Raw genomic sequence first — 127,046 nt, 5'->3', positions numbered from 1 at the left:
ATGTAACACAACCCGTAAGGAGCCTTGTCTTCTAGAATTCACCACCTTGTGAACTACTCCTGTGGTTAAGTGTAGGCCAGATTTTGTGTAAGGCTTTTAGCGAACAGACTGCTATAGATATGATGAGAAGTCACTTTCAAGATAAGTTTACAAAAACTGTGGCTTCCATCCTGGACACCCTCTCTTGTTCTTCTCTGAGGGATTGCCAGATACTACACTATGAACTGCTCTTTGCAGAGGCCTTGGTGGCAAGAAATGATACCACTGGCCGACAGCCTGGACATCTCAGGCCTGCTAACAGTCATATGGTGAGTTTAGAAGCAGATCCTCCCATCATCAAATCTTGAAATGACTGTGGCCCCAGCCAACATGGCGACTGCAGCCTATGAGAGACCCTGAACCAGAGGCACTCAGCTAAGCTGCACCAGGATTCCTGACCTACAAAGACAATAAATGGTTGCTGATTTAAGCTGCTAAATTTGTCAGGCAGCAATAGATAACTAACATATTGTTTGAAACAGAAGAGAAACAAGAGGTTACATTACAAAGCAAGGAAAAACCCATGTCTACGATGAAACATGCTCTGACATTCATTTCAGTGTAGACATCAATCACCTTTAAGCTTCAGACTTAGTATCTTTCTATATAGATTCTTGATTTTGGGACACTCTCCACTCTGCTCTCCCAAACTCTCTAGCTAGAAACCTAGATGGATTTATTATAAGGAGATTCCAAGAGAACATTCCCATACCCATACTACCTATAAGCCAGAACTTGAGTCTTGAGAATCTTTCCTGGGCCTTTTTATTATGATTAAGTCTGCACCAACATCCTTCAGAGGGACCAGAGAAGCAGTAACCTGTAAGAAATGGTTATCGTTGTTCGGTCGCTAAGCCAAGTCTGACTCTCTGTGACCCCATGGACTGCAGCATGCCAAGCTGTCCTTCACTATCTCCTGGAGTTTACTCAAACTCATGTCCTTTGAGTTGGTGATGCCATCCAACAATCTCATCCTCCTTTGCCCCCTTCTCCTCTTGCGCTCAATCTTTCCCAGCATCAGGGTCTTTTTCAATGACTTGCCTCTTTGCATCAGGTGGCCAAAGTATTGGAGCTTCCGGATCAGTTCTTCCAATGAATATTCAGGGTTGATTTCATTTACTATTGACTGGTTTGATCTCCCTGTAGTCCATGGGACTCTCAAGAGTCCTCTCCAACACCACAGTTCAAAAGCATCAATTCTTCACTGCTCAGCCTTCTTTACAGTCCAAATCTCTCATCCGTATATGACTACTAGAAAAACCATAGCTTTGACTATATGAACCTTTGTCAGCAAAGTGACGCCTCTGCTTTTTAATATGCTGTCTAGGTTGGTCATAGCTTTTCACCCAAGGAGCAAGTGTCTTTTAATTTCATGGCTGCAGTCACCATTCGCAGTGATTCTGGAACCCAAGAAAATAACATCTGCCACTGTTCCCACTTTTCCCATCGACTTGCCATGAAATGATAAGACAGGATGCCATGATCTTCATTCTTTGAATGTTGAATTTTAAGCCAGCCTTTTCACTCTCCTCTTTCACCCTCATCAAGCGGTTCTTTAGTTCCTCTTCACTTTCAGCCATTAGAGTGGTATCATCTGCATATCTGAGGTTGCTGATATTCCTTCCAACAATCCTGATTCCAGCTTGTGAGTCTCCTAGCCTGGCATTTCTCATGATGTACTCTGCATATAAGTTAAATAAGCAGGGTGACAATATACAGCCTTGATGTACTCCTTTCTAGATTTTTAACCAGTCTGTTGTTTCATGTCTGGTTCTAACTGTTGCTTCTGACCTGCATCTCCTTTTCAACACACATTAGAATCAAGCACTTCTCTATCTTCTGGTCCTCCTTTATCCACCTTTCAATATCCACTGCCATCAGAGGCACTCAAATGTGTGCCGAGGGGCCCAAGAAGGACTATGCCTGGCAGTTCAATCAGTACAGCTGGGACACAGTCAATTTCAACTACACTTGCTGGGTACAAATCCCTCTTCTATTATCTACTTGCTCACTTTAGGAAGGGACTCAAAAAACAGTATTTTTCTGAGAAAACAAAACAAAACAAAGTGACTCTAAGAAGTTCACCATAAAGGTAGCAACAGTCTCCAACTCTCTGTGAAACTGTGTAAGAGGGAGAAGAAGCAAAAGAAGCAAGCACCCTCCTCACCTTGCCTTTTTTCATACAGATGGTACACGGAAGTGGCCCAACAGTAGATGAGAAGTTTCTCTTTATTAAAGTACTACAGCTAATTCTACAACCCTTAGTGAATTAATAAAGGTAGACATTAAGTATAAATGCTGTGAATATCACAAAAAGATGTTATGTGCTTTCTGGTGGAAGACCACTATGCTACCTATGAAAGTCTCAGGCATAGAATGAGGGCCTGAGACCAAATCTGATCACATTGCTAGACCCAATACCAATTTACAGGGAATACAGAAGACAGAGAGATAGGTCAAACTTCACCATGCAGATGTTCCTAGCAAAATTCAGACTATGGAAAACTTGAGAAGACAAATAACTTTGGTTATTCAATAAATATACAGCAAAAATCTAAGAGACAAAGAAGAAATCTATAGATTAAAAGAAACTTCAAAGACACACTAACCAATCTCTGTGCATGAACTTTATCTGGCCCTTGTGTCAAATAAATTTAAAAATTATGACATTTACGAAGCAACTGCAAATTTGAAATCTGATGCTACCGAGGAACTACTGTTAGTTTCTTTGGGAGTGTAATAATGGCATAATAGTTATGTATTCTAGGTGTCCTCTGGCTGCAGGACTGCTTTAGCAATTCTGGGCCTTTTGTAGTTCCATAGAAATTTTAGTATTATTTGTTCTAGTTCTGTGAAAAATGTCATAGGCATCTTGACAGGAATTGCATTAAATCTGCAGAGTGCTTTGGGACTTCGGACAATACTACCAAGCTACAGTAATCAAAACAGCATGGCATTTGTACAGAAACATGACAGATAGACACACAGACCAAAAGAACAGGATAGAGAACCCAGAAGTAAACCCACATACCTACAGTCAGTTAATCCTTGACAAAGGAGATAAGAACACACAACGGAGAAGAGACGGTCTTTTCAGCCAGTGACACTAGGAAAGCTGGACAGCTACATGTAAATCAGTGAAGTCAGCACACACCCTCACACCATAAACAAACAAGCCCCCAAAATCCCTCAAATTGTTTTAAAGACATAAGTATAAGACATGATACCATAAAACTTCTGGAAGAAAACATAGGCAAAATAGTCTCATAGTCTCAAATTATAGCAATATTTTCTTAGATCAGTCTCCCAAGGGAAAACAAATAAAAGCAAAAATAAATAAACGGGACCTAGTCAAACTTAAAAGATTTTTTTCCAGTAAAGAAAACTATCAACAAAACAGAAACACAGCCTACAGACTGGGAGAAAATATTTGATTGACAGTCAATATCCAAAATGTACAAACAGCTCATACAACTCAGTATCAAAAAAATAAAAATAAAAAATAAAAGCAACAAAAATCAAAGGATGGACAGAAGACCTAAACAGACATTCCTTCAAAAGGCATACAGATAGCCAACAAATCACGAAAAGATGCTCAACATCACTGATCACTGAGAAATTCAAATTAAAAACGGCCACCATCAAAGCAAAAAGTCTGGAGAGCATGTGGAGAAAAGGAAATCCTTCTACACTGTTCGTGGGAATATAAATTGGTACAGCCACAATGAAAACCGGTATGGAGGTTTCTTAAAAAACTAAAAATAGAGTTACCACATGATCCAGCAATCTCACTCCTGGGCATAAATCCAAAAAGGATGAAAACTCTAATCTGAAAAGATAAATGCACCCAAATGTTCACAGCAACACTATTTATATTAACCAAGACATGGAAAGAACCCAAGTACCCATCAACAGATGATGGTTTTAAGAAGATACAATGGTTTAAGAAGTCACAAAAAAGAATGAAATACTGCCACTTGCAGCACCATGGATGGAGCTAGAGAATGCCATACTAAGTGAGGGAGTCAGACAAAGACAGACATTATATGAGATCACTTATATGTACAGTCTAAAAAATAATACAACTATATCTACACACAAAACAGAAATAGACTCACAGACACAGAAAACAAACTTACGGTTACCACAGATGACAGAGAAGGACAAATTAAAGGTATGGGATCAACAGATATAAATAATCCAAAAAATATGTATATGTTACTGAATCACTTTGCTGTAGAGCTAAAACTAACACAATAATGTAAATCAACTGTATTTTCAATTTAAAAGAAAGTATTCTTAGACACAGAAAACAAACTTATAGTTATTAAAGGGGAAATGGGAGGAGGGATAAATTAGGAGTATGGGATTAACAGATACATACACTTTGATATATATAAAATAAACAAGGATTTACTTTATAGTATGTGCATGTGTGCATGCTAAGTCGCTTCAGTCACATCCAACTCTTTGTGACCCTATGGACCATAGCCCGCCAGGCTCCTCTGTCCGTGGGATTCTCTAAGCAACAACACTGAAGTGGGTTGCCATGCCCTCGAGATCTACCCAACCCAGGGATCAAACCCGCAGCTCTTTTGTCTCCTGCACTGGCAGGCAAGTTCTTTACCACTAGCACCACCTGGGAAGCCCTAGGGAATTTTATTCAATATCTTGTAATAACCTAAAATGGAAAAGAATTGGAAAAATACAATATAACTGAATCACTTTGCTGTATACCTGAAACTAACAATGTTAGGAATCAACTACATTTCAATTAAAAAAATGTTATATTCTGTAAATACACAGTGAAGTATTTAATATTTAAGCAAAAAATGATGATGTCTGGGATCTTTTCCAAAAATAAAATCAGAGGACAAAGTATATAGGGTACCTGCAGATTACTCTATTACTCTGTTTGCCTCTGTATATATTTGAAATTTTCCATAATAACAGGCTTAAAAACATATTATTGGCAGTGGAAAAGGTTCTCCTACCATTTCATCTCTTTCCCAGTCTTGTTTGAACTTCATCACTACTTACCGGTTGTCTCACTAGAGATCTGGTTCTAAACATTAAATGGAAAAGCTGAGATCGATTCATAAATGAATTACACATAAAGTTATATACTAAGCAAGTAGGGATCTAGCCCATATAATTTATTTCTAGCTTTCTCTTTTCATTTAACATTCAAGGGAGATTAATCACAGATCAAAAATCCCTCTTTCTAGAAGGGATGTTAGTTATCCCTTCCAACCTACATATATTCATTGCTATTATCTACTATTTATTTATCAGGGACTGTGGGGATATAAAAATGAATAAAACTGGAAAGAATCTTTGTCTTTCTGGAGCTTACAATTTAGTAGGGAGAACAGAAATAACCACATAAATAAATATAAAACTGCAAATGTGGTCTTCAAGGTGAGAAGAACAAGCGAGGACAGCCTGTAATGGGATGTGAACAGTTCAAGCCTCTTGAGAGAAATCACGCTAAAGTTCAGACACACACAAACTGCTGTTAACTGAGTGAAGTGGGATGAGAAGGCACAAGAGGGAACGGGCAGATGGTGTGCAGGCTGCAGCAGAGGAAGCCGTCAAGGGGAAGTCCTGAAGGGCCAGCGTGGCAGGCGTGCTGAGAGCAAAGGGTGACAGACCGCTGGCAAGTTTAGGCAGGAGCCAGGTTATACAGGTCGTAGTAAGGCTTGTCTTTTTCTGAGAATCAATGGATGCCAACAAAGGATTTTACCAAGAGGGTGATTTACTCGTGAAAGATCATTCTGGCAGAGTGGCTGTGGGCAGGAAACCAGGTGAGGTACAATGAACTTCCTTCCCCAAGGGCACTAGGGCAGGAGCTTGATGGATCATATTACTGTGATTCTGAGAAAGTCAAAGAGATTATTTTCAGTTTTGTTAGTGTCAACTGTTTTGTCTCTGGAGCAAATAACAAAAGAAATGAACAAACCCCAAGAGTCTGACAGGTAAAGGGATTTTGGCATAACTGGATCACAGTCTCACAGACACACCTCTTATCTACATTAAGATCTGGACGTAGCTGTAGCGTCATTAATGTGATTTTGGTTTTTGTCTTGTAAGTTTGTTATGATTTTATCGCACACTAAAGTCTTACATTTTTAAATGAAGCCTATGGTTCTTTTATGGTTTCCTACTCACTTCATGATTATAAAACCTCTATGCTCATTTCCTTAACTTTTAATATTTCTAACAGTTTTCATTTGGGGGACTTCCCTGGTGATTCAGTGATTAAGAATCTGCCTTCTAATGCAGGGGATGCGAGTTTGACCCCTGGTCTGGGAACTAAGATCCCACATACTGCAAGGCAACTAAGTCCGAGGGCCACGACTTCTGGGCCTGCACGGCGTAACAGAAGATCCCGCATGCCACGACTAAGACACAACATAGGTAAATAAGTAAACTGTTTTTTAAAGTTTTCATCTTTGACATTAAATCTAATATATTCAGAGTTAAATTCTGATATAAGAAATGAGATAAGAATTCAATTAAAAAAATAAATATTGAGCTTATTGGCTAGGTGAGGCTTTAAAGGATATAATAATTGAAATATGACCCCAAAGTATAAATAGTGGGTCTTAATCCTAAAGCAAAAAAAAAAAGATTTTTGTCAAGAAGACAGAACTTCTTTCTACATATGTGTAGGAACACATGATAATCCCAGAGAACTCCCTAAGTAGTAGACAAGGAACCCAAATGTACTATTGGAATATAATTTTTTTTGCCCTAATTCACCATCTGTAGAGTATTATCCAGTACAATGTGGACCAGTAATATTAAAATGAAGTATATTTTTGTTTAAATGTGGTAAATTTAAATATTTAAATTAAGTATGAGACATTTTAAGCTTTAAATTTTAATGAACTAATAGAACAAATAAATAGTATCATTAAAAGTAATCTATAGGCACTAAAGGAATATTTTATATCAACAGTAAGAAAATTTCCTTAAAATCAACTTAGTTGAAACTGTATTTTAAAAAATCATTCATTTAAAACATAAAATATTGCTTGAAAAAATGTGGAGAATACAGAACACTCCAAAGAAAAATACTCATTAGGATACATTCCAATCAAACTCTAATAGAAAACTGATGGCAGCACAACAAGATAATGTTCTACATTTTAAAAAATTGTCTTCCATAATTTTCCTAAAGATGATAATAGTAAATATGACTAGGGTATTTATTTACTTTTATTTTAATGGGCATTAGAATTGTTTATTTAAATGCTAGGTTTCTATAATCCTGGAATACAACTGAAGATGAAAATATTAACTCTTTATGATTTTTTTAAAAAACACAAAAATATCTTAGAATGCCACAGAGAAAGAGCAAATCTATTCAATGCAAGCAGTAATAACTAGGTCAAATCACATATGACCAAAATGCAGCTTAGTATTTATTTTTCAAAGAAACTCTACTCACATTAATCATTTTAGGCTAAAACAGAGACACATACTTTAGAGCTATAAAATATACTTGGAAATTTGAAAGCTTCATAGTTAAATATAATAAAGAAAAATGACATAGCATTTTAGTACTGAATTCTTCTGGAGATATCCATTTAGGAAGGAAACAGGTCATGTGAGAATCATCTCACTCAGTATTTCTTTTAAAATATTTAAATAGTTAACTAGAAAAGAAATTAATAAAATAATCTATTTACCTGACTGCTACCCGCAGTTGCCATGTTGATTTCTGCCACTCCTTGACCTTCATTCTGCCGTTCGGCTTCATGTGAGCCAGCTTCATGCTTGCTCTGAGATGACCTCTGTTAATATGGAGTTAACATCAATACATACAAAAACGGTGCATGCTTTCTCAGCCCACAGCTTTCCTTCTTTCTTGCTCTAAAGCTCTGAAGGCCTCAATGACACAGGTTCACAAAAGCACGGAGCTGCACTCCATAGCCTCCAGCGGGCTGTCAGCTGCCTGTCTCGGTCACAGCAAAGTGAAGTGTGTCCCTCGAACACTAGGGCTGCACAAGACAAAGGGTTTTCTGAGACCCACAGAAACACCATCCTCCACCAGCTGTGCTCACATCACTATCGGGGACATAACCCAACTAGAGCAAATAACTGTCTTTTCCGCAAGGTCACATGGTTCTGGTATTTAATAGAGCTGCAAATATAGCAGTTACTATAGCTTATAAATACCTTCTATGTAAGTATATTTATACTTACACACACATCTACTTTTATATACATCTGCTAATAAAAGTAATATGAAACCAACAGATAAGCTCTTAGATTCTAATATGAATAAAACCAAAACCTTTTCTAATGTAACCACCATCTGTTAGGTAAAGTGAAAGGGCAAGATTATATCCAGTAAAAGCAGTAATTTCAAGACAGATTATATCTAGTACAAAGCAGTCACTTTGAAAACTATCACCACAGAATCAAAGAAAGAAAATAATCAAGTATCTTTTATAGAAACAATTACCAGTGTGCCTCCTCTAGGAACATTATAGGCAAAATTAAAAATTACACATTAAAAATTGTGACATAATAATGGAAAACTATGTTACAAAATGGCTTCCACTGGAATTTATTTAAACATAAAGCTTTCCTAGACCATTTAAAATGTGACTTTAAAATAATTTACATATACTATTTCCATCAATAAACAAGTGTAAGTTATACATAGGCAAAAGAGAAGTAGTCCCAATAATTCAGAAACAAGAAAAAACAGTACCTTGGGAAAGTGATACCATAAAATTCAACAAAATCATCTAAAGCAGAGAATACAAAGTCAGTGAAGAGAAAAAATGAATCAACGAGCACTAAATCTACAAAGATTTGACACTGACATCACTGAAGATGTCAATATAAAAGTAATTATTGAGTATGTGCTATGTCAGTTACTTGCAATAGGGCTGGAGAACACAGTACTGACAAACCCAGGCATCGTTCAACGCACTCTTCCAGATTTAGTCTAGTCAGGGATGCTATCAAATAATGAAAGAAACAACAGTAAAGTTAAACACTTCGACAAGCACTCTGAAAAAAGAGCACAAGTTGCTTATAAGGATATATAACAGAGGGACATCAGACATTGTGGGAGTCGGGGGAAGTGCTCTCTTAGGAAGTATTGTTTGGACTGAGATCTAAAATATAAACAGGAGTTCTAGGAAACGGGATATGGCAGAGGATGAAGGAAACAGAGACCACATGCAAAAATTTAGGGAAATAGAGACCATATGCAAAGGAGCTGTGATGGGAGAAACGTGGTTTGCTCTAGGATATCAAAGAATTACAGTGTGAAGAGTAGAACAGAGAGATGGTTAAAAAAAGGAACTTAATGATTTTGTTGAATTTTAGTGTGATTCTCAGATGGCACTCATGCCCCCACATAACCAATACTCTAAAGGAAAAAGGTGCATGTATTCTGATCGTTTAAACTCAAATTTTGAATGGTCTAAGAAGATGGGAAACACAAGAGATCAACTTGCAGACTAAATATTAAAGTAAGTGGGAGATGACAGTCCTTTACACCCAGGGAAGCACTGATGCTTGGAGACAGAGGTCAACCTGAAGGACTGCACGACAGACTGGATACAGTGAGTGGAAGAAGAGATCTGGGGTCACAAACTACTCTTCTGTTTCTTAGCTCACACAGCTGAATAATGGTGGTACCATTCATGGAGACAGATAATACTAAAGGAGAAGGAGGATTTGGAGGATGTGGGGGTCACAAGGAGGACTTAGGAGGAGACCATCATTAGTTGTGCTTTGGTTACGTTGGATTTAAAATGCCTTTAAGACAATTCACCCACTTTAAGTGTACAACTCAATGACATTGAATAAACTTACCAAGAATCACTATATTTCAGTTTTAGACCATTTTCATCATTCTAAAAAGATCCTTCATGCTCATTTACAGGTAATCCCCATTCCCACTCACAGCTCCAAGTAACTATGACTCTGCTCTGTAAACTCGTCTTTTCTGTACGTTTATTGTAAATGGAATATACGGACTTACATGTCTAGCTACTTTTACTCAGTATAATGTTCTTGAGGTTCACCTCAGTTATAGTGTGTGTCAACAATTTGTTCCTTTTAATTGCCGAGTAGTATTACATTGTAACGGTATACATTTTATTTATTGATTTACCAGTTGATACACTTTTGCATTTTTCTACTTTTGGGCTACTGTGAATAATACTTCCATGAATATTCAAATTAAAGTCTCTGTGTGGACATATGTGCTCATTTCTCTTAGATAGCTAGAAGTGGAATTGCTGGGTCATATGGTAACTATACCTTTAATACTTTAGATAACTGCCAAACTTTTCCAAGTGGCTGAACCATTTTACATTCCCATCAGCAACATATGACAGCTTCTATTTATCCACATCCGTACCAATGCTTATTGTTTTCCTCATGATTACAGCCATCCTAGTGAGTATAGAGTGATATAGCATTGTGGTTTTAACTTGACTTCCTTAACATCCAATGATGTCGAGCCTATTTTCATGTGCTTATTAGCCATTCCTATGAATTTTTCTGGTGAAATGTGTATTCAAATCTTTAGCCCATTTGTAAGTTGGGTTGTCTCTTTATTAATGAGTTATAAGAGTACTCTGCATGGGATTTTAAAAACTATTTCTCATTGGCTATTTTCTAGAGACTATTAAATCATGCCACAATTTTCCTTATAGCTCCCATCTTTTGGGGCCCCTCCCCCCCCAAATGGTATACAGTTGTCAGTAAATAACCTATAGAATACAAAAGAAAGTGGTAGGACTGGTTGCCTCATGTACCCTCTTGGAACTTCTGAGATTTGAATCAAGTGCAATAGTTATATCATCTGAGTTATATCCTGCATCTAGATCTTAAACCAGAATTGTTAGCAGGTAGGGCAAAGATAGTGTTATAAGATGCTTCATGGTGGAGAAATTATTTGGCAGACATCTTTTCTTCTCAGTACTGTATGTGAACTAATTTATGAGTATCTGATCCCCAGTTTTCTCCATTTTCTAGCTTCTCCTTCTGATAGTAATAAAGAAACAGCAAACAGTAAAATTAAAAACCTTTCTTTCTTAAATAAGACATGATACCTTCTTTTAGTTTATATTCACTGAATAAATGTAACGACTTAAGGCTATGAAAAATATGGCCATTTTTATAACAAAAAGAAACAAGAATAGACTAGGTTATGGTGGTAGACAGTTGGTCCCAAATCCAATGATATAAATGAAATCTTGAACAGATAAAAAAACACAAACAAGCCCCCAACCTGCAATAAACTTATAATTGTACTGATAATGAGAACTATTATTAACAAATGACAATTTTTCTTAGGAATTTCTAGAGGCCAGAATGTTGGTAACGTTTGGAAATGTACTGACAGTGAGTATATTATACCAGGCAAATGATGACCAAAAGAAGCCCCGTGCAGCAATACTAACAGCAAAGAAGGCTATTTAACACACATGAAAGAGTCAATCAAGTAGAAAAAATAAGTGTAAATATTGATTTAGAAATTAAAAAAAAAAACAACCCTGTTGATGCAGCCAAACAGTAAAAATCATAATACAAGAAAGATGGTGAATAAAAGCTAACTATAACTAAAGAAGCTAGAAAAACAACAGCAAACACTCAAAGCAGAAAAAATATATATAAAAAGAAAATATAAATGCAGTGCTGCTCAATAAAAAACAAAAGTTGCCTCTCTAAAAACAGTTTTAAAAATAGAGTATAGTAATTTTGATCAAGGGGAAAAAAAAACAAAACACCACAGAAACCCTGGAAACCCAAAGGGGCCATAATAACCAGAATGCCACATACAGCAATGCCAATGACATTGAAAAAGGAGTAAAGAGATAGTTTTGTTTTATTTTGGAAAGAAAAAAACAGTACTGAAGAGTTAATATTGCAAAAAGGACACAGTCTGTATATTACAAATATTTGGTTCATACTGACTTAAAACATCCAGATTAAACTACTTTTAGCAATATGACTATTACACTGAACTTGACTACTTAGCAAGTACATGTTTCTACATATTTCAAATTCAAATGTACTGAAGCCAAAGCTTCTAAGAGATTTAAAAAGCAAGGCATGCATGACCAGAGTCTTAAAAGACACTGTTTTCAAAATTATACTTTTTGACATTAGAATTAGTTGTCTTCTCTGTGTGTAAATGGGCTTGCACTAAGTTTCTGCCTCCAAACAGAACTGTTCATTATCCGGTCAGATTCTCGGGGCTGGCAGTAAGTGCTGTTGCTGTGGTTTACTTGCCAAGTCATGTCCGACTCTTTTGCAACCCCATGGACAGTAGTCCACCAGGTGTCTCTTTCTACTGGATTTACTAGGGAAGACTACTGGGGTGGGTTGCCATTTCGTTCTCCAGGGAATCTTCCCGACCCAGTGATAGAACCTGCGTCTCCTGGGCTGGCAGGCGGATTCTTTACCATCGAGCTACTTGGGAAGCATGCTGGTGATGAAAGGACACGTCAGATTTGTTTCGCATACAAAAGTTTTCTCTCACTCTAAAAGCTGTGCAGCTACTATAAAAACATTACAAAACTGGCCAAACTAAGAAAACAAGGAGGTATTAGCAGTGGTTACCTGCCTTTTCATATTATTTCTGAAAGACTGTTTGTGCATATTAAAAAATGGGATCAAAGTGTACATACTATTTTGTATCTCATAAACATTTTAAAATATCAACAGGAACTTCATCATGTTTTTAGTAATTACAGTTAGAAAAAAGCACTAGGTTGATATTTCATTCTTTGCATTCTCTTCTTTTTTCCTGTATGATCTGGAATGTGAGTCTCAATCTGGCTGCATATTAGAAACTTTGCATTGGTATATCCCCAAATACTGAGCCAATTTTTCCTAGCAACAATTCTGTATTGTTCAATGAGGACTTTTATTCAACACTTTTTGCTCTTATTGCAGAGAGACAGGTCATCCTGTAGTTGACTTAAGAAGAAATACTTTATTTTCTCTGAGCCTCCCACATGCTATTTTTCCTTATTCAGCAATAGTTCATTTAAGTTCCATGTAGGTTTTCTTTCTATTTACCCATAAACAAAGTGACAAGTGCCCAAATTCAGGGGCTATAAACAGATAGCTGAAGGGATGGTTTTTTATACCCCATCCTTCTGTGTAGTGATCAAAACCAAATTTCAGCTGAAGAGCTGACAAATATGGTTTTAACCCCCTTTTTAATCCTCATTTCCAGAAGTACCTAGTGTAACCAACTCTGGAAACTTTCAGGACTCCACAGTGTAAAATGAGTTGCTTTGTGACCTCCTACTGCTCACTCTGGGGTCAGCTCTCTACCATAATCTAGAAGAATTATTTGTTTATCTGCTTTGCAGTTCTCCAAATTTTATTGTCACCTTCCCTGGTATTTGTGCTTTTTCATTTTACCCTTTTACTGTCATTTTAATGAAGTTTGTAAAGTAAGCACAGATAAATGTATATGATCAACTTTTACTATGGATTACACAAGGAGATAGCTTATTTACAAACTGTTAGTAGCCAAATTATATGTAAACAGATAACTGAAGTAAGGTATCTATTTATGGCTCTATAAGCTTTAATTGCATAAAAGTTATGAAGAAATCATACTAGTATAGATTTTTGAAATCTATACTTAATTTAATGAAAAAGCTTATCAAGTGTCTCAATTCTCTAGAGCATCTATTTCAATGACGCCATGCTAATTATACATATTTTCTTTTCTTAGAACAACCACCTATCATTATAACTACAAACAAAAGAGACAATTCACTAACCTTCGGTTGCTTGGGACTGTAAAAGCTGTCGTATACGAAGTATGTCCTTTTCTATTTGTTGAATTCTGGTTATTCTTCGCTAAAATAAAATAAGTAACCAAGTTAGATCTATTTTTATTAAAAAAAAACATTAGTTTTTAATATTAATTTAACATTAACCATTCTATGGTTACCATTTAAAAGTAGGATTATATCAAATCATTCTTTTTTCTATGCCAAGTCATTCTTATGTGAGAATTAGATACATATACATATACATATTCATATACTGAGGACATCAGTGCATCAGTTCAACTTTTTAACATATCTAACTTTATAAAACAGATCCCTAAATTTAGGAAAACTGCACAAATGCAAGTTATGTATCTACTTGGACCATAAAGAAAGGTGAGGGCTGAAGAACTGATGCTTCTGAACTGTGGTGTTGGAGAAGACTCTTGAGAGTCCAGTGGACCGCAAGGAGATCCAACCAGCCCATCCTAAAGTCCTGAATATTCACTGGAAGGACTAATGCTGAAACTGAAGCTCCAATACTGTGGCCACCTGATGCGAAGAGCCAACTCACTGGAAAAGATCTTGATGCTGAGAAACATTGAAGGCAGAAGGAGAAGGGGACAACAGAGGATAAGATGGTTAGATGGTATCATGGATTTCAATGGACATGAGTTTGAGCAAACTCAGGGAGACAGTGAAGGACAGGAAAGCCTGGCAATGCTGCAGTTCACAGAGTAGCAAAGACCTGGACATGACTGAGCAACTGAACAACACATGATACATAACAGTGTGAAACTGCTATATAAAAGCTGTTCTCAAAAACTTTCAAAAAGAAAATTACATCTGAATTTAAACTTTTATATTAATTCAGATGTCAGTACAGTATAATGAGTTTATGTAAAGTATGGCATCCTGTAAAGAGAAAGAGCATCTGATTTTTTTTTAAGAAGCACCAGTACGTAAACAATAAGAACAATCTTCCCTAAAGTTATTCCTATTACAGGTCAGCAGTACCTTTCAGAGTTAGCTTTCCCAAATACTTCAGCTAAACATTACTCCAAACACTAAAGATCACAATGATGGTAGGAGTTATTGCTTCCCCCATATACTGAGATCTTCAAGTGAACACAAAGCAGTAACTACAGATCAAACAATGTGGAAGTGAAAAATGTGGGAAATGTTTTAAAAATAAGTACTGCCAATATTTTATCATCAACTGCCAGAATTCCATAGTTGACACTGTAACATTGGTATAAGAAACTCTATTGTAAGAGTAATTGTTTCAATGAGGAAAAAGTGTCAGAAAATAGATGGAGTGATTTGCAAACTTTTTATGATTATGCACCCATCAATGAAAGATTTTTGAGCATGTATACTTCAATAGATAATTAAAGTATTATAACGAATAGCTTTAAGTATATACAGCTAAAAAGCTTACATACAAAACTTACCCTTGAATCATACATAGTTTTGTTTAAATACAATGTCCTTATGATTTTATTGCCATAGTAGGAATCATTATTGTTGCTGTTTTTTGGAAAAGTTCAAAACAGATGTGCTCACCAAAAAAGAAAATTTCCTCTCTCAGTCCCTCAGTTGTATCACTACAACTATGCTAATTCTCTATCACAATTCTGAAAATAGTGAACTTAAGGTAAATAATCACACTCCTCTCTCACGCTAGTAAAGTAATGCTCAAAATTCTCCAAGCCAGGCTTCAGTAATACATAAACTGTGAACTTCCAGATGTTCCAGCTGGTTTCAGAAAAGGCAGAGGAACCAGAGATCAACCTGCCAACATCCGCTGGAACATCGAGAAAGCAAGAGAGTTCCAGAAAAACATCTATTTCTGCTTTATTGACTATGCCAAAGCCTCTGACCGTGTGGATCACAAAAAACTGTGGAAAATTCTGAAACAGATGGTCACACCAGGCCACCTGACCCACCTCTTGAGAAACCTATATGTAGGTCAGGAAACAACAGTTAGAACTGAACATGGAACAACAGACTGGCTCCAAATAGGAAAAGGAGTACATCAAGGCTGTATATTGTCACTGTGCTTATTTAACTTATATGAAGAGTACATCATGAGAAATGCTGGGCTTGAAGAATCACAAGCGGGAATCCAGATTGCTGGGAGAAATATCAATAACCTCAGACACGGAGATGACACCACCCTTACGGCAGAAAGTGAAGAACTAAAGAGCCTCTTGATGAAAGTGGAAGAGGAGAGTGAAAAAGTTGGCTTAAAGCTCAACATTCAGAAAACTAAGATCATGGCATCTGGTCCCATTACTTCATGGCAAATAGATGGGGAAACAGTGAAAACAGTGGCTGACTTTATTTTCCTGGGCTCCAAAATCACTGCAGATGGTGATTGCAGCCATGAAATTAAAAGACGCTCACTCCTTGGAAGGAAAGTTATGACCAACCTAGATAGCATATTAAAAAGCAGAGACATTACTTTGTCAACAAAGGTCCGTCTAGTCAAGCTTATGGTTTTTCCAGTGGTCGTGTATGGATGTGAGAGTTGAACTGTGAAGAAAGCTGAGCACCGAAGAATTGATGCTTTTGAACTGTGGTACTGGAGCAGACTCGAGAGTCCCTTGGACTGCAAGGAGATCCAACCAGTCCATCCTAAAGGAGATCAGTCCTGAATATTCATTGAAGGACTGATGCTGAAGCTGAAACTCCAATACTTTTGCCACCTCATGCGAAGAGTTGACTCACTGGAAAAGACCCTGATGTTGGGAGGAATTGGGGGCAGGAGGAGAAGGGGATGACAGAGGATGAGATGGCTGGATGGCATCACCGACTCGCTGGACATGAATGTGGGTAAACTCCGGGAGCTGGTGATGGACAGGAAGGCCTGGTGATCTGTGATTCATGGGGTCGCAAAGAGTTGGACATGACTGAGCGACTGAACTGAACTGAAGGTAAATAATATTTTCTATTTAAGACATTTTACCATGTCCAATTTTCACCATGAAAACATGCTGAAGAAGAAATACTTTTAGTAGCTCTCTAAAGATTCTGCAGAGATGAGTGATTACTTCTACATCAGACACCAAATACATCCTGGCATTACAGAAACAACAAAACTATCTACACTTATTAGTTTCATAATATTTCATTGTTTTCCTCTCTCTATATAACCAGCTCCCCCTCACCAATAAAGTCCCAAGTCAAAATTTTTAATATTTAGAGGGTGAAAACAGGAAAATATACCTAACATTCCTCTTCACAGAACTGTATTTCTGTATTGCTATTAGGTCACTAGACCCTGTAATCAAGTCTGCACCTTGATGACTGCTTCCACAATAACATTTGTGCTTTCGTTACTCAACATAAAATGGAAGAAGTCAGTAGCACTTCTTTCCATTCTCTGTATGACAATCTTGAATATTTATGAAATTAAATAAAATGCAACATGCTTAATTGTTCAGGCATATAGACATGGTATGACTTTTGAAAAACTGATATAAAAATTATTTAGTAATATAGTTTGATATATATATTGAAATACCATGTAGAATCAAACCCCATACTCGCCAGAGACACTCAGAGGGCTCAAACAAACTTTATGTGCACCAGGACCCAGAGACTCCACAGAGACGGAGACAGAACTGTGTTTGGGTGTCTCCTGTGAACATGTGGGTCAGCAGTGGACTGCTGCAGAGGCAGGGGCTCTGAGTACAGTAGACCTGAGTATGGCATAAGCTGTCTCAGAGGAGGTCACCATTAACCCAACATAGAGCTGCCAGAACTCACACAGGACTGGGGAAACAGACTCTGGGAGGGCACAAATAGAACCTCGTGTGCACTAGGACCCAGGAGAAAGGAGCAGTGACCCCACAAGAGACTGACCCAGACTTGCCCATGAGTGTCCAGGAGTCTCTGGCAGAGGCAGGGGTCGGCGGTGGCCTGCTGCAGGGTCAGGGGCACTGGATGTAGCAGTGCAGGCATGTGACCTTTTGAGCGAGGTCGCCATTATCTTCACTACCTCCACCATACTTTGGCCTCAGATAAATAACAGGGAGGGAACATAGCCCTGCCCTTCAACAGAGGATTGGATTAAAGGTTCACAGAGCATGGCCCCGCCAAACAGAACAAGACCCAGTTTCCCCCTCAGTCAGTCTCTCCCATCAGGAAGCTTCATAAGCCTCTTATCCTGATCCATCAGAGGGCAAACAGACTCAAAACCACAATCACAGAAAACTAACCAAACTGATCACATGGACCACAGCCTTGTCTAACTCAATCTAACTATGAGCATGCCTTGTAGGGTCAACCAAGATGGATGGGTCATGGTGGAGAGTTCTGACAAAACATGGCCCATTGGAGAAGGGAAAGGCAAACCACTTCACTATTCTTGCCTTGAGAACCCCAACAACAACATGAAAATGCAAAAAGACAGGGCACTGAAAGATGCACTCCCTGGGTTGGTAGGTGCCCACTACGCTCCTGGAAATAACTCCACAAAGACTGACGAGATGGAGCCAAGCAAAAACAACATTCAGTTGTGGATGTGATGGTGACGGAAGCAAAGTCCAATGCTGATAGAGCAATACTGCATAGGAATGCTAGGTCCATGAATCAAGGCAAACTGGAAGTGGTCAAACAGGAGATGGCAAGAGTGAACGTCAATATTTTAGGAATCAGCAAACTAAAATGGATTGGAATGGGTGAATTTCATTCAGATGACCATTATTACTACTGTGGGAAAGAATCCCTTAGAAGAAATGTCATAAGTCAACAAAAGCACTCGAAATGCTTGGGTGCAGTCTCAAAAATGACAGAATGATCTCTGTTCATTTCCAAGGCAAACCATTCAGTATCATGGTAATCCAAGCTTGTGCCCCGACCGGTAATGCTGAGGAAGCTGAAGTTGAATGGTTCTGTGAAGACCTACAAGACCTTCTAGAACTAACACCCAAAAAAAGATGTCCTTTTCATTACATGGGACTAGAATGCAAAGTAGGAAGTCAAGAAACACCTGGAGTAACAGGCAAGCTTGGCCTTGGAGTACAGAATGAAGCAGGGCAAAGGCTAATAGAGTTTTGCCAAGAGAACACACTGGTCATAGCAAACACCCTCTTCCAGTAACACAAGAGAAGACTCTACACATGGTTTTCACCAGACGGTCCACACTGAAATCAGACTAATTATATTCTTTGCATCCAAAGATGGAGAAGCTCTATAGAGTCAGCAAAAACAAGACCGGAAGCTGACTGTGGCTTAGATCATGAACTCCTTATTGCCAAATTCAGACTTAAACTGAAGAAAGTAGGGAAAAACTACCAGACCAATCAGATATGACCTAAATCAAATCCCTTATGACGATGCAGTGGAAGTGAGAAATAGATTCAAGAGATTAGATCTGATAGACAAGACTGCCTGAGGAACTATGGACGGAGGTTCGTGACATTATACAGGAGACAGGGAGCAAGACCATCCCCAAGAAAAAGAAATGCAAAAAGGCAAAATGGTTGTCTGAGAAGGCCTTACAAATAGCTGTGAAGAGAAGTGAAAGGCAAAGGAGAAAAGGAAAGATACACTCATTTGAATGCAGAGTTCCAATGAATAGCAAGGAGAGATAAGAAAGCCTTCCTTAGTGACCAATGCAAAGAAATAGAGGAAAACAACAGAAAGGGAAAGATGAGATTTCGTCAAGAAAATTAGAGATACCAAGGGAATATTTCATGCAAAGATGGGCACAATAAAGGACAGAAATGGTATGGACCAACAGAGGCAGAATGTATTAAGAAGAGGTGGCAAGAATACACAGAAGAACTGTACAAAAAGATCTTCACAAACCAGATGATCAAAATGATATGATCACTCACCTAGAGCAGACATCCTGGAATGCGAAGTCAAGTGGGCCCTAGGAAGCATCATTACGAACAAAGCTAGTGGAGGTGATGGAATTCCAGTTAAGCTATTTCAAATCCTCAAAGACGATGCTATGCAAGTGTTGCACTCAATATGGTAGCAAATTTGGAAAACTCAGCAATGACTGCAGGACTGGAAAGGGTCAGTTTTCATTCCAATCCCAAAGAAAGGCAATGCTGAAGAATGCTCAAACTACCACACAATTGCACTCATCTCACATGCTAGCAAGGTAATGCTCAAAATTCTCCAAACCAGACTTCAACAGTATGTGAACCATGAACTTCCAGATGTTCAAACTGGATTTAGAAAAGGCAGAGGAACCAGAGATCAAATTGCCAACGCCTGCTGACTCATCAAAAAAGCAAGAGAGTTCCAGAAAAAAAACATTTATTTCTGCTTTATTGACTATGCCAAAGCCTTTGACTGTGTGGATCACAACAAACTGTGGAAAATTCTGAAAGAGACGGGAATACCAGACCACCTGATCTGCCTCTTGAGAAATCTGTATACAGGTCAGGAAGCAACAGTTAGAACTGGACATGGAACAACAGACTGGTTCCAAATAGGAAAAGGAGTACGTCAAGGCTGTATATTGTCACCCTGCTTATTTAACTAATGTGCAGTGTACATCATGAGAAATGCTGGGCTGGATGAAGCACAAGCTGGAATCAAGACTGCTGGGAGAAATATCAATAACCTCAGATATGCAGATGACACCACCCTTATGGCACAAAGTGAAGAAGAACTAAAAAGCCTGTTAATAAAAGTGAAAGAGGAGAGCGAGACAGTTGGCTTTAAACTCAACATCAAAATTAAGATCATGGCATCTGGTCCCATCACTTCATGGCAAATAGATGGGGGAAACAATGGAAACAGTGACAGACTTTATTTTTTGGGACTCCAAAATCACTGCAGATGGTGACTGCAGCCGTGAAAGGAAAGACGCTTGCTCCTTGGAAGAAAATTTATGACCCACCTAGACAGCACATTAAAAAGCAGAAACATCACTTTTCCAACAAAGGCCCGTCTAGTCAAAGCTATGGCTTTTCCAGTAGTCATGCATGGATATGAGAGTAGGACTTAAAGAAAGCTGAGTGCCGAAGCATAGATGCTTTTGAACTGTGGTGTTGGAGAAGACTCTTGAGAGTCCCTTGGACTGCAAGGAGATCCAACCAGTCCATCCTAAAGGAAATCAGTCCTGAATATTCATTGGAAGGACTGACGCTGAAGATTCAACTCCAAGACTTTGGCCACCTGATGCGAAGAACTGACTCATTTAAAGACCCTGATGCTGGAAAGACTGAAGGCGGGAGGAGAAGGGGACGGCAGAGGATGAGATGGTTGGATGGCAACACTGACTTAATGGACATGAGCTTGAGTAAACTCCGGGAGCTGGTGATGGACAGGGAGGCCTGGTGTGCTGCAGTCCATGGGGTTGCAGAGTCCGACATAACTGAGCCACTGAACAGAAGTGAACTGAATAGTTCAGTATGAATTCAGGACAGCTCTCAAGAAATTAGGAATAGAAGGTAAATTCCTTAACGTGATAAATGGTACCAAAAACCTTAAGTAAACAGCATACTTAATCATGAAATTTCAGAATTCTCTTTAAAGCCAAGGTGAGATGAAGAAGACCAATTATCATTGCTTTATTCAAAGATGTATTACATTTCTTATATAATACAAAGAGGGAAAAAAGGACTGGAAAAGACAAAACTGTCATTACTTGGAGACAATTTAACATCTAAATGAAAAAATCCAAGAAAATCTTAAACTACTGAGACAATCTAACAAAAGAGTTCAGGAAGACTCCTGGATACATCAAATTTAGTAATGTAAACTAGAGAAAATTCCATTCACAATAGCAACAAAAACTAAGATATCTAGGAATAAATGAAAAAAAAAAGATGTGTAAGAGGATCATGAAGAATATGGACTACAGAGAATGAGATGTTTGGATAGCATCACAGACTCACTGGACATGAATTTGAGCAAACTGTGGGAGAAAGTGAAGGACAGGGAAGTCTGGTATGCTGTAGACCATGAGGCTGTAAAGAGTTGGACATGACTTAACAATTGAACAACAAGGGTTTTATGAAGAATGTTATAAAGCTTTTCTGAAGGGCATAGAATAAGACCCAAATGAATGAGATACAAAACGAGTAACAGTACCTAATATTTACTTGGAATTTGCTAAACTCCAAGGGTTTTATGCATATTAACTCATTTAATCCTTACATTTTTTACAGGGAATCATTTTCTACATTTTACCAATGAGAAAACTGAGGCAGAGTTTAAACAAGATCACTGTGCTGATAAGTGACACGGAATTAGAATCCAGAGACCAATCTTTCAACCAAGATCCAATCTTCATACTGTAAAGATATAAATTCTCCTGAAATTAATTTATAAATTCAATGTATAACTAATCAAAAGTCAATAAGGTTTTTCCTTGAAGAAAATAAGCTGATAACTAAATTTCAAATAAAAGAGTAATGAAACAGAATATAAACACATTTTTACAGACGTAAATAAGTAGGACTCATACTACAAGACTTAAGATTAATAAAATTATAGCAAATAAAACAAGTGTGGTATCCAGAGAAGCTAAAACAGACTAATGGAACAGAGTTCACAAATATTCAGCAAATACAACTTCTCAAATGCCAAAAACAGCATTACTAATCCATGGGGAAACAGAGATGCATCCAATAAATGTTAATGGAAAATTCTGTTAACAACATAAATATATATCTATCTGTGTGTATCTGTATGTCTGTATATATCACTAATTATATAATTATTGAATAGAAATTATACTGCATATAACATATACTATATACACACATTTAAAAATCATATGCATGAGTGTTTATATATATATATATACATAAAATTAGATTCCTACCTCTAAAACTAAAAGATGATGCTATGAAAGTGCTGCACTCAATATGTCAGCAAATCTGGAAAACTCAGCAGTGGCCATCGGACTGGAAAAGGTCAGTTTTCATTCCAATCCCAAAGAAAGGCAATGCCAAAGAATGCTCAAACTACCTCACAATTGCACTCATCTCAAACGTTGGTAAAGTAATGCTCAAAATTCTCCAAGCCAGGCTTCAACAATACATAAACTGTGAACTTCCAGATGTTCAAGCTGGTTTTAGAAAAGGCAGAGGAACCAGAGATCAAATCGCCAACATCCGCTGGAACATCGAGAAAGCAAGAGAGTTCCAGAAAATCATCTATTTCTGCTTTATTGACTATGCCAAAGCCTCTGACTGTGTAGATCACCACAAACTGAGGAAAATTCTGAAAGAGATGGGAATACCAGACCACCTGACCTGCCTCTTGAGAAACCTGTATACAGGTCAGGAAACAACAGTTAGAACTGAACATGGAACAACAGACTGGTTCCAAATAGGAAAAGGAGTACGTCAAGGCTGTATATTGTCACCCTACTTATTTAACTAAAGTGCAGTGCTCGCTTTGGCAGCACATATGCTAAAATTAACTAATGTGCAGAGTACATCATGAGAAACGCTGGGCTGGATGAAGCACAAGCTGGAATCAAGACTGCCAGGAGAAATATCAATAACCTCAGATATGCAGATGACAGCACCCTTATGGCAGAAAGTGAAGAACTAAAGAGCCTCTTGATGAAAGTGAAAGAGGGCAGTGAAAAAGTTGGCTTAAAGCTTAACATTCAGAAAACTTAAGATCATGGCAACTGGTCCCATCACTTCATGGAAAATAGTTGGGGAAACAGTGGCTGAGTTTATTTTTTTGGGCTCCAAAATCACTGCAGATGGTGATTGCAGCCATGAAATTAAAAGACACTTACTCCTTAGAAGGAAAGTTATGACCAACCTAGACAGCATATTAAAAAGCAGAGACATTCCTTTGCCAACAAACATCCGTCTAGTCAAGGCTATGGTTTTTCCAATGGTCATGTATGGATTGTTGGATTATAAAGAAAGTTGAGTGCCGAAGAATTGATGCTTTTGAACTGTGGTGTTCAAAAGAGAAGACTCTTTTTTTTTTTTTAATTCCCCATCCCGATCCCCTCTCCCACCTCCCTGGAGAAGACTCTTGAGAGTCCCTTGGACTGCAAGGAGATCCAACCAGTCCATCCTAAAGGAGAGCAGTCCTGTGTATTCATTGGAAGGACTGATATTGAAGCTGAAACTCCAATACTTTGGCCACCTGATGTGAAGAAATGAGTCATTTGAAATGACCCTGATGCTGGGAAAGATTGAGGGCGGGAGGAGAAGGGGATGACAGAGGATGAGATGGCTGGATGGCATCACCGACTCAATGGACATGGGTTTGGGTGGACTCCGGGAGTTGGTGATGGACAGGGAGGCCTGGCGTGCTGCGGTTCTTGGGGTCACAAAGAGTCGGACATCACTGAGCAACTGAACTGACTTACTGACCTCTAAAACATATATAATAGCAAATCTGAGATGAATTAACGATCTAATTGAAAAATAAAACATTAGACTTACTAGAAAAAAATAGGGTATATTTAAAGATAGGAAAAGATGTAAAAATAGGTTGAAGAAAGCACAAATACGACAATATAACTAATTTAGCATTACAATAAAAAATAATTTTTTGTTATCATTAAGCAAAATTAGGTAACAGATTTGGCAGGGAACAGTTATGAAATACATCATGTATAACAGATGGGTATTAAGAGTATATTAAAATATCTCTCAAATATAAATGAATAAGACATCTAACAATATGAAAAAAACAGCAAAAAGAAAATCTTAAAAGTCTAATACATATATGAAAAGATATTCAACTTCAGTAGTACTCATGAAAGTATAAACTAAATGACAAGATAATGTTTCATATGCTCATTGATTGTTAATTATAAAGTTTGACTCACAATTTCTGAAGGAAAAAAAGAAAACAAGAGTCAAAGGAAACAGAATTCTCATATACTCCTGGGAGAAACGCAAACTGATAAAATCATTTTGAGGGCAATCTGGCCAACACTATTCAGAACACTCCTACCTTAGGACCAGCAATTATGCTTTCAGGTATGTGTACCAGAGCAGAGGTCAGCAAGTTAAGGCTTGCCAGTCATCTGTTTATGAATCATGTTTTACTGAAACACAGTCATGCTCATTTGCTCATATACTGTTGTCTATGGTTGCTTTCTTGCTACAAAGGCAGAGTTGAGTAGTTGCAACAGACCACATGGCTGACAAAGTCTAAGCTACTTACCATACAGCCCTCTAAGAAAAAGACTCTTGACCTAGAAAAACTTTTGTGCACGTTTATAGGATATGGATAAGTATGTTTATCAGAGTTGTTTCAACAGTGAGAAATTATAAATCACCTAAATATATGTCAAGCAGAAAACAGGTAAAGCTACACAGAACTATGTCATCCATGTATTTATAAAACATTACAGCAGCACAGAAGGATAAGTAACTTTCGTTCTACCAATCCCCAACTCCCAGAAAAAGCTCTTATGAATAAGCTGATGTACATTTATCCAACCTTTTCTTACACGCATAGAGGAGAGTAGGGAGCACCATACTATGAGCCCAAATTTGTGTTGAACAAATAAAGAAACAAATAAATAAATAACCAAACTGTTAATGGAGACAGGCAGAGACTAATTCAAATAGGCATGGGCAAGAGTGGATTTTGTTTCAATTTCCCCAAAACTGTTCCACAGTCATTTGTATGTGTTTTATTGGTCATCTGCATTTTCTTTTCAATAAACTGAATGATTACATCCTCTGCCCATATAAAAAGTTGTCTTTTTCTTCTTAGTTTGTAGAATTCTTACAGTACAGGGATATTAAACCTTTCCCCCTTGATGTGTCACAAATAGTTTCCCGTATTTTTTTTTCCTGCAGGATGAATGCTTTAAAATTTTACAAAATAAATCCTGTCCCCTCCTATTGCTTTTGAGTTTCCATTCTTAATTAAGATCTCTCTTGTCCTATATTTTCTTCTATTAATTTTATTTTTTACATTTAGATATTTAACTCACCTGTAACTCTTCATGTACAAGATGTGAGGTAGGGATCTAATTTAATTTCTCTACTACTAGATAGGGCTTCCTTGGTGGCTCAGTGGTAAAGAATCTGCCTGCCAATGAAGGAGATGTGGGTTCAATCCCTGGGTCAGGAAGATCCCCTGGAGAAGGAAATGGCGACCCATTCCAGTATTCTTGCCTGAGAAATCCCATGGACAGAGAAGGCTGACGGCCTACAGTTCACAGGGTCACGAAAGAATCGGACACGACTTAGTGACTAAAAAACAACCACCACCAGAAAGGTTCCCAGTTATCATCTATGTTCTCACTGAGTTATTTACCATTCCCCCCCACCCAAACTTGCAACTTCTATCATTAAAAGATTCCAGATTTTCTTACATCTTTTTCTAGTCTCTATTCTGTTCTATTTGCCTATGTCTATTCCTGTGCTATTAATATCATACTGTGATTACTGCAACACCTTTACAGCAAATTTTACCAAATGGTAAGGCAAATCCTCACTCACTATAATTTTCTTAAATACTTTTGGAAATTCTTACTTTACAAACTTAAAAATCATTTTTCTGGGCTCTAAAAAAATTAAGATTATGACTAGAATCATATTATATTTCTATATCAACTTTTTAAAGAAAGACATTATTAGGATATTAAAATCTTCTCACCCAGGGATCTTATTTATTTTTAGCAACAGAGACATCAGTGGTTTAATGGAAGGGGGATCTTACACACCTGAAACAAAGTCCTGGAGTGATACCCTACCATGTGTGATGGATGGCAGGCAGGACACGCAGCAGGCTTCCCTCTTGGGTGGAAGGGGAGAGTGCCAGTTACACAGTGATGTCAGGCTGGCTCATCAGTTACCAGGGAAAGCCACAGAGGGGGAATGCCCTTCACTGCCCCAGTGATCAGCACAGACAATAGCTGGGGCCAGGGGCAAGTGTGTGGGAAGGTCAGGCTTGTATGCAGGGTGCAGGGGAAGCAGGCATTCACAGGATGTACAGACAGCAAGAGTGGTCTGACTACTCACTTCACTCCTCCATACCCTGCAGGACCTTACAATCTTAGTTGGCCCCTCTTCTGTGATATCCCTGGCATCGCTGCAACCAGATAACACAAATACAATGCAGAGAGCCACACAGGCTTTTCTACTTCTAGGGCCCCATAGTGTGTCCTTTAGCAATTTTATATTTTTCTTCATGTGGTCTGTGTTTGGTATTTTAAAATTTCCTGTCATTATGAAGAGATCATTCTACCCAATTTCCATTTCCAAATGGTAGTCATTGCTAATAGAGAAACCCTAATGTATCTTAACTCCAGCCACCCTACTGAGTTCTCTCATTAGCTGAAAAACTTTTTGGCTCTTCACCATGGTTTTTCTAGGTAGACAACAATGTAGTTTACAAATGACAATTATTTGCTCTCTTCCCTTCTAGTTGGAAAATAGTGCAGTAGTTAAACAATTTGTTTTCTTTCTACCTGAATTAGTGGAACCTCCAAACAAAGTTAAGTAATAGTGATGAGAGCAAGCGGCAAACCATGTTAATGACTGCAAAGGTAATAATCTAATTATTTCTCTATTTTCTCAATCTAATATAATGTTGGCTTCTGTTTCTGGTACATGATTGTTTTTAAAAAAAACTTTCACTCTATTTTTATTTTACTTGGAATTTTTATCCATCTTTTCCTTGCAAAGGAGGTAACACATTTTTTTCTCATGGCCTCAGGCCTTCTTGGAATTCACTTTCATGTTCGTTAGCTGACCATTCTAGTCTTACGTGCTGAGTCACTCAAGCAGAGTTATGAGGGAGAGAATTACTATGGACAATTATTTTCATTATTCCCATTACCTAATTATTAGTGTTTGTAAGAGTTGCATACTACTAATGTAATAATTTAATAACTACCCAAATGGTGGACACTGCAATCGTCTCTCTCTCTCTGTCTTACAGTGTTGTGATGAATAGCATAAAATCCATACTTATATTCTTGCTGCTTTAACTCGACATTCCTGGAGGACATATTCTGAGAGTCTTACAGAATTACTATGTCAGAGGGTACAAACATTTTAACTTTGACAGGTAGTGCTACAGAGTCCTTCAGGACTGTACCAGTTTATTCTTACAACAGGCAGACAACGATGCTTCATATTACAATCTCTCAAAATCTCACCAGTATTACATGACACTAAACTTTAAAGCTTTTGCCAGCCTGATAGGCAGAAAATTAACCAACCAAACAAGAAACCACCACCACAAACAAAAAACAACATTATTGTATGTTACTTTTCCCTGATAACTAGTGACGTTTAAGTATATTTTAACAATGATTTATTAACCACTTGTACTTTTGTGATGGGACTACTCATACCTTCTGATTATTTTCCTCTTTGGTTGTCTTGTTTTCAATTGATTTGTCGGTGCTCCCTGTATATTAGGGATAGTAACTCCTCATATGTACTGCAAATACTTCCATTTTTGCTTTGTGTACAATATCTCTTTAGCCCTAAGCTTAATATATTTCCAGAATAAATGAATGTTTGCTGTATTTATAAAATATGGACTAAAAATTCCTTAGAATATTAACTAGCAAAAGAACACTATATTCCAGAACAAAATTAAAATGAATACATCTGCACATATCTGGACAAAATGGCCAAGAAAGAACTCAAGTTAACCTGTTCTAGAGTAAGCTGTCTGGAATATACTTATTTATATTTATACATTAATACAGACATTTTCATATCAACATCTCATTTCTTAAGAACCTCTAAAAGCAAACACATTAACAGATATAGAAAAACATGTATACAGTATTCCATAAATTCACATTCTAAAAACGCAAATTCATATAAACCAGAGTAAAATTTCTCATAGTTTTTCTATCAACAAACAAAATCTGCCTGGTATTTTAAAATAATTTCATGAAAACACCAACTGTTACAAATACTAAATCTGTATTAATTGTATCATATAATTTAAAGTATCTTTGGAAATTCATTATATATTCTTGATTCCATACCACTTATATGGTGATAAATACCTTCTCCCAATATGTAACTTATCTTTTCACCTTTTTATTTTCTTCTTTTGGCCGTGCCATTTTGGCTTGCGGGATCTTAGTTCTCTGACCACAGACTGAACTCAGGGCCTGGCAGTAACAGCACTGAGTCCAAACAAATGGACAGACAGGGAATTCCCAAACATGCTTTTTCCCCTTTTCATTTTCTTTAAGGTACCTAATATAAGATAAATTCTTAATTTTAAAATAGTAGAATTTTACCAGTCTTTATAATTAGTCTAATGTCTTAAGAAATCCTTTCTTATGCCAATATTCTTTCTTTACATAGTTGAGGGTAGAAACATGAGAATGTTCTCCATTCAATTTGTTTCTCTTCCCAAGGTTCTTTTTATATGTTTCTCTCCTCGAATGAGACTTTCCTTTTTTCATTACACAAACACAGAAGTAAAAATCTCAAAGGATAACTGAAGTTAGCTAGCAACTAATAAGATGACCAGAATTGAATTCTTCTTCCCTCTTATAATTCCAAGGCATAGCAGAACAGTATCCGAGAATTGAAATATGAAGGCAGAATTATGTGAGTACTGGTTATGCTTCCCAGCAGCCATAGTAAACTATTCTTATTTTGAACTAGTGCCAAAGTAAAGATAGACTTTAAAAAATCTTTAAGAATAAAACTTAACCAAAGTTAACAGAGCTGTAATTCATTAGATTCTTCATAGAAATCTAGCTACTACTGTTTCATAGTTTAATAATAAATATGTTACCTGTGCTCGTTTTTCCATATCCTGGCAACTACCTAGTTGTTCTTCCATTGCAACTCTGATTTGCCTTGCCTCGTATTCCAACTGCCTTCTGGTCATATCTGTTTGTAAGGAAAACTAAAACCACAAGTAAAATGAAAATGTTAATATCTTGTGTTTATCAGTAAAAATAAAAAAGCATATAAGTATCCATAAAGAAAATGAATAAACAAATACATAAGTTATCATAAGAAAGTTATTTTTTACTCTAAGAAGTCCTAAAACTTCATGATCACTGCTAGGCTCAGCCTGGCTTTCTGATGTGAAGTGAAGAGTTGAAACACTTTTACTGCCCCACAGTCACAAATAGTTTTAATTAAATTGTACTAGCTCTTTAAAATATATATATTTATCCAGTTAAGGTAAGCCTATTTTCAGTTACCTTACAATTCTTCTGCCCTGAAGAAGCACTACTTTGAACTGTTAAAAATTAGAATATTAATGTGGACAAAATAGAAAAATCAAGGATCAGGTCCATCATCCTTAAGTTTATACCTCACTTCAGGATTCTTATGTACATGGAGACTAAATAGAGAGAACTTTCCCACATGTAAAGTAAAGAAGACAGAATAAAGAAAAGCTTTTATATAAAAATAAATTGCAAGATAGCACAAACTTTTTGGTAAAAATATAAATATGAACCAAAGTTGAAACAAACCAAAAAAAGTACTTCTTCATGGAGTGGGTGTTAGTGCATTCAAAACTTTATTAGCCCTCTTAACTACAATTCCAGATGTTGTGGTAACTGCTAGGTATAAAAAATGAAAAAAGGAGAAGGCAAAGAAACTTACAAAGACATGCTCCAAGGCTAAAAGAACAGCTGGACAAAATAATGAGTGACAGTTATAACAGACCACGAAGGGAATAAGGAAGTGCTGTAGATTCTTCATGCTCTGTAAGTCCAATAAAAAGCTGCATGTGGGCAATTCCCTGGAGGTCCAGGGGTTAGGACTCCACACACTCACTGTCAAGGGTGAAGGTCTGATCCCTGATCAGAAACTAAGATCCTACATACACACACACACACACACACACACACACACACACACACACACACAGACAGACAAAAGCTGCATGTGTATGTGTCTGACTCAGAATAGCATTCTGTAGGCCTAAGAATCCCAAAATGTGTTGTCAGGTTAAGTTAGAGAAGCTTTCACCCTTTCCCCTTGCAATATACAGACGACATATGCAGGATGCGTTCCTATAGGCATATCCACATTATGTGTTGCAACACAGTTGAAATAGTCTCCATGCTGTGAGTCATGTTATAACTACACTTATTTGTCCTCCACTTCCAAAAATCCCTTGCGCAAAAGGTTGAAGATGACACATTATATTACAATAACGTGGTTTATATTTGATGTTTTAAGCAATGCCTGGTAACCTGATAAGTATTTCTATATGAAAGCATTCTTAACCTGCCTTCCCAATATAAAATAAAAATTTTGTGAATTTAAAAATATTTATGAAATATAAGCAATTTACATTTGCTAATGTTGCCTAATGGTCTATAATGTCTTACATATCCTCTTAAATAAATGTGACTGGCTATATGGTAAATTAATATGGGAATGAGCTGACAACTGATCTTTGTTTCAGGTATTAACCAATTGCTCTTGAACTGTTTCATACACAACTGCATGCAGACAGCTAGACTCTAAATACTGTACATTTTAATTACCAAAGTGAATGTTAAGCAAAACAGTGCTTTAATATTAAGAGCAACGATCCCTTCAAACCCTACTGAGTTCCTAATCCTCATACGTCCACACTCTCTATGAACTGTTCTTTCACTTGTGGTGTCTCCTTAGCTCCCAAAATGATGTTAACGACATTGTCAGGAAGGGAGATTCTTTCCCTCTCACAACCTGGATAAGTTTGTGCTCAGGAGGCTGACCACTGAAGTTTCTAGTTCTAGCTCCCGCCAGACAATGCCCACCCACGCAGGAATGTGATTAACTGCGTGTTCTGGAAAAGGTTTTTCCTTCATTGTTACTTTTTCTTTTATAATGTCCTCTCAAAACTATTAGAAAATGAAAAATCTAAGCTAAGAGTTGAAGATTAATTTTAACTGGCCTATTTCTAAAAAATTGTTTTAAAATTTATGGGTAACAGTTAAAATAAAGTCTTATTTAAAATTATTAATGTATTTCAGAAATGTTCTTATACGTGTCACCCCATGAATAGAACAGTTGACTTGGAGAGCTTGGGTGGGGAGGGAGAGGCTGACAGAATTAAGTTATTTTTTACATAGTTATATTAGCAAAACAAACAACTTTTAGTGCTTGCAAAAAGCTCTAACATCTGTGCCAACAGCTACTGTCATTTACAATAACTAGAATAGGACTCAGGTTATCTCAAAGATACTTTCACTGCAAAAACCATCTGGCACAAGTCCTGTAATATAGTTCAAAAAACAGACAGATGGTAGTAAACATTTCTACAGAGTATCTTTGGTAATTCAACACGTCAAATAATAAAACACCTAGTTGAATCCTGAATCTTTTAGTTTTATCATCTCTACATACAAAATTCATTGACTATATATTTATGTTGAAGTTGGATAAAACATATTACAGTTTACAAATAACTATATAGTTATAAACTTATATACACTTTCAGATATAAAAATAAGTTATTTTGTCAAGTTACTTACATTTTCAGTTAAAGGAAGGCTATCTGTTCTTTTAGTGAGATTCTGAAGTTGAGCATAATACCAGTCTTTTTCCTTTTCTTCTTTGTCAAGGTCAGCAAGAAGCAATGATCTGTTTTTCAAAAAAAAGTTAAGTTTACACAATGCTAATATGGAGCACATAACAGCAACTCTCATAAGCTATAACTGTAATGTTTTCTATTTAAAGTAATATAATAAATAAGTGAGAATTTGACTAATTTTAGATTTCTGAAGGTGGGACTTAGATTACAGTCATTAAAATTTGAATATTAAAAGTTTTAAACTTTTTCAGCTAAATAAGATGGCAACCATTCTTACTAGAATATTTACATTTCAACCAAATGCTTTCTTCACATTTAGAGTCTACGAATTTGATGTTGGTATACAGTTAAAAGTATAGATTTAATAAAACTCAAATATAAGAATAAAAAGTATAATAAAGGAGCAAAGAAAAGCAGTAATTATGCAAAAAATAAATTTAGAGTATAGGGAACTATTGCACGTAGCTTTCAGCTTCTTATTAGTCAAAATAAGAAATATATTATCACTGTGTGGTAACAGGAGGTTGTTCTGAGGGAGAGAGACATTTTCTTAGGCTTGGAATCTGAAGATGAACTTGTTACATAATTTCTGACAACCCAATCGATGATGTCCTCAATAACAACCTATATCAATATTCTATATCAATACTCCGTATCTGATCAATATAAACATAAATGCAAAATAAAGGGTTAAGAGGAAAAAATCAGTAGGTACAAGAAGTATATGATCTATGTCCTTTTTTGTGACTCCTTCCCTAAGCGACCACTATTATTCTCTTATATTTATTTCCAGAGACATTCTATAAAAATGAAAGAATATATGTGTACATATGTACATGTACATTTTAAAACATAAATAATAGCATATTATTATCTGTGCTGTCTTATAACTTTTTACCACTTAAAAGTCTATCTTGGAGATCATTCTTGTACCAGAATATAAAAAGGTCCTATGTGGTTTTTTGCTAGCTGCAAAGATATTTATGAATCCATAAAAGAATAAATAATAACTGGTTCTATGTTAGAGGGCATTTAGGGTCTTTCTAATCTTTTGCTATTATAAACAGTGCTTCATTGAATATACTTATATATAACTTCATTGTACAAATATGCAAGCATGTGTAGATGACAAATTCCTAGGATATGTAAACTTTTAACTTACTGTCCTTACTAGATATTGTACCAATTTATGCTTCTGCCACCTTTGACAATATAAATGCTTCATCAAACCTTTTAGATTCTTTTACATTTCTAGGGTTTAAAAAATGGTATATCATTATGGACTTCCTTGTTTTCAGCCACACTGCACAGCTTGTGGGATCTTAGTTTCCAGACCATGGATGGAACCCCAGCTCATGGCATTAGAAGTGCGGAGTCCTAACCACTGGACCAAAAGGGAATTCCCTATCACTATGGGTTTGTTTGTTGTTGTTTTTTTTTTTCACTATGGTTTTAATTTGATTTCTTTTAGTATAGGTAAGTGTAAGCATTTTTCCAAGTTTAAAACCCATTTTTATTTCCTTTTCTGTGACTTTTTCTTATTTATAGGACCTCTTCTGTATTAAGAATGATAGTACTCTGTCAGTTATAAATATATTTTCTCAGTGACTCACTTGAATATGAGGATATTTTTTATTACAGCTTCTGGGCTTCACTCTTACCGAGTCATTCCCCACTCTGACTCTGTTATTAATACTTTAAAATTCTATTTGATTGTATTTTCTTGATGAATAAGTATGCATGTATGTGGAAGGTTCTACTCTTGCTAAACTTTCCATTCTTTACTGAGAAGCAACTTAAAAAATAAGAATAAGCCTTCACTTTTTGCTGCGGCAACCTCAGTAGTGGGGGAATTCATGGGAAGAAGCCAGCTCCTGGTTACGATGTGCCAACCTGGGGCAGAGGTGCTGACCAATGAGAAGCTGCCCTCTCCCTTCCATTTTTGACAACAGGAGCAGGAGAAAGCAGTGCAGAAATCCTGAACCCCTTCCACAGGCTGGGTATTACCACTAGCAAAAACATGAGATCTGATCCTATTTTTTTAATGATCCCTGGTGAGCACCTGCAGGACCCACCAGGACCAAGGCAAGGGAACAAGGGACAGAGGGAGATGCTATTTCTTCTGATTAATCTTCAATAAATTGGCCTATTTAATCAAGATCTGGTGCTAAAAGTGCTCAAATGAATAAGCTAATTTTAGTGATGGTACTGGAGTGAGAAAAACGTTAAGGAGAATAGGGCCAAGTTGTTGCTATCAAGTTTTAAGACTGAACTCTGGCAAAATACTCTTGGGAAGCCAAAGTCAAGAGCCAACATGGTAACAAGTGGCTAACTGATAGGAACTGATCTTATAACTCAAATCACTGTATTTAAGGCTCAAAACTGAAACAAGGCACAGACTCAGAAGCTGGTGGGTCTTTGTTGTTTAGCATATTGAAGGCGTATTTAGTGACTGTCAACAGTCTTCTTTAAAATGTAAATGTTAGCTAGGAAGTTAGACATAAACAAGGGGAGGCCTGGCTGAAAGGGATGCAAACTGATCTCTGACCTCCATCCCAGACACACCCATGAGAGCTCACAGATGCTACAAAATAACCACAGAGACTTTTCAACACATGGGCCCTGGGCACACAGTGGACAGAAAACCACCATAGGGACTTCTCCAAGTAACTTTAGGCAGTTAGGGGACCATTAAGGGCTCATGAATATTCTACATCTAATTATAAGATGGCATTAGGCGAAGACACATGGGAAGGCATAAACAACACAGCCTGCTGTTATATAACTTGAAACTGTCAATCGGCCTTGAATGTTTGACCATTTGCATTCCTCTCATTGATTGGTGGCGGGTACAAGCCCTACTCTGCACCAGGCATGTCCAAAAGGAGGAGACTGGACACATCAAAGAGGACCAAGAGGGATCCACAGGGAAGATGAGGAGGGCTCCTTTGGGAGTATCTTACTAATAAAAGGTCTGTCCGCTTGAGCTGAACTGAGCTGTAACTTGCCTGATGTTCTATACCTTTTGGTCCATTGCTCCAAATTTTTGCTGCAATGAGACAAGAACCAAGGAAGATAAATAAACTCATCTGACATAAATTTCATGTCTTCTTAGTCCTCTAGCTAACTCAGGATCATCTAGAAGAACATGGCACATGTATCAGGCATTTAAATATTTGTTAAAAAGTATTACTGGCTAATGTGACAATAACTATTTGGGTGTATCAGACAAGAGTACTAAGGAGTTTTTAAAAAATATCTAATTTCATCCTCACAACATCTTTTAACTGGAAAACTGAGGTTCAAAAAGGTCATGGAGCTTCCCTGGCTGCAGAGCGGTTAAGAATCCTCCTGCCAGCGCAGGGACTCAGGTCTGACCCCTGGTCCTGGAAGATCCCACATGCCCAGAGGGTAACTAAGCCCACGCGTCACAACCACTGAAGCCTGTGCTCCCTAGAGCCCGTGTGGCAGAACAAGACCCCATTCTCTGCAACTAGAGAAAGCACCTGTGCAGCAAGGAATACCCAACACAGTCAAAAACAAAAATAAATTAAGAAAAAAAAAAGGGTGTGCATCTGGGCTTGAGTTCTGGCTTGAGTGTTTTCTAACACTTACGTCACTTAAACTTACTGTATCTATAGGTAATACAGAGAACAAGGAAAAAAAGATACAGAGATAGTTCTCTGACTTAAGGGATGTCTAGAAAGAAAGAACAGAAAAACAGAGGGGGTAAAATCATCAAAGAAATAACAGAATTTTCAAAAGTTGAAGAAAATAAATTTCCAGATCAAAAGGGCACAGTGAGTAGTATCCAGTATGATGAATCAAGAAAACACATATCAAGGTACTCTAAAAACTTCAGAAAAATGACTTCCTGCAAAGGAACGTGAATTAAGACTGATATGCAATTTCTCATCAGTGACACTGATTATAAAGAAGGAAAATGAGTTTGAGCCTAGACCTAGCCAAACTATCATTCAAGTACAAGAGCAAAACACAGATTTTGTCCCATAAACAAGGGCTAAATCTACCTTCAAACAACAGTGGGAGCCAGGAGGACACAGGGTATTGACAACTACATACACACACACTCTTTGTGAATAAAATTAGGCCTTTATCACATAAAGCAAAGTAAGTTCTTAGGAAAACTGGCATGCTCACATGCCTCTTGACAGAGTTCAAAGGGGACAAAGCGATGGAAGAATGTACACTCCAATTAGCTTCTGGTTTTTCAGGACACTGTTTCCTAGACTCTCAGAAAGAGTCCTGGTTCAAGATATGAAACAGAGATTCACTGAAACTCAAGAGATTAAAGAAAGCTTAACACTATTTCTGGCCCATGATTATTGTTATTTTTAGAGATGTACACATCTAAAACCAGAGAGAAAGTAGTAAAAGGTCTTTTGACTCTCAATGAGATATGCTGGGTATTTTCCATATGTTAATATCCATTGTTCATAACTCCACAAGGTAGAACCATATTCCTATTTTACAGAAGGAAATGACACAAAAATTTAAAGACTTGACCAAGATCCCAGAGCATTTATGCAAATTAACATTTATACATTTGAGTATTTCTTGAAAGTCTAATAGAACTTTTAGGAATATCAATATAATATGGTATTAATCATGCAAAAGGAATTTATAATCTCATAGGACGTACAAAAATACTTGACCAAGTGCTTGGTAACTATATATTCTGATACTTGTAGTGTGATGATTTTAACTTCAAGAAGAAAAGAATTAACACACTAGCTCTTAGAAAGGAGAACTGATTCTCTATCAGGCAACATTTTTTTAAGAAACCAAAACTGATAAACTGCTTCATTTGTGACTCCTTGAAATAGGTCTTTAATAATGGAAACCAGTCACCTTATACTGAATCTGGTAGTCATTTAATTCATTTGAAAAGATAGCCAAAAAGTCAATCAAAACGCATTACATATTTTAGCCACTGTGATTATGCATACTATTCGTACATTATTCACTGTACAGAGCATCTGAGCACTGGAGTCCCAAGAAGCTGCCTCCTTCACGTTTTCAGGTGTAAGGTAAGGACGCCCAGTAATTCATCACTCTGAGACAATGAATGGAAAATGCTCTCTAAGTGCTGCTTGTGATCCTCCAACACACGCTTCATAACTCCTATTCTGTATTGCCACAAAACGACAAAATCTAGCAAAAATTGGAGCATAAAAGTTTACTACTTAATGAAGAAATGTTACCTCTCTTTTTCAAGTTCTTCTAAATAACCGGTATTTTCTCTGCTTCCATTTACAAACCCTCTTCATGGAAATGAACCCATAGGAACGGGACTGCACTCTCCTGAGCGACTAGATACAGATCCTTCTCGGCTTCCGTAAGAATGGAGGGACATTTTTGGACCGTAGTTTCACTCCAGGGAAATTACTGCTATCTAAGTTAAGTTCTAAATAAAATACAGACAAGTTTTTATAAAACAACTGCTTTAAGTGATCTAAAATATTGCTAATGTATTATATTATCTTTTAATAATGAAACCTTAGGTTCACATTTAGCCCTCAAATTTTAAACCATTTTATAATTGAAATACATTATATATATATCACATAAAGTATGCAGGAGTACTAAATTATTGCAGTTATTGAGCAGCAGATCTATACAGGGACAGAAGAAATCCTTATCTCAAATGCTGATGACCAGAAAAATTCACTGACTACTGGTTCTAAAACAGAAACGTCCTGGAAAAAAAAAAAAAAAAAAAACACCAGGTCAAAGCACTTATAAAAGGGTACATTTGTGGTGGTGACCATCTTGCAATATACACAAATATTGGGTCATTAAAAAATAAAAAGTGTTCACCTTTTGGTTTAGAGGCCTGCAACTATAGATTTCTATCAGAGAAAGCCACAAATGTATATGAGTGAATGAACAATTATTTATGAACAGAATAGCTAAACTTTCCCTCCAAGATAGCTTGAGTCAGTCTGGTGGGGAAAAAGTATGTTAAAGAAAAATTAGACAGAATGTGCTTTCTTAGATTCCTACTAAGTAATAATATATTTGGGGATCCAAAAGTAATTTCTCTGCCCATCTTCAATTACAATTAAAACTTACTGATTTGACATTTGAATTTTTAAGTGATAAAACAAGAAAGACATTCTTTTAAAATTCTATTTAAAATGGCTTAAAATCAGTGTTGTGTGTATATAAGTGCAAAGATAAAGCACTTCTATTCTGAATGGAACAAAGAAGGGCACTGACTCCTTCAAATGAAGCAATGGGTCCAGTCTATAGCATAAAGCTTAATAAAGGCCTACTTAATGACTGGCAAAAGAGCAATGCGTTTTAGAAAGAGCTGAAAATTGTCAAGAAAGGTATCTAAAATAGTTTATTTAAAGGCAGTTAAATGTTATAACTGAAAAAATGACAAGCAAATAGACTTTTTACGTATTTGTACTTTAAAAATTACATCCTAATGCATGAGGCTAAGAAAATCCAACACCAACATTCTAATCAAGAGAAGCTGTATTTGGACACACACACCTAAAGCTGACAACTGGAGCTTAAAAAAATTACTTTAAAACACTTTTTAAAAATTTACCTTTAAGACGCTCTAATAAATCAATCTGTCCAGAAGAAGCCATAGCTTCATCTTCAATACTTCCTTGTAGTTGTTTAAGTACTTCCTGTAAAAAAGAACACAGTATCTCAATATGACGAAATTCTAAATGACTTTTTGAAGATATGATTTTAACTTTCTTGGCATTTAGGTCTGCTGGGGGAAAAAAGTTATTTCAGATCTATCTGAAAACATATAAAATGCAAAGTACTTTACATATATTACCTATTACTAATTATAAATAATAAATTACAGCCCAACAACAACAGTGATACTTTGTGGTGATGGTGATTACAAATAGTCTCCATACAGTATACACGGAATAGTTAAGATATTTGTAACTTCTGAAATAACATAACAAGGTGGATTACTCTCATTTTTCAGACAGACCAACTGAGACTCAAAAGATTTGCTGAAGACAGAAAAACTAAGCTTGTACCAACATGGCCATGAAAGACAGCAAATTAACACATTTAACACCCCAATAAATACCAAGCAGTTATATACTAAATTTATATACATTCTACTACATTGATTTATACTCAGCAGTTAAGTGACTGTATGCTGTCTCCTGACTTTTGGTCCATTGCTTCCTTTCCCATCTAAAGCCTTCTCTCAACAAATTTTTGTCAGAGGAGGTCAAAAACTTTCACTTTCTACTAGTTTTTCTGTATATTCCTTAACAATAATTTATACATATTTTTACATTTTACATATTCTGAGGCATCCCACTCTAGTTCACAGCAAAATCTTTGCTGGCCAAGTAGGATTCCAAATGCAAAACAATGTATTTGAACAGTTACAATCCTATAGCTATGGGCAGTGTTCCTCTATGTGAAAAAGGATCCATAAATAGATTGAAAAGAAAATCTGTCAAAAAGAGTAAATATAGTAAAGACTATGTCAGTGGTTTACCTTGATAGTGACATTAGAAGCATTAAGAAAAGAATTCCTATGTTAACAATAAGAAATAGCCTGTGACCTTAATGATCTGACCTTCAAATAAAGACCATGTTGGAAGTTAAAAGGCTTAGATAAGTAGATGTGGGAACGTGGAGGTGACTGTTATTTATAGTCAGAAATTGTGTCAGTGTATCACAACTGTGGGATAGGAAATAAATTTGCACAGGGATGTCTTTCTTGAATGAATGTAGATTACTATAAACATCAGGACACAATTCTCTTCCACAAAGTTTGAGAATTACCACTGAAAACTACCTGCAGTTTTCAGGATCCTGGGTCTCCTTCCATCCACTGCAGCTTGTAATTCAAAGATCTTTTAATCTTATCCTATTTCTTACAATTCGCAGGCTCACAATTCAACAGCTACCTTTCTCAAGGAACTATCAGTGGTATGCATTCTAGGCTTAATATCTCTTATTAGCCATCTCTTCTCTATTTTTATGTCATTATCCTGACTATTGACCCCACCAAAACTACTAAAATAATCTCCTAAATGGTCCTACCTTGCATAGAACTAACAGATTAATAAGACTTTTAAAGCACAGCTCTGATCAGGTCTTTCTTTATAGATGATCCTTCTCTACAGCCTATCATCAAGGTGTTAACAGTGAGTATTCTATAGAAGTTGGGATTACAAGCAATTTTTGGTTTTGGTTTCCTCATTTTAAAACAACAGATATTATCAAAACAAATACTGTTTTCAGAAAAAGTACAAGCATTTAAGAATTCAAAAGCAACAATTAAAAGAAATCCCTGTATATGTCATAGGACATATACTTAATTTTTGAAAATTATATGTCATAGTATATATGTCATAGGACATATACTTAATTTTTGAAAATTAATGGCACATTATTGGTTTTTAAAAAACATATTAAAAAGAAGGAAAAATTAAAATAACACCAACAACAGAAATGAAAAGGCGATGTACAACAATAAAGGATTAAATAAATTTATGGCATTAGCCGAACAACGGCATATTATACATCTGTGAAAATACTATAAAATACTTAATGACATGAAATGATAGCTATATTAAATTAAAAAGCATGCTGCAAAATATGATCCCATTGAATGCATGCTTGCATAAAATGCAGAGAGAAAAATATACACATTATCAAAGGTTACCAACATTAAAAAAATGTTTTTAAATGGGTGAGCTTGATCTCTTTCTGTCTGTATTTCCTAAATTTTAAAGAGAGTGAATATACATAACTTGTAAGTTTTAAGTTTCTGTGCATATGGCTAGAAGTCTATTGATAAAAGCAATAACCATAAAGTAAATAAAATTATGGAAATTTATAAAGTTTAGAAAATTAAAATTTCAAAGCATCTATCTTGGAAAAGCTACTTATTCCAATGTGTTCTCTTAAATTATTCTTGTAAATTCTGAGTTATGAATCTCAAAAATACGCAGTTAATTTATAGATCCAGTTACTTTGTCTCAAGATGACACCACCCAGCATGACTACATTACTATTTTCTTGTGAACAGTTTGTGTCTATTCCATAATAAAAATTAAGCTCATTTCTTTTCTGTTTTACTGAGACAGAACATACATGTGAAAAGCACGCCAATCTTAAATTTCTTATATAATCCAAGTATCCATGTAAGTGCCACCCAGGGAAGACACAAAACATTTCCAGTATCACAGAAGGTTCCCTTTTGCCCCTTATCAATCAGTATTCATTCTCCAGAAGTAATCAGTACTCTGATTTTTGTTATCAGTTAGTTGGCCTCCTTGTGAATTGCATATAAATGAAATTATACAGTATACAGCCTTTTGTGTCTCGTGGTTTTTGCTCATCAAAATCTCTATGACACTCATCCATGCTGTTGTATGTATCAGTTATTTAATACTGTGTAGTTGTCCACTGTATGAATAGATCTCCACTGATACATCCCTTATCCTTTTGATGGGCATTTGGGTTGTTGCCAGTTTGGAGGCTATTGTGAAGAATGCTACTATGTACGTTCTTGCACTTATCTCCAGGTGGACACACGTACTCACTTCTCTTGAATATATATCTGGAGGTTTAAACCCTGAGTCACAGTGATTAAAAGAAACTGCTGAGTGGTTTTTCAAAGTGTTTGTGCCATTTTATACTCCTACCAGCAAGGTTTAAGTTTGAGTCTTCTTAATTATAGGTTCCAATTCTCTGTTGAGATTTTCTGACTCTTTATCCACTTAATCCATCATTTTTATCAAAACATTTAAAATAATTATGTTAAAATCCTTGACTGTTACTTGCTTACAACATGTGGATCATCTTGGGATTTGCTTCTATTAACTATTTGTTCTGTTGGTTATCAGTCATTTTCCTATTTCTTTGTATTTCTTGTAACTTTTAACCGTATGCCAGTCATTATACATACAAGAGCAGGAAAGACTTGAGATTAGAGTTTCCCTTACAGAGTTTGCCCTTTCCACCACTGGGGTCTGATTTCCTTCAACCAATAACTGAAAATGGGTTGCAGATGCAGTTTAAGTGAAATTCATATGAGATTCCCTAATAGCTCAGTTGGTGAAGAATCTGCCTGCAATGTGGGAGACCTGGGTTCGATCCCTGGGTTGGGAAGATCCCCTGGAGAAGGGAAAGGTTACCCACTCCAGTATTCTGGCCTGGAGAATTCCATGGACTGGATAGTCCATGGGGTTGCAAAGGGTTGGACATGACTGAACGACTTTCGCTTTCACATCTGATTTGGTTTGCTGAGTTCTCTGAATGTATCTCTTCTCTTACACTGAGGCTGAGACCTGCTTTAGCAGGACACTGCCGCTTAATGATCTGCTTCCTAGCCCTCCCGGGCATCTTCCCCCCAACAAGACTCAGCTAACACCCCATGCATTTGGAGAGAATGTGAGACACTAGTCATACACTTGGAGCCCTGCTAAATGTCAATGCTTTGCACATGTCCACGTCTTTGCCCAACGGTTTCCTTCCTCCAGTGGAGTCTCAATGCCTGTGCCAATGATTAATTATCGGTGTGTTACAGAATCAGTAAATACCCCTGGGGAAGAAAATTACTGGTGATCTCAGCTCATCTAGAAAGGACTCTTTCCTCTTAGGAATTTTAGTTAGTATAGTTCTTGATGATTTCACAGTTCTCCAATGTCCTTAAAAGAATGGTTTTTGTTTTTATCCAGTGTTTTCTAATTGCTGCGGTAGGACTGATCAATTGCTTGGGGTTGCATACTTAATACAGCCTAAAAAGAAGTCCTTAATTTCAAAGAGGTTTTTAAAAGATGCAGCACAACTACAAAGCAATTCCAAACAAACAAAATATTTCAAAAAATGTTTTGAGAAATGACAGTTTTTAAAATAAATATGTAATTTTAAAGGAGAGAATATTCTTTTGTATTTATAAATTCTGGAAGTTTGGTTTTAAAAAATTAATCATATAATCAAACTTTATTTTTAAAAAGTTAAGATTTTAGAAACATGAGAGAATTAATTATTACAGACAAATATACTGTGGTCATATAAGTGAATAGAAAATATGAATGAGTAACTGTGTCATTTCAAGGGAGTTTTCAACTTGATCCACTTCTGTTTTCCTCACTATGTCACAGTTACTGATATTTTTTATTACTAGATAAAAGTATACTTGGTAATTAAATCTTCAAAATAAATTATGAACTGTGCCAATTTGAATTTTTACTTCTCATTTTTTTCTTACACTCTGAAAATACAAGATACTCTCCATATACATGGTTTTATAGTTAAAACAATTTATAAATACTTCATTTTGCTAAAATACAAGAGATATAAATGGTTGGTTAATATTTTACCTAGATATATTTTTCTACACCATGCCATCTTTCAATTTAAATGCTTCATACTTCACCATATTTTGGAGAAGAAAATGGCAACCAATCCAGTCCTCCTGCCTGAAGAATTCCATGGACAGAGGAGCGGGACAGGTGCAGTCCATGGAGTCACAGAGAGTCGGATACGACCGTGCAACTAACTTAATTTTTCACCATATTTATCATGCTGCGATGCTCAGCATTTTAAAGTAAATCACATTGACTTCCTGCCCTGGAGTAAGAAGTATACTATATAATTTCCCTTAAGTTTAGCTATAATTGCTGCATTCTTATTCTAAATCCCACAAAATCTGCAGTTTATTTTAATCACAGAAGCATCAAGTATATCCATAAATGTAGAGAATAATGTAATGAACTCCTATGTATCCTCATGTTAGTTCAAACATTATCAACTCATGGGCTTCTTTCATCTATGCTTATAACCACTTCGTCCATTCCCCCTCAACCCAAATTTATTTGAAAAACAAATCTCAGTCATCATACTGTTTCTTCTCTAAAAAAATTCTACATGTATATTTAAAAAGGGATTCTTCCTAAACACAACCACAATGCCATCATTAGAACTACAAAATAAACATTTTCTTAATATTCTCAAATACAGTCAATGCTCACATTTCCTTAACTGCTGTACACATATTTCCCTGACTGTCACACACACACAGAATATTTTTATACTATCAATGACATGTAATCAATAACAAAGCAGTATTCTCTTTTGCCACTAGATGGCACTACTGTATAAATTTCAGAAATCCTGAAATAATGTAGTTGAAAGAGACACACCTTGCCATCCACAGGGTGGACACATTACACAGGAACGATCAGCAAACATAATACAAGATCATATGATGTATTACAAAGTCTAAAAAGTTATTTTTTTGAAAAATAACCATTGTTTCGGATTAACTTTAATCCAATGTAGTAAGTTCCAATGTTTCCAAGTGTCTTCATTCACACATCAGTATTTTAAGACAAAATAAACAGAGCATGGTTTCCTGTTAGTACTATAAAGCTGCTGCTGCTTCTTTTTTTTCAAAAAGCTTCTTGAAAGGAGATACATAAATAACTTCAGTATAAGGGCATAACTGCTATGATACCATACACTAAATCCTGAGGAAATATGTGGATGGCTTTGCAAGGATGTCTGTAAAAACACTCACTGAGCAGTAATCAATTCATGGTTGAATTCAGACATATCTTAAATACTAATATTCATGATGTATATTCATGACCTCATTCCTAAGAGGCCAACCTGGTATTCCATTGCAGAAATTTAAGGATCTGCCTTATAGTGTTACTCTGAGAGACATTCCACATTTCAGCATTTCCATCCATGGAGATAGATCTAAAGGTATGTTAAAATGTTTCACCAAAATGAAGTTTCAATTTGCTCAAGTAGTTTATAAAAATAAAAAACTTGAAAAAGGGACTCAGAATTCTGCACAAGAGACATTCAGATAGGTATGCTAGGAAGAATTCTCTACAAAATATACTTCTGAAGCAGATAAACCATTAGTCTTGCTGGGGAATTTAAATTTTGTATCTTTAAACTTTTAAAACCACGTGTCATGAACAATAATTTTAGATACATTATGCTGATCAGTGTTAAAATATCAAGCTACGCTTTTTTAACCTAGTAGGTAATTGATTCACAGCTGTTTTCATGGTTTGCAGTGAGAAAAAAAAAATGCTTCTTTATAGTCTATAGAAAAAAATATTTCTTTATGAAGGATCTGAGATCAGTATCTTGGAGATCTGTCACTGCTACTGCCACAGAAATAGGCAACACAGTAGAAAAGATTTATGCATAGAAGAGAAAGAGAGAGAGAAAAAGAAAGAAAGGTTCAAATGAGTAAAAGGCTAAACTGCTTTGATAGTGAATAAAAAGGCAAAAGAGGAGCAGCTCAATAGTTCAGTAATACACAGAAGCTTGAAGAATAAGAGAGACCTCAAAATGCATGGAAAAAGAAATAGAAGAGAATAATAAATGAATAAGGAATAAGAGTAGTAAGCAGACAGGAAGAAGAGGGTCAGAAACCCAGATGGTAAAATGGCCAAGGCGCAGAAAAAACACGTAGCAAGAAGGATTTTTTTAAAAGAGAAGGAGGTAACAGTTTTGTTGATGACCTCCAGTTCTATTAAATTCAGTGAGAGGAAAATCTGCCTAACTGGAAATTAAAACAGTTAAAGTTTTGACTGCAATTATTTTGAAATAAGAACATATTTTCCCAGTGAACACTGAATATTTTATAACTTTTCATGGAGGTTATCACAGCTTTGCAATGCTATACAGCAAACCAATTTCAGGGCTTGAGTGTCGTGGACATCTTCTGTTAGTGCAATGACTACTTTTTCAAATAAAGCAATTTAATTCCAGAAGGGCACCCGACAGTCTGTAGCTCAGCTTATGGCAAAACCAGAAATAGAATCAGGTACTAATCTTCACTTCGGGACTCTTCTCATTAGGTCACCCCAAATTTCTTGACGATCTATCACTGCAGCACTTAAGTGATGACAAGATCTGAGGGGGTTGGGGATGATGACTATGCTTTGTTTTAATCCTTAAGATAAATTTGGCAGCTGTGAGGCTAGTTTCTGTGAATTACATAGAATGCTCAGCCTCACTATAGTGATGGTAAAGTTGGTCTCTCATTTTTAAGCTTAAAAATAACTAAGGACTAACTACTTAGTCACTGTGGTTTTATAATCATTTTCTTTATATGATTTGCTGGATGAATTAAAAACATCTGGACTGAAAATATCAATGTTAACTTTTGCGAGAAAGAGTTTACAGATTACTGCTTAACTTAAAAAATGCACTTCTAAGTAAGTGAAGTGTCTAACCCAAAGTTTACAGGAAGAAACATGGAATAAAAATGGATAAACTACAATTTAAAGTCACAGTCTTGATACCTTCATATTAGATGCCTCAGTTTCCAGTTTTGTAAGATGATTGAAATTATCTTCTAGCTCTTGTCAAAGATTTGAGTTCTCCATCTTCAGGGCCTCAACTTGCTTTAACAACTGATCATAGGAAGCTGCAGCCATCCTTGGCTACCCCTGGACCTGTAAGGTTAAAAAGGATTTTGAAATTCACTACTGAAAAAATAGAGTGGCTGCTTGTTACAAAGAAAGGGATAAAGAAATAAAACCTCAGAGACATTTAACAAGAACTGTGTTAATGTAGCAGTTTCAGTACCAAAACAACACTGTGTGAGTGGCAGGGCCTTTCTGAGAAGCCGAAATACCGGGGTTTAATGAAAGACAAATAAGAGTTAACATAGAAGAGAACGTCAGTAGTGTTTGAAAAACACCTGCCTTTTCACAGGTGGGTAAGATTTCTATCAGGTTAGAATTTTTTTGAGGTTTCAGAGATATTTTAAATGGTCTTACAGACAAGATTTGGGAAATGCAGTTATTGATAAGAAATATATTTATATTGGTCATATTAATTTATTTCTGGATTTTGCCCAACAGTCACATAATTTTATAGCCCAAATGGATTAATGAGATTAGGTATTGCAGTCTACCACTTTTCATTTGATAAAAGGCTAGTCTTAAACATTATCCATGGGGAAATATGAAGTTCCAAAAAGGCCTCATTAAAAAGGCGGTCATTAAACAAAACAGACACAAGGGAGAGGATTGGATTGAGACTTCAACTCTTTTGGAAAGAAAGATGATAAAAACTGCTAATATAAATTATATTACATTTATCCAAAAGGATGAATACAATAGGCCATGTTATGGCATACGTATCACAGGACCCACTGTGCTCACATTGAGGCTGAAAGACACTTGAAGAAAACAGATGATTTTAGGAGTAGAGACTGTCAAAGAGAAGCGAAGCACAGCCTTGCTATTAATTACATTACCATGAAAGAAAAGGGGAGAAAAGAAAGATACAGATGATAGTCAGGTAATAAGAGGTCCTTGGCCTGAAGAATTAGAGAATGTTAGAAATTATGTTCAGACTACCGAAGTTCCAAAGACCCAGATCCTCTTTGTAGTTTAATTTCTATGGAATAAAATTCTACCTATCTCTTAAGAGTTAAAAAGTATAAGAGTCTGTACTCAAGCAATACTTAATAGATCTGGACATAAAAAAAGTGTTTCTGCAGTAAAAATCCACTATACGAAATAAGGCAGACAAATTACAACACTGGCTAGTCATGACAATATTGTAGTTCAGCAACTGGAAGGGATACCCTAACAAGGGAAATCAAGTGACACAGGTCTCCGTCTGTTCTCCAACAGCTAGGGACAATAAATCTGGAAGGAAACAAGAGTCCTGGGTGGTGGGGATCACCCTCAAAAACCTTCATGACTGAAAAGAGTGAGCGCTAGACTAGTATTTGGGGATCCGGGTCTCAGTTTCAGTCTTGGTCGTGCCTTCACCTTTGCCCCTGAATTTTAACTCATTTCACCATTCGTAAAATGGACATTTACTACCTTTTCTAATATAATTTGCAGGGATATTGTTAGAATTGAGAAACAAAAGGATGGTCTAAAAATAAAAGTCCTGTGTAAGTTATATCATGAAAATACACTTACTATGTAACTTCCTTAGTAAGACCTAAAGTTAATCTACTGTTAAAAGCCTTAGTCCTCTGACCAATCGACAAGAGGTGAAGAAGTAATTCACTCTTTTGAAAAAGGACTGAGAAGGTACATGAGAAACAAAGGAGAAATTCATAGGTGGGATCACTTATCTGTTTTGTGTGCATGCATGCTCAGTTGGGTTTGACTCTTTGCAACTCCATGGACTGCAGCCGATCAGGCTCCTCTGTCCATGGGATGATCCAGGCAAAAATACTGGTGTGGGTTGTCATTTCCTCCTCCAGGGCATCTTCCTGACCCAGGGATTGAACCCCAGTCTCCTGTGCTGGCAAGCGGTTTCTCTACTACTGAGCCACCTGGGAAGCCCTATCTATTTTATACCATACCACTAAGAAGCAGCTCTACCTACAAAGAGGCAGTACATTAAAAATCATGTGACAAAGGTGGGAATCTGACAGCATTTAGTAACATAAGACCTAAAATTCCTCACTCCAAACAAAATCCTAACAGGCAATTTTCCACTAAAATAGTATAAATAAGAGGAAAAGTAATAATACAGGGAAAGAGAAAATTACTGGAATTATGTTTAGACACAGAGGCTATAACCACATACAATCACAAAAAGAGCCAGATGGACAAAATGAGCAAGAGACTACTAAAAGTGCTTTTTACTGGAACAAAAAAGAATTCAACCCTTTAGGTGGACAATTAAAACATACCATTATTTTTTTTCTCTCTCCCTCCAGAATCAAAACATTTAAGTCATTTCTGCTTTAGAAAACAGGATGTTCTCATATAATTTTATGAGAAAAATACGATGTTTCGAGGTAATACTTTGCCTTATGTCCTTTTAATATGTTGCCGCCATACCTAAGTCAAAATTGCTTAATGCAAAATTTAAAAAATCATAAATTTGTTTTAGAAAGCCTTTTAAACAATCACAAGAATTTCATACCAAATATATCGTAAATGCAACTCACCCAGCATCATTTAAAAAAAAAAAAAAACCTCAAAATTTATCTGATGAAATGGGAAAAATCTTTGAATCTTTAAAACATGCTTCTCAGTAAGCGAAAGGGTTAGCTGCTCAGTCCTGTCCAACTCTTTGAGCGCCATGGATTGGAGCACGCCAGGCTCCTCTGTCGACGGAATTCTCTAGGCAAGCATACTGGAGAAGGGAGTCAATCTCTTTTTCAATGGATGTTCCTGATCCAGGGACAGAACTCAGGTCTCCAGCATTGGATTCTTTCTGAGTCACCAGGGAGACAGGGTGTGCACTAAAAGGATTCTCACCCCTTAAGAGCAGGGTAGGGGAGAAGAGAGTTTTATAAAAGGACTGTTATCTAGACTTTTATCCAAATGGTCACTAGAAACAAATCTACAAGGACCCTAAGATATTAACGCAAGGAGGCAGAAAAGTTTAGGTAGGTAAGGGATACACAATTAGAATTAAATCTGAAAGATTCTTTATTATAAATTAAGAAGTTTGGGATTTTAAAAAAATTAGTTAAACTGCTTTTATTCATTTGGTTTAATGAATTTTAAAAAAGATGTATTTGTCAGTACTATCAGATGGTAATGAAAAAAAAAAAAAAAAGAAAATATCAATGCAAAAAGAAACCAAAAGAATCATAGAAGACTACTTTGCTCAAGTCTATGTAAGCAAACTTGAAAACCAAATGAAATAGATAATTTACTAGAAAGTGTACTTTTGATACAAACTACTTTGATAAAAACTAACCGCAAGAGATGGAAAATCTAAAATTTACAACAAAAGTCACTGTTGTAAAACTGATATCACCCAACACATTAATAGAGCTACATAGAAGAAAAATATTATCATGCCGAAGGTGATGAAAAGACGCCTTAAAAACTCAATGCCCATTCTTATTGAAAATACTGGATATAAAAGCACACTTTTTAAACACAATATATTTCAGACCCACAATAAGCCAGCACCACCCGATGAGGAAATACTAGATATACTATATTACTAAAGTCAGGGAAAGCCCCATTTTTACCACTGTTACTCATTTTTATCAGTCAACACAGAGAATGAAATTAGAAAGGAATACTACTGGTAGGGGTACAATTAAATAACTAGAATATCCAAAAGAACCAACTAAATATTACTACAACAAGATAATCTAGTAGTTTAGTCAAGTACAAAACATAAAGAAATCTTTCCTTTATATGTACAAAGAGAAACCAGATAAACGATAAAATGAAAGAAAAGATCTTATCTATAATTTTAAAAAAACAGGCATAAACTGAATAAAGAGTTCAAAACATGTATGAGAAAAACTATGGAACACTTCTGAGAGACACAAAGGTAGATTTCAACAAATGGAAAGACATATCTTGTTTCTGTACTAAAGATTCAGTAGCATAATGATGTCCTTTCTCCCTGAGTTAATTTTACATGGTCCCCAAATAAATACTATATAAATTTTTTTTTTATTTTGTTTGCTACAGCTAGACAACTGGAAAGAAAAAACAAGCAAAAAAAAGGGAAAATATGAAGGGAAGAGCAAGAGTATTCCTATGACATATTAAATAATTGCTGCAAAGCCATTATAAGTAAAAGAGTACGAAGTCAAATGTACTGTATCAGTAAGCTAATTTCTTAGCTCTTATCATTATACTATGGATATATAAGATGTTAACATTAGGAGAAACTAACTGAAGGGTACATAGGAACTCTCTTATTTTTCTCTTTTATAAGTACAAAGTCATTTAAAAATAAAAAGACTTTAAAAAGCTAGGATACTGGCAGATCAACCAAGGGAACACATTTTTTTAAATTCCAGAAGTATATGAAAAGTTAGTCATAGTAAAGGTAGCATCTCAAAGACATGTAAGAAGATGAACTTGAAATAAGCGGCAAGCATATGACCCAGCAATCCCACTTCTGGGCATACACACCGAGGAAACCAGATCTGAAAGAGACACGTGCACCCCAATGTTCATCGCAGCACTGTTTATAATAGCCAGGACATGGAAGCAACCTAGATGCCCATCAGCAGACGAACGGATAAGGAAGCTGTGGTCCATATACACCATGGAATATTACTCAGCCATTAAAAAGAATTCATTTGAATCAGTTCTAATGAGATGGATGAAATTGGAGCCCATTATACAGAATGAAGTAAGACAGAGAGATAAAGAACATTGCAGCATACTAACACATATATATGGAATTTAGAAAGATGGTAATGATAACCCTATACGCAAAACAGAAAAAGAGACACAGATGTACAGAACAGACTTTTGGACTCTGTGGGAGAAGGCGAGGGTGGGATGTTTCGAGAGAACAGCATCGACACATGTATATTATCTATGGTGAAAGAGATCACCAGCCCAGGTTGCATGCATGAGACAAGTGCTCGGGGCTGGTGCACTGGGAAGACCCAGAGGGATCGGGTGGAGAGGGAGGTGGGAGGGGGGATCGAGATGGGGAACACATGTGTATCCATGGCTGATTCATGTCAATGTATGACAAAACCCACTACAATACTGTAAAGTAATTAGCCTCCAACTAATAAAAATAAATGAAAAATAAATAAATAAATAAGTGGCAAGGGCAGCAGGGCAGCCATGAGGAAGCATAAGACGGCACCTATCTCTCAAACTGCACATTAGGGTAAGTTATAGAAGAAACAGGGGTTCAAGTGCTAACAACATCACATGGCATTTAAATTACAGAAGAGAGTTGTGTTTGTAATTAAAAATACTTAAATGGAACATACCCTCTTCCAAGGAGGCTATTATAGAGCAACGAACATTTTAATTTCAACTTATTTGTGAAAGGGTAAGGCACATGGAAGGCTTGTTGGACCTCTGAAATGATTATGTCTATTACTACAATAGGGTTAATAAATCAAGTTCTTAGGTTATATCAAACAAATGGGACAGGTTTTTACTGGGAAAAAAGCATAACTACTTTTAATTAAACAGGATACATCCATGAAGTGGAATATTACACTGGCATTAAAAATGAGGTTGATGTACAAACAAACAAAAAGAAGAGAGAAAACAAGAGAGTATAGATCACTACGTCTCATACTGTTCATCCTGTTTTAGTAAAAAATAAAAGGGTTGTAAAAAGATAAAAATGTCATTGAGAAAAAGTACACTGACTGCCTCTGGAAAGGTCTCAGCTCTGCTGAGAAGATGCCTTCCTTTTCATTGTGTACGTTTTTGTAAAGTTTGAAGATCAGAGCAAAAGGTTAGTTTCTTTAAAAGATTGAATATTAGAGACAGACAAGATCCCAAATATATAAAGTGAACACAGTTTAAAGGTGGGGGGAATTGACTCAAGAAAGAAATAGATAATCTTAATAGTTCTACAACTACTGAAAGCTAGAGGAGTTTAAATGTTTCCCCTTTCCTCTGTCCAACACACACAAAAATACCAGATTCAAATGGCTTTATAAACACCTTCTACCAAACATTTGAGAAATGCATCATTCCAACCTTAACAAAATTAAATTATGTCATAGAAGATAATTAGATACAATTGTATTATGTAATTCATGTGGCATTAAGTGAAAATGCAGAATTATCAAATTATTAATACACAAATATTTATAACTAGATAACATATATTATAAATATTTTGTTAAATTATGATAGTTGTATAATTTATATAATCTAATAATTATATAAATTTATTAAATTACAGTGATCATAATAATTATGAATTAAAGTTAAATACATACTGTATTTGTAATATGATACTATCTAGCCAACTAGCCTTGTCTTTTTTTAAATGAACTATGTATGTGCACAGAGAAGACTGAAAGATCACTAAAATGTCAAGGGTCTTCCCTGGGTGTAGAAATGATAAAAATCGTGATTTTTCTAAATTTTATAACACTTCTACCAACTAACACACATTATTTCTGTATTTTTTCCTCCAAAAGTTAAGTACCTCTAGTTTGGACACAATTTGAAATCATCACATTTGAAGGAGAAGAAAAGTAAGGGAGCCAAAGGCAGATTCAGGTACATATATAAATTGTGGGGGAGCCTTTCTTAATACAAATTAATTCAAAATTGCTAGTGCTACTGCAAAAGGGCACAGGAACTCCAATTAAAGATTACTATTCACATACATAGAAAACTGAGGCTCAGAGAAATTTCAAGGTTAATTCAGGTCCACCCACAGTGAAGTGGCAAGCCAGTGTTGCTCAAATCCTCATGAGCAGATCATGCTAGACCACCTACCTAGATATACGTACAGTAGGTGCTCTGTATCCTTGGGTTCTCCATTCAACCACTGTGGATTCAACCAGCCACGGGTCAAAAATATACAGAAAAGATCTGGGGAAAGTTCCAAAAGACAAAACTTGCATTTGCCAAGCAGCCTGGCAACTACTTACATAGCGCTTACAAGGTTATTATAACAAACCTAGAGACGACTTAAAGTATAATGGGAGGGATATATGTAGACTATATGTAAATACTATACTGTTTTATATTAATAAAAGGGACTTGAGCATCTCTGGGTTTTGATATCCTCCAAGGTCTCAGAACCAACCACTCACAGTTACTAAACGATGACTGTGTTATCTCCCAGAGCAGCTTGTTTCTCCTTCAGAGTCTCATGATTCCTAAAAAGTTACGTGTTCAGTTTGCATTCCCACCAACAGTGTAAGAGGGTTCCCTTTCCTCCACACTCTCTCCAGCACTTATTGCCTGCAGACTCTTGGATAGCACCCATTCTGACTAGCGTGACATGGTACCTCATTGTGGTTTTGATTTGCATTTCTCTGATAATGAGTGATGTTGAGCATCTTTTCATGTGTCTGTTAGCCATCTGTATGTCTTCTTTGGAGAAATGTCTGTTTAGTTCTTTGGCCCATTTATTGATTGGGTCTTTTATTGTTCTGGAACTGAGCTGCAGGAGTTGCTTGTATGTTTTTGAGATTAATTCTTTGCGAGTTGCTTTGTTTGCTATTATTTTCTCTCATTCTGAAGGCTGTCTTTTCACTGTTGGTGGGAATGCAAACTAGTACAGCCACCGTGGAGAACAGTGTGGAGATTCCTTAAAAAACTGGAAATAGAACTGCCATACGACCGAGCAATCCCACTGCTAGGCATACACACCAAGGAAACCAGAATTGAAGGAGACATATGTACTCCAATGTTCATCGCAGCACTGTTTACAATAGCCAGGACATGGAAGCAACCTAGATGTCCATCGGCAGACGAACGGATAAGAAAGCTGTGGTACATATATACAGTGGAATGTTACTCAGCCATTAAAAAGAATGCATTTGAATCAGTTCTAATGAGGTGGATGAAACTGGAGCCTATTTATACAGAGTGAAGATAGAAAAACACCAATACAGTGTACTAACGCATATACATGGAATTTAGAAAGACGGTAACGATGACCCTATCTATATGCGAGACAGCCAAAGAGACACATGTGTGAAGAACAGACTTTTGGACTCTGGGGGAGAAGGCGAGGGTGGGATGATTTGAGAGAATAGCATTGAAACATGTATATTATCATATGTGAAACAGATCACCCGGACAGGCTTGATGCATGAGGCACGGTGCTCAGGGCTGGTGCACTGGGATGACCCAGAGGGATGGGATGGGGAGGGAGGTGGGAGGGGGGTTCAGGATGGGGGACACATGTACACCCATGACTGATTCATGTCAATGTGCTGCAAAACCCACTACAACACTGTAAAGTAATTAGCTTCCAATTGAAATAAATTAATTAATTACCAAAAGAAGTTACGTGTTCAGTTATTATCATCCTAGCACCTAGCGCTGCTCAATAAGCATTTATTGAGTGAATACATTTCTTAAATAATCAGAATAAGTGAAAACAAAAAATCTCAAACAGCTTAGACAGTATCAATAAATTCTCTTGACCCACAACTTTTTATCAATGAGTAACCACAGCTTTCTCTGGAAGATATCTAGAACAAAATCTCTTTAAATGCAAGAGGCATTTCCACATTTTTATGTTCAGTTAGTTAAATAACTAAAACTAAAGATAAACAGTTTCGGGTTGTCTTATGGAGTATGGCTAATCTATCAGGCGTCACTATCAAGGTAATCCTTGAAGGTAGGCATATAAGTAAAGGTAAAAGAAATTTAAAAACTGGAATGACTCAAAAATTAACTCTGTCAGAGTTAATTCTGCTTCACTGCTCTTATATGATATTAAAGACGTCAAACATGTATGCCCTGGTGTTACCATAGTGAATACGCTATATTACATGGTAAGAAGGACTTGGCAGATGTAACTAAAGTTATTAATTAGCAGACTTTAAAAAAAAGGAGACAAGATTCACTGTCACTCGTTTGGCACTTTCTCTGCATGCCATATGGTAGCTGCAACCCTAAAGAAGGAACACACTCTAAAGAATGAGCTTACATGGGGAAGATGAGCCCCAGAGCACTGTGACCCTTGCCCTAAAGCTCAGAACAATGGCAAAGTTTGTTTTGGCTCTGTTTGGCTGACATTTATCCAATGCTGGCATTGAAAATATCTGCTTTAGTTAAGACCAGTATGGATGCAATAAAGAACCATGTAGTGACATGAGAAAAAAGATCTTCATAACCCACATAATCACGATGGTGTGATCACTCACCTAGAGCCAGACATCCTGGAGTCCGAAGTCAAATGGGCCTGAGGAAGTCTCACTATGAACAAAGCTAGTGGAGGTGATGGAATTCCAGTTGAGCTGTTCCAAATCCTAAGAGATGATGCTTGCTGTCAAAGTGCAGCACTCAGTATGCCAGCAAATTTGGAAAACTCAGCAGTGGCCACAGGACTGGAAAAGGTCAGTTTTCATTCCAACCCCAAAGAAAGGCAATGCCAAAGAATGCTCAAACGACCACACAATTGCACTCATCTCACACGCTAGTAAAGTAATGCTCAAAATTCTCCAAGCCAGGCTTCAGCAATACGTGAACCGTGAACTTCCAGATGTTCAAGCTGGTTTTAGAAAAGGCAGAGGAACCAGAGATCAAATTGCCAACATCTGCTGGATCACCGAAAAAGCAAGAGAGCCCCAGAAAAACATCTATTTCTGCTTTGTTGACTTGCCAAAGCCTTTGACTGTGTGGATCACAACAAACAGGAAAATTCTGAAAGAGACGGGAATACCAGACCACCTGACCTGCCTGTTGAGAAACCTGTATGCAGGTCAGGAAGCAACAGTTAGAACTGGACATGGAAAAAACCAAAAAACAACAAACAAACAAAAAATGAACTGGACATGGAACAACAGACTGGTTCCAAATAGGAAAAGGAGTATGTCAAAGCTGTACATTGTCACCCTGCTTATTTAACTTATGTGCAGAGTACATCATGAGAAATGCTGGGCTGGAGGAAGCACAAGCTGGAATCAAGACTGCCGGGAGAAATATCAATAACCTCAGATATGCAGATGATACCACCCTTATGACAGAAAGTGAAGAAGAACTAAAGAGTCTCTTGATGAAAGTGAAATAGAGGAGAGTGAAAAGGCTGGCTTAAAGCTCAACATTCAGAAAACGAAGATCATGGCATCCGGTCCCATCACATCATGACAAACAGATGAGGAAACAGTGGCTGACTTTATTTTTCTGGGCTCCAAAGTCACTGCAGATGGTGATGGCAGCCATGAAATTGAAAGACGCTCACTCCTTGGGAGGAAAGTTATGACCAACCTATACAGCATATTAAAAAGCAGAGACATTACTTTGTCAACAAAGGTCCGTCTAGTCAAGGCTATGGTTTTTCCAGTGGTCATGTACGGATGTGAGAGTTGGACTATAAAGCAAGCTGGGCACCGAAGAATTGATGCTTTTGAACTGTGGTACTGGAGGAGACTCGAGAGTCCCTTGGACTGCAAGGAGATCCAACCAGTCCATCCTAAAGGAGATCAGTCCTGGGTGTTCATTGGAAGGACTGATGCTGAAGCTGAAACTCCAATACTTTGGCCACCTGATGTGAAGAGCTGACTCATTTGAAAAGACCCTGATGTTGGGAAAGACTGAGGGCAGGAGGAGAAGGGGACGATGGAGGATGAGATGGTTGGATGGCATCACCAACTCGATGGACATGGGTTTGGATGGACTCTGGGATTTGGGGATGGACAGGAAGGCCTGGTGTGCTGCAGTTCATGGGGTCGCACAGAGTCAGACACGACCGAGTGACTGAACTGAGCTGAACTGAGAGACATGAGAAAGTTACCTTGTAACTTGTAAGGAATAACTCTTACAACCACAGTCAAACTCCTATGATTCAAGTAGGCCAATTCCAGAGCACTATGGTCCTGGACATTTTGACATGGACTTTCCTTGAGAATGGAGGTCACTTCCGTCTTGTTTGTATGTGGCTTTTGGATTAAAATCTTTGCTTGCTCAGCAATACACATCAGTGCCTAGTACTGTGCTGGTTGTATAGTACACTCTCAATAAAGGAGGGGGAGGGTGGCCCTGAGTGGGCCCAATGTAATCACATGAACCCGTAAATGCGGGGCTTCCCTGGTGGCTCAGTAGTAAAGAACTCGCCTGCCAATGTAGGAGATGCAGGTTTGATCCCTGTGTGGGGAAGATGCCCTGGAGAAGGAAATGGCAAGCCACTTCAGTAGCCTTGCCTGGGAAATCCCACAGACAGAGGAGCCTGATGGGCTACAGTCTATGGGGTTGCAAAGTCAAACACAACTTATCGACTAAACAACAATTCTCAGGCTTCGAAATTAAATTAGAATAAATTTCAAATCCCTTACCTCTGCTTACAAGACTGTATAACCTACCTCCTGCTTCCATTCCCACCCTCTTCCCCCACCTCCCCCGTTCTTTCCTCTCTCTAATGCCTTTGCACTGTCTGTCTTTCAGTTCGAGAACTCTGCTCCCAAATCTTCAAATGACTGCTCCACTGTTATCGTTCAGCTTTGGCATAAATGTCACATCTTCAAAGAGATCTTCCATCGCCATCAAATCAACACTGGTACTGTCCTTAAACCTTCTATCATATACACTGTTTTCTCCTCAAAACATTTAACATCTAAAAGGCTCTAGGCATCTATCTGTTTATTTAATTTTGTCTCCCTCATTATCATTCCCAAACTAGAACATAAATTTCATGAGGATAGGGACCTGGATTCTCATGCACTGCTGTTGCCTTCACACCTACAACAGTGTTTGGGGCACAGCAGACATCCAATAACACTGCTGAATGTATGAATGTAGATGATACAAAGAGGAGTAAGATATCAACTTACAAATGTGCACAAGAAAAGTTTTAATACGAGGTAACATCTGTACCAAAGGATGAGAGATTTGATAATTTCTGGCTAGGCAATCAAGAATGAGTTCAGAGAGAAAGTAGCAAGAGAAGTAGCCTTTAAAGATATTTAGGAATTTTAGGGCAGTTTTACATTTTGTCTGGTAGGCTAAAAACTTTAGACATCTTCTTATAGGCAATGAAAAATACAGACATTTCAAATAAGGAAGGATACATGATTATGGCAAGATTTACAAAAGTTAATAGAACTAGTTGATATTTCTTACTTTAGAGAAGAAATAACCAAGCATTATATGCACATACTACTAATTTATAGTTAAAACTAATGACCAAAGACTTTTTCAATTGAAAAACATAACAACAGGAAAAAAAAAACACAAAATTTTACACTCTATAATAAACTTAATTGTTTTAATTAGTCTTATTTTGACAATTTTGACAGCATACTTACTAATTTATATTTTTAATAAGACAAAGAACTAAAAAATCACCTCTGACAATTATTTTACCAAATTAAAAAATATTCAAACATCTCCTCGTTAGTAAAGGAAACGTTTTTTCTAAATTCTTAATGTGCTCTAATCTGATAAAATTCCACTTTCTGGTCATCCAATGTTTTAAGCAATCTTTCGTCTGGGGAAAAAAAAAATCAAATTCTGATTAATTTTTTTTAATAAATGTTTAAAGCAGAATTTTATGTCTCCCCATGTGTCTTTTTAAAATCATGTCTTGTTGTCTTGTTTAATGTTTTCAGCTTTGATCTTTACTAAAAACCTAAAACAGCTATAACACTGCTCCCAAAGGTACAATTTACAATACAAACTTAGAAACCCTCCTCCATAAAGATGAGATGTCAACACTAAAGAGTTCAGGGACTTAAATTACCAAAACAGCACCAAATGTTTATGGTATCACTGTGAATTCAAGAAAAAGGAGCACACAGAATGAGTTTTTAAAAAATAGCCTTTTTTCCAAAACACAATTAAAACTACCATCACCTTAACATTTAAAATACTTAGATCACTTGGCCAATCATTTTATCAGTTTATAGCACACAAAAGAGCCCTGGAAATACATTTGATTTGATAAGAAAAAGTCCAATTTTTAAGTTGACATTAAAGACAAAATCTACTGTATATGCAAGAATAAATTTATGGCGTAACAATGATGTTTATTTATTAGAACCTCAAACCAAATACTTGGGTCAAGACTTTTATTCTTACACGGTATCCTCAAGTTCTTACCTTGGATGAGAAAACAATGACCTTTTCAATACCCGATATACTGAAGATAGCATTGCCTAATTCTATACTACCATTTCCTGCTTTTTTTAATGTCGTCCCTCCCTCCTGCTTTATGCTGAATTTTAGCATGTAAGGCAATGTATAGCCTATAAAATTATTTCATTTCTGAGTATCTGAAGATAAATGTTTTCTATTACAGGGTAAACAATCCAAATTTATTCTTAAGTAAAATGACAAAACCAAATCTACCTGGCATTACTGGATTGTGTCAATCAAATCAGAAACCTCTGGGTCACTTGCACTACTCAGAGTAGATCTAATACACAGATTCATTTTAGGGATTGAGAGAATGAATCACAGTAAGAGTTCAACACGAACACTTAACACTATAAAAGTGAAAGAGAGAAAGGAAAATCAAGGCAAACTAACAAATTTAATTCCTTCTTTCAATATAGATAAATATTTTTAAAACTGAAACTTATATTTACTTCATAAATCTTTAAAAAAACTTTCTTTGCCAAGTCCCGTAAGATCGGTAGAATTGTAGTGCTTCTACACTGCTTCTCTTCTATTAAAATAGAAAAAGCAGCACTGCTTCTATCAAAGATCAATACCCTAACGTGGGCATGGAGTCCAACTACTCCTGTCTTTGCAAGAAAACCACTGACTAACCTCTCTCTCTCCCGTATAGTCAGTTTCTCCTCTTCTACTGAACCACTATCATGAACAAATGTGCTCTATTATTACACATCTTAAGAAATTCCTCAGGACTTCCCGATAGCTCAGATGGTAAAGAATCTGACTGCAATGCAGGAGACCTGGTTTCGATCTCTGGGCCAGGAAATTCCTCTCCTGACCTCAGCTCCCCTTCACCTCCCCCGCCCCACCAATTAGATATGACCATTTCTTTGTTCTACTCACAGCAAAACTTCTTCATCTAGTGGCCTTCATTTCCTATCTCTATTTTCTCACCTTTAATTTACTCTTTAACCCACCCTAATCCTAAACAATCTCCTGAAACTCAATTGTCAAGGTCACTAATGACTACCCAGCGGCCTAATTCCATTGCCTCATCTTAGTACAGTAACCTCTTCAGGAACATTAGACCAAGCAGACCACTCTCTTCTACCTGAAGTAGATGTCTTCTCTTGTCCTCTACTTGTTCTTCTGGCTTTCCTCCTCCCTCTGATTTCCTCTATTGGTTTGTTTTGTCTCTTCAGGCGTCTTCTAAAACATGAGTGCCTGAGGACTTGTACCAGGACTGCTTTCTCTCCTGTTTTCTCACCTACTCCCAAAGCTTTAACGTCAATAACCTCAGACATGCAGATGACACCACCCTTATGGCAGAAAGTGAGGAAGAACTAAAGAGCCTCTTGATGAAAGTGAAAAAGTTGGCTTAAAGCTCAACATTCAGAAAACTAAGATCATGGCATCTGGTCCCATCACTTCATGGCAAATAGATGGGGGAGCAGTGGAAACAGTGGCTGACTTTATTTTTGGGGGCTCCAAAATCACTGCAGATGGTGATTGCAGCCATGAAATTAAAAGACGCTTGCGCCTTGGAAGGAAAGTTATGGCCAACCTAGACAGCCTATTAAAAAGAAGACATTATTTTGCCAACAAAGGTCCGCATAGTCAAGGCTATGGTTTCTCCAGTGGTCATGTATGGATGTGAGAGTCGGACTATAAAGCAAGCTGAGCGCCGAAAAATTGATGCTTTTGAACTGTGGTGTTGGAGAAGACTCCTGAAGAGCCCCTTGGACTGCAAGGAGATCCAACCAGGTCATCCTAAAGGAGATCAGCCCTGGCTGTTCATTGGCAGGACTGATGCTGAAGCTGAAACTCCAGTACTTTGGCCACCTCATGCAAAGAGTTGACTCATTGGAAAAGGCCCTGATGCTGGGAGGGATTGGGGGCAGGGGGAGAAGGGGAAGACAGAGGATGGGATGGTTGGATGGCATCACTGACTCGATGGACATGGGTTTGGGTGGACTCCAGGAGTTGGCGATGGACAGGGAGGCCTGGCGTGCTGCAGTTCATGGGGTCGCAAAGAGTCGGACACGACTGAGTGACTGAACTGAGCTGAATGATGTTATTAAATCTCGAATTTAAATCCTAACCCTCTTCTGTGAATATCCAACTATCTATCTGATATTTCACTTGGATACATTTAAAATAAACAGATACCTGATTCACAAATTTCCTGGCCCTCTCCCTATGAGACTTAAATCTTCAAATACCTACTCCTCTGAAGATTTCTGTCACAAAGAATACAGGGACAATTTTTTTTTTCTTCTCTTACAGGGGCAGCCTTGCTCTTCCACACTATTACAGCAGCCTGAGTATGTATGTGCTAAGTCACTTCAGTCGCGTCTGACTCTTTCGACCCTATGGACAGTAACCCACCAGGCTCCTCTGTCCATTGGATTCTCCAGGCAAGAATGCTGGAGTGGGTTGCCATGTCCTCCTCCAGGGGATCTTCCCAACCCAGGGATTGAACCTACGTATCTTACATATCCTGCCCTGGCAGGTGGGTTCTTTACCACTCACACCACCTTATTTTGTGAAGAGTATAGTCAGAATTCATTATTTTCTGAATAAAAACGCCCTATATACAGTGAGGGTTCTGAATGACACCTGGATCCAATGGCTAGATTAAAGCAGTAACATCAATAGATAAGGCAGGCAAGATCTCAGCACCATATTAAAGCTCGAGGATGTATTCTACAATTTCTAAGAGGAAGCCAGAATACTAATTCTTTAGATATTCCCAGATTACGTGAATGTTGTTCTTATCAGGCATCAAATACAACAAAAAATAAATCACTGTGAAAACGTTGGCAATCAAACAGGCATTTTCCTGAGCAATGCATAATAGAAAAGTATGCAGCACCCGAAAAGCATTACTTTTTTGAATAAATTCACCTTGAGATTACCAAAAACACCAGCTGTAAGATCGCTGATCCAATGCTTATTTAAATGGGGAGTGGCACCAGAGCCACTTTCAAAGACTATCCTTAAAAATCTTTAAATTCTGATATGCAAGCTTTAGCACAGTGTTCACCTATGCTGAACAGAGCTGACCTGAGTGACCAGTGGCTTCCCAGTGGCTCAGCGGTGAAGAATCCACCTGCCAATGCAGGAGACGCAGGAGACTCGAATTCGGTCCCTGGGTCAGAAGATCCCCTGGAAGAGGACATGGCAACCCACTCCAGTATTCTTGCCAAGAGCAAAGGAGCCTGCTGGGCTACTGTTCACAGGGTCACAAAGAATTGAACATGACTAAGCACACATGAGTGACCAATAAAACATTGCAGAAGCGTGTGACTTCTGAGGCTACGTCACTGTAAGACACTGTGGCTTCTACCCTGGTCCCTTGGATTGCTTACTGTGGAGCCAGCCTCTGGGTTATCAGGCCACTCAGGTAACCTTATGGAAAGGTCAACATTTGGGTCCCAGGATGGCCTTTCCATAAGGTTACCTGAGTGTCCTTACAATGACTACCAACTTGCCAGCCAGATGAGTGAGTGAATGACCCCGGAAGCCGATCCTCTAGCCCTACTCAGCACTTCTTGCTCATGTAGACAGAGAATAAGCAAAATACACAGATTCTTTCACCTTACTGTAATCCATAACAGAAATTCCTCCTAACCACCCCCTTGAATAACTAGCAAATGAGCCATCCTTGTCAGAATTTCCCCAATTATCTTAACCACGGGACCACTTCTGTTAAAGCCCAAACCAGTAGGATTTCGATACTGAAGGACTGGCTAATCAGACTGAAGCAGAAAGCTGTTTATCCTCTTCCAGTATCTGCTTTGTAACTTTTGAAGTAAAAAAAACTGTTCTGGAGCTTGAATGAGAGTTATCATTATGATTTAAAATGCATGTTCTAGAATGCTACCTTGTGATGAAGACACAAATTAGAGTTTACCACAGTAGTGTATATATTTGCCCACCTAACAAGCTGAATTTGCAAAACTTGGGTTTCTGTAGACTACAGTGTGAAAAGCTAATCAAGAAACTGGTCACAGTGATTACACTGTTACCTGTGTTAATCACACAGTGATTGCTTCTGTGGAGGGGACATGTGTAACTAAGAGACAGGGATGAAAAGTCAAAGTGTGAGTCATTCAGTTGTGTCTGATTCTGTGACCCCCATGGACTATAGCCCACCAGACTCCTCTGTGCAGGAAATTCTCCAGACAAGAATACTGGAGTGGGTTGCCATTCCTTTTCCAGGGTGTCTTCCCAACCCAGGAACTGAAGCAGGGTCTCCTGCATTGCAGGCAGGTTCTTTTCCGTCTAAGCCACCAGGGAAGAGACAGGGACAGCATATTTATTTTCATTTCGTTTTTTCTTGCAGGTTTTGATATGTATACTGCACGCCAGTAATATCTGCTCAAGAATATAAATCTTTAAGTCTCTTCCTGACAAAAGTACATTTTTTAACGTTTAAAATAAGAGAAACCTAAAACAACTTCAGTACTTATTCAAAATCATGCTCATTACTTTTTAAATTCAACCAAGTAAGACATTATCTCAGTATCTTATTAGTGCCTACATTTGAAGCAAGTTACATGTTACAATGCTAGAAACACCCAAGATGATACGACAAGAAACAATCAGGCTTTGATAACATAAAAGCAGAATATGATTTTTTAAAACCACGTATGTAGATCAGCCTTAGAAAACAATAAAAAGAAAACTGGTGTTGTTATATCAATCCCAGACAAACTAGACCTTCATGCAAAAAGCACTTTCAGAATAAAAGTGGAATACTTCGTAACACTAAGTCACTAAGCAGATATAACTATTACACATTTCTATCCAAATACTAGGCTTCCCTGATGGCTCAGCAGGGGAAGAATCTGCTGGCAACGCATGAGACACAGGAGATGTGGGTTCAATCCCTGGGTCGAGAAGATCCCCTGGAGAAGGAAATGGCAACCCACTCCAGTATTCTTGCCTAAAAAATCCCAAGGACAGGGGAGTTCGGAGGGCTACAGTCTAAAGGGTTGCAAAGCGTCAGACATGACTGAGCAACCAAGCACAGTGTATATATATATGTTCATCTACTAGCAATGTCTCAAATAAATAAAGCAAAAGCTGAGAGAATACAAGGGGAAATATCTACAGTGGTAAACGGGATATTTTAATACACTCTTGTCTGTGTAATTGATACAAGCAAACAAAAGGTCACTTATGACCCTGAAGATTTGAAATACGGGATTAACCAGCAAGATCCAATGTAAATATATTAGAACACCACATTCAATAGCTATAGGGAAAAAATAATATACTGGGGCCACAGTGCAGATCTCAAATGTTAAAGGTCTGAAATCACAGACCTTTGAAACACTGAGATTGTTCTCTGATGACATTGCTATGTTGTTAAGAGTTCTCTGATGACATATCTTATGTTGTTAGAAATAAAAGACATTTGAAAACAACTAGAAAATCTCCATGTGTTCAGAAATCGAGAAATATAATACATTCAACTTATCCAAGTGTTAAAGTAGATACCAGTGAAAATTAGAAACCATTTTAAAGTGAATTATAAAAGTACTATATATTAAAATTTGAGTAATGTTGCTAGCTGAAACAGTACTTAGAGGGAAATGCTCAGCCTTAAATGCATATATTTAAAAGGGAGAAATGCTGAAAAGTAGTGATCTACAAGAAGTTAGCAAAAGAACAAAAAAGTAAATCCCAAACAGTAGAAGGAAGGAAATAAAGAGCGGAAATCAATGCAATAGAGAACAAATATGTAATAAAAAGAAAAGGAATCAGCAAGATTCAAAATTTGGTTCCTTTGAATGACTACTAAATTCCCAGGGAGACTGAATGAGGAAAAACAGAAGGTAGTTTTAGCCTATAACAGATACAATAAGATAATTCTTTACTGCAACCATTAAACGGATACTAATATTTATTATAAATAATTTTATGCTAGTAAATTTAAAAAGTTTAGATGAAAAGGACAACTTCTTAGGGGGAAAACTACCAAAATAATCAACAGAAAATCTGAGAAGGTTAAAAATTAAAAATCAAAGGAGTAATTAAAAATCTTTCTACAAAGAAAATTACCAGCCCAGATGGCTTCTCGGCCAGATTCTCACAGACATTTAATGGAACAATTCAGTCCTACTTAAACTTTTTCAGAATAGAAAATGAGGGTCAGCTCATTTTATAAGGCTAGTATGAGATAACCGCTGATTTCAAATCCTGACAAGGACAATATAGGCCACCTCACTGATACAAAACTATTAACAGAATATCAAACTGAATCCAGAAATACATAAAAAGAGTAATACTGTAAAACCAAATTAGGTTTACCTCAGAAATCAGGTTAGGTTTAAGATTTTAAATAATATGTAATTCAATATATTAACATAGTGAAGGAGAAAAGTCATACAGTAATGAAAAGCTGCAACAACAACAAAAAAAGCATTAAATTCAAACAAACAGAACAAAACACAAAATTCTTAGTAAACCGGTACAGAAGGGAACTTCTTTAAACATGATGAAGGGTTTCACAGAAACAAAACAAAACGAACTTGAGCAAACAGGCCTGGAGGGAAATGCTGAAAGCTTCCTCTTGGAGACCGGGAACCAGAAGGGCAGGAGCTCTGGGGTGGCGGCAGCGCTGTGCGTCTTGACCTGAGCAATAAGTTCATGTGTGTTTGTGTGTTTGCAGTAACATGTAAAGTTCTCCATGGTGCTTTTATATACACCTTGAAATATATATTAAAGATAAAAAAGAAAGAAATATTTGGAAATAAAAGGCTAACCTAGCCTATCACTCAAGCTTGGCAACTCCGTAGGTCCTCACCTCCCCACCACCACCCAGCTACCGTTACTTTCAAACCAGTTAACATTTATTGGGCTTACAAGACATGGTACAATGTGGCAACATGTATCATGAACCTTAACAATGTCTAAGATGAAACCTTATTCCATTACATTACTCCAGTGCCAATCATTCCATTCTAAGGAAAAAGACAAAGAGAAAAAAATCCATGTGTTAAGACATTCACTGCCCACATGATGATAAAATAGAAAACCTAAACTAAATAACCAACTCCAGGAAACAATTAAGAAAAATAATTTTTACAATGGGATTATACAGTCAATAAAAATAAGATTTATCAAATATTCCAAGAAATGAATATAACCTAATTTTTAAAAAATTAGACATATACACCTGTTTACACTGTAACAGGGGGAACAAGTCATAGGCACAAAGAAGAAAGTGAAAGACAGAGGGAAGAAGAGAGGGACAGAGGGTACTGAAAGCGGGAGGGAAGGGTTGGGAGAGACGAAAACTCAACTGGTTTTCTTCATATGTTGAGCTTATGAATGTCATCTGTACTTCTGTATTTCCTGAATTTTCTTTAATGACTACAGAAAACTTTAGTCATGGGGTACATAAGAGCTGAAGAAAATAATCACAAACCTAAGTAAAGTATCCTAAATATTTTAAAAAGTTCCTTCAAAGGGTAACTTTAAAATTTCAACTTTTATCTCAGTACCATTTTATTCAGATAAATTATTTAACATTTAAATTGTGTTAAGTCTATCATATGCTAGTTACTTAGCACAGAGAGAACTTCTAATCATAATTAGTACTTAAAATAATATAACTTAAAAATAATAATTAGATTTCCAAAGATATATCATCTCCAATTTTCTAGCTAGAAAGTGAAAAGTGAAAGTGAAGCCCCTCAGCTGTGTCCAGCTCTTTGCGACCCCATGGACTGTAGCCTACGAGGCTCCTCCATCCACGGAATTTTCCAGGCACGAGTACTGGAGAGAGTTGCTGTTTCTTTCTCCAGAGGATCTTCCCCACCCAGGGATCAAAGCCGGGTCTCCTGCATTGCAAGAAGATGCTTTTACCATCTGAGCCACCAGGGAAGTTCCCTTGAGGCTTCCCTGTGGCTCAGCTGATAAAGAATCCGCCTGCAATGTGGGAGACCTGGTACAGTCCATGGGGTCACAAAGGTCAGACACGACTGAGTGACTTTCTAGCTAGCTGCTGCTGCTGCTAAGTCGCTTCAGTCGTGTCCAACTCTGTGCAACCCCATAGACGGCAGCCCACCAGGCTCCCCCATTCCTGGGATTCTCCAGGCAAGAACACTGGAGTGGGTTACCATTTCCTTCTCCAAAGCACAAAAGTGAAAAGTGAAAGAGCAGTCGCTCAGTCGTGTCTGACTCTTCACGACCCCATGGACTGCAGCCCACCAGGCTCCTCCATCCATGGGATCTTCCAGGCAAGAGTAATGGAGTGGGGTGCCATTGCCTTCTCCAGACTTTCTAGCTAATAAAATCAAGTCTTTAAATGACCTTCAGAACTGCCCTTGGTCTACCCTGCCCACACCTACCCTCTGACCTGCCCTGCCACACACCCCCCACCCCCGCTTCAGCCACGGCCTCCCACATGCTGCTCTTCCAACATGCCAAGGACATTTCCACGTTAGAAGCTGCTGCTTGCTCTACCCGAACATTTCCTTCCAGATAGTTCCATGGCTTAATCCACTTCACTCAGAAAAGGGCTTCTCAAAAAGCCTTTTCTCACCAAACTACCTGAAGTGTTACAGTATCCTGTTACTTTTTAATCCCCTGAATCTATCTTATTCTGCTTCAAACCCTGTGAGCTACCTGACGTGTGTGTGCGACTGAGTGTGCACACATGAATAATGTCTATGCCCCTCGCTGATATTTAAGCTCAGGAAGCACAGCTCTACTTTGTTTACCATTGTGTCACATGACCTGCCAATAGCAGGCTTTCAAAAATACTTGTTGAAAGAACAAAAGATGGTAACTGGTTTTAGTTTTGCTGAGAAAATAATGATGGAACACTACTAGAATTCAGTAAAGCTTTCAAATGAATTCATTCTCAATCACAAGAGCATTACACACATACTTTGGTGGTAGGAGTACAACGTTCACAATTCAGGGTTGAGTAACAGGAAGGAATGGGGACTTCTTATGTTTCCCTGCCCCTTTCCATATCCTTCCTTCCTCTCATTCATCCATAAATGGTTACTGTGTACCACTAAGTCAGAGAGTATTCTACACATTAAGAACACACAGACAATTAAGGCAAGTTAATGCATGAGACATATGAGCATAATAACCATAGAACATGGCATGCAACAGAGTTCTGTGAAGTTGTAACATAACAGAGGAAGTAATCCACTTTTAGGGGCAGGTGTTCAGGGAAGTTTCAACAGTGATGACATTCAACAAACACTTGCAAAACCAAATAACAAAAGATATGCTTCATTTTACTTTACATATGAAATGAGAGTATTAAGTCTGAAAGTGCTACAGTAATTTGCTACCATGAGATAAGCTCGCTTGAGAGCGAAACCAAAACAAGAGGAATGCCAGAGCAGGACCAGAGAAACTAAGCCAAGTCCTTGATGATTTCAGACTGGATGAAGCCCCAGATGAAGTTCAAGGACAAGACCTAATCATGCCCTTTACTGTGTAGCCAGTCTGAATTTGGTTTTCTGTCACTTGCAATATAAGTATACAGAGGAATCTCAGCGAATTCTTTGAAAAAAACCAAAGCATTTGTTTTTTCAGTGTACAGGGGCACTATTGGTATTCTAGAAGGGACAATTCTTGTTTTGCGGGCAAACATCACAGGACACTTGGTATATCTCGTCTCTACCAGACCCACAGATTTCCAAACACCACTCATCTTCAAGAAGAACCACAGGTCTATTCCCTGTTAGTTGCTACCTGTATCCATTCCTCACAGTGCACGCGTAAATGTTCTTAACAACAACCTTAAAAGAACTGGGATATACCACTCAAATATACTAATTTTATATAGTAATCCATTTTAATTAGTCATTCATGACTATCTAAATGACTGATTCAGTCCTAAGCACAGCTTATACCTGCTCTTGAGATAAGCAGTGCTTTAAGAATGCCACTACTATCTGAAAATTCTCATTCATTTAAGCTTACTTCTCCATACAATATTATCAATATATGTCACTGACAATGTTGGTTATCTTCCCTGTAGCCATTCATCTAATTTCTTCCTAGACTGAAATGCTAGATATTGGTTTTTCTAGTCCCCTTGCAACTAGGGCATAAGTAATAAGGCCAAAATGAAATCTGATACAGGCTTTCTGTAAAAGGTTTACTTGCTTCATCAAGAGATGAGAGGGCAAACTTCCTCCCGTCTTTGGTGGTTGTGTCAGAATGTGATGCCTGGAGCAGAAAGAGAAACATGCAACTATGAAAGGATAAACCTGAGCACAAAGGTCGCCACACTACAGATAAAGATGGAAAGCACTTGGATTCAATCTAGAGGGGAAGCCAGTCTGAGCAGGAACCCAAATGGGAGGGCAGTTTAGAGGAAACGGAAACACAGAACCTCTGTGCTGACTGAGGACTGAGGACTGAGCAAAGCCAAGCTTATGCACAAACTGCCCTTTAAACTAATCCTACCTATGCCTTTGCCAATTACCTGAGCTAATACACTTCTTCTGTTTTTAAATCCTATTTGCATCCTAACTGATACAGGAAACAGCTATGTTTAGGGGAAAGAGCAAAATCGAGACACTGCAGGGAATGTAAAGAAACTTTCAGACATAAGAGAATCAGGAACTATAAAGCCAAGAAACAAGAAATCAGATCCTTTCATTCCTATGGAGTATATTTCAGAAGCGGTCTAAGAAAACCTGGATGATTGAGATAAGGCCGTTAGCTTTGGTAATTAGATCATCAAGATGACTTTTTAAAAACCAATTTCGGTGCTGCGATGGTAAGGGAAGTCAGAGTGCAGAGAAAAGAATAATTTACACTTTTAAGAACTCCATAATGCACCAAACCCTTGGAAGGACATGTAACTTGTGTTAAACTCCGTCGATTACAACTCTGTGAGGTAAGTATAACATTCTGTGGTGTCCTTAGTCACTCAGTCTTGTCCGACTCTTTGTGACCCCATGGACTATAGCCCACCAAGCTCCTCTGTCCATGCTGACTCTCCAACAAGAATACTGCATTGGGTTGCCATGTCTTCCTCGTATAACATTCTACTTTACAGACAAAGAACACAGCCTGAGTAGTAAGTTGCCCACAGCCACACAGACAGTAACTGGTTTCAGTAGACTTCAAAATCAGATCTTTGAAGCTTAAAAGTAAATGTCCTTCCTACTATACCCCTTCATGGATCACAGACTCGTCGTGGTGAAGGGGCTTGTGTAACTCAGTGAAGCCATGGGCCATGCCGTGCAGGGCCAGCCAAGACAGACGGGTCCTGGTGAAGAGTTCCGACAAAACGTGGCCCACTGGAGGAGGGAACGGCAAACCACTCCAGCAGTCCTGCTGCGAGAACCCCACGAACAGCATGAGGCAGAAAAATAAGACACCGAAGATGAGCACCACAATCAAAAGGTGTCCAATATGCTCCTGGGGAAGAGTGGAGGGCAGTCGTTAGTTCCAGAAAGAATGAAGTGGCTGGACCAAAGCGGATATGACGCTCAGTTGTGTGGATGTGTCTGATGGTTAAAGTCAAGTCCGACGCTGTAAAGAGCTATTGCTCTTTTTTTGCATGGGAACCTGGAACGGCAGGTCCGTGAATCAAGGCAAATCGGATGTGGTGAAGCAGATGGCAAGAATGAACATCTTAGGAATCACTGAACTAATATGGATGAGAATGGGCGAATTTAATTCAGATGACTGTTATATCTACTACTGTGGGCTAGAATCCCTTAGGAGAAAGGAAGTAGCCCTTAATAGTCAACAAGAGTTCTAAATGCAGTACTTGGGTGCAACCTCAGGAAAAAAAAAATAATCTAAGTTCATTTCCAAGGCAAACTGTTCAATATCAGTGTTACCTTAAGTCTCTGCCCCGACCACTAATGCCAAAGAAGCTGAAGCTGAACAGTTCTATGAAGTAGAACTGCTGTAGTTCTCGAACTACACCTTCTAGAACAAACACCAAAAAAAAAAAAAAAAAAAGTGTCCTTTTCATCACAGGGGATTGGAATACAAAATAGGAAGCCAAGAGACACCCAGAATAATAGGCAAGTTTTGCCTTGGAGGGCAAAAGCAGGGCAAAGGCTAACAGAGTTTTGTCAAAAGAACACGCTGGTCATAGCAAACACCCTTTTCCAACAACCAAGAGACAGCTATACACACGGACATCACCAGATGGTCAATACCAAAATCAGATTATGTTCTTTGCAGCTGAAGATGGAAAAGCTCTACACAGACAGCAAAAAGAAGACCCAGAGCTGTCTGTGGCTCAGGTCGTGAGCTCCTAATAGCAAAATTCAGGTTTAAAGTGAAGAACGTAGGGAAAACGACTAGGTCATTTAGATACGACCTAAATTAAATCCCGTATGATTATACAGTGGAGGTGACAAATGGATTCGAGATGAGATCTGGTAGAGAAAGTGTCTACCAGATTCGTAAAACTGAAAGAGGTTCATATATGAGTTTATTGAAAGAGATTCATATGTTTTATATGAGTTTATATACGAGGTTCATCACTGGAAAGAGGTTCGTAACATTGTATAGGAGGCAGTGACCAAACTAGTCCAAGAAAAAGAAATGCAAGAAGCTTAAGTGATTGTCTGAGGAGACATTAGAAAGAGCTGAGGAAAGGAGAGAAGTGAAAGGCAAGGGAGAAAGGGAAAGATATACTCAACTGAGTGCAGAGATCCAGAGAATACCAAGAAGAGATAAGAAACCCTTCTTAAGTGAACAATGCAAAGAAAACAACACAATGGGAAAGACTAGAGATCTCTTCAAGAAAACTGGAGGCATCAAGGGAACATTTCATGCAAGGATGGACACCATAAAGGACAGAAATGGTATGCACCTAATAGAAGGAGAAGATATCAAGAAGAGGTGGCACGAATACACAGAGAACAGTACACCAGTCACTGTGGTCACTCACCCAGAGCCAGACATCCTGGAGCGTGAAGTCAAGGGGGCCTTAGGGAACATTACTACCAACAAAGCTAGTGGAGGTGACGGAATCCCAGTTGAGCTATTTGAAATTCTAAAGGATGATGCTGTTAAAGTGTTGCACTCAATATGTCAACAAATTTGGAAAACTCAGTAGTGGCTACAAGACTGAAAAAGGTCACAGTTTTCATTCCAATCCCAAAGAAAGGTAATGTCAAAGAATGTTCAAACTACCATACAACGGCACTCATTTCACATGCTAACAAGGTTACGCTCAAAATCCTTCAAGCTAGGCTTCAAAAGAATGTGAACCTAGAACTTTCAGATGTACAAGCTAGGTTTTGAAAATGCAGAGGAACCAGGGAGCAAACTGCCAACATTTGTTCGATTATAGAGAAAGCAACAGAATTCCAGAAAAACGTCTGCTTCTGCTTCATTGACTGCGCTAAAGCCTTTGAATGTGTGGATCGTAACAAACTGTGGAAAATTCTTAAAGAAACACCAGTACCAGACCACCTTACCTGCCTCCTGAGAAACCTGTATGCAGGTCAAGAAGCAAGTTAGAATCGGACATTGAACAACTGACTGGGAAAGAGTTATAATAAAGCTGTATCTTGTCACCCTGCTTATTTAACTTCTATGCAGAGTACATCATGAGAAACACTGGGTTGGATGAAGCACAAGCTGGAATCAAGACTGCTGGGAGAAATATCAATAACCTCAGATATGAAGATGATATCACTCTAAGGGCAGAAAGTGAAGAGAAACTAACGAGCCTTTTGATAAGGGTTAAAGAAGAGCATGACAAAGTTGGCTTGAAACTCAACATTCAGAAAACTAAGATCATGGCATCTGGTCCCATCACTTCATGGGAAATAGATGGGGAAACAGTGGAAACAGTGTCAGGCCTTTATTTTTGGGGGCTCCAAAATCACTGTGGATGGTGACTGCAGCCATGGAATTAAAAGATGCTTGCTCCTTGGAAGAAATGCTATGACAAACCTCAACAACATACTAAAAAGCAGAGACATCACTTTGCCGACAAAGGTCCGTCGAGTCGAGGCTATGGTTTTTCCAGTGGTCATGTATGGATGTGAGAGTTGGACCATAAAGACTGAGTGTCAAAGAATTGAGAATTGTGGTGCTGGGGAAGGCTCTTAAGCGTCCTGGGACTGCAAGAAGATCAACCAATCCTAAAGGGAATCAACCCTGAATATTCACTGGAAGCACTGATGCTGAAGCTGAAGCGCCAATACTTTGGCCACCTGATGCGAAAAGCCAACTCACTGGAAAAGACCCTGATGCTAGGAAAGACTGAAGGCAAAAGGAGAAGGAGGTGGTAGAGGATGAGATGGCTAGGTAGTGTCACCGACTCAATGAACATAAATTTGAGCAAACCCCAGGAGGTAATGGAGGACAGAGGAGCCTGCCATGCTGCAGTTCTTGGTGTTGCAAAGAGTTGGACACAACTGAGCGACTGAACAACAACTACACCAGGCTCCTAGGATTAAAGAATAAAAATACAGTGGCACAGCAGGCTCAAAATTCAGACTGGCTTCTGTGAGCTGCACGGCACACAGCACGGTGTTTGGCAGCCCTGGCAAAGGTATATTTAAGCATGCATGGAGGCTAGAGAGGGCAAAACTTAAAAAGGAGTGATCATGGATAATTACTGAGAAAGAAAGATAAAGAGGGATGATCATGGACACATCTGGAGAAGGTTGCTCTTGAAGAAAAGGAAGGACAATTCCTTCTTTTCAGAGAAGAGTAAATAAAGAAATGATATCAGGATAGAAAAGATTATACCTCAGATGCTTGAGATTTTTCTCAGGAAAGGAAAAGATCAAGTTATTTGCTATAAACACTTTCATGAAGTAAGACAAAAAAAACCCCTCACAATCGACATTATAGATCTGGAGGATAACAGAACACTAACTGGTATGAAAACAATCCAAAATCCTCACACAACTGTCTCTTGTATCCTTCAGGGATCAAGAAGTGATTAGGCCTGTTCAGAACTGGGCACTAGAAAGATAAATTGACATAAAGTTAAGTATTCTAAGGTATCAATGATGGGCTGGTAAAAACTGATGACCATGGGATCCTGGTGACTAGGGGAGGCAAATGAAAAGAGCAGTAGGCTAAAGAATTGAATGAATAGACACAAAGACGGGAGGGTTCCTAAAGACAGGAAGAGGGGAAGAAAGAGAGAGAGAAAACGGGTTCCATAAGTGTGGAAGAGTGCTTGTTTGTGGTCAGACAGGTCTTGACACAATGCCTCAGGCAATGAGCTACTACCTAGGGCTGAGCACTACCCCGTCAGCTAAAAGCACAGAATTGAGAGACAAGTGCCTGTAAAAACACGCAGTCCTCGGGTGCAGGAAACAAACAGGCTTACCTGGTGGCGCTAATGGTAAAGAACCCACCTGCCAACGCAGGAGACAGAAGAGATGTGGCTCTGATCCCTAGGTCGGGAAGGTCCTGTGGAGGAGGAAATGGCAATCTGCTCCAATATTCGTGCCTGGAGAAGTCCCATGGACAGAGGAGTCTGGCTGTCCTGTGGAGACTGCAAGGAGATGGACGTGACTGAAGCGACTTAGCATAGCACAGCAACAAACAAGTGAATGAATCTGCCCGTACAGGAATCAAACACTTAAAATATCTCCTCTCCTTTTAAAATGAACAATTCTATCTCCAAATTTAAGAAATTCATCAAGAGGCTAAAAGTCTACAATAAAGGTTAAGGCAGATGTGTGTCAGGAGGTAGAACAAAAAGTTAAATCTGTCAGGCCAATTGTAACCCACCTGTTAAAAGACTTTTAGCATAAATTTCCAATAAGGCAACAACAGTTTGTGCTTTAGAAACTCTGGAGAGCACCTAGCATGGCTTCAAAAAAAGGATATCACTCAATTTAATTTTAAAAGCTCCACCCATTGCAATCTCAGTGGACACACTACCATTTATACTCATAGCTTCATTTTTCACCATTCTGCTGCTCTTGACACATTATCCAATTACAGGAAAAAATTGGGAAAAATCAGACATGGCAACCTCCACTACCACATCCCTCCTTCAGTTTGCACTTTTTACACCATTAATTCTGACTACTCTTGCCCTAGTAATAAATGAAGAAGAAATGACACTGGCACAATCTAAATTTTGCAGAAAATATCAAGTACAAGAAAGATTGCCAAGTAGTACTAATAACAATTGAGAACCCAAGAAATTTGAGAAGTTTCAAGTTTAAAAAGCGTTTTCTCCATTTCAGTCCTTTCCAAATAAAACAAAGGGCTTGGACAACACAGGATTGTGAAGCTTCAACGGACGATTTAGCCTAACAGTGAATAAAAGAATCACTAAAATCGCTTATCCTTTCTTGGGCTATTACATTTCTTACCCTCACAAAGCCTTCTTTTAAAACCAGGACCACTTCTCAATTCTTTCCCTGGATCTAGTATACATATGTCCCTCCGTCCGCCCCCTCCCCTCCAAAAAAAGTTTAGAGACCGAAGACTCGCTGTAGTCAGAAAAGGATTAATTTAGATAAAGAATCACTTGCCGTCACTGGCACCATTCCTCAAAACCATCAAAGTCTCCTGGGGGCTGGATCCCCCCGACAAGATGAACAAAATCCACTGGCGTCTGGATAGCAAGCTTTTCTTTGTAAGTCTATAAGCCTGGGAAAGCTTTCCAGACAGTTAAAAAGACTTCTCAAGGAAGCAAAAGGTCGAGACCAGGAACATGGGGAGGTGACTTGCCCCAAGAGGAGACACCGAAGCTTGCAGCTTCACCCACCTGCCAGACGCTCGCCCCGCGGACAGAAGCACGGACGCAGCCCGGGCGCTTCCTCTCCTGCCGGACACAGCCCCTGCCGCCGCCGGAGCTCCGGACCCGACAGCACAGGGCGGTAGCGAAGTAGGCAAAGCGGCGACCGCACTCGAGCAGATGGGGGTGTACGTAGGGGGCGCCGGGGGGCTCGGGAAGGCAGCTCTGTGCTTGACCTTCCTCACCGGTGGCCAACGGCGCTCCCTGGGAACAGCATCCCGCCTCGGCCCGCTGCAGCGGCCGGCCTTCCTGCGGCCACAACCCGCCCCCGCGCTACTCGGCCGCCGCCATCTTGTCGGAGGCGGGAAAGACCGCACTGCGCAGGCGCGCGCCGACGCTGCCGGCTCCCCGCCATAACGCGCAGGCGCGGGGGGCGCTTCCCACCCCACCCCCCACCCCCACCCGCCGAGGCCGTCTTCCGCAAAGCCGTCTGCTCCCTCGCACGGGTGCTGCCAGGCTTAGTGGCCAGCCACAAACTGCACCGCAGCCGAGTTAATAGACCCTTCTGCGCACCTCACAGTCAGTCATTGTGTAAAACCCTATCTGTGTGCCAGGTCCCGGGACAGGCGCTGGTGAAAGATTAGTAAAACGCGGCTTCAGCGCTAACTGCCACTGCTGCTAAATCGCTTCAGTAGTGTCCGACTCTGTGCCACCCCATAGATGGCAGGTCACCAGGCTCCCCGGTCCCTGGGATTCTCCAGGCAAGAACACTGGAGTGGGTTGCCATTTCCTTCTCCAATGCATGAAACTGAAAGTGAACTCGCTCAGCCCTGTCCGACTCTTAGCAACCCCATGCAATGCAGCCCACCAGGTTCCTCCGTCCATGGGATTTTCCAGATGAGAGTATTGGAGTGGGGTGCCATCACCTTCTCCGTCCAGTGCTAAAGGTGTTCCTAATCTAGTGAAAAAGGACGGGGATGAACGAGTGATTTCCACAATTCTTGCTTGTTACCTGCACGCCACCTTCGCTCTCTTGCCCCTTTGATTTTAATAACTGAAAACATACCTCTTCCAGGAAGTCCTTACTCTCACACAATTTGGTTAGTTCTTTTCTAATACCTCGCCTTACCTCTTTAAGCTTTATTTCATTCATTGTAAATTCAACAAGTAATATTTGAGTTTCATTTATATTCTAGATATGGTTCTAGGTTATAGCAATAAGAAATATAAACTCATTGGACTTCTATTTTAGGGGAGAGTATAAAACACACAAACAAAAAAAACAAACTTCAAACAATCAACGAAATAACATTTGATAGTGGTGAGGGATGGGAAGAGGAAAATACCACCAAAGTTAATGTTGGGTGAGGGGTGGTAATTAGCAATCTCTCTCCAGAGATGACACTTGATCTGAGGCCTGACTGACCACGGGGGCCAGAAGCTATGAGAATCATCCAGGCAGAGCGTTCTAGACAGAAGAACAGCAAATGCAGCACACCTCTCATTCTTGAGGTGGGAGTGAGACCAGCACATAAAGGACAGAAAGACTAGGTGATGTGGACACCTGGGGAGGATATGTGGGGGGGGCGGGGGGAGGACAGGGGCAGTTTAGGTGGGACATTGAGGCCATGGTAACAAACTGGATTTTTACCTCATGGCAGCCCCTCCATCTTGCTGACACTGCCAGAACTCCTCCTCAAACACTTCTAGCTCCTGACTGCCTCGCTGGACATGCTGATTCCACTGTCTTGAAGACACTTGCTCTTGTTCTTTACACATCTAGCTTCTCATCTTTCAGGTTTCAGTTTAAATGTCACCTCAGAAAGGCCATCCTTCCTAAACTAAGTATCCCACCTGCCCTTTCATTAGTCTCCATCATTGCACCTGATCATTTCTTTATGGGCACCGAACATATTTTTCAATTATATATTCATTGCTTCTTCACCATTCAGTTCACTAAACTGAACTCCACCAGGGAGGGAAGATGTTTCACTTACTAGTGAATACTCCATGCCTAGCACCATGCCTGGCATGAATGATCACTCAATATGTGTTTGCTGTTCTTAGGAATGTCGAGTTTGTCAGCACTTAAGTAGCCAGGGGTATACTACATTGTTTTACACTGGTTTTTAAAAATAAATGCAAGTCATTTCCTGTTTATATACCCTCTGCTAGACTATAAATAAGAACTTTGGCAGAGAGAGAGAGGAAGAGAATGAGATGAAGAGTAGGTGAGGGGTAGTGGGCAAAGATTGTATTTTGCATATATTTGCAGGGCTGGGAGGTGGAAGGCTTCGATTTAGTGAAGCACCTGTTACATGTGTCCTGCGTTTGGCTTAATGGTCACTACAGCCTTGCTAGGTAGTTATCCTTAGTTTCATACATAGCAAACTTGAGAGAGATTAAGTAACTTGCCTAAGGTCCTACATTAAGAGACAGTGCCAACCATAAAGTTCATGCCCTTCCCTTCGAGAGAAACTGGATTTTGAGATGGGTTTGTTTGGTGATTTGATTCTGTGTCATTAGCAGGCTTTTATTAGCCATTTCAGCCACTGTCGTTTAAGAATCCCAATCATCCTGCTGTTCTTGTATAGGATCTCAGCAGAGGGCCTGATGTGAAATTGCTGTGATTTTTTTTTTCTCTTTTGCACTATGGCAGGGTTCATTTTACCATTCCCTCTTCATGTCTTTTTAAAATTTGTATTTCTTTTCATGAATAATGTGTACACATTTGATCAAAGGAAAAGAGGAGATACAGAAAAATGGGTGCATTTCCTAAATGCTAGCTACATCCCCTTGGTTAGGCTTGTTATTTTATGACTCTTTCATCTAGGTCCCAAGTAAACCTTTAGACATCAAAGACAGTTCTCTGGCAAAGAGTGACAGCCTCATCACAACAATCACTTATCCCATTTGCTCATCAAAATTATACACCAACATTTCCCTCCAAACGGGATAGCAGGGGGAAACTATGAGAAAGGATAGGGCCGCTATCCTGTATCCAGGGCCATTCAGCCTTTATATGAAGGCATTCAGTTTCTTTAATATCATTAACTCATGATAGCATACACCGGTCAATCAAAGCCAGTTAGTCCATAAGCAAACCAAATAGTAGTTGGATAAACACACTTAAAAAGTTTCTTTGTTCTTCTACCCCCACTGTAGTAGGCCTCCATCTTGGAATAAATTCTGGAATCAAGGCAATGTCTTTGGTTTCTGTGGGATGCTCTCCTCATGGTTACCATTTGTTGTTGGTTGAATATTCTCCCACTCCTCAAAAGATATGTTGAATTCCTAACCTCAAGTACTCAACAATATGAACTTATTTGGGAATAGGATCATTGCCGATGTAATTAAGTTCAAATGAGGCCATACTGGAGTAGGTGGACCCCTAATCCAATAACTAGTGTCCTTCTAAGAAGTCAGCCAAATGGAGGAAGAGACACACGGGGAGAAGGCTGTTTGATGGCAAAGGCAAAGATTGGTGTCGTGCACCTGCAGCCAAGGAACACCAAAGACTGCTGGCCAGCCACCAAAACTGAGGAAGAGGCAAGTGAGGATTTCTCTACAGATTTCAGGGGAAACACAGTCGTGTCAACAACTTGATATCAAATGTAGAGGCTCCAAAACTGTGAGACAGTAAATATCCATTGTTTTAAGCTACCCAGTTCATGGCAATATGTTATAGGGGCCTTAAAATCTAATACACCCCACTTTCTCTTTGTGTGTGTGTGTGTGTGTGTGTGTGTGTGTGTGTGTGTGTGTGTGTGTGTGTGGACGTGAAGTAAAGGAAAGAGACTGTCAGGGCTTGAAGCAGAGGAAAGAGATGGGGATGGGCTTCCCACTCCTGTATTCTTTCTGGCAAAACCCTATGGGCAAGGGAGCGTGATGGGCAATAGCCCATGGGGTACCAAAGAGTCTCAGATGTCTGCTAAGTGATGATTTAGCAGGCACACATGCATGCAAAATATCATTTAAGCCTGTGGCGCTGAAATGCAGCTAGTGATGCATTACTGGAGTTTGTTACCATGCCCTCCTCCAAGGGATCTTCCAACCCAGAAATCAAACCCAGGTCTCTTGGCGGATTCTTTACCATCTGAGCCACCAAGGAAGCACTCAGTTCAGTTCAATTCAGTTGCTCAGTCATGACCGAATCTTTGCTACACCATGGACTGCAGCCCACCAGGTTTCTCCGTCCATGGGATTTTCCAGATGAGAGTATTGAAGTGGGGTGCCATCGCCTTCTCCATCCAGTGCTAAAGGTGTTCCTAATCTAGTGAAAAAGGACGGGGATGAACGAGTGATTTCCACAATTCTTGTTTGTTACCTGCACGCCACCTTTGGTCTCTTGCCCCTTTGATTTTAATAACTGAAAACATACCTCTTCCAGGAAGTCCTTACTCTCACACAATTTGGTTAGTTCTTTTCTAATACCTCGCCTTACCTCTTTAAGCTTTATTTCATTCATTGTAAATTCAACAAGTACTATTTGAGTTTCATTTATAGTCTAGATATGGTTCTAGGTTATAGCAATAAGAAATATAAACTCATGGGACTTCTATTTTAGGGGAGAGTATAAAACAAACAAACAAAAAAAACAAACTTCAAAAAATCATCGAAATAACGTTTGATAGTGGTGAGGGATGGGAAGAGGAAAAAACCACCAAAAGTTTTTGCTGGGTGAGGGGTGGTAATTAGCGATCTCTCTCCAGAGATGACACTTGATCTGAGGCCTGACTAACCACGGGGGCCAGAAGCTATGAGAGTCATCCAGGCAGAGCGTTCTAGACAGAAGAACAGCAAATGCAGCAAACCTCTCATTCTTGAGGTGGGAGTGAGACCAGCACATAAAGGACAGAAAGACTAGGTGATGTGGACACCTGGGGAGGATATGTGAGGGGGTGCGGGGGGGGGACAGGGGCAGTTTAGGTGGGACATTGAGGCCATGGTAACAAACTGGATTTTGACCTCATGGCAGCCCCTCCATCTTGCTGACACTGCCAGAACTCCTCCTCAAACACTTCTAGCTCCTGACTGCCTCGCTGGACATGCTGATTCCACTGTCTTGAAGACACTTGCTCTTGTTCTTTACACATCTAGCTTCTCATCTTTCAGGTTTCAGTTTAAATGTCACCTCAGAAAGGCCATCCTTCCTAAACTAAGTATCCCACCTGCCCTTTCATTAGTCTCCATCATTGCACCTGATCATTTCTTTATGGGCACCGAACATATTTTTCAATTATATATTCATTGCTTCTTCACCATTCAGTTCACTAAACTGAACTCCACCAGGGAGGGAAGATGTTTCACTTACTAGTGAATACTCCATGCCTAGCACCATGCCTGGCATGAATGATCACTCAATATGTGTTTGCTGTTTTTAGGAATGTCGAGTTTGTCAGCACTTAAGTAGCCAGGGGTATACTACATTGTTTTACACTGGTTTTTAAAAATAAATGCAAATCATTTCCTGTTTATATACCCTCTGCTAGATTATAAATAAGAACTTTGGCAGAGAGAGAGAGAGAGGAAGAGAATGAGATGAAGAGTAGGTGAGGGGTAGTGGGCAAAGATTGTATTTTGCATATATTTGCAGGGCTGGGAGGTGGAAGGCTTCGATTTAGTGAAGCACCTGTTACATGTGTCCTGCGTTTGGCTTAATGGTCACTACAGCCTTGCTAGTTAGTTATCCTTAGTTTTATACATAGCAAACTTGAGAGAGATTAAGTAACTTGCCTAAGGTCCTACATTAAGAGACAGTGCCAACCATAAAGTTCATGCCCTTCCCTTCAAGAGAAACTGGATTTTGAGATGGGTTTGTTTGGTGATTTGATTCTGTGTCATTAGCAGGCTTTTATTAGCCATTTCAGCCACTGCCATTTAAGAATCCCAATCATACTGCTGTTCTTGTATAGGATCTCAACAAACGGCCTGATGTGAAATTGCTGTCATTTTTTTTTTTTTCTTTTGGACTCTGGCAGGGTTCATTTGACCATTCCCTCTTCATGTCTTTTTAAAATTTGTATTTCTTTTTATTAATAATGTGTACACATTTGATCAAAGGAAAAGAGGAGATATAGAAAAATGGGTGCATTTCCTAAATGCTAGCTGCATCCCCTTGGTTAGGCTTGTTATTTTATGACTCTTTCATCTAGGTCCCAAGTAATACTTTAGACATCAAAGACAGTTCTCTGGCAAAGAGTGACAGCCTCATCACAACAATCACTTCTCCCATTTGCTCATCAAAATTATACACCATCATTTCCCTCCAAACAGGATAGCTGTGGGAAACTATGAGAAAGAATAGGGCTGCTATCCTGTATCCAGGGCCATTCAGCCTTTATATGAAGGCATTCAGTTTCTTTAATATCATTAACTCATGATAGCATACACCGGTCAATCAAAGCCAGTTAGTCCATAAGCAAACCAAATAGTAGTTGGATAAACACACTTAAAAAGTTTCTTTGTTCTTCTACCCCCACTGTAGTAGGACTCCATCTTGGAATAAATACTGGAATCAAGGCAATGTCTTTGGTTTCTGTGGGATGCTCTCCTCATGGTTACCATTTGTTGTTGGTTGAATATTCTCCCACTCCTCAAAAGATATGTTGAATTCCTAACCTCAAGTACTCAACAATATGAACTTATTTGGGAATAGGATCATTGCCGATGTAATTAAGTTCAAATGAGGCCATACTGGAGTAGGTGGACCCCTAATCCAATAACTAGTGTCCTTCTAAGAAGTCAGCCAAATGGAGGAAGAGACACACGGGGAGAAGGCTGTTTGATGGCAAAGGCAAAGATTGGTGTCGTGCACCTGCAGCCAAGGAACACCAAAGACTGCTGGCCAGCCACCAATACTGAGGAAGAGGCAAGTGAGGATTTCTCTACAGATTTCAGGAGAAACACAGTCGTGTCAACAACTTGATATCAAATGTAGAGGCTCCAAAACTGTGAGACAGTAAATATCCATTGTTTTAAGCTACCCAGTTCATGGCAATATGTTATAGGGGCCTTAAAATCTAATACACCCCACTTTCTCTTTGTGTGTGTGTGTGTGTGTGTGTGTGTGTGTGTGTGTGTGTGTACGTGAAGTAAAGGAAAGAGACTGTCAGGGCTTGAAGCAGATGAAAGAGATGGGGATGGGCTTCCCACTCCTGTATTCTTTCTGGCAAAACCCTATGGGCAAGGGAGCGTGATGGGCAATAGCCCATGGGGTACCAAAGAGTCTCAGATGTCTGCTAAGTGATGATTTAGCAGGCACACATGCATGCAAAATATCATTTAAGCCTGTGGCGCTGAAATGCAGCTAGTGATGCATTACTGGAGTTTGTTGCCATGCCCTCCTCCAAGGGATCTTCCAACCCAGAAATCAAACCCAGGTCTCTTGCATTACAGGCGGATTCTTTACCATCTGAGCCACCAAGGAAGCACTCAGTTCAGTTCAATTCAGTTGCTCAGTCATGACCGAATCTTTGCTACACCATGGACTGTAGCCCACCAGGTTTCTCCGTCCATGGGATTTTCCAGATGAGAGTATTGAAGTGGGGTGCCATCGCCTTCTCCGTCCAGTGCTAAAGGTGTTCCTAATCTAGTGAAAAAGGACGGGGATGAACGAGTGATTTCCACAATTCTTGTTTGTTACCTGCACGCCACCTTTGCTCTCTTGCCCCTTTGATTTTAATAACTGAAAACATACCTCTTCCAGGAAGTCCTTACTCTCACACAATTTGGTTAGTTCTTTTCTAATACCTCGCCTTACCTCTTTAAGCTTTATTTCATTCATTGTAAATTCAACAAGTACTATTTGAGTTTCATTTATAGTCTAGATATGGTTCTAGGTTATAGCAATAAGAAATATAAACTCAAGGGACTTCTATTTTAGGGGAGAGTATAAAACAAACAAACAAAAAAAACAAACTTCAAAAAAATCATCGAAATAACGTTTGATAGTGGTGAGGGATGGGAAGAGGAAAAAACCACCAAAAGTTTTTGCTGGGTGAGGGGTGGTAATTAGCGATCTCTCTCCAGAGATGACACTTGATCTGAGACCTGACTAACCACGGGGGCCAGAAGCTATGAGAGTCATCCAGGCAGAGCGTTCTAGACAGAAGAACAGCAAATGCAGCAAACCTCTCATTCTTGAGGTGGGAGTGAGACCAGCACATAAAGGACAGAAAGACTAGGTGATGTGGACACCTGGGGAGGATATGTGAGGGGGTGCGGGGGGGGACAGGGGCAGTTTAGGTGGGACATTGAGGCCATGGTAACAAACTGGATTTTTACCTCATGGCAGCCCCTCCATCTTGCTGACACTGCCAGAACTCCTCCTCAAACACTTCTAGCTCCTGACTGCCTCGCTGGACATGCTGATTCCACTGTCTTGAAGACACTTGCTCTTGTTCTTTACACATCTAGCTTCTCATCTTTCAGGTTTCAGTTTAAATGTCACCTCAGAAAGGCCATCCTTCCTAAACTAAGTATCCCACCTGCCCTTTCATTAGTCTCCATCATTGCACCTGATCATTTCTTTATGGGCACCGAACATATTTTTCAATTATATATTCATTGCTTCTTCACCATTCAGTTCACTAAACTGAACTCCACCAGGGAGGGAAGATGTTTCACATACTAGTGAATACTCCATGCCTAGCACCATGCCTGGCATGAATGATCACTCAATATGTGTTTGCTGTTCTTAGGAATGTCGAGTTTGTCAGCACTTAAGTAGCCAGGGGTATACTACATTGTTTTACACTGGTTTTTAAAAATAAATGCAAGTCATTTCCTGTTTATATACCCTCTGCTAGACTATAAATAAGAACTTTGGCAGAGAGAGAGAGGAAGAGAATGAGATGAAGAGTAGGTGAGGGGTAGTGGGCAAAGATTGTATTTTGCATATATTTGCAGGGCTGGGAGGTGGAAGGCTTCGATTTAGTGAAGCACCTGTTACATGTGTCCTGCGTTTGGCTTAATGGTCACTACAGCCTTGCTAGGTAGTTATCCTTAGTTTCATACATAGCAAACTTGAGAGAGATTAAGTAACTTGCCTAAGGTCCTACATTAAGAGACAGTGCCAACCATAAAGTTCATGCCCTTCCCTTCGAGAGAAACTGGATTTTGAGATGGGTTTGTTTGGTGATTTGATTCTGTGTCATTAGCAGGCTTTTATTAGCCATTTCAGCCACTGTCGTTTAAGAATCCCAATCATCCTGCTGTTCTTGTATAGGATCTCAACAAACGGCCTGATGTGAAATTGCTGTCATTTTTTTTTTTCTTTTGGACTCTGGCAGGGTTCATTTGACCATTCCCTCTTCATGTCTTTTTAAAATTTGTATTTCTTTTTATTAATAATGTGTACACATTTGATCAAAGGAAAAGAGGAGATATAGAAAAATGGATGCATTTCCTAAATGCTAGCTGCATCCCCTTGGTTAGGCTTGTTATTTTATGACTCTTTCATCTAGGTCCCAAGTAATACTTTAGACATCAAAGACAGTTCTCTGGCAAAGAGTGACAGCCTCATCACAACAATCACTTCTCCCATTTGCTCATCAAAATTATACACCATCGTTTCCCTCCAAACAGTATAGCTGGGGGAAACTATGAGAAAGGATACGGCCGCTATCCTGTATCCAGGGCCATTCAGGCTTTATATGAAGGCATTCAGTTTTTTAATATCATTAACTCATGATAGCATACACCTGTCAATCAAAGCCAGTTAGTCCATAAGCAAACCAAATAGTAGGTGTGAATACATACTTCAAAAGATTCTTTGATCTTCTATCCCCACTGTAGTAGGACTCCTTCTTGGAATAAATTCTGGAATCAAGGCAATGTCTTTGGTTTCTGTGGGATGCTCTCCTCATGGTTACCATCTGTTGTTGGTTGAATATTCTCGCACTCCTCAAAAGATATGTTGAATTCCTAACCTCAAGTACTCAACAATATGAACTTATTTGGGAATAGGATCATTGCCGATGTAATTAAGTTCAAATGAGGCCATACAGGAGTAGGTGGACCCCTAATCCAATAACTAGTGTCCTTCTAAGAAGTCAGCCAAATGGAGGAAGAGACACACGGGGAGAAGGCTGTTTGATGACAAAGGCAAAGACTGGTGTCGTGTACCTGCAAGCCAAGGAATACCAAAGACTGCTGGCCAGCCACCAAAACTGAGGAAGAGGCAAGTGAGGATGTCTCTACAGATTTCAGGGGAAACACAGTCGTGTCGACAACTAGATATCAGATTTAGAGGCTCCAAAACTGTGAGACAATAAATATCCATTGTTTTAAGCTACCCAGTTCATGGCAATTTGTTATAGCGGCCTTAAAGTCTAAAACACCCCACTCTCTCTTCGTGTGTGTGTGTGTGTGTGTGTGTGTGTGTGTGTGTGTGTGTGTGTGTACGTGAAGTAAAGGAATATGACTGTCAGGGCTTGAAGCAGAGGAAAGAGATGGGGATGGGCTGCCCACTCCAGTATTCTTTCTGGCAAAACCCCATGGGCAAAGGAGCGTGATGGGCAATAGCCCATGGGGTACCAAAGAGTCTGAGATGTCTGCTAAGTGATGACTTAGCAGGCACACATACATCCAAATTATCATTTAAGCCTGTGGCGCTGAAATGCAGCTAGTGATGCATTACTGGAGTGGGTTGCCATGCCCTCCTCCAAGGGATCTTCCAACCCAGGGATCAAACCCAGGTCTCTTGCATTACAGGTGGATTCTTTACCATTTGAGCCACCAAGGAAGCACTCAGTTCAGTTCAATTCAGTTGCTCAGTCATGTCCGAATCTTTGCTACCCCATGGACTGCAGCATGCTTGTCCATCAACAAGTGCTGGAGTTTTCTCAAACTCATGACCACTGAGTCCGTGATGCCATCCAACCATCTCATCCTCTGTTATCCCCTTCTCTTCCTGCCTTCAACCTTTGCCAGCACCAGGGTCTTTTCATATTAGTCAGCTCTTCAGATCAGGTGGCCAAAGTATTGGAGTTTGAGCTTCAAAATCAGCTCTTCCAATGAATATTCAGGACTGATTTCCTTTAGGATGGACTGGTTGGATCTCCTTGCCATCCAAGTGACTCTCAAGAGTCTTCTCCAACATCACAGTTCCAAAGCATCAATTCTTTGGTGCTAAACTTTCTTTATAGTCCAACTCTCACATCCATACATGACTACTGGGAAAACCATAGCCTTGACTAGACAGACCTTTGCTGGCAAAGTAATGTCTCTGTTTTTTAATATGCTGTCTAGCTTGGTCATAATTTTCATCCAAGGAGTAAGCATCTTTTAATTTCTTGGCTGTAGTCACCATCTGCAGTGATTTTGGAGCCCAGAAAGATAAAGTCTACCACTGATTCCACTGTTTCCCCATCTATTTGCCATGAAATCATGGGACCGGATTCCATGAACTTTGTTTTCGGAATGTTGAGCATTAAGCCACCTTTTTCACTCTCCTCTTTCACTTTCATCAAGAGGCTCTTTAGTTCTTCTTCACTTTCTGCCACAAGGAGGGTGTCATCTGCATATCTGATGTTATTGATATTTCTCCCAGGAATCTGGATTCCAGCTTATGCTTCATCCAGCCCAGGGTTTCTCATGATGTACTCTGCATATAAGTTAAATAAGGAGGGTGACAAGATACACCCTTGACGTACTCCTATTCCTATTTGGAACCAGTCTGTTGTTCCATGTCCAGTTCTAACTGTTGCTTCCTGACCTGCATACAGGTTTCTCAACAGGCAAGTCAAGTGGTCTGGCATTCCCGTCTCTTTCAGAATTTTCCAGTTTGTTGTGGTCCACACTGTCAGAGGCTTTGGCATAGTCAGTAGAGCAGAAATAGATGTTTTTCTGGAACCCTCTTGCTTTTGTGACGATCCAGCAGATGTTGGCAATTTGATCTCTGGTTCCTCTGCCGTTTCTAAAACCAGCTTGAACATCTGGAAGTTCATGGTTCACATATTGTTGAAGCCTGGCTTGGAGAATTTTGAGCATTACTTTACTAGTGTGTGAGATGAGTGCAATTGTGCAGTACTTTGAGCATTCTTTGGCATTGCCTTTCTTAAGGATTGGAATGAAAACTGACCTTCTTCAGTCCTGTGGCCACTCAATTTGCTGGCCTACTGAGTGCAACACTTTGACAGCATCATCTTTTCGGATTTGAAGTAGCTCAGCTGGAATTCCATCACCTCCACTAGCTCTGTTCATAGTGATGCTTCCTAAGGCCCACTTGACTTCACATTCCAGGATGTCTGGCTCTAGGTGAGTGAGCACACCAAGGTGGTTATCTGTGTTGTGAAGATCTTTTTTTGTACAATTCTTCTGTGTATTCTCGCCACCTCTTCTTAACATCTTCTGCTTCTGTTAGGTCCATACCATTTCTGTCCTTTATTGAGCCCATCTTTGCAAGAAATATTCCCTTGGTATCTCTGATTTTCTTGAAGTCATCTCTAGTCTTTCCCATTCTATTGTTTCCCTCTGTTTCTGTGCACTGATCATTGAGGAAGACTGCCTTATCTCTCTTTGCTATTCTTTGGAACTCTGCATTCAAATTGGTGTATCTTTCCTTTTCTTGTTTGCTTGTGGCTTCTCTTCTTTTCTCAGCTATTTGTAAGGCCTCCTCAGACAGCTATTTTGCCTTTTTGCATTTCTTTTTCTTGGGGATGGTCTTGATCCCTGTCTTCTGTACAATGTCATGAACTTCCGTCCATAGTTCATGAGGCACTCTGTCTGTCAGATCTAGCTCCTTAAATCTATTTCTCACTTCCACTCTATAGTCATAAGCGATTTGATTTAGGTCATACCTGAATGGTCTAATGATTTTCCCTACTTCCTTCAACTTAAGTCTGAATTTGGCAATAAGGAGATCATGATCTGTGCCACAGTCAGCTCCCAGTCTTGTTTTTGCTAACTGTATAGAGCTTCTCCATGTTTGGTTGCCAAGAATATAATCAATCTGATTTCGGTGTTGACTATCTGGTGATGTCCATGTGTAGAGTCTCCTCTTGTGTTGTTGGAAGAGGGTGTTTGCTATGACCAGTGCTTTCTCTTGGCAGATCTCTATTAACCTTTGCCCTGCTTCATTCTGTACTCCAAGGTCAAATTTGCCTGTTACTCCAGGTGTAACTTGGAGTAACTTGTTCCTTTTGCATTCCAGTCCCCTATAATGAAATGGACATCTTTTTTGGGTGTTAGTTCTAGAAGGTCTTGTAGGTCTTCATAGAGCCGTTCACCTTCAGCTTCTTCAGCATTCCTGGTTGGGGTATAGACTTGGATTACTGTGATGTTGAATGGTTTGCCTTGGAAATGAACAGAGATCATTCTGTCATTTTTGAGACTGCGCCCAAACATTTCGGGTGCTTTTGTTGACTATGACATTTCTTCTAAGGGATTCCTGCCCACAGTAGTAGATATCATGGGCATCTGAGTTAAATTCACCCATTCCAGTCCATTTTAGTTTGCTGATTCTTAAAATGTCGATGTTCAGTTTTGCCATCTCCTGTTTGACTACTTCCAATTTGCCTTGATTCATGGACCTAAGATTCCAGGTTCCTATGCAATATTGCTCTTTACAGCATCGGACCTTGCTTCCATCACCAGTCACATCCATAACAGGGAGTTGTTTTTGTTTTAGCTCCGTCTCTTCATTCTTTCTGAAGTTGTTTCTCCACTGATCTCCAGGAGCATATTGGGCACCTACCAACTCAGTGACTTCATCTTTCAGTGTCCTATCTTTTTGCCTTTTCACACTGTTCATGGGGTTCTCGAGGCAGGAATACTGAAATGGTTTGTCATTCCTTTCTCCAGTGGACCACGTTTTGTCAGAACTCTCCATCATGAATGGTCCTGCATGGCTCATAGTTTCATTGAGTTAGACAAGGCTGTGGTCCATGTGATTAAATTAGTTAGTTTTCTGTGATTGTGGTTTTCAGTCTCTGCCCTCTGATGGAGAAGGATAAGAGGCTTATGAACACTTCCTGATGGGATAGACTGACTGAGAGGGTGCTAGGTCTTGTTCTGATGGCCAGGGCCATGCTCAATAGATCTTTAATCCAATTTTCTGTTGATGGGTGGAGCTGTGTTCCCTCCCTGCTATTTACCTGGGGCCAAACTATGGTGGAGGTAATGAAGATAATGGTGACCTCCCTCAAAAAACCTCATGCATGCACTGCTGCAGTCCATGCCCCTAGCCCTGCAGCAGGCCACCGCCAACCCATGCCTCTGTCAGAGACTCCGGGACACCCAGAGGAGAGTCTCCTGTGGGGTTACTGTTCCCTCCTCCTGGTTTCTAGTGCACAAGGCTCTATTTTGCCCGCCAAGAGTCTGTTTCCCAGTCCTGTGTGAGTTCTGACAGCTCTGTGGTGGAGTCAATGCTGACCTCCTCCAAGAGGGCTTACACCACACCCACACCCAGAGCCCCTGTCCCTGCGGCAGACCACTGCCGACCCGTACCTCCACAGGAGACGCCCAAACACAGTTCTGGCTCAGTCTCTGTGGGATCCCTGTATCCTGGTGTGCACAAGGTTTGTTTGAGCCCTCTGAGCATCTCTGGCAGGAACGGGGTTTGATTCTAAACGTGAATTTGCCCCTCCTACTGTCTTGCTAGGGCTTCTCCTTTGCCCTTCGACGTGAGGTATCTCCTCATAGCCGCTCCAGCGCCTACTGTCTTATGGGGGTTTCTCTGACCCTGGACGTGGTGTATCTCCTTGCAGCCACTCCTGTGACCTAAATCAAATCTCTTACGATTATACAGTGGAAGCGAGAAATAGATTCTAGGCATTAGATCTAATAGAGTGCCTGAAGAACTATGGACACAGGTTCATGACATTGTACAGGAGGCAGGGAGCAAGACCATTCCCAAGAAAAAGAAATGCAAAAAGGCAAAATGGTTGTCCAAGGAGGCCTTACAAATACCTGTGACTAGAACAGAAGCTAAAGGCAAAGAAGAAGAAGAAAGAGATACCCATTTGAATGCAGAGTTCCAAAGAATAGCAAGGAGAGATAAGAAAGCCTTCTTCAGTGACCAGTGCAAAGAAATAGAGGAAAACAAAAGAATGGGAAAGACGAGAAATGTGTTCAAGAAAATCAGAGATACCAAGGGAACATTTCTTGCAAAGATGGGCACAATAAAGGAAAAATTGTATGGACCTAACAGAAGCAGAAGATATTAAGAAGAGGTGGCAAGAATACACAGAAGGAAAAAAAAAAGAATACACAGAAGAACTGTACAAAAAAGATTTTCACAACCCAGATAATCAGGATGGTATGCTTACTCACCTAGAGCCAGACATCCTGGAATGTGAAGTCAAGAGGGCCTTAGGAAGCATCACTACAAACAAAGCTAGTGGAGGTGATGGAATTCCAGTTGAGCTATTTCAAATCCTAAGAGATGATGCTGTCAAAGTGCTGCCCTCAGTATACCAGCAAATTTGGAAAACTCAGCATTGGCCACAGGACTGGAAAAGGTCAGTTTTCATTCCAATCCCTAAGAAAGGCAATGCCAAAGAATGCTCAAAGTACTGCACAATTGCACTCATCTCACACGTTAGTAAAGTAATGCTCAAAATTCTCCAAGCCAGGCTTCAACAATATGTGAACTGTGAACTTCCAGATGTTCAAGCTGGTTTTAAGAAATGGCAGAGGAACCAGAGATCAAATTGCCAACATCCACTGGATCATCGAAAAAGCAAGAGAATACCAGAAAATTGTCTACTTCTGCTTTATTAACTATGACAAAGCGTTTCACTCTGTGGATCACAACAAACTGTGGAAAATTCTGAAAGAGACCGGAATACCAGACCACCTGACCTGCCTGTTGAGAAATCTGTATGCAGGTCAGGAAGCAACAGTTAGAACTGGACATGGAACAACAGACTGATTCCAAATAGTGAAACGAATACATCAAGGCTATACATTGTCACTGCACTTATTTAACTTATATGCACAGTACATCATGAGAAACACTGGGCTGGATGAAGCACAAGCTGGAATCAAGATTGCTGGGAGAAATATCAATAACATCAGACATGCAGTTGACACTACCCTTATGGCAGAAAGCAAAGAAGAACTTAAGAGCCTCTTGATGAAAGTGAAAGGGAAGTTCTACATCTGAATAAATTTGAGTATTAAAGATTTAGGTAAATAGCAAAGAGATTGAACTTTTTCTCCAAAGCTGAGAGGAAGATTCTAGAGTGAAAACCAGAATATGTATTTCAGATATTTCAATTCTGTTTCAGCTTGGTACTTGTTTGCTAAGTAGCTTATTTCCTCCTCAAATCCATTACTGGTCATTCCTGGTTGAGGGTGTTCTCTCCTTCCCAGATCTGAGGTCTCCCGTGGGCAGTGACAGGGTTTGCTGGACTCATGCCACATCTTCCTCATCAGATACATACATGAGGGCAGAGCCTGTGACTCATTCTTCTTTGTATCTATCCCCTAAAAATTTCTGGAACTGGACACACCCAAGTAAACAAGATCAGCAAAATCTGATCATTTTAGAACTTGATGTAAACCATGAATATCTGTTATACCATTCTCACTGCTTTGGTGTATAATTGGAAATTTTCATAATAAAAAGTGTTATAAAGGACATCCAAGAAACTTCTGCTTCAAGATAGCCAACTAAGTACAAGTGTTTACATCCTTCTCTATGCATCCCAGTAAAATGTCAGCAGCAGGGCTTAATTTTCAATGAAACTAATGAGGGTTAAGCTTCAAAGCCCCCCATTTACACATGCCCTTTCCAAGGCCCTGGAAGGTGCCTTAGTAATATGTTCATGTGTTTGTATTGTTCTCCTTTATCACAGTTCTCCTTGTGTCTGATAGTATTAGAGTGGTTGGAGTAATTTTGAGGTTCCAGTTAAAGGGAAGTTTAGTTTGAAATACAAGTTGTTAGAATTGAGTAGGAGGATATTTATATGATTCACAGTCACTTATGTAAGTAGCATTTTATTGTTAACCATTGCTGTAGAAGAATAGCTTCCAGCTATCTGCCTCCAGCCCACTGTCTGCTCTCCCAGGATTGTAACACCAAGGTGCAGGGCCAGAGGTTCTGTGGCAATACGAACACAGCCTATGTTATCTGTACCAGAAGTATGTATAGAGCCAGAAGCTATTTGTGGGAAATTATTCCAAATTTTATAATTCCTATAAATGAAACCTAATAGAAGCATCCCCAAATGTGACTACAATCTTAAAAAAAAATTACAAGTTGTCAAGCTGGGGGGGAAAATGAAAACTATCAGCAATAAAAATTTTTTTGATCAACCATAGTTGAAGAAAAACTGAATGATCTGTTCAGTTGATACAAATACGATAAAATAACTGTCACATGCAAAGAAAAGAAAAGAGCATCTAGACAAAAAGTGTAAGAAAAAAGTATTATAGAAATTGTATCAGGTAGTAAAATAATAAACCTATTATGTTCTTTCTTGGGTTTTGTGATGTTTGTTGATTTTCTGTTAGCATTCCAAGATGTGTAATTTGTTGTGGTTCTTTCCTCATTCTAAAGAAATACTTAACTTTCATACTTAAATTTGTATTCACATTTTATATTTTTTCTCTTAATAGGGACAGAAAAATTCATCTCCCATAAGGCATGGACCCCTGAAATTATAACTGGGGACTTCAAAATCCCTCTCTCAGCAACTGATAGAACTAAAAATCATAAAATGAGCAAAGATATAGAAGACCTAAGCAGTACAATCAAACAGTAGGATCTAAAGGACATTTATAGAACACTCTACCCACAACAGCAGAATGCACATGTTTTTTCTTCAAGCACCAATAATAGACCAAATGCTAGGTCAGAAAACAAATGTTAACACATTTAAGAATTGACATAAGTATGTTCTCTGACCCTTATGGAATTGAATTAAAAATCAATGAAAGGCAACTGGAAATTTTCCAAATACTTGGAAATTAAACACCACACTTTAAAATCATACCTTGTTTGAATTTCCTGGCAGTCTCTTGGTTAGGACTCCACTTTCACTGCCAAGGGCCTAGGTGCAATCCTTGGTTGGGGAATTAAGATCCCACAAACCACACCGAAACACACACACACACACACACACACACACACACACACACATACCTTGTCAAAGAAGACCGAAAGAAAATTTTTAAAAATAAACAAAAAATAAAAACCCACAGAACTGAATGAAAACAAAAATACAACATATCAAAATTTCTGGGTTATTGCTAAAGTAGTACTAAGAAGGTAATTTACACATTAAATATTGCTCAGAAAAATGTGACATATTACATTAGGAAAGTCTCATATCAATAACCTCAAGAAGTTAGGAAAAAAGAGCAGAAATCAATGACATTAGAAAACAAAATAAAACAAACAAATGCAATAAAACACTAGTTAATAGACTTCTAGCAAGACTGCAAAATAGAAAATAAAAAGACATAAATCATCAATATCAGTAATGAAATGGCTTATCATTATAATTTCTGCAATCTTTAATAAGGGAATATCATAAACTTATAATTCAACAACTTAGAATAGACCAATTCTACAAACTACCAAAGCTCAAACAAGATGAAATAGAGTAGCCCTATAACCATTGAAGAAATTGAACTTGTCACTGTAATTCCCTGGGAAAAGAAAGGGAGAAGACTTCTTTGGTGGTCCAGTAGTTAAGAATCTGCCTGCCAATGCAGAGGACACAGGTTCGATCCCTGGTCCAGGAAGATCCCACATGTATGGAGCAACTAAGCCTGCGTGCCAGAACTACTGAAGCCTGTGACCCCTAGAGCCTGTGCTCTGCAAAGAGAGAAACCATCGTGAAGAGGAGCCCCTGCTCACTGCAACTAGATAAAGCCTGGGGCCAATAAGTGTTCATAAAAGGGAGTACATCCATGAATGTTAAGAATGGGAGAGTGTTCCATCAGTTTGTGAGAGATGTTGACAGATACCTGTAAGACAAGAAGTGAGAGAAGAACAAGGTGGAGCAAACACTCCAGCCCAGAACAGAAAGACAGGAAGACTGCGGTGAAGGATCACAGCAGAGGTAGTTGCTAGTGCTTCCTGGAGAAGTCTAGCAAAGATACAGGTTTGCTAGTCATAGTTACAAGAAATGGGAGATGCAGCACTGTCAACACTAGTGTTTCCCAACCATTTTTTTTTCCCCAACCATTTTTATGTCATGGCACATGTGGGAAATAATAGTATATGTAAGGCATGGTTTTAAGAAACTGATTCTCAGATCACCAAATTTCATGACTTTCTCTCTAAAACTGATTTACCTGAGAAGGCATCCTGACTTATACATACTGGTTCTTGGTCAACTTTATTTTCACAATAGCTCTCTCACCACTTTACCAAAGAGGAACAAGCATTTCTCAGAGATTCATTGCCCTGAATGCCAAGCAAAAGAATAATTTAACATTTATTAATGCTCTATTAATGTCCCCAGTCTGTCTCATTTCAACATTGATTTCTAACAAATGTGACTTTTTGTGCTAGTAATTTTTCTTTAATCAATAAGAATAATTTTAAAACATTACCTTATGCTTATGAAAATAAAAGTATGAGACATTAACTTTGTTTCTAGCGGAGAACTATGATAGAATTATCCGTGATTTTCAGACGCTTCCACTTCTGGATAAGATGAAGTAGCAAGTAGCAGGCACACCCTCCAGCTTTAAACAGCCCCGAGCTGGGGAAGTGTGTGAAGCGATGGTTTTGGCCTTTCGCTTGTTTTGAGGTGCTGGACACCTGGCGGTGGAGGACAATGAGCCTGAAAGGTAGGAAGCAAGTGCCTTAGACGTTTCTCTGGCTTGTTTGCTCCAAGGAGGCCAGCTGCCACGCTGCGAGAGGCTCTATGCAGGGGTCTGTATAGCGAAGAACAGAGGAGGCTCCTGGCCAAAGCCAGCAAAGAACTGAGGCTCTTAGTGCAACAGGTCACAGGGAATGTAATCCCTCCAGCAATCATGTGAGTGAGCCTGGAAATGGATCTTCTCCCATCAAGCCTTCAGATGCTACCACAGCCCTGGCCTTCACAGAAAGACCCTGAATAATAGTGAAAGTAAAGTCGTTCAGTCGTGTCTGACTATTTGGGACCCTATAGACTATACAGTCCATGGAATTTTCCAGGCCAGAATACTGGAGTGGGTAGCCTTTTCCTTCTCCAGGGGATTTTCCCAACCCAGGGATCGAACCTGGTCTCCTGCATTGCAGGCAGATTCTTCACCAGCTGAGCCACAAGGGAAGCCCCCTGAGTCATAGGCAGCCAACTAATTCATAAACCATGCTCAACTTCCCAACCTATCAGTTCCATTCAGTTCAGTTTGGTCACTCAGTCATGTCCAACTCTTTGCAACCACATGAATCGCAGCATGCCAGGCCTCCCTGTCCATCACCAACACCCGGAGTCTACCCAAACCTATGTCCATCGAGTTGGTGATGCCATCCAGCCATCTCATCCTCTGTCATCCCCTTCTCCTCCTGCCCCCAATCCCTCCCAGCATCAGGGTCCTTTCCAATGAACCAACTCTTTGCATGAGGTGGCTAAAGTACTGGAGTTTCAGCTTCAGCATCAGTCCTTCCAATGAACATCCAGGACTGATCTCCTTTAGGATGGACTGGTTGGATCTCCTTGCAGTCCAAGGGACTCTCAAGAGTCTTCTCCAACACCACAGTTCAAAAGCATCAGTTCTTCAGCGCTCAGCTTTCTTCACTGTCCAACTCTCACATCTGTACATGACCACTGGAGTAACCATAGCATTGACTAGACGGACCTTTGTTGGCAAAGTAATGTCTCTGCTTTTAAATATGCTATCTAGGTTGGTCATAATTTTCCTGACCTACAGAAGTTGTGAAATAGTCGCTATTGTTTTTAGCTGATAAGTCTTAGAGTAATTTGTTACACAGCAATAGATTAATTCAGGAAGACCAACCCCAAAAGAGATGGGATCAATTTCATTTCTAACACTGCTGGAATTGGCCAAAGAACAAGCTTAAAATTCTTTATCACATAGCTAATTACACATTTTAATTCTTTTTCTTCTATTTCTTGTACCCATTTCAACTTTTCATTCATGATAGAATAAACTGCACTTTTTCTAAGCTGCATCTATTCTTTAAAGTTTTCCAACTAAAGTGATTAAATGTAATAAAGTAAGCAGCTAGAGATACTTGCTTTTCCATCTGATGATAAAAAAAAAGAAAAGAAAACACTCCATCTGGGTAGAATTTGATAATTAGCCATATCCAATTCCTGGACATCTGGCTTTCAAATGAAACTGAACATAGTAATGTCTGTTTCCCAGGGCATTCTTTTTACTGAAAATGCGATTTATTGTTTTGGTCTTTAAAAGGATAACATCAATGCACTTTAGCATATCAAGTTAACAAAGATTTGTCTCAGTTCTTTTTACATATTACCATCGTGTTACATATTTATTATAGAAAATTTGTAAACTACAGAAAATCACAAGAAGGAAAAATAAAATCTCACCATCCAAGATAACTGTTCACATTTTGATGAAAATCTTTTCAGATTTGGCTTTAAAAATAAGAGGAATTTCAGAATAACAATATTTTCCTTCAACAACAAGTTCTCATTAAGGACACAATATTTTAATGGATGAAATTTAATGAAGAATGTCAAACCATTATTCCACTGAAATTCATATCCATTTTTCATATAAAGTGTAGCTTATGACAATGGATATTTTAGCCCTGACAATCAGTCTGAGTAGCTCAGGAAAATATCACATAAGGCTGGAGCAGCCCTGGCAGCACATTGAGGGTAGCAGGGCTCAGAGAAGCAACATATGTCTGCACGCGCTCTCCCTTCACACTGCCTCTGCTGCTGTGGAATCTGTGTGTGTGTGGTAGGGGGGTGGCGGGGGGCTCGTGGCCTTGCACTTGAATCCTTAATGAACTGGAGCCAACTCAAAGAAGTGCCAGAGAACTGATTGTTAAATTTCAGGAGTTTTGTGAGCTAACTCTAAAACAAAGTCATTATTAAAAATTAAAGGATGTACGCTTTCAGTTAAATAAATTCTATTCAAAGCTAAGGTCATAAATACATACAAGTCATCATTTTTAATCATTTACATTTTGCTGGCGTCTGTGTTCCTGATGCTGTTTCTGTCTACTGCATCTACATTGCAGAAATGGGGTATAATGGTGTGCTGGAGGACGTCTCTTCATCCAGTGTTTTTACCTTGGTAGTCTGGAATCCTTCAGGGTGAGAGTATTTAAATCATGGAAACAGAAGAAAGCTCCAAATTTGGGCTCACATATTTTTGTTGATTGTATAGTGACAGAGAAAATGTTAACAATGTAGAATAAAATTCTTAAAATGTTGTGTCTATAACTGTTGCACTGTGACCAGCACAAAGTTCAAGGAACTATTCCTCCAGTACTCAAAAACTATCATCAAATGAATCCAAGTCACTCAGGTCACTGATTAATGACCTGATTAAGTCAGGATCCAACACATATCTCTTGTTGTTTCACTTTCATCTCAATCATTAATGTTAATGAAAATATCAGCCAAGATTCTTGCAAAACCACATTTGTTTATTATTTACAATGGCATGTTGGCTACAGACAAGAAAGGGAAAGTTGCTCAGTCGTGTCCCGCTCTTTGCGGCCCCGTGGATTTCCCCCATGGGATTCTCCAGGCCAGAATACTGGACTGGGTACCTATCCCTTCTCCAGCAGATCTTTCCGACCCAGCAATCAAACCAGGGTCTCTTGCATTGCAGGCAGATTCTTTACCAAGTGAGCTACTAGGGAAACCTACAGATACCAAAGTTCAGCAAAAATCAGTGAAACATTTGATGGAAATCAACTGGTTATATGGAATTGACACTAAAGAATGATGTAAATTTTATTAGGATTTGCAAACTATGTGTTCTATACCCTTTATATCAGTAGAGTTTAAAATAAATCTGCATGTGTGTTAATATGTGTGCTTCACAAAGCTGGTTGTTAATCATTTACTAATACACTTTTGACCAGAGCAAATGCTTCCATTTGTCCCACTCACCATAGCCTCTAGCAGATCCCTTTCAGCTACACACAGACTGATAAATAGGGAAAAGAAGTGAAGGAAAAGAGCTAGTGGAAAGCAGAAAATGGAGGAAGAACAAGAAGAGAAAGAAAGAAAAAAAGAAAGTTCTCCCTGTCTTGTCTTTCATCATCAGTCAGCAGCTCTCTACAAGATAAGAGACAAACCATTGCACAACTATTGTGACCTGGAGTCACAAATATTCATGGGATTAGCTGGTGACCCTATTTTTAGAGAGCTAAGGAGCCAGAAGTCTTCAGCAACAGTGACCATGCTAACACTCGGTCAGAGGTCATTTTAGGGTTTTTAGCTTGTTTTTCACATTAAAAAAAAAATAAAGGTATAATTTATATACAGTAAAAGTCACCATAGAGTACAGTTCTATGAGTTTTGATAAATGCATACAGTCACACAACTACCACTGCAATCAAGACATAGAACATTTCCATCATCTCCCCAAATTCACTTGAGCCTGTTTGTGACCAACCCCTCTCCCCATCTCTAGCCACTTTCCTACCCTCTTGTTTTGTTTTCCAGAATGACACTAAGACGGACTCATACAGTATGTAGCCTTTTGAGGCTAGCTACTTTCACTTAACACGGTGTATTAGAGAGCAGAGTTAAGCTCACAACAAAATTAAGAGGACAGTACAGAGATTTCCCATATAACCTCAAGTACTCCCTACATGAATCATCTTGCCCATTATTACCATCACTCATGAAAATGTTACATAAGTTTGTTACCAAGTATGAATCTCCAGTGACACAGCACAGCCACCCAAAGTTGGCATTTACCTTAGGGGTCATTCTTGGTACTGTACATTCTGTGGGTTTGGATCAATGTATAGTGACATACAGCCATAACTAGAAGATCATACGGAGGATTTTCATGGACATTAAAACTCAGTGCTTTGGTTGTACCTCCACCAGGGGCTGTCCTGGTGGCTCAGCTGGTAAAGAATCTGCCTGTAATGTGGGAGACCTGGGTTTGACTCCTGAGTTAGGAAGATCCCCAGGAGTAGGAATTGGCTACCCACTCCAGTATTCACACCTCGGAAATTCCATGGGCAGAAGAACCAAACAGACTATACAGTCCATGGAGTCGAAAAGACTCGGACATGACTGAGTGACTCACACACACACACACACACCCTCACCGTCCCTCAAGAAACAATGATGTTTCTCAACAGAGTTGCCTTTTCTAGAATGTCATATAGCTGGAATTATATAGTATGAAGCTCTTCCAGATTGTCTTCTTTTACTTCAGTTCAGTTCAGTCTCTCAGTTGTGTCCTAGTTTTTGCAACCCCAGGAACCGCAGCATGCCAGGCCTCCCTGTACATCACCAACTGCCAGAGTCCACCCAAACCCATGTCCATTGAGTTGGTGATGCCATCCAACCATCTCATCTCTTACTTAGTTATAAGCATAATGTTTCTTTCGTGTCTGTTAATGATTTGGTAGTTTGTTTCTTTTAGTGCTGAATAGTATTCCTTTATATGAATTATTACAATTAATTTATTCATTCATTTACTGAAGTACTTCTTGGTTTCTTCCAAGTTTTGGCAACTATGAATAAAACTGCTATAAACATCTGTGTGCAGGTTTTTCTGTGGATTTAAGTTTCTAACTCTGCTGAGTAAATACCAATATGACTGATGGATTGTATAGTAAGAGTATGTTAAGCTTTGTAGGAACCTGCCAAGCTGTCTTCCAAAGTGGCTGCACCATTTTGTATTCCCATCAAGAATAAATGACAGTTCCTATTGTTCTACATCCTTGCCAAAATTTGGGGTTTTCAGTGCTCCAGATTTGGTCCTTTTAATAACTATAAGGTGGCACTTGTATCTTTTGTTTTTAAGTTTAGAGAATTCTTTACATATCCTGGATACAAATCTTTTAATTGATGTGCATTTAACAAATACTTTCTCCCAGTCCGTATCTTGTATTTTCATTTTAACAGTCTCTTTTGAAGAGAAGTTTAACATTTTGAAGTCTAAATGATCAGATGTTGGTTTTTTTTTTTTAATAAAATATGTTTTTGGTGCTCTATCTAAAAAAAACTTGCCGGTGAAATGACAGCCTTCAGAATGGGAGAATATAATAGCAAATGAAGCAACTCAGAAAGAATTAATCTCAAAAATATACAAGCAGCTCCTGCAGCTCAATTCCAGAAAAATAAACGACCCAATCAAAAAATGGGCCAAAGAACTAAACAGGCATTTCTCTAAAGAAGACATACAGATGGCTAACAAACACATGAAAAGATGCTCAACATCACTCATTATCAGAGAAATGCAAATCAAAACCACAATGGGGTATCATTACACACCAATCAGGATGGCTGCTATCCAAAGGTCTACAAGCAATAAATGCTGGAGAGGGTGTGGAGAAAAGGAACCCTCTTACACTGTTGGTGGGAATGCAAACTAGTACAGCCACTATGGATAACAGTGTGGAGATTCCTTAAAAAACTGGAAATAGGACTGCCATATGACCCAGCAATCCCATTCCTGGGCATACACACCAAGGAAACCAGAATTGAAAGAGACACATGTACCCCAATATTCATCACAGCACTGTTTATAATAGCTAGGACATGAAGCAACCTAGATGTCCATCAGCAGATGATAGGATAAGAAAGCTATGGTACATATACACAATGGAATATTACTCAGCCATTAAAAAGAATGCATTTGAATCAGCTCTAATGAGGTGGATGATACTGGAGCCTATTATACAGAGTGAAGTTAGAAAGAAAAACACCAAATACAGGATATTAATGCATATATATGGAATTTAGAAAGATGGTAATGATAAACTTGTATATGAGACAGCAAAAGATACAGAGATGTATAGAACAGTCTTTTGGACTCTGTGGGAGAGGGCGAGGGTGGGATGATTTGAGAGAATAGCATTGAAACATGTATATTATCAAGCGTGAAACAGATCGCCAGTCCAGGTTCAATGAATGCATGAGACAAGGTGCTCAGTGCTGGTGCCCTGGGATGACCCTGAGGGATGGGGAGGGAGGTGTGAGGGGAGTTCAGGATGGGGGACACGTGTACACCCAAGGCTGATTCATGTCAATGTATGGCAAAACCACCACAATAATGTAAAGTAATTAGCCTCCAATTAAAATAAATAAATTAATTTAAAAAATAAAAAAGCTTGCCTCACTCAAGGTCACAAAATGGTTTTCCTATGAATTCTTCTAGAAGTTTTATAGTTTATAAGTTGTATAATACATTTATGTCTACCATCTATTTTTGCTTATAGGACAAGAGAAGAGTAGACTTTCCTTTTTTGTTATTGTTATTCGACATGAATGTTGTAAACTACTCACTGCTTTCCAGGGTTTAGTAAATTCGTGAGGCAAGAAGCTTGGAGGAAGGCTCAGGTCCAGTCTTGTTCGACTTGAACTAGAGGGAATGGGAAGGCAGGCTAAGGGAATGATGCCAAGGAAGAGAGGCGTTGCTTCCTTTCACTCTAGTTGCAGGAATAAAAGGCTTTAAGAAAACTATTAAAGCAAGAAAAGTCTTCTATAACAGGACTCTGTCTTTCCTCCTATACTAGTTCACCCTCCCCTCTTTTAATGATTTGGTAGTTTATTTCCTTTAGTGCTGAATACTAAACTAACACACACACACACACACACACACACAAACAAGTGTTAATAATCTAGTATTCTGAGGCAGAAGAGAGATTAATTATCTTTGTCAAAACATTTTATCCTGGGACATAGATTGGAGGCCACTTTAAAATACAATAGCTTCATCTTTTCTTTTGTTGGCAATTTCATTTCCCAAGTAATAGGTTGTTTCCTTTTTAACAGAATTTTCTTTCACCTAATCCTTTAAATTGTACCTGCAACCAAACAGTATGTGAGTACAAAGGTGAGCACATATTAATTCTAAAATTGATTCCATTCATTGAATGTTTCACCTTTCTCAAATGCTTACTATAGTTTATGTTTCAAACCCTTTTACTGATCCATGCTGTCTCAGTAAAACATTGAGAGCATAGCATTACATTAATTTCGACAGCAACTAATATCATAAATCCCAGATTATGGCTTTGTTAATAAATGTAGCAGATGGGAGATGGAGCTGAGAAAAACAAAGCTCCCTTCAAACAATGGTGTTTGAAAAACAGCTACTAAAATTGATAGATGAGGAAGTACAGTCGTAGCTTCAAACAAACTTTCATAATCTTTACCTAAATTTCTTATTTACTTCTAAGAAATGTGCTTAGGACCAAAATCTCATTTCATAAATTAACGCACAGGAGTTACATATGAATGAATAGGGGCTGTCTTCACATTGCAAGGGCCTGGAGCCCGAACAGCCTGGTCAGAGGGAAGGGGCCAGCAAGGGGGTCGATGCCCAAGGCCTCTTTGGTCCAGCAGCCTCAGGGCAGCAGTGAGAGCAAGAGGCCCACTGTTCCCCTAGGTTGGCCCTGCCCCTTCCCACACAGCCGGTGCAGCTGGGCTTGCCCAGGAGCTGCCTGACAGACTCTGGCTCACCCGAGCTCTCTGACGGTGTAGGGGGAAGGAACAGACGTGTGCATGTGGTTCTGTTCTTAGCCTGGGAGTGTGGAGCCCCTAGCTGGCCCCCAGGCTCAGGGGCAAGGGCCCTGAGAGAGGACCACTGCGAAGCACTTTTCTCCCATGCTTGGAGGCAGAGTGCGAGGCTTGCAGATAACGCGGGCCTCCCTCGGGGAGGGAGCGGTGGCCTGCCAGCGAGAGGGCTTGCAAACCAGCCTTTGGAGGTCTTCCAGTGGCAGAGGGCCGGTTCTGCTCAGAGGACCCACAGGCCAGGGGCAGGTCACAGCATGGACCCTGCCCCAGGCCAGCCTTGACCAGACTTTCCTGGCCTCCGGGGGTACAGCCCCACGAAGGGGCAGGCTGTGGGGAGTGTGTCCAGACATGCCCAGGCGCCTCCCCAGGCTCATTCCCTTAGCGCCTTTCCCCTGGAGCATAGGCCTCGTTTGAGGCCTACTTGGACGGGAGGTTTCTGGCAGGAGCTCTCTCCACATTGCAAGGGCCTGGAGCCCGGACGGCCTGGTCAGAGGGAAGAGGCCAGCAAGGGGGTCGATGCCCAAAGCCTCTTTGGCCCAGCAGCCTCAGCTCAGCAGGGAGAGAAAGAGGCCCACTGTGTCCCTAGGTAGGAACTGCCTCTTCAAACACAGGGGGTGATGGTGGGCTTGCCCAGGAGCTGCCTGAAAGACTCTGGCTCATCCGAGCTCTCTGACGGTGCAGGGGGCAGGAACAGACGGGTGCATGTGGTTCTGCCTTGTCCTGGGAGTGTGGAGCCCCTAGTTGGCCACTAGGCTCAGGGGCAAGGGCCCTGAGAGAGGATCACCACGAAGTGTTTTTCTCCTGGGCTTGGGAGCAGAGTGCCTGGCTTGAGGGAAACGCGGACCTCCCTTGGGGAGGGAGCAGTAGCCAGCCGGCGAGAGTGCTTGCAACCAGGCCTTTGGAAGCAGGCGGGGAGGTCTTCCAGCGACAGAATGCCAGTTCTGCTCAGAGGCCCCACAAGCAAGGATCAGGTCCCAGCATGGTCCCTGCATCAGGCCAGCCTTTCGGAGACTTTCCTGGCCTCCGGGCAAACTGCCCCACGAAGGGGCAGGCTGCAGGGATTGTGGCCAGACATACCCAGGCGATTCCCAGGCTCATCGGCGCTTGTGACCTAGTGGCTCAGTGGGCCTATTGCTCTCATTGCTGCCCTGAAGCTGCTGGAGAAAAAGGCTTTGGGCATCCAACCCGTTGCTCCCCACTTCCCTCTCACCAGGCCGTCTGAGCTCCAAGCACTTGCAGTGTGGAGACAGCCTCTGCCAGCTCCTCCCCTCCGAGTTGGTTTCAAAAGAGGCCAAGGCCAGGGGAAATATGCTAGGGGATGAGAGACAGGGGAGGCGACCAGGTATGTCTAGACACACACCCCGCAGCCTGCCCCTTCAAGGGGCAGCAGCCCCAGAGGCCAGGGAGGTCTGGGCAAGGCTGGCCAAGGACACAGGTCTTGCTGGGTCCTTCCCATGGCCTGTGGGGACTCTGAGCAGAACCTGCCCTTTCCCGCAGGAAGACCTCCCCAACTGCCTCCAAAGGCCGGTTTGCAAGCATTCTCGCCAGACTGCTGCCGCTCCCTGCCGAGGGAGGCCTGCTTTTCCCGCAAGTCGCGCACTCTGCTCTTAAGCCCAGGAGAAAAGCGCTTCGGGGTGGTCCTTTCTCTGGGCCCTTGCCCCTGAGCCTGGAGTCAAGCTTGGACATCCACATAGCCAGGAAGAGGCAGAATCACATGCATATGTTTGTTCCTGTCCCCTGCACCTTCCAAGGACTTGGTTGAGCCAGAGTCTGTCAGACATGTCCTCCGCAGCCCCAGCAGGACTGCCTGTGTGTCAAGGGGCAGAGCTGATCTAGGGGGAGAGTGGGCCTCTTGCTCTCCCAGCTGCCCGGAGGCTGCTGGGCCAAAGAGGCCTTGGGCATCCACACACTTGCTCCGCACTTCCCTGTGACCAGGCCGTCTGAGCTCCAGGCTCTTGCTGTGTGAAAACAGCCCATGCCAGCACCTCCCCTCCGAGTAGGCCTTAAATTAGGCCAAGCAGAGGGGAAATGCGCTAGGGGGTAAGAGCCTGGGGAGGCGACCAGGCATGTCTGGACACACTCCCCGCAGCCTGCCCTTCATGGGGCAGCAGCCCTGGCGGCCCGGAAGGTCTGGGCAACCCTGGCAAAGGGCAGAGACCATGCTGGGTGCTGCCCCTGGCCTGTGGGTCCTCTCAGCAGAACCACCCCTTTCCCGCATGAAGACCTCCCTGGTTGCCTCCAAGGGCCGGTTGCAAGCATTCTCGCCGGATGCCGCACCTCCCACCCCAAGGGAGGCTTGTTTTGCCCGCAAGTCGTGCAATCCGCTCCCAAGCCGGGAGAAAAGCACATCGGGGTTGTCCTTTCTCTGGGCCCTTGCCCCTGAGCCTGGAGTCAAGCGTGGAAGTCCACACTCCCAGGCTGAGGCAGAACCACATGCACATGTCTGTTACTGCGCCCTGAACCTTCCGAGAGCTCGAGTGAGCCAGAGTCTGTCAGGCAGCTCCTCGGCCACCCCAGCAGCACAGCCTGTGTGTCAAGGGGCAGAGCCGACCAAGGGGCAGAGTGGGCCTCTTGCTCTCCCAGCTGCCCTGAGGCTGCTGGTCTAAAGAGGCCTTGGGCATCCACCCCCTTGCTCCCCACTTCCCTCTCAGCAGGCCATCTGAGCTCCAAGCCCTTGCAGTGTGGAGACAGCCTCTGCCAGCACCTCCCCTCCGAGTAGGACTCAAAAGAGGCCTAAATCCAGGGGAAATGTGCTTTGGGTAAGAGACTGGGGAGGTGACCCGGCATGTCTAGACACACATCCCGCAGCCTGCCCCTTCATGGGGCAGCAGCCCCAGAGGCCAGGAAGGCCTGGGCAAGGCTGACCAAGGGCAGGAAACTTGCTGGGTGTTTCCCCTGGCCTGTGGGGACTCTGAGGAGAACCAGGCCTCTCCCGCAGGAAGACCTCCCCGACGGCCTCCAAAGGCCGGTTTGCAAACATTCTCGCCAGACTGCTGCCGCTCCCTGCACGAGGGGGGCCTGCTTTTCCCACAAGTCGCACACTCTGCTCCGAAGCCCGGGAGAAAAGCGCTTCGGGGTGGTCCTCTCTCTGAGCCCTTGCCTCTGAGCCTGGAGTCAAGCTTGGACATCCACATTGCCAGGAAGAGGCAGAATCACATGCATACATTTGTTCCTGCCCCCTGCACCTTCCACGCGATTGTTTGAGCCAGAGTCTGTCAGACACGTACTCCGCAGCCCGAGCAGGACTGCCTGTGTGTCAAGGGGCAGAGCCGACCTAGGGGCAGAGTGGACCTTTGTGACGGAGTTGTGGCCAGCAGATGAGAGGTCTTGCAAACAGGCCTTTGGAGGCTGTTGGTGAGGTCTTCCAACGGCAGAGTCCTGGTTCTGCTCAAAGGCCCCAAGGCCATGGTCAGGTTACAGCATGGACCCTGAACCAGGACAGCCATGACCAGACCTTCCTGGCCTCCGGGGGTACTGCCTCACGAAGGGGCAGGCGGTGGGGAGTGTGTCCAGACATGCCCAGGCACCTCCCCAGGCTCATTCCCTGAGCGCCTTTCCCATGGTTCCTAGGCCTCATTTGAGGCCTACTTGGAAGGGAGGTTCCTGGCAGGGCCTCTTTCCAAACTGCAAGGGACTGGAGCCCTGACGGCCTGGTCAGAGGGAAGAGGCCAGCAAGAGGGTCGATGCCTAAGGCCTCTTTGTCACAGCAGCCTCAGGGCAGCAGGAAGAGCAAGTGGCCCACTGTGCCCCTAGGTCGGCCCTGCCCCTTCACACACAGGCGGTCCTGCTGGGCTTGCCCAGGAGCTGCCTGACAGACTCTTGCTCACCCAAGCTCTCTGACGGTGCAGGGGGCAGGAAAGACATGTGCATGTGGTTCTGCCTTGGCCTGGGAGTGTGGAGCCCCTAGCTGGCCCCCAGGCTCAGGGGCAATGGCCCTGAGAGAGGACCACCTCGAAGCGCTTTTCTCCCGGGCTTGGGAGCAGAGTGCGCAGTTTCTGGGAAATGCGGGCCTCCCTCAGGGAGAGTGCTTGCAAACTGGCCTTTGGAGGCAGCCGGGGAGGTTTTCCAGCGGCAGAGTCCTGGTTCTGCTCAAAGGCCCCAAAGGCCACGGGCCGGTTCCAGCATGGACCCTGCCCCAAGACAGCCTTGTCCAGACCTTCCTGGCCTCCGGGGGAACTGTCCCACGAAGGGGCAGGCTGCGGGGAGTGTGTCCATACATGCCCAGTCGCCTTCACAGACTCATTCCATTAGGGCCTTTTCCCTGGTGCCTAGGCCTCATTTGAGGCCTACTAGGAGGGGAGGTTTCTGGCAGGGGCTCTCTCCACACTTCAAGGGTGTGGAGCACGGATGGCCTGGTCAGAGGGAAGAGGCCAGCAAGGGGGTCTATGCCCAAGGCCTCTTTGGCCCAGCAGCCGCAGGGCAGCAGGAAGAGCAAGTGGCCCACTGTGCCCCTAGGTCGGTCCTGCCCATTCACACACAGGCGCTCCTGCTGGGCTTTGCCAGGAGCAGCCTGACATTCTCTGGCTCACCCGACCTCTCTGATGGTGCAGAGGGCCGGAAGAGACGTGTGCATGTGGTTCTGCCTTGGCCTGGGTGAGTGGAACCTCTAGCTGTCCCTAAGGCTCAGGGGCAAAGGCCTGAGAGAGGAATACCCTGAAGCGCTTTTCGCCCAGGCTTGGGAGCAGAATGCGCTGCTTGCCGTAAACGTGGGCCTCCCTCGGTGAGTGAGAGGCGGCCAACTGGCGAGAGTGCTTGCAAACCGGCCTTTGGAGGCTGCCGGTGAGGTCTTCCAGCGGCACACTGCTGGTCCAGCTCAGAGGACCCACAGGCCATGGGGAGATCCCAGTAAGGACCCTGCCCCAGGCCAGCCTTGACCAGACCTTCCTGGCCTCTGGGGGTACTGCCCCAAAAGGGGCAGGTGGCGGGGAGTGTGTCCACACATGCCCAGGCGCCTCTCCAGTCTAATTCCCTTCGCGCCTTTCCCATGGTTCATAGTCCACATTTGAGGCCTACTTGCAGGGGAGGTTTCAGGCACAGGCTCTCTCCACATTTAAAGGGCCTGGAGCACAGAAGGCCTGGTCAGAGGGAAGAGGCGAGCAAGGGGGTCGATGCCCAAGGCCTCTTGGTCCCAGCAGCCTCAGGGCAGCAGGGTAAGCAAGTGGCCCACTTTGCCCCTAGGTCGGCCCTGCCCCTTCACACACAGGCTCTGCTGTTGGGCTTGCCCAGGAGCTGCCTGACAGACTCTGGCTCACCTGAGCTCTCTGATGGTGCAGGGGGCAGGAAGACTCGTGTGCATGTCGTTCTGCCTTGGCCTGGGAGTGTTGAGCCCCTAGCTGGCCCCCAGGGTCAATGGAAAGGGCCCTTAGAGAGGACCACCCCGAAGCGCTTATCTCCCGGGCTTGGGAACAGAGTGCACAACCTGCGGGAAGCGCGGGCCTCCTTTGAGGAGGCTGCTTTCAAAGCGGCCTTTGGAGGCAGCCGGGGAGGTCTTCAAGCGGCAGAGTCCTGATTCTGCTCAGAGGCCCCACAGGCCACGGGCAGGTTCCAGCATGTGCCCTGCCCCAGGCCAGCCTTGACCAGACCTTCCTGGCCTCTGGGGGGTACTGCCCCAGGAAGGTGCAGGCAGCAGGGCATGAGTCCACACATGCTCAGGCACCTCCCCAGGCTCATTCCATTAGCGCCTTTTCCCTGGTGCCTATGCCTCATTTGAGTCCTACTAGGAGTGGAGGTTTCTGGCAAGGCTCTCTTCACACGGCAAGGGCCTGGAGCCCGGACGGCTTGGTCAGAGGGAAGAGGCCCGCAACGGGGTCAACGCCCAAGAACTCTTTGACCCAGCAGCCTCAGGGCAGCAGGGAGAGCAAGTGGCCCACTGTGCCCCTAGGTCGGCCCTGCCCCTTCACACACAGGCGCTGCTGTTGGGCTTGCCTAGGAGCTGCCTAAAAGACTGTGGCTCACCCGAGCTCTCTTTCGGTGCAGAGGGCAGGAAGAGCCGTGTGCATGTGGTTCTGCCTTGGCCTGGGTGTGTGGAGCCCCTGGCTGTCTCCCAGGTTCAGGGGCAATGGCCTGAGAGTGGATCACCCTGAAGCAGTTTTCTCCCAGGCTTCGGAGCAGAGTGCGCGGCTTGCGGGAAACGCAGGCGTCCCTTGGTGAGGGAGAGGCAACCATGCGGCGAGAGTGCTTGCAAACCGGCCTTTGGAGGTTGCCGGTGAGGTCTTCCAGCGGCACAGTGCTGGTTCTGCTCAGAGGACCCACAGGCCATGGGCAGGTCCCAGCAAGGACCCTGCACCAGGTCAGCCTTGACCAGACATTCCTGGCCTCTGGGGGTACTGCCCCACAAATGGGCAGGTGGCAGAGAGTGTGTCCAGACATGCCCAGGCACCTCCCCAGTCTAATTCCTTTCGCGCCTTTCCCATGCTTCATAGGCCACTTTTGAGGCCTACTTGGAGGGGAGGTTTCTGGCATGGCCTCTCTCCAACTGCAATGGACTGGAGTCTGGGCGGCCTGGTCAGAGTGAAGAGGCCAGCAAGTGGGTTGATGTCCAAGGCCTCTTTGTCCCAGCAGCCTCAGGGCAGCAGGGAGAGCAAGTGGCCCACTGTGCCCCTAGGTCGGCCCTGCCCCTTCACACACAGGCGCTGTTGCTGGGCTTGCCCAGGCACTGACTGACACACTCTGGCTCACCCGAGCTCTCTGACGGTGCAAGGGGCAGGAAGAGACGTGTTCATGTGGTTCTGCCTCGGCCTGGGTGTGTGGATCCCCAGTCGTCCCCAAGGCAATTGGCCAAGAAGCTGAGAGCAGATGAACCCGATGCGCTATTGTCGTGGGCTTGGGAGCAGAGTGCGTGGCTTGCGGGAAATGCGGGTCTCCCTCGGATAGTGTGATTGCAAACTGGCCTTTGGAGGCAGCCGGGGAGGTCTTCCAGTGCCAGAGTGCTAGAATTGCTCTGTGGCCCCACAGGCCTGGGGCAGGTCCCAGCATGGATCCTGCTCCAGACCAGATTGGCCCAGACCTTCCTGGCCTCTGGGGGGTACTGCCCCATGAAGGAGCAGGCTGTGGGGTGTGTGTCCATACATGCCCAGGCGTCTCCCCAGGCTCATTTTATTAGCGCCTTTTCCCTGGTGCCTAGGTCTCATTTGAGGCCTACTTGCAGGGGAGGTTTCTGGCACGGGCTCTCTCCACACTGCAAGGGTCTGGAGGACGGATGGCCTGGTCAGAGGAAAGAGGCCAGGAAGGGGGTCGATGCCCAAGGCCTCTTGGTCCCAGCAGCCTCAGGGCAGCAGGGTAAGCAAGTGGCCCACTGTGCCCCTAGGTCGGCCCTACCCCTTCACACACAGGCTCTGCTGTTGGGCTTGTCCAGGAGCTGCCTGACAGACTCTGGCTCACCTGAGCTCTCTGATAGTGCAGGGGGCAGGAAGACTCGTGTGCATGTGGTTCTGCCTTGGCCTGGGAGTGTGGAGCCCCTAGCTGGCCCCCAGGCTCAATGGAAAGGGCCCTGAGAGAGGACCACCCTGAAGCGCTTTTCTCCCGGGCTTGGGAGCAGAGTGCCCAGCTTGCGGGAAGTGCGGGCCTCCTTTGGGAAGGGTGCTTGCAAACCGGCCTTTGGAGGCAGCCGGGGAGGTCTTCCAGCAGCAGAGTCCTGGCTCTGGTCAGAGGCCCCACAGGCCACGGGCAGGTTCCAGCATGTGCCCTGCCCCAGGCCAGCCTTGCCTAGACCTTCCTGGCCTCCGGGGCGTACTGTCCCACGAAGGTGCAGGCGGCAGGGCGTGTGTCCAGACATGCTCAGGGACCTCCCCAGGCTCATTCCATTAGCGCCTTTTCCCTGGTGCCTATGCCTCATTTGAGTCCTACTAGGAGTGGAGGTTTCTGGCAAGGGCTCTATCCACACTGCAAGGGCCTGGAGCCTGGACGGCTTGGTCAGAGGGAAGAGGCCCGCTAACCATTGGCCCTTTGGGGGTCAATGCCCAAGGCCTCTTTGACCCAGGAGCCTCAGGGCAGCAGGGAGAGCAAGTGGCCCACTGTGCCCCTAGGTCGGCCCTGCCCCTTCAAACACAGGCGCTGCTGCTGGGCTTGCCCAGGAGCTGCCTAACAGACTGTGGCTCACCCGAGCTCTCTGACGGTGCAGAGGGCCAGAAGAGCCGTGTGCATGTGGTTCTGCCTTGGCCTGGGTGTGTGGAGCCCCTAGCTTTCTAGGGGCTAGCTTTCTCCCAGGTTCAGGGGCAATGACCTGAGGGAGGATCACCCTGAAGCGCTTTTCTCCCAGGCTTCGGAGCAGAGTGCGCGGCTTGCGGGAAACGCAGGCGTCCCTCGGTGAGGGAGAGGCAACCATGCGGCGAGAGTGCTTGCAAACCAGCTGTTGGAGGTTGCCGGTGAGGTCTTCCAGCGGCACAGTGCTGGTTCTGCTCAGAGGACCCACAGGCCATGGGCAGGTCCCAGCAAGGACCCTGCACCAGGTCAGCCTTGACCAGACATTCCTGGCCTCTGGGGGTACTGCCCCACAAAGGGGCAGGTGGCGGGCAGTGTGTCCAGACATGCCGAGGCGCCTCCCCAGTCTAATTCCATTCGCGCCTTTCCCATGCTTCATAGGCCACATTTGAGGCCTACTTGGAGGGGAGGTTTCTGGCATGGCCTCTCTCCAACTGCAACGGACTGGAGCCCGGATGGCGTGTTCAGAGTGAAGAGGCCAGCAAGTGAGTTGATGTCCAAGGCCTCTTTGTCCCAGCAGCCTCAGGGCAGCAGGGTGAGCAAGTGACCAACTGTGCCCCTAGGTCAGCCCTGCCCCTTCACACACAGGCACTCCTGCTGGGCTTGCCCAGGAGCTACCTGACAGACTCTTGCTCACCCGAGCTCTCTGACGGAACAGAGGGCCGGAAGAGACGTGTGCATGTGGTTCTGCCTTGGCCTGTGTGTGTGGAGCCCCTAGCTGTCTCCCAGGCTCATGGGCAAAGGCCTGAGATGGGACCACACAAGCGCTTTTCTCCCAGGCATGGGAGCAGAGTGCGCGGCTTGCGGGAAACGTGGGCCTCCGTCGGTGAGGGAGAGGCAGCCAGCCTGCGAGAGTGCTTGCAAACCAGCCTTTGGAGGCTGCTGGTGACGTCTTCCAACGGCACAGTGTTGTTTCTGCTCAGAGGCCCCACAGGACAGGGGCAGGCCCCAGCAAGGACCCTGCCCCAGAACGGCCTTGACGAGACCTGCCTGGCCTCTGGGTGTACTGCCCCACGAAGAGGCAGGCTGCAGGGAGTGTCTCCAGACATGCCCAGGCGCCTCCCCAGTCTCATTCCCTGAGCACCTTTCCCATGATACCTAGGCCTCATTTGAGGCCTACTTGGAGGGGAGGATTCTGGCAGGGCCTCTCTCCACACTGCAAGGGACTGGAGCCCGGACGGCCTCATCAGAGGGAAGAGGCCAGCAATGGGGTCGATGTCCAAGGCCTCTTTGGCCAAGCAGCCTCAGGGCAGCAGGGTGAGCAAGTGGCCGTCACTTCCCCCAGGTCGGCCCTGCCCCATCACACACAGGCGCTGTTGCTGGGCTTGCCCAGGCACTGACTGACACACTCTGGCTCACCCGAGCTCTCTGACGGTGCAAGGGGCAGGAAGAGACGTGTTCATGTGGTTCTGCCTCGGCCTGGGTGTGTGGATCCCCAGTCGTCCCCAAGGCAATTGGCCAAGAAGCTGAGAGCAGATGAACCCGATGCGCTATTGTCGTGGGCTTGGGAGCAGAGTGCGTGGCTTGCGGGAAATGCGGGTCTCCCTCGGATAGTGTGATTGCAAACTGGCCTTTGGAGGCAGCCGGGGAGGTCTTCCAGTGCCAGAGTGCTAGAATTGCTCTGTGGCCCCACAGGCCTGGGGCAGGTCCCAGCATGGATCCTGCTCCAGACCAGATTGGCCCAGACCTTCCTGGCCTCTGGGGGGTACTGCCCCATGAAGGAGCAGGCTGTGGGGTGTGTGTCCATACATGCCCAGGCGTCTCCCTAGGCTCATTTTATTAGCGCCTTTTCCCTGGTGCCTAGGTCTCATTTGAGGCCTACTTGCAGGGGAGGTTTCTGGCACGGGCTCTCTCCACACTGCAAGGGTCTGGAGGACGGATGGCCTGGTCAGAGGAAAGAGGCCAGGAAGGGGGTCGATGCCCAAGGCCTCTTGGTCCCAGCAGCCTCAGGGCAGCAGGGTAAGCAAGTGGCCCACTGTGCCCCTAGGTCGGCCCTACCCCTTCACACACAGGCTCTGCTGTTGGGCTTGTCCAGGAGCTGCCTGACAGACTCTGGCTCACCTGAGCTCTCTGATAGTGCAGGGGGCAGGAAGACTCGTGTGCATGTGGTTCTGCCTTGGCCTGGGAGTGTGGAGCCCCTAGCTGGCCCCCAGGCTCAATGGAAAGGGCCCTGAGAGAGGACCACCCTGAAGCGCTTTTCTCCCGGGCTTGGGAGCAGAGTGCCCAGCTTGCGGGAAGTGCGGGCCTCCTTTGGGAAGGGTGCTTGCAAACCGGCCTTTGGAGGCAGCCGGGGAGGTCTTCCAGCAGCAGAGTCCTGGCTCTGGTCAGAGGCCCCACAGGCCACGGGCAGGTTCCAGCATGTGCCCTGCCCCAGGCCAGCCTTGCCTAGACCTTCCTGGCCTCCGGGGCGTACTGTCCCACGAAGGTGCAGGCGGCAGGGCGTGTGTCCAGACATGCTCAGGGACCTCCCCAGGCTCATTCCATTAGCGCCTTTTCCCTGGTGCCTATGCCTCATTTGAGTCCTACTAGGAGTGGAGGTTTCTGGCAAGGGCTCTATCCACACTGCAAGGGCCTGGAGCCTGGACGGCTTGGTCAGAGGGAAGAGGCCCGCTAACCATTGGCCCTTTGGGGGTCAATGCCCAAGGCCTCTTTGACCCAGGAGCCTCAGGGCAGCAGGGAGAGCAAGTGGCCCACTGTGCCCCTAGGTCGGCCCTGCCCCTTCAAACACAGGCGCTGCTGCTGGGCTTGCCCAGGAGCTGCCTAACAGACTGTGGCTCACCCGAGCTCTCTGACGGTGCAGAGGGCCAGAAGAGCCGTGTGCATGTGGTTCTGCCTTGGCCTGGGTGTGTGGAGCCCCTAGCTTTCTAGGGGCTAGCTTTCTCCCAGGTTCAGGGGCAATGACCTGAGGGAGGATCACCCTGAAGCGCTTTTCTCCCAGGCTTCGGAGCAGAGTGCGCGGCTTGCGGGAAACGCAGGCGTCCCTCGGTGAGGGAGAGGCAACCATGCGGCGAGAGTGCTTGCAAACCAGCTGTTGGAGGTTGCCGGTGAGGTCTTCCAGCGGCACAGTGCTGGTTCTGCTCAGAGGACCCACAGGCCATGGGCAGGTCTCAGCAAGGACCCTGCACCAGGTCAGCCTTGACCAGACATTCCTGGCCTCTGGGGGTACTGCCCCACAAAGGGGCAGGTGGCGGGCAGTGTGTCCAGACATGCCGAGGCGCCTCCCCAGTCTAATTCCATTCGCGCCTTTCCCATGCTTCATAGGCCACATTTGAGGCCTACTTGGAGGGGAGGTTTCTGGCATGGCCTCTCTCCAACTGCAACGGACTGGAGCCCGGATGGCGTGTTCAGAGTGAAGAGGCCAGCAAGTGAGTTGATGTCCAAGGCCTCTTTGTCCCAGCAGCCTCAGGGCAGCAGGGTGAGCAAGTGACCAACTGTGCCCCTAGCTCAGCCCTGCCCCTTCACACACAGGCGCTCCTGCTGGGCTTGCCCAGGAGCTACCTGACAGACTCTTGCTCACCCGAGCTCTCTGACGGAACAGAGGGCCGGAAGAGACGTGTGCATGTGGTTCTGCCTTGGCCTGTGTGTGTGGAGCCCCTAGCTGTCTCCCAGGCTCATGGGCAAAGGCCTGAGATGGGACCACACAAGCGCTTTTCTCCCAGGCATGGGAGCAGAGTGCGCGGCTTGCGGGAAACGTGGGCCTCCGTCGGTGAGGGAGAGGCAGCCAGCCTGCGAGAGTGCTTGCAAACCAGCCTTTGGAGGCTGCTGGTGACGTCTTCCAACGGCACAGTGTTGTTTCTGCTCAGAGGCCCCACAGGACAGGGGCAGGCCCCAGCAAGGACCCTGCCCCAGAACGGCCTTGACGAGACCTGCCTGGCCTCTGGGTGTACTGCCCCACGAAGAGGCAGGCTGCAGGGAGTGTCTCCAGACATGCCCAGGCGCCTCCCCAGTCTCATTCCCTGAGCACCTTTCCCATGATACCTAGGCCTCATTTGAGGCCTACTTGGAGGGGAGGATTCTGGCAGGGCCTCTCTCCACACTGCAAGGGACTGGAGCCCGGACGGCCTCATCAGAGGGAAGAGGCCAGCAATGGGGTCGATGTCCAAGGCCTCTTTGGCCAAGCAGCCTCAGGGCAGCAGGGTGAGCAAGTGGCCGTCACTTCCCCCAGGTCGGCCCTGCCCCATCACACACAGGCGCTGTTGCTGGGCTTGCCCAGGCACTGACTGACACACTCTGGCTCACCCGAGCTCTCTGACGGTGCAAGGGGCAGGAAGAGACGTGTTCATGTGGTTCTGCCTCGGCCTGGGTGTGTGGATCCCCAGTCGTCCCCAAGGCAATTGGCCAAGAAGCTGAGAGCAGATGAACCCGATGCGCTATTGTCGTGGGCTTGGGAGCAGAGTGCGTGGCTTGCGGGAAATGCGGGTCTCCCTCGGATAGTGTGATTGCAAACTGGCCTTTGGAGGCAGCCGGGGAGGTCTTCCAGTGCCAGAGTGCTAGAATTGCTCTGTGGCCCCACAGGCCTGGGGCAGGTCCCAGCATGGATCCTGCTCCAGACCAGATTGGCCCAGACCTTCCTGGCCTCTGGGGGGTACTGCCCCATGAAGGAGCAGGCTGTGGGGTGTGTGTCCATACATGCCCAGGCGTCTCCCCAGGCTCATTTTATTAGCGCCTTTTCCCTGGTGCCTAGGTCTCATTTGAGGCCTACTTGCAGGGGAGGTTTCTGGCACGGGCTCTCTCCACACTGCAAGGGTCTGGAGGACGGATGGCCTGGTCAGAGGAAAGAGGCCAGGAAGGGGGTCGATGCCCAAGGCCTCTTGGTCCCAGCAGCCTCAGGGCAGCAGGGTAAGCAAGTGGCCCACTGTGCCCCTAGGTCGGCCCTACCCCTTCACACACAGGCTCTGCTGTTGGGCTTGTCCAGGAGCTGCCTGACAGACTCTGGCTCACCTGAGCTCTCTGATAGTGCAGGGGGCAGGAAGACTCGTGTGCATGTGGTTCTGCCTTGGCCTGGGAGTGTGGAGCCCCTAGCTGGCCCCCAGGCTCAATGGAAAGGGCCCTGAGAGAGGACCACCCTGAAGCGCTTTTCTCCCGGGCTTGGGAGCAGAGTGCCCAGCTTGCGGGAAGTGCGGGCCTCCTTTGGGAAGGGTGCTTGCAAACCGGCCTTTGGAGGCAGCCGGGGAGGTCTTCCAGCAGCAGAGTCCTGGCTCTGGTCAGAGGCCCCACAGGCCACGGGCAGGTTCCAGCATGTGCCCTGCCCCAGGCCAGCCTTGCCTAGACCTTCCTGGCCTCCGGGGCGTACTGTCCCACGAAGGTGCAGGCGGCAGGGCGTGTGTCCAGACATGCTCAGGGACCTCCCCAGGCTCATTCCATTAGCGCCTTTTCCCTGGTGCCTATGCCTCATTTGAGTCCTACTAGGAGTGGAGGTTTCTGGCAAGGGCTCTATCCACACTGCAAGGGCCTGGAGCCTGGACGGCTTGGTCAGAGGGAAGAGGCCCGCTAACCATTGGCCCTTTGGGGGTCAATGCCCAAGGCCTCTTTGACCCAGGAGCCTCAGGGCAGCAGGGAGAGCAAGTGGCCCACTGTGCCCCTAGGTCGGCCCTGCCCCTTCAAACACAGGCGCTGCTGCTGGGCTTGCCCAGGAGCTGCCTAACAGACTGTGGCTCACCCGAGCTCTCTGACGGTGCAGAGGGCCAGAAGAGCCGTGTGCATGTGGTTCTGCCTTGGCCTGGGTGTGTGGAGCCCCTAGCTTTCTAGGGGCTAGCTTTCTCCCAGGTTCAGGGGCAATGACCTGAGGGAGGATCACCCTGAAGCGCTTTTCTCCCAGGCTTCGGAGCAGAGTGCGCGGCTTGCGGGAAACGCAGGCGTCCCTCGGTGAGGGAGAGGCAACCATGCGGCGAGAGTGCTTGCAAACCAGCTGTTGGAGGTTGCCGGTGAGGTCTTCCAGCGGCACAGTGCTGGTTCTGCTCAGAGGACCCACAGGCCATGGGCAGGTCCCAGCAAGGACCCTGCACCAGGTCAGCCTTGACCAGACATTCCTGGCCTCTGGGGGTACTGCCCCACAAAGGGGCAGGTGGCGGGCAGTGTGTCCAGACATGCCGAGGCGCCTCCCCAGTCTAATTCCATTCGCGCCTTTCCCATGCTTCATAGGCCACATTTGAGGCCTACTTGGAGGGGAGGTTTCTGGCATGGCCTCTCTCCAACTGCAACGGACTGGAGCCCGGATGGCGTGTTCAGAGTGAAGAGGCCAGCAAGTGAGTTGATGTCCAAGGCCTCTTTGTCCCAGCAGCCTCAGGGCAGCAGGGTGAGCAAGTGACCAACTGTGCCCCTAGGTCAGCCCTGCCCCTTCACACACAGGCACTCCTGCTGGGCTTGCCCAGGAGCTACCTGACAGACTCTTGCTCACCCGAGCTCTCTGACGGAACAGAGGGCCGGAAGAGACGTGTGCATGTGGTTCTGCCTTGGCCTGTGTGTGTGGAGCCCCTAGCTGTCTCCCAGGCTCATGGGCAAAGGCCTGAGATGGGACCACACAAGCGCTTTTCTCCCAGGCATGGGAGCAGAGTGCGCGGCTTGCGGGAAACGTGGGCCTCCGTCGGTGAGGGAGAGGCAGCCAGCCTGCGAGAGTGCTTGCAAACCAGCCTTTGGAGGCTGCTGGTGACGTCTTCCAACGGCACAGTGTTGTTTCTGCTCAGAGGCCCCACAGGACAGGGGCAGGCCCCAGCAAGGACCCTGCCCCAGAACGGCCTTGACGAGACCTGCCTGGCCTCTGGGTGTACTGCCCCACGAAGAGGCAGGCTGCAGGGAGTGTCTCCAGACATGCCCAGGCGCCTCCCCAGTCTCATTCCCTGAGCACCTTTCCCATGATACCTAGGCCTCATTTGAGGCCTACTTGGAGGGGAGGATTCTGGCAGGGCCTCTCTCCACACTGCAAGGGACTGGAGCCCGGACGGCCTCATCAGAGGGAAGAGGCCAGCAATGGGGTCGATGTCCAAGGCCTCTTTGGCCAAGCAGCCTCAGGGCAGCAGGGTGAGCAAGTGGCCGTCACTTCCCCCAGGTCGGCCCTGCCCCATCACACACAGGCGCTGTTGCTGGGCTTGCCCAGGCACTGACTGACACACTCTGGCTCACCCGAGCTCTCTGACGGTGCAAGGGGCAGGAAGAGACGTGTTCATGTGGTTCTGCCTCGGCCTGGGTGTGTGGATCCCCAGTCGTCCCCAAGGCAATTGGCCAAGAAGCTGAGAGCAGATGAACCCGATGCGCTATTGTCGTGGGCTTGGGAGCAGAGTGCGTGGCTTGCGGGAAATGCGGGTCTCCCTCGGATAGTGTGATTGCAAACTGGCCTTTGGAGGCAGCCGGGGAGGTCTTCCAGTGCCAGAGTGCTAGAATTGCTCTGTGGCCCCACAGGCCTGGGGCAGGTCCCAGCATGGATCCTGCTCCAGACCAGATTGGCCCAGACCTTCCTGGCCTCTGGGGGGTACTGCCCCATGAAGGAGCAGGCTGTGGGGTGTGTGTCCATACATGCCCAGGCGTCTCCCCAGGCTCATTTTATTAGCGCCTTTTCCCTGGTGCCTAGGTCTCATTTGAGGCCTACTTGCAGGGGAGGTTTCTGGCACGGGCTCTCTCCACACTGCAAGGGTCTGGAGGACGGATGGCCTGGTCAGAGGAAAGAGGCCAGGAAGGGGGTCGATGCCCAAGGCCTCTTGGTCCCAGCAGCCTCAGGGCAGCAGGGTAAGCAAGTGGCCCACTGTGCCCCTAGGTCGGCCCTACCCCTTCACACACAGGCTCTGCTGTTGGGCTTGTCCAGGAGCTGCCTGACAGACTCTGGCTCACCTGAGCTCTCTGATAGTGCAGGGGGCAGGAAGACTCGTGTGCATGTGGTTCTGCCTTGGCCTGGGAGTGTGGAGCCCCTAGCTGGCCCCCAGGCTCAATGGAAAGGGCCCTGAGAGAGGACCACCCTGAAGCGCTTTTCTCCCGGGCTTGGGAGCAGAGTGCCCAGCTTGCGGGAAGTGCGGGCCTCCTTTGGGAAGGGTGCTTGCAAACCGGCCTTTGGAGGCAGCCGGGGAGGTCTTCCAGCAGCAGAGTCCTGGCTCTGGTCAGAGGCCCCACAGGCCACGGGCAGGTTCCAGCATGTGCCCTGCCCCAGGCCAGCCTTGCCTAGACCTTCCTGGCCTCCGGGGCGTACTGTCCCACGAAGGTGCAGGCGGCAGGGCGTGTGTCCAGACATGCTCAGGGACCTCCCCAGGCTCATTCCATTAGCGCCTTTTCCCTGGTGCCTATGCCTCATTTGAGTCCTACTAGGAGTGGAGGTTTCTGGCAAGGGCTCTATCCACACTGCAAGGGCCTGGAGCCTGGACGGCTTGGTCAGAGGGAAGAGGCCCGCTAACCATTGGCCCTTTGGGGGTCAATGCCCAAGGCCTCTTTGACCCAGGAGCCTCAGGGCAGCAGGGAGAGCAAGTGGCCCACTGTGCCCCTAGGTCGGCCCTGCCCCTTCAAACACAGGCGCTGCTGCTGGGCTTGCCCAGGAGCTGCCTAACAGACTGTGGCTCACCCGAGCTCTCTGACGGTGCAGAGGGCCAGAAGAGCCGTGTGCATGTGGTTCTGCCTTGGCCTGGGTGTGTGGAGCCCCTAGCTTTCTAGGGGCTAGCTTTCTCCCAGGTTCAGGGGCAATGACCTGAGGGAGGATCACCCTGAAGCGCTTTTCTCCCAGGCTTCGGAGCAGAGTGCGCGGCTTGCGGGAAACGCAGGCGTCCCTCGGTGAGGGAGAGGCAACCATGCGGCGAGAGTGCTTGCAAACCAGCTGTTGGAGGTTGCCGGTGAGGTCTTCCAGCGGCACAGTGCTGGTTCTGCTCAGAGGACCCACAGGCCATGGGCAGGTCCCAGCAAGGACCCTGCACCAGGTCAGCCTTGACCAGACATTCCTGGCCTCTGGGGGTACTGCCCCACAAAGGGGCAGGTGGCGGGCAGTGTGTCCAGACATGCCGAGGCGCCTCCCCAGTCTAATTCCATTCGCGCCTTTCCCATGCTTCATAGGCCACATTTGAGGCCTACTTGGAGGGGAGGTTTCTGGCATGGCCTCTCTCCAACTGCAACGGACTGGAGCCCGGATGGCGTGTTCAGAGTGAAGAGGCCAGCAAGTGAGTTGATGTCCAAGGCCTCTTTGTCCCAGCAGCCTCAGGGCAGCAGGGTGAGCAAGTGACCAACTGTGCCCCTAGGTCAGCCCTGCCCCTTCACACACAGGCACTCCTGCTGGGCTTGCCCAGGAGCTACCTGACAGACTCTTGCTCACCCGAGCTCTCTGACGGAACAGAGGGCCGGAAGAGACGTGTGCATGTGGTTCTGCCTTGGCCTGTGTGTGTGGAGCCCCTAGCTGTCTCCCAGGCTCATGGGCAAAGGCCTGAGATGGGACCACACAAGCGCTTTTCTCCCAGGCATGGGAGCAGAGTGCGCGGCTTGCGGGAAACGTGGGCCTCCGTCGGTGAGGGAGAGGCAGCCAGCCTGCGAGAGTGCTTGCAAACCAGCCTTTGGAGGCTGCTGGTGACGTCTTCCAACGGCACAGTGTTGTTTCTGCTCAGAGGCCCCACAGGACAGGGGCAGGCCCCAGCAAGGACCCTGCCCCAGAACGGCCTTGACGAGACCTGCCTGGCCTCTGGGTGTACTGCCCCACGAAGAGGCAGGCTGCAGGGAGTGTCTCCAGACATGCCCAGGCGCCTCCCCAGTCTCATTCCCTGAGCACCTTTCCCATGATACCTAGGCCTCATTTGAGGCCTACTTGGAGGGGAGGATTCTGGCAGGGCCTCTCTCCACACTGCAAGGGACTGGAGCCCGGACGGCCTCATCAGAGGGAAGAGGCCAGCAATGGGGTCGATGTCCAAGGCCTCTTTGGCCAAGCAGCCTCAGGGCAGCAGGGTGAGCAAGTGGCCGTCACTTCCCCCAGGTCGGCCCTGCCCCATCACACACAGGCGCTGTTGCTGGGCTTGCCCAGGCACTGACTGACACACTCTGGCTCACCCGAGCTCTCTGACGGTGCAAGGGGCAGGAAGAGACGTGTTCATGTGGTTCTGCCTCGGCCTGGGTGTGTGGATCCCCAGTCGTCCCCAAGGCAATTGGCCAAGAAGCTGAGAGCAGATGAACCCGATGCGCTATTGTCGTGGGCTTGGGAGCAGAGTGCGTGGCTTGCGGGAAATGCGGGTCTCCCTCGGATAGTGTGATTGCAAACTGGCCTTTGGAGGCAGCCGGGGAGGTCTTCCAGTGCCAGAGTGCTAGAATTGCTCTGTGGCCCCACAGGCCTGGGGCAGGTCCCAGCATGGATCCTGCTCCAGACCAGATTGGCCCAGACCTTCCTGGCCTCTGGGGGGTACTGCCCCATGAAGGAGCAGGCTGTGGGGTGTGTGTCCATACATGCCCAGGCGTCTCCCCAGGCTCATTTTATTAGCGCCTTTTCCCTGGTGCCTAGGTCTCATTTGAGGCCTACTTGCAGGGGAGGTTTCTGGCACGGGCTCTCTCCACACTGCAAGGGTCTGGAGGACGGATGGCCTGGTCAGAGGAAAGAGGCCAGGAAGGGGGTCGATGCCCAAGGCCTCTTGGTCCCAGCAGCCTCAGGGCAGCAGGGTAAGCAAGTGGCCCACTGTGCCCCTAGGTCGGCCCTACCCCTTCACACACAGGCTCTGCTGTTGGGCTTGTCCAGGAGCTGCCTGACAGACTCTGGCTCACCTGAGCTCTCTGATAGTGCAGGGGGCAGGAAGACTCGTGTGCATGTGGTTCTGCCTTGGCCTGGGAGTGTGGAGCCCCTAGCTGGCCCCCAGGCTCAATGGAAAGGGCCCTGAGAGAGGACCACCCTGAAGCGCTTTTCTCCCGGGCTTGGGAGCAGAGTGCCCAGCTTGCGGGAAGTGCGGGCCTCCTTTGGGAAGGGTGCTTGCAAACCGGCCTTTGGAGGCAGCCGGGGAGGTCTTCCAGCAGCAGAGTCCTGGCTCTGGTCAGAGGCCCCACAGGCCACGGGCAGGTTCCAGCATGTGCCCTGCCCCAGGCCAGCCTTGCCTAGACCTTCCTGGCCTCCGGGGCGTACTGTCCCACGAAGGTGCAGGCGGCAGGGCGTGTGTCCAGACATGCTCAGGGACCTCCCCAGGCTCATTCCATTAGCGCCTTTTCCCTGGTGCCTATGCCTCATTTGAGTCCTACTAGGAGTGGAGGTTTCTGGCAAGGGCTCTATCCACACTGCAAGGGCCTGGAGCCTGGACGGCTTGGTCAGAGGGAAGAGGCCCGCTAACCATTGGCCCTTTGGGGGTCAATGCCCAAGGCCTCTTTGACCCAGGAGCCTCAGGGCAGCAGGGAGAGCAAGTGGCCCACTGTGCCCCTAGGTCGGCCCTGCCCCTTCAAACACAGGCGCTGCTGCTGGGCTTGCCCAGGAGCTGCCTAACAGACTGTGGCTCACCCGAGCTCTCTGACGGTGCAGAGGGCCAGAAGAGCCGTGTGCATGTGGTTCTGCCTTGGCCTGGGTGTGTGGAGCCCCTAGCTTTCTAGGGGCTAGCTTTCTCCCAGGTTCAGGGGCAATGACCTGAGGGAGGATCACCCTGAAGCGCTTTTCTCCCAGGCTTCGGAGCAGAGTGCGCGGCTTGCGGGAAACGCAGGCGTCCCTCGGTGAGGGAGAGGCAACCATGCGGCGAGAGTGCTTGCAAACCAGCTGTTGGAGGTTGCCGGTGAGGTCTTCCAGCGGCACAGTGCTGGTTCTGCTCAGAGGACCCACAGGCCATGGGCAGGTCCCAGCAAGGACCCTGCACCAGGTCAGCCTTGACCAGACATTCCTGGCCTCTGGGGGTACTGCCCCACAAAGGGGCAGGTGGCGGGCAGTGTGTCCAGACATGCCGAGGCGCCTCCCCAGTCTAATTCCATTCGCGCCTTTCCCATGCTTCATAGGCCACATTTGAGGCCTACTTGGAGGGGAGGTTTCTGGCATGGCCTCTCTCCAACTGCAACGGACTGGAGCCCGGATGGCGTGTTCAGAGTGAAGAGGCCAGCAAGTGAGTTGATGTCCAAGGCCTCTTTGTCCCAGCAGCCTCAGGGCAGCAGGGTGAGCAAGTGACCAACTGTGCCCCTAGGTCAGCCCTGCCCCTTCACACACAGGCACTCCTGCTGGGCTTGCCCAGGAGCTACCTGACAGACTCTTGCTCACCCGAGCTCTCTGACGGAACAGAGGGCCGGAAGAGACGTGTGCATGTGGTTCTGCCTTGGCCTGTGTGTGTGGAGCCCCTAGCTGTCTCCCAGGCTCATGGGCAAAGGCCTGAGATGGGACCACACAAGCGCTTTTCTCCCAGGCATGGGAGCAGAGTGCGCGGCTTGCGGGAAACGTGGGCCTCCGTCGGTGAGGGAGAGGCAGCCAGCCTGCGAGAGTGCTTGCAAACCAGCCTTTGGAGGCTGCTGGTGACGTCTTCCAACGGCACAGTGTTGTTTCTGCTCAGAGGCCCCACAGGACAGGGGCAGGCCCCAGCAAGGACCCTGCCCCAGAACGGCCTTGACGAGACCTGCCTGGCCTCTGGGTGTACTGCCCCACGAAGAGGCAGGCTGCAGGGAGTGTCTCCAGACATGCCCAGGCGCCTCCCCAGTCTCATTCCCTGAGCACCTTTCCCATGATACCTAGGCCTCATTTGAGGCCTACTTGGAGGGGAGGATTCTGGCAGGGCCTCTCTCCACACTGCAAGGGACTGGAGCCCGGACGGCCTCATCAGAGGGAAGAGGCCAGCAATGGGGTCGATGTCCAAGGCCTCTTTGGCCAAGCAGCCTCAGGGCAGCAGGGTGAGCAAGTGGCCGTCACTTCCCCCAGGTCGGCCCTGCCCCATCACACACAGGCGCTGTTGCTGGGCTTGCCCAGGCACTGACTGACACACTCTGGCTCACCCGAGCTCTCTGACGGTGCAAGGGGCAGGAAGAGACGTGTTCATGTGGTTCTGCCTCGGCCTGGGTGTGTGGATCCCCAGTCGTCCCCAAGGCAATTGGCCAAGAACCTGAGAGCAGATGAACCCGATGCGCTATTGTCGTGGGCTTGGGAGCAGAGTGCGTGGCTTGCGGGAAATGCGGGTCTCCCTCGGATAGTGTGATTGCAAACTGGCCTTTGGAGGCAGCCGGGGAGGTCTTCCAGTGCCAGAGTGCTAGAATTGCTCTGTGGCCCCACAGGCCTGGGGCAGGTCCCAGCATGGATCCTGCTCCAGACCAGATTGGCCCAGACCTTCCTGGCCTCTGGGGGGTACTGCCCCATGAAGGAGCAGGCTGTGGGGTGTGTGTCCATACATGCCCAGGCGTCTCCCCAGGCTCATTTTATTAGCGCCTTTTCCCTGGTGCCTAGGTCTCATTTGAGGCCTACTTGCAGGGGAGGTTTCTGGCACGGGCTCTCTCCACACTGCAAGGGTCTGGAGGACGGATGGCCTGGTCAGAGGAAAGAGGCCAGGAAGGGGGTCGATGCCCAAGGCCTCTTGGTCCCAGCAGCCTCAGGGCAGCAGGGTAAGCAAGTGGCCCACTGTGCCCCTAGGTCGGCCCTACCCCTTCACACACAGGCTCTGCTGTTGGGCTTGTCCAGGAGCTGCCTGACAGACTCTGGCTCACCTGAGCTCTCTGATAGTGCAGGGGGCAGGAAGACTCGTGTGCATGTGGTTCTGCCTTGGCCTGGGAGTGTGGAGCCCCTAGCTGGCCCCCAGGCTCAATGGAAAGGGCCCTGAGAGAGGACCACCCTGAAGCGCTTTTCTCCCGGGCTTGGGAGCAGAGTGCCCAGCTTGCGGGAAGTGCGGGCCTCCTTTGGGAAGGGTGCTTGCAAACCGGCCTTTGGAGGCAGCCGGGGAGGTCTTCCAGCAGCAGAGTCCTGGCTCTGGTCAGAGGCCCCACAGGCCACGGGCAGGTTCCAGCATGTGCCCTGCCCCAGGCCAGCCTTGCCTAGACCTTCCTGGCCTCCGGGGCGTACTGTCCCACGAAGGTGCAGGCGGCAGGGCGTGTGTCCAGACATGCTCAGGGACCTCCCCAGGCTCATTCCATTAGCGCCTTTTCCCTGGTGCCTATGCCTCATTTGAGTCCTACTAGGAGTGGAGGTTTCTGGCAAGGGCTCTATCCACACTGCAAGGGCCTGGAGCCTGGACGGCTTGGTCAGAGGGAAGAGGCCCGCTAACCATTGGCCCTTTGGGGGTCAATGCCCAAGGCCTCTTTGACCCAGGAGCCTCAGGGCAGCAGGGAGAGCAAGTGGCCCACTGTGCCCCTAGGTCGGCCCTGCCCCTTCAAACACAGGCGCTGCTGCTGGGCTTGCCCAGGAGCTGCCTAACAGACTGTGGCTCACCCGAGCTCTCTGACGGTGCAGAGGGCCAGAAGAGCCGTGTGCATGTGGTTCTGCCTTGGCCTGGGTGTGTGGAGCCCCTAGCTTTCTAGGGGCTAGCTTTCTCCCAGGTTCAGGGGCAATGACCTGAGGGAGGATCACCCTGAAGCGCTTTTCTCCCAGGCTTCGGAGCAGAGTGCGCGGCTTGCGGGAAACGCAGGCGTCCCTCGGTGAGGGAGAGGCAACCATGCGGCGAGAGTGCTTGCAAACCAGCTGTTGGAGGTTGCCGGTGAGGTCTTCCAGCGGCACAGTGCTGGTTCTGCTCAGAGGACCCACAGGCCATGGGCAGGTCCCAGCAAGGACCCTGCACCAGGTCAGCCTTGACCAGACATTCCTGGCCTCTGGGGGTACTGCCCCACAAAGGGGCAGGTGGCGGGCAGTGTGTCCAGACATGCCGAGGCGCCTCCCCAGTCTAATTCCATTCGCGCCTTTCCCATGCTTCATAGGCCACATTTG

At 43.0% G+C, this 127,046-nt stretch overlaps 2 long non-coding RNA genes across 3 annotated transcripts; both read right to left on the bottom strand.

Moving 5' to 3' along the window:
- Positions 1-5,789: 5,789 nt before the first annotated feature.
- On the bottom strand, positions 5,790-38,932 carry LOC136155385 (uncharacterized). Its single transcript, XR_010660792.1, has 7 exons — positions 38,857-38,932; positions 37,499-37,701; positions 32,215-32,323; positions 29,520-29,633; positions 13,827-13,905; positions 7,737-8,048; positions 5,790-5,916 (listed from the first exon to the last, which is right to left on the bottom strand). It is a non-coding gene; the product is annotated as an uncharacterized lncRNA (long non-coding RNA).
- A 4,539-nt stretch (positions 38,933-43,471) lies between these two features.
- Positions 43,472-76,733, bottom strand: LOC136155387 (uncharacterized). Of its 2 annotated transcripts, XR_010660793.1 has the most exons (3): positions 76,476-76,687; positions 75,106-75,245; positions 43,472-46,735 (listed from the first exon to the last, which is right to left on the bottom strand). It is a non-coding gene; the product is annotated as an uncharacterized lncRNA (long non-coding RNA). The 2 variants fall into 2 exon arrangements; XR_010660794.1 differs by lacking the exon at positions 75,106-75,245 and having other exon boundaries at positions 76,476-76,733.
- Between the last annotated feature and the right edge of the window lie 50,313 nt (positions 76,734-127,046).

Source organism: Muntiacus reevesi, unplaced genomic scaffold (genome assembly GCF_963930625.1).
Source record: "Muntiacus reevesi unplaced genomic scaffold, mMunRee1.1 SCAFFOLD_127, whole genome shotgun sequence".
NCBI classification, from domain to species: domain Eukaryota; kingdom Metazoa; phylum Chordata; class Mammalia; order Artiodactyla; family Cervidae; genus Muntiacus; species Muntiacus reevesi.
This window is presented reverse-complemented; position numbering and strand designations above follow the sequence as displayed.